We start from the raw sequence: 144,179 nt of genomic DNA on the forward strand, positions 1-144,179 counted from the left end.
AATATTGGTAAGCCCATTTGTCAAATTAATAGTCCAAGGCTTCACATCAGAGTCATATTTGAATAAGCACGTTCAGCCAAGTCAGTGAATCCAGTGGAGATTAATTGTGAGGTACATAGAGGAGAACAAATGCCGACACGTGGTTCGCCCGCTGGCATATATAAAACTGGGGCTTTCTCAGGGCTGTAAAAGTACAAAGACAAATTAAAGAGAATTGCTCTTCTTTTTGGGAGGCAAGAAAGTGCAATAAGACATTAAATTGTTCAAAAGAGAGATCATCTCCAAAGATAATGTATATCAATTTGTCTCTCAGATGAGAGACCCATTGCAGAGGTGTAACTAACTTAATTTGTGGGTGGGTGCTAGCATGTGACTGGATCAAGAATATGGAAAGGGGATTAATACAGCTAGAACTAACCACAAGTGTCCACAAGGTCCAAATAGTGAAGACAGGTGAGATCCGTCCCATGTTAGTAGTCCATTTAAGATAGAGATCAAGAAGAAGGGACTAAGAGACTGTTTGAAAAAAGAGACAAAATTTAATAGTAAGAGTGAAAGGTGATCAGTATGCATGGGTGGATCAGTCATTGATCCACTCATGCATTAATCCGCCCATGCTAGTTTCAGTGAAATACAATACCTATTCAATAATTCTTATGAGTAAGTCCTTGTTAGAGGTTCATTGTCATATTATGCTGATCAAGAAACATATCTGTACCGATAGAGAAATATACAGAGATCTTTAAAAAAAAAAGTCCCCATGTTATCATTCATACATTTTATAAATATTATATAAATAAATATAAGTTCAATGCGAACTCCTGACAGTAGGATATCTGAGAGTAAAGATTGTCCAAGACGCCCTTGTAATAAAGTATAACTTCTGTGCAAATATGAGTCCTGAGGAGGAAGAAAGGGAGCAAGTACTGTAAGCATATGTATTTTTGAGACAAATAACTTTTTAACTTGATTCATTTTTCATACTGGAATCCAACTGAAGTAAATGAGTCACTAATTACAAATTAAAATACAATTGGAAAAATGATGAATACTCTGAAGCTGGTGTTATTAATGAGAATACCGTCAGATGTTGTGACACCATGTAAACTGTTCTTATTATTATGCTGTCTTATCATGATGGCAATCTGGCATATTGGGTGCCAATTATTTATAGAGAAAACACTACAGTGACCAGTATTTAAAGTTTCAATCATCCATTTTCTTACTGCTGAAGTAGATATGTGTATGGTACGAAGTTCTGTAATGAGTATACCCATGTCATATTTGGCTGTTTATTATATTTTAAGACAGTTTAAGGGAAGAAAAATATGATAACCGATACTTCCAATGTAATTGTCAGAAGGCCAAAGCAGATGAGTTGTTATTATATGATATATATATATATATATATATATATATATATATATATATATATATATATATATATATATATGATATATATATTATCTAAAGGTATTCATGAATGTCACTCACCAAATAATCTTGAAGGTTGAAATAGAGTAACCGCGTTATGAAGTGTCACGGTATAAATCCCTGGCCTCAGAAGAACTAAACTTGGATCGGGCATTCTAGTTCAGCGCCATATTTGTTAGGGATGATAAGTGTGTCCTACTTCAGTCTTTACCAACAAATATAATACAAGGAAACCAAGGGCGGCCATCTTGGAGGAGAGAAAAAGTATGGAGAAAAGACCAGAAGCTTGAAATATGGCATTACATATGATGTAAACAGGGATCTAAGATTTTTTTATTATTATTAATGGTAATTGCTTAAGAGGCATAGCGGTGACCATTTTAAAAGGGTTTAATGGAAATCAGAAAACCTATACTGGCACGTCAAAGGATATTCGAGGTAGAGAACTTAGTCCTGCTTCTATGTTAGACACGGAGCTTATTCTCCTCAGACCGTAGATGGCGGCCATATTTAAGAGATGTTGTGTACAGGTAAGGAGGCTTGTATTGTAGTCATAACTTATTAGAAAAGACATCTACATCCTTACAGTTTTGTAAAGAGTGTTAAAAAGCATCAAAATAATGCAGAATCTGTATGCTAGGTGTTTATTTAGACATTATTGTGGTGCATATTAGTGCAGAGCATAAGATCTGTATACTAGGTATTCATTTTAGTATGAATCTCTTAAAGAAACTCAAAACAGTTATATTGTGTTATAGGGTCTTGGTGTGCATGGAACTCAAAAGAGGCTTATGCTATGCATTGGCCAGTTTTAGGTGTACATAATTTTAAGGCAAATCAGATTATTGTGAATACTTAGTCCATTGTTCTGCATGGGAGGGGGGCATTTATATTGTTATCTATTGATATTATTTAGTTCTATATATGTTTGTTCGGAAAGCATGCGGTAGCCCATTGGGGCTACCCCAGAAGTGCTACGGGCTAATGATAGCCATCACTTGAATATGTCAATTGTTGAATATATATAATCAGTACCATCTGAAATTTATTGTGATATAAAGAGATGTATTTTGATATATTAGCGACCTCAGATCATGAAAATACTTTGTCCATCACGTTACATGGGAGTAGCAGAAGCATGGGAAAGTGTACAAATCAATTGACGGTTACAGTAACCAATAATGCCATTCTGCATCTTTATTTAAACCATGTTGAACTGTATCAAAATTAATAATGAGGGAACTTTCATGTTGTCATAATTTTAGTTCCAGGTCACCTCCTTGATGATGATTTTTTAGTTTCAGGAGACCACCAACAGAAAAGGTCCTAGAATATGGATGACATGATGTGAAATGTTCGACCAGTGGGAGATGTAGGTCATCTCTTTGTATATTATGAAAGTGTTCTTGTATCCTTTGTTTTAGGGTTCTGGTCGTGCTCCCAATACTGTATAATGTTTGTCACAAAGGCAGGTGATAAGTTATACTACATTAGTACCTTCACAATTGATAATTTCACGTATTGCAAATTCTTGACCTTTGATGTTTATTTGTTTATATTTTGACAGTCCTAGTTCACAGATTGATAGCACAAGTGTAGAAACCAGAGACCGGTTGAAGAAAGTGTTGCATTGTTTTTTTATCATGAAGGAAAGAAGGGCAAAGTTTATCCCTAAAGTTGGGTGCCCTTTTGAAGCACATTTGAAGGAATAGTGGAATGTCTTGTGAGATTGATGAGTTCTCAGTAAGTAAGGACCAATGTTTTTGTAACAATTTCCTGACATGTTGGTGGCCATTGCTGAATTTAGTAACAAAGCGGATAGGTGTTTTGGCTTCCGGAATGTTAATGTTATATCGAATGTTATTACGATATGTATTCGCAAGGCGATCTTTTGTTTGGTTTATCCTTAATTGATGATATCCTATCTTAGTTAGCCGTTGTGTAATCTCCAGTGCCTGTTGTTCATATTTCTCCTTCGTGCTGCAGTTTTGTCTGGCCCGTCTGTACTCCCCTGATGGTATGTTGAGTATTGTGTTATGTGGATGGCAGCTAGATGCATGAAGGATGGAAATGCCAGCCGTTTCTTTTAGTAAAGGTAGTAAAAGTCATGTCCTCTGTAGTTGCTCCTGCGCATGTGGGATGTGCAGGTGATGTAGAGGGAAGTGAAACACAAGTATCTGGGGATGGGTGGTGAAAGTTAAGTAAACGGCTGAGGCAGGCTGATCCTTGATTATGTAGGGCATTGTAGGCGAGTGTCAGCAGCTTATATTGACAATGTTTGTGTACGGGAAGCCAGTGCAGGTCCCTGAGGTGCAAGGATATCTGGGTCCACCTTTGGAGGTCGAGGATGATCTCCCAAGTCAAGAATGAAGTTGGCTGCTGTGTTCTGGATGATTTGAAGTTGACTTGGTTCTTCATGTTTAATTTATTGTCGATGATGACTTCAAGGCTATGGGCATGCTCTGTCGGTGAGGGGGGTCCTAGATCCATGGGCCACCAGGAGTTATCCCACAGTGAGGTGATAATGCTGAACAGCTGGACTTTTCTTCATCCATATGCTTTCCCACTTGTTTAACGCTCCCCATGTTTGAATACTCTGGATTAATTCCCTAAAATGAATTTACATTCCCAGGACTCTCATGTTTACAAAATCTAACCTGTAACTCTTCTTCAAGTGCTTTGATTTCTCTATCTCTATGCCATATTTCTCTGCTAAGTCTGCTAACTTCTGATGTGCTATTCTTGCTTTGTTAGTAATCAGTTTACACAAGTAACACAACTCATTTTCTCTGAATGTGTTAATCCTGTCTAATCCCATTTTTCCCTCAATTAGGTCTTCTGCCTCTAGTCTAAGCCTGGTCGAATTCAGGGCACTTCCTTTCCTGGAATCTCATTGAGTGCTACTCAACTTCTGTTACCATTCAGTTAACTGCTGATCTGTCAAACCTTGCAATGAAACATTGTTATCTCTTACTCCTGGCACTTGCTGTAATGTTAGGTTTGTGGTCTTTGGTGTCACCATGCTTTGATTATGACCTATGTATGATCTCACTTCATTATTTGGAGGAGTCCTTAAAGGACTTAAATCAATTAATGGACCTCTTTCATCAAATGTTGATCTCATGGGAGTTATCATTCTTGCGTTTGCACAATATCTCTCCCTTTCTATTCTCGGGTTCACGGTTTTCTGCTCACTGTTAACACTATTTCTCTTACTTATGGTAACTGGTACTGACACTGCATCTGGACTTGGTCTAACATTTGGGGCTCCAGGGTATATTATTCCTGTACTCTGATTTGTCAAGGCAGACATCTCTATCTGTGGTGCCGTTATGGGGGTTTATATTGAGATCATCTGTGTATGTATCGGGGACATCAAGTTCAGGGTTGACTCTATCTGGAAACAATGTTGGCTTCTCTAAACTTGTCCTGTCAGCACTACCAGGTTTGTTGCGGTATCTAAAATAGGTACATCTGGGTAAATTCTTAGAATACCTATCTGTGGCGTAGGCCTTTGAATCACTGAGGTAGCTGGAATATTATGACTAACCTGTATCTGGCTCTGGGTCGATATCGGGGCTGTAGGATCTACACTGGTACTTGAGCTCCTCTTGTGTGCTGCATATGGTGAGTGGCAATTTTTCAATAGCTGTAAAATAAACTCGTTATCATCTGACTCTTCGCCGTCTGCTAAAGACTTCCCAGACTCTGTGGATTTCTGCTCTTTGTCACCTGAAAGGTAAGAATCCCTCTTCTTAGTACTCTTTTTAGGCTCATTCTTATTTTCTTATGTAATTGCAGGAACCATCTTAATTCCCTTCAAAGTCTCAGTTCTCCAAAATATCTGATCACTAGCCTGTGCTAGTGTCTTCTCAGCTTTCCTCATTCTTCTCTCAAATTTCAGTTGTTGTTGCTGTCCAGCTACTAGTTCCCAAATTGCTAATGCCGCTAAAACTGTGCTGTTCTTGGGGGAGATTTCAGATCATACAGTACTCTCCTCAAATTCTCTAAAATCTTCTAATTTAATGTTCCAATTAGAAAATCGAAACCCAATTTGTTTGTTTAGTACTGGTAGGGTAACACAGTCGCTTCAGAAACCTTACTGATTTTTCACTGACAACCTTTTGCTATAACAGCTACTCTTTCTATCACAGTTTTTCTGACTCGCAAGAAATAATTTGATCTGCAAATTTCACCCTCAACTGGTCACTGGGTCTGTCCTGGTGCACATAGAACTCGTCAAATCTCAGTCAAAAAATCTTTCACTCACTGTAACACGCACTCTCGAGGTTGTCAACCACGCCCAATTGACCTATTAAACAGACGCATTTCAACAATAAACTAAGTGTCTCATACACTCTTCAATACTCCAGAGTCTTAGACCACGCAAGGTCTGTATATCAACAACTACGTGGACAATTTTTTAGCACAAAGCGCCACATATGAAGTTCAACGACTTCCCTACTCTCACACTTCGGAGTACACAGACTCCTTCAACAACTTTATTTGAAGTACACAAACTCCCTAAACACTCTCAAACATCACAATTCACCTGTGATTTGCTTAACCTGTGCAAGCGCAAAACCTATATCATTCACACTGTCACTAGAACACCGAGAACATCTTCAAACCAGCATTGGCAAGCTCCAAGGTTCTGGGAAAGTCATAGTAGGTTCCTAGGGACACATTTTCTCTCCACTTTGTATCATCAAATCCGAAAAATCTTAACTTTGACCAATTTCTCTTACCAAATTTGTGGCTTATTTTGATCTCTTATGGAGACTACCCATCCAACTATTTTGCCATTTCTAGAAAACAGAAAGAGACCATATGATGGGCTCTTGAGGAGACCAACTGTCCTATCCCGCTATCATTTCTATTAGGACGGGCTCTTAAGGAGACAAACCATGCAAAGACTCTATGATCGCACCCCAAGGAGGCAAACCATCCTACTCCGTCATCATTTCTAGAAGCAAAAAGGACCTTATGATAGGCTTTCAGGAAGACTGACCATGTACTGGGTCTTATGATGGGCTCTTAAGGAGACTAACCATTCTACTAGACTACCATTTCTCTTAGTGCATCTGACCTTATTTGGCTTCCAATCTTTGATTTATAAGGGGACGTGTTAGAGGTTTGATGGACCTTTTTACTGCGCTTATAGTGATTCCCACCATAAATCCCAATTCTAACAACAATGTCATCAACAACATCAACAATCTACAATAATAACCTTTGGAGGCAGTAATCTATGGCACTATTTGGCCACGAATAACCACACCTTTATGTAAAGTTAGAAGGTTTATTTCCCTATATTAACAATACTAATATCACGTAAATTAATCTCAACACAAACTGATACGTATCCAAGAACAGCACTGGTTGACCAAACCTTCTAAAGAATCTCAATTTAACTAGTGCATGGATTACTACACATTCAAGAGATACAGTACAAATCAAAAGCAAGAACAACTGCACAATAGAGATTACATACATCTAGGTTCAGCAACATCAAATTTTATCAATAGCAACCTGTTAACATGTATGGGGTTCCCTTACTAATGTTCTGATTAGAATAGCATGTTCAGGCTTCATGCAAAACTAATTTAGTCAACATAAGTTTGCAAAACATCTAACTATGGCTGTATCAAAATCATATGGATCTGCAAACTGCGATTATCTTTGTCAGTTGGACATCAGTTTGATAAGCATAAGCAACAAACCATGAAAGGGAATGGTTCAGAAATAAGGACTCTAAGCTATCTAAACCATTTGGAAAACAATATCTAGGGGATCAGCAATCAGAAGTGTAAACAATAAAGTTAAGGATAGAACTAAAGTCATCAGGAGCCGTTCATCTCCTAAGCAGAATAGAATGAGCACGCAAATGAAAATGATAAGAAACTGGTCGCTAAGTTAAATTGTCTAAAGGACTTCCTACGTTGCTATTGGTCAAAGGATCGTACATTTCCAATTTGTCCAATGGAAATAAAAGTTAAAATCTAACATATGACTAAACTGTCTTTCACATGTTGACGATTGGCTCCTCTTCTTCTGTTCCCACCATCAGGTTCGTTAGGTAACATTTATGTATCCATCCATACTCCAGTCAGTGCATCCATTGTTAGCTCCTGGGAACATCGCTGTCTCATGCATCCACCTATACATTGTAGAAATAACTAGGACAAGATCTTCTAGCACGTAGTTCTCATGAGAAAGTGAAAGACATCTGCTAACGTTTGGTCAACTCAGTGAAAATAATATATGTATTAATTTCTTCAGGCATGCATTTCTCACGATTTATTAGAACACTATAGCTTAACTTGAGGCTGTGCAAACTAGACCCAAAACCTCGCTAACTTAAGGCCTACAATTAATAAAGAAAATACATAATGCAAATTCATTAGTACCTCCTACTACTGCGTTTTCAAAGGGTAAATACTTCAATTAATATTAATAAGCCTCTAATAATAAAGACACTTCGTGATTAATGACGGCCACTCAAGTAAGCACATTTTCCATGTTGCACATTATTTTCTATGTTTAGTCACATTCTATGCACATTCATAATTCAAAGTACATGAATATTTATTAGTAAAGATTCAGTGTTCACAATACCTTTCAAGACAAAACTTCAAGGTATATGCTTTACATGATATTAATTGGAGCTTCATACAATGAACCCTGATCGGCTCTTGATCCCCTGGGAACTCTCTGCCTGCTCAGCTTCTAGGAATTTTCAGTCCAGATTCTAGAAGTGGAAGTATCCAGGTTGCCTAAGACCCAGCATCACTAAACCAAGGTGAGGTACTTTACTCTACATAATGTATCTATTTATAACTTACTTTCGTGTATAATATGACTCTTGTATAGCTCAACTGTATGTATAACTCTTGGAATATAACACATCCCCTTTCCATAATAACAACGCATTGCACATACAATTACTTCTGGAATTTAACACATCCCCTTCCATTATGACAATGCATTGTGCTGGCCCTCAAATGGTCGGGGAAGAATTTACTCCCCAACTGCACAGGTGAGACACCATCACCAATCTCTACGTCTGAAGTTGACTGAATCTTTGGACTTGGTGAAGAGTGTAGTAGTCAGACTCATTCAATCACAACTCAATAACATTATACCATAAAGATTATTGAACAACATAAGCAATTTAACATTTAATTAAACTCCAAACTGAGTAAAGTTTCAAAGCTGTATTACAATGCCAAAATGAATGCCATGTAAATGGGGTGCACATCAACACTGTTAGACACTCCAAAAGAATCATATAGATTAGCAAAAATACAATATGCACGTGATTATTAACATTCAAAGCAGATTAAGGTGATATCAATTAATCATCAAAATACATTTCGGCATTCAATTTCAGATTCAAATCTCAGACCTGGGCCATTCATTACACTAACCAGAATTTGGGACTAGCATGTGTGGGAATGGGCTAACGTATCTAGAAAAAAAGCAAAAATAAAAGAAAGAAAAAATTTGGAAACCATCTAACTAGGACAACTTACTGAAAATATGCTGGTGTAGGTCACCAAACAACAAAAACAAGAAATCACATTTAGTTTTACCTCTCCTCGTGGGACAGCAAACAGGAGCAGTTCATCAGCAGGACAATCACTTTCTTCTGGCATCAGTAGACAGCAACATCAGGACAGTGCAGAAAATGAGCAGCACATGGGACAGGCCAGCAGTTCAGAATTAGTTGGCCTTATTAGTACTGAACCACAAAACAGAAAAGGACAGTTAAGATTATGATGAGACGACTCATCAGAGGACTCAGAGAAAAGAAGTGTGAGAGAGAGCAGAATTAAGACAGAAGTAGACAGAGCTCTGGTCAGTTTCGAGGCATGAGGGAATCTTCTCACTAATTAAAATAACCAAAATCCATTAGATTGGTCCTTTAGGTGGGTGCATTTCAGACGTCATATTCCACATTCAGTCACTGCAGATGGCACCACCAAATTCTGATACTTTTAAGAATCTTCTCAGCAAAGTGCATTGTCATTAGATAACTTTACGCATGACTAACAAAATATTACATGCTCTAATTATTTGCTACTTGAGATCCTTCCTCACAGGACACAATAAACTAAACCAATTCATTTCACATGAGAATTGCAGCTTTCCTGTCCTGTTCAACAGCTAGAACAAACAGTGTTAAATTATTGCATCTAAAACATGTCTTTTACCTTCAATACAATAGAACATTCAACATTTACATTAGCAACCTAGGGAAAGAATTCAGGTCAGAGGGGACAGAATAAACAAGTGATTTTCCATGATGCTGCAAAATGGATCCTTTCAGGCCTAGTCAAGCCAAGAAAGCCTTAATGCATATGAATCCATTTAATACATTGACAAACTTATTGCACATCTTACAATTCATTTATGCCAAGCAAATTATTTAATTGCAAACATTCTTCAAAGCACGTTGGAACAAATTTAAATATGCAAAAAAAAATCTGAACACATGTAATTTATAATACTAAAATTAATTTCATTCAAATATAAGTGCAATTAATTCATCATTGATTTTAATACTTCAATTAATAATGTACAATTTAATAAAACATTATTAACGTTAGCTCATTTTAGTACTTTCATTTAATAAAATGTAAAACTCTCATGTTAAAACGTGGTGTACAATACAAATGGTGGTCATATGACTCACCAACATTCAAACATGCACGTTTTACAACTCATGTTACTTTCTCTGATAGGCTTTTAATACAGGTTCATTCATTGCCATATGCTAACTTCCATGCCACCAATTTATTAAAAATATTAGATCTTTCTCAGTCCCTCCTCTGACAGCAATCTATGCCATCACAAAAGAAGCATTCTCATTTATAATGAGACAAAATCAAACCCTTGTAGTTTGATAATGCATAGGTCTATATTTGCAATAATTGTCAATTCTCTTCATTGTCTAATACCTGTCTCTCATATTCTCCAGTTCCATTTCTTCCCTTCTCTGTTTATTCTTTACTCTTTGTTTTCCCCAGAATGTGTAAGCTTTTTAAAATCCAAGTGCACAAATTATGTACACTGTCACAATCAATAAAGGTTTTAGGATCGTCTTCACAAAACTATTTTCTGATGTTACCAAAACAAGATCCTCTGTTTTAGTTCACTTAAGTCATTTTTCAGACTTATCAGATTAGATAAGTATCTCCTTTTCTCTTTGCTGTTAGTCTGTATGTAAATACAACAGTGTTGCGATTTCAAAACTCTGCAGCCTCTGCCCTATTATGTAAAAGAATGTTTAACACAAGGCGATTCTGAAGAATCATAGACCTTGCCTCAACCATTTCTGTGTCCATTAGGAGCACTGCACCTGAAAAGTCAGTTGACATCTTATCCACAATAGTTGATAACTTCCTTATCTTTGTCATTCAAGATCACACCCACTGATGGAATAAAATGCTTCAAATATATCTCCTGTAATCTCTGACCCACTTGCTGCTCTTTTAAACCTCATTTTAGGTCTCTCAATCCCTTCTGGATTGTCAATGTTGTCCATTTAGTAATTTTTTGGGAAATCCACTACCAGATAGCAGGTACCATGCCAGCTTTTCGTCAATTTGTAATAAGTGTTCTTACCACAGATGTAATAAATGTCAGGTACAGCTGGGTCTTGTCAATTCAGTGTAAAATCCCATTCACTTTTGACCAGGAACACATGCCTGCATTCACTTGTTCCTACAAACTTATTGTCAGCTGTTGATTGTGGCCTATATATACAAAACTTTCCTACACACTGCCAATCTAAAGCTAGGCATCCCTGTGCGTCAGGTGTGATATGAACTGATTTCTTCTTGTTAACTATACCCTTATCTATTGTTTCCTTCATTGCTTTTCTTCTATCATCTACTTACTTAATGAACCCCTTTTCTACATGTGTGAGAATACAAGTTAAGTTATTCCAGTGTGCATATGCTGTGTCAAAAGTCAGTTTAGGATCAAAGAAACCTCCTAATATATCTATGTTCCTAGCCTTTGCAATGCTGCTCAAACATTGATTAAAGGTAAAAAAGAGAAAACTATATCATAGTTGGAGTAAAAATTCTGAATGTAATCTTGATTGTACGAATGTGTTAACAAAAACTGCAACTAATACCATAAGTTAGTAGTAAACTATGATAAGTGATTCGTTCTTGTACTGGTAAAGAAATGTGGGTACACACAGAGCAATCACACACATTCATCTTGTCCACATACTCCTAAAGTAACAATAATAAATATTGGAAGATGAATCTCCCTTTATGTCATCTAACTGAAGCAATCCCTCATCCTTTTCAAACTTATCCTGCTTGGATGTTGTCTTTCTCTGCATAGGAGTTGCTATACTTTGCATCTCTTTCATTGAACCAGTCATTCCCACAATTAATAAGATGCACACAATCATACATACTAATATCAAACAAATACACTGTAGCCGGGTGGCGCAACGAGGACACGTAGTCAGTGGTCAAATGCTACAGTGAGTTTTTATTTACAGTTAAAGGTATGAGTCCAGTAGTTTATGTTTCCCGTATCTATGATGTCTGCTTCATTCATTCTTCTCCTTGTCTTCTCATTTCAGGGCTCTCAGGAGGCGCATGTGGGAAAACAAGACAAAGAACCATTAAGTAGGCTGTCCTTAGTTACAGGTTTTTGTTTTCTTCTTATTTCCTGTCCTTCTTTCCACTTTTCCCCTTCTGTCTTATCTCTGACCTTTTCTCTATCTCTCTTTTACTTTTGTCAAATGTTGGCGGCTTCTCTCTTTTCTTAGATTCTCTTCTTCTGTATTCAGCTTCCTTGTTGTTCCTCTTTCTCTTGCTAGGTTTCTTTCTGTTTTCCTGGGTCTTTCCTTTTCTTTTCTTGCTACTATTTCTTGCCTCCTGTTTCACTTTCTACTTCCTTCTATGTTCTCGGGGTCTTGTCTCCTTCTTCTAATTCCTTTCTGTTGTTCCCTTGTTTTGTACTGTCCCCTCACCACAATTCCTGTTTGTTAATCCCTTCTCTGTGCTGCCCCTTCACCAAAATACCCGTCTGTCATTCCTTTTTCTGTGCTGCCTCCTCCCCCTTCTCTCTAAGTACCACAAACAAACCAAAAGGCAGAATAAACAAAACAAACACTGTGGCGTTGTAGTCCCCTCCCGTCCCCGCCTTCCTTTCCCCAGCTTAGGTTTGCGACCCAACTGGGAGGGCCACGCTTTTCCCTAAGCGTGGCCGGAATTCTTACAGGGCGCCTCCCGCGCCGCTGGTGCTGGTCTCTGGATCTCCGCAATGTGCTTCGGCTCCTCTGTCGTCCGTGGCATCTCCTCGGCTCCCAGTGAGGCTCTCCACTGTGCTGCTGCTCCTCTTGCATCTCCCGTTCGTCTCCTCCTTCTCATCTTCCTCCAACTCCGGTTTTAAGTGGTCAACGGCGTGAAGCCACTTACTCTACCCTTCCGCTCACCCGATGTACTAGGGGATTGGACGGCTCACATTCCCCTTCCGGGTCGGGAGTGGCAGAGTCATACAAGTCCATAGACTTGGGCGGGTCTGTTGGCCCATTCCATACATACATATTTACACCTACTATGTTTGCCCTTTCCAGCATTCATGGCTTCTGTAGAATCAGATGGCGTTAAAGCGAACAAAATTAAAAACAAAACAGCTTTTCAAAATCTTTCCACTATTTACAGCAGTTCTCAATCTTCAAGAAACTTCTGGAGCTCATCAAAAAGTTCTCAAAAATCAATTCAAATGTTGGTTTTCATTAAAACACAGTCTGATGATCACTAATGATTACTTCCAGAGTGTAATGCCTTTGTTGATCAATTGACAAGGTTATTTCAAAACTCACTTCAAATGTAATTTCAAGTTTTATACTATTCAGCTGAACTCTCACAGTCAAAACAAAAAGCCATTAACACACTCTCCATACATTTGTGAAAAGATAGAACCATTCAGGTGAAGTATCTGCAACCTGGCACTCTTTTCCTTTCATTCTCCTTATCGTACCATCTTCATCTTCACTCTGATTTGTCTCTTCGACTGCTTTTGTTATTGATGGGAGTTTATTAGCAAACAGTTCATGTGCAGCTGCAGGCAAATTATCTCCTTTCACAATCTTTTTTTCGGATGCAACTGCATTCATAACATTTGCTGCACCGGCAGGAATAAACTAATTTTGACTTTGACTTTGCTCCCCTGCAATTTTGTCTGTTTGCAGGCTGCTTGGGCCACTTTGCACATTTTCTGTTTTCATCATTACATCTTGGTCAAGTTGAATCTCTTCTTTATCTGCATTTTCTCTTGTGGTATCAGACTCTTTGTTTTCAAGAGGACAAGAACTTTGAGTGTGTGGCTTGCAGATATCCAGGTATCCAGTTGGGAAGACTAGCACACTTTACTACTGTTGTAGTCACCATGACTTGAAAATGACCTTTTCACCTTGGCTCCAGGCAAGTCTTCCTCACATGCTTCTTTAGCATGACCCAATCAACAGGTTTCAAGCTGTGACACTGTTCCTGGGTCATTTGAACTGTAGCTGCTTCAACCTGATGATACAAAGAGCGAACCACATCAGCTAGATCTTCGTATAATCCAGCACTAAGTCATCTGTTATATTCACACGTGCATTTGCAGGTACTGCTGGTAGTCTCATTGCATGACCCATCAGAAGTTTGTGGGGAGACAGTCCTATCTTCCTCTCAGGCATGCTACGCATGCTTATCAGGACAAGTGGCAATGCATCAGGCCACTTCAATGCTGTAAACGCACAAACCTTTGCCAATCGAGCTTTCAGTGTTCCATTCATTTGCTCCACCAGTACAGATGCCTCTGGTCTGCAACTGCAGTGAAAATGTTGCTTAATGTTCTGTGCTGCAGATGACAACGTTATGATCTCATTATTAAAATGAGTTCCTCGATCTGATTCCAAAGAAGTTGGGAATCCATACCTTGGAATTAATTCCTGTAATAGCAGCTTAGCTACATTCAGATTATCATTCCTACATGTTGGATAACCCTCTATCCAATGGGAGAACACACACACAATAACCAACACATACATCAATCCATTGCAGGAAGACATCTCAATAAAATCAAGTTGCATTCAGTTAAATGGACCTCCTGATCTGCCGATGTGGCTCAAATTATTTGCCACATGTTCCCTTATATTCATTTGGTGGCATGTAACACATCTGTGACAAAATGCTTCTGCAAACATCTAAATCTGGGATTGTACCATGTGTGTTTAAAAGTGTGAATCATTGCATCTTCTCCGAGATTAACCTGACCATGATACCTCACCATTGATTTCAACAAACAATCTGGCAACACAACTTTCTTATTATTTGAAATCCAAATATCACCTCCCTCTCTTTGAGCACAACCTGCTTTTATCTATTCTCTCTGTCCTTCCCTTGTTGCCTCTTTCTGCAATCTCTTAATTTCCTCCCAGGTGGCAACCACTGATATCAAGACATTTTGATTCGTTTTACTGTTGTTACTTTCATTACTCTAGTCTTCATAGAAGATGACACAGTGGAGTGCACAATATCTGGCAATTTGGTAAGCATAGGCATTGCCCAAAGATACATAGGACCTCATTATTACCCTGGTGGTAGGTGTTAAAGCAGCGGTAATACCACCAACAGGTATTTAAAAAAAATGGAATCACGACCATGGCGGAAACTGTCAAAATAGTCAGCCAATAACAAACACTGCGGCGGTAACCGCCAACAGACAGGCAGAAGACAAGGTTCTGCCCACTGTATTACAACACGCCTATCAGCCACCTTTTCCGGGGCGGTACCAACGGCATCAAAAGCACAGCGGAAACAGTACTTGGAACGGAAACCACTCCCCTCTCGATACTCAACGAGGAACCAGGACGCCATGGAGCCCGAGTTACAGGTCTTGCAGATGCTGGTCTACCTCCTCTTGTATCAGGAGCAACAAAGACACCGGCGACGACCACAGTGAGTACTGCACCTAGTACACAGGGAAGGGGGGGAGGAAAAAGAGAGTGACACACACATGCAATATGCAACACCCCCACCCTCACCCACAACACCATACACACAAATACATGCAGCAACCTTACATATACACCCCGCCCCCCCGGAAGAATGCAAGGACAAAACGAAATGATTGTAACAAGTGTAATTATTGAAATATCAGATAGGCTAAATTCAAATATTAGTATATACAAATATGTACACCAACTACACAAGTCCGGATATGAATGAAATCATTGTCCGTGGATCAGTGTCCCAAAATGCATGGGCGAAGCCCACACAAGATACCTGACTCGAAACGGAGAGAACACTGCAGGGGCATCAGATGGAAAATAAACAGGCACCTCAGAGTGAGGCGGAGGGGGGGGCACCTCAGCCGGATGAACGGACGATGCCACTGCTCCACGAGGGGGCTCCATGCCCACTGATTGGTCCTGGGGAGTGCAAAGCCACAGTCTCACTAGTCTCTCCAGTGGGAGGTTTGCCGACTGCTATATCCTGGGGAGTGCAAAGCCACAGTCTCATAAGTGTCTCCAGTGGGTGGTTTGCCCACTGCTTTATCCTGGGGAGTGCAAAGCCACAGTCTCACAGGTCTCTCCAGGGGGTGGCTTGCCCACTGCTTTATCCTGGGGAGTGCAAAGCCACAGTCTCACAAGTGGATGTCAGTCTCCACTGGTTCTGGAGGGGGCATTGTGCCCAGAGTGCTTCATCCTGCCAAAGACTGAGGTAGTGGATGTGAATCTCCACCGGTTCTGGAGGGGGCTTTGTGCCCAGTGTGCTTCATCCTGCCAAGGACTTAGGTAGTGGATGTGAATCTCCACTGGTTCTGGAGGGGGCTTTGTGCCCAGAGTGCTTCATCCTGCCAAGGACTGAGGTAGTGGATGCTTTTCTCCACTGGTTCTGGAGGGGGCTTTGTGCCCAGAGTGCTTCATCCTGCCAAGGACTGAGGTAGTTGATGTGAATCTCCACTGGTTCTGGAGGGTTCTTTGTGCCCAGAGTGCTTCATCCTGTCAAGGAATGAGGTAGTAGATGCCTTTCTCCACTGGTTCTGGAGGGGGCTTTATGCCCAGACTGCTTAATCCTGCCAAGGACTGAGGTAGTGGATGTGAATCTCCACTGGTTCTGGAGGGAGCTTTGTGCCCGGAGTGCTTCATTCTGCCAAGGACTGAGGTAGTGGATGTGAATCTCCACTGGTTCTGGAGGGGGCTTTGTGCCCAGAGTGCTTCACATGCAGTGTGGCAGGTCCCATTCCCTCAACGGGGTGTGTGTGCCACAAGATTGCCTGGGAACAGGTAGAATGATATTCCATGGAGGCAGAGTCACACCTCACCCTGCTGCGACTTCGCCTGCCACCTGCAGGTACAAACAGTGCTGGGTGTCATGCCTCATGTACGCTGTGCAGGGTCCAGAACGTCTCCTGCAGCCTCGGATGGCTGGCCACTGGGGATGATTGCCATGTCAGCTGTGGTGGCACTCTCTGAACACGTCACGGGGCTGGTGGCAGTGGTTGCGGCGGTGTCTGTGGCGGAGGTGCTGGCGATGGTGCATGTGTCTGCACCTGTTGAGGGACAAAGCAGGACATCTCCCGCAGCCTCGGACGGCTGCCCACTGGGGATGATGCTGGGGACTGTTGCTGAGGCAGCAGACGTGTAGGTGGCAGGGCAGTTGGCGGTGCGGGTGGCGGTGTCCACTGCCGTACAGGTTGATGTTCTGGTTGACAGAAGGGGTGACTCTGGTCCATCAGCCGGAGCTACCGTGCCCTGTCCTGACCTGCTCTTCGCCTTGTGTCCCTTCCCCACCTTTGATGTCGCTGTTGGTCCCTTGCCACTGTCCCCTTTTGGCTTGGAGGAGCCGTTGCTTGGTGGTAGGTGAGGCATCTCCCTCCGGCATGTGGGCACCTTCTTCACCTTGGCAGGTGGTGGAATGGCCTACTCCTTGGCCTCGCTAGGTGGCACACTGGCAGCCCTGATGGGTGTCACCCGCGATGTGACCGAACTTGCTAAGACCAATGTGCTGGATGATTTGGTGGCTGAGGTGCTGGGCTGGGACCTGGACAGCCTGGCCCTAGGGGAAGGACGGGGGGAGGTATAGGGAAAAGGTCAAAGATAGCGAGGAAACATTTTTTAGACACACTGGGACGGGAAGATGGAGGGGGTTTGGGAGTGGAGGAAGAGGTAGTGGTTGTAGGAGGTGTAAGTCTGCTGAATTTGGGTGAAGGTGCATGGGCCGGAGGCTGTTGTAAGGTGGATAGCTGTTGGGTGGCTGTGTGCCTGCGTTTGTGTACTTTTGGAGGAGGGCTCACAGACACACTGGGAGAGGACATAGGGGACGTGTGAATGGTAGTGGGGGTGGTGATTTCACGTGAGCGGTGTGTTGTGATGGGTGCGCTGGTGATGGAGGTAGTGGATGAAGATGTAGTGCATGCAGGTGTGAGTGGAGACGAGACAGGGAGGGAGGAGGAGGACGTGGAGGAGGGGGACACGGTGGAGCCAGTGGATGTTGGTGTGTCTGCATGGGGATGGTGCTTGTGTGAGTGCCTGTGGGATGTGTGGTCTGGGTAGAGGAAGTTGGAGGGGGGAGGTTGGTCACAGGGACAATGGCTGCCATCAGTGCTGACGCCAGAGCCTGAAATGCTCTCTGTTGGGCTGCCACGCCAGAATGAATGCCCTCCAGGTATGCATTTGTTTGCTGCAAATGCCTCTCAACACCCTGGATGGCATTCAAAATGGTTGATTGCCCAACAGTGAGGGATCTCAGGAGGTCAATAGCCTCCTCACTGACGGCAGCAGGGCTGACTGGGGCAGGGCCTGAGGTGCCTGGGGCTGAGGAGATGCCCACCCTCCTGGGTGAGCGGGCACGGGAAACTCGATGAATAGGGGGGTGGCGGCTGTACCTGTTGATGCATTGGGCACAGAGGTATCCGCCACCGCAAGGGAGCTCCCATCAGAGGTGGAGTCGCTGTCGCTGTTGTCTGCTCCTGTCCCCGTCGTGGAGCTCCCCTCGCCCTCCGTCCCATTGGTGCCTTCGGACTCCGTTTCTTTACCCTCCAGGGCAATGTGGGATGCAGCTCCCTCCTGCTCCGGTGCCAATGCTCCTCTGCCAGATGATGCTAATGAACACAAGGACAGGGTGACAAAGCAAAAAGGGGGGGAAGACACAAGAGACACATGGTCAATGCATGCAACACCATTACCGTTGACGTACACAACACACAGGGAGCAGCCCTATGCACAAAGCCATGCACTGCCAGGGCAGGGGAAAAGCACATGCCCATGGGGGACTCTGTCGAGAACCATTTCATGCACAGCTGGAACCCATAGGAGCCTGACTAGGTGTAGAGGGCAAATACCACCTTTGGGGTTGGACTGGGAATGAGGCAGCAAATCAATGGATTTACCTTTGCGTGTGTGCCCTGGCCTATGGGAACCCACATCCCACTTCCCCCACCCAGACACCCCTTCAAGCATGCAGAGTCAGCTGAATGAGAGTGTACTCACTCCCTTGTGGCTGCTGTGATGCCCTCAAGCGGCCATCCAACTCAGGATATGCCACGGCCAGGATCCGGTACATCAGGGGGGTCATGGGGCGACGGGCACCCGTTCCACATTGGAAGGCCATCCCCAGCTGGGCCTCCGCCGTCTTCTTGGCCCAGCAGCGCAGGTCCTCCCATCTTTTCCAGCAGTGGGTGCTCCGTCTATGGTAGACCCCCAGGGTCCGCACTTCCTTGGCGATGGCACGCCAAATACCCTTCCTCTGGTGGGTGCTGACTTAGAGGAAAAGTGAAGTACGAATGGATGTTACTCCCCCGTACATTTCTTCTCACACATTGGCCACAAACCTCCCACCCTGGCCCAGAAATACCTACACACACAATCCTCACATGCTGGCCTGCCCCCCCGTCTCTTCCAGCCACGACACTCCACACAATCATGTGCCATCCACCATGCACACAGTTTACTCACCTGTTTGTCTGGAGGACCGTACAGTTGCGTGTACTGGGGAGGACCCCATGCACCAGTTTCTCCAACTCCTCTGCAGTGAAGGCAGGGGCCCTTTCCCCAGACACTATAACCATTGTCGCTTCCAGATGCAGGTCACAGCAGCACTTGCAGTGTAGGTCCTCTCCTGTTGAAGGTCAGGTATCTAGTGAGGGAACTGATAGAAAATGGCGGTCACATCCGCGGCGGTGCGTACCGCCACCACCGGCGTACATCGTCATTGGCTCCTGGAACCCATAGGGCCCAATGATATCCAATGCTGAATTGCGCAGCGGTCTTTGACCGCCTACCGCGACGCTGCACAACACCAGCGTAGTTACCTCATTTCCCCTTGTCCCACCTTACAGGTCAGGCAGCCGCCATTTCAGGGGGCCACATGGCAGGCCAACTAACTGCATCACACCTATTTAGGCCAGGAATACGGACAGACAAAGGCACATAGAGAAAATTGAACGATTGTGCTAAACAGCCTTATGAAACCTATGTGGTGTATGGCCCTCTGCTCACCGTTCTCCTCCATAGGGCACGTCCACTGGGGCAGGTGATGAGATGGCGGCATCCTCTGGTGTACAGACCCCTGGTGGACCTGTAGACAATGGAAGACAGACACATCATTATCACTGACAGGCTTGATCATGCAACAATCCAGGAACTGTGTGCCCAGTTGGAGCCAGACCTGATGTCAGCTATCCTCCATCCCACAGGAATACCCCCTCTAGTGCAGGTCCTGTCAGGTCCTGTCAGTACTCCATTTCCTGGCCAGAGTGTCTTTTCAAACAACAGTAGCCATGGCATCAGGGATGTCACAGCCAATGTTCTCTAACGTGTTGTCCAGAGTGTTATCTGCCCTGCTGAAATACATGCGCAGCTACATCGTTTTCCCTCAGGTGGAGGATCTGCCCACAGTGAAAGGTGACATTTATGCCCTGGGACATATCCCCAACATCATTGGTGCAATTGATGGGACATATGTGGCATTCCCCCCAGGAATGAACAGGTGTACAGAAACCGGAAAAGCTACCATTCAATGAATGTGCAGATGTGTGTTTGGCAGACCAGTACATCTCCCATGTGAATGCCAAGTATCCTGGTTCAGTGCATGACGCTTACATTTTGAGGAATAGCAGCATCCCTTATGTGATGGGGCAACTCCAGAGGCACTGTGTGTGGCTAATAGGTGAGCCTAAAGTCCTCACACAGTTTCATTTGCTGTCTGGGTATGGGAGATTCCCTAATGTTTGGAGAATGTCTAACAGTTGTCCCTCGATATTTGCAGGTGACTCTGGTTACCCCAACCTGTCATGGCTACTGACCCCAGTGAGGAATCCCAGGACAAGGGCAGAGGAACGCTACAATATGGCACATGGGTGAACTAGGAGGATAATAGAGTGAACCTTCGGGCTCCTGAAGGCCAGATTACGGTGCCTCCCTCTGACAGGTGGATCCCTATACTACTCACCGAAGAAGGTGTGCCAGATCATCGTGGCCTGCTGTATGTTGCACAACCTGGCTTTGCGACGCCAGGTGCCTTTTCTGCAGGAGAATGGGCCTGATGGTGGTCTTGTGGCAGCTGTGGAGCCAGTGGACTTTGAAGAAGAGGAGGCAGAAGAAGAAGATGCTTCCAGTGAGACACAGGTAAGAGGATGGAACTGCTTCCCACATCTCATACTGTTGTAGGACCTAGCGTAAATCTGCCTTTTTTACCTCTGTGTATGGACCCTGACTTGTTAATTTGCCTTTCCATTTCACAGATCTGGGTCCCACTTTGTGCCCTCTGCTATGTTTACTGCTGGCCTACAACTGTGTAACATTGGTATGTGAACAAGTACATTGACATTGCTATATTTCAGAGAGGTTTCAATTACACATTTGTGAAAGCACAGACTGACTCCAGATTGTTTTGTGATTCAAGGGTGTTTATTTCTGTGCTAATAAGTGGAGGGGGATGTGAAATGGGCTGGGGTGATGGTGGAGGAATGTCCATGGTAGAGTCCAGTCTCTTGGTCTCACAGGTGCATTGTCCAATGGGCCATAGGAAGGTGAGCAATGGCAGTTTAAGGTGGACAGGGTGACAAAGTGGGACAGAAGGGTGACATTCAGTAGGGTCTTATTTCCTGGTGGGGGTCTTGGCAATGTTCTCTGTCTTGTTTCTGGATCTCAGGGACCGTTTGCGGGGTGGTTCTCCTTCTGCAGGGGGTGGGGTGCTGGTGGCCTGTTGGTCCTGTGGCGGTGCCTCCTGTCCACTAGCGCCGGCGGAGGTGGAGAGCTGTTCATCGTCCTGGCTAGTGTCAGGGTCCTGTTTGTGTGCCACTGTGTCCCTCATGGTGTTGACAAGGTCTGCCAGCACCCCTGCAATGGTGACCAGGGTGTTGTTGATGGACTTCAAGTCCTTCCTGATCCCAAGGTAGTGTTCTTCCTGCAGCCGCTGAGTCTCCTGAAACTTGGCCAGTACCGTGCCCATGGTCTCCTGGGAATGGTGGTCTGCTCCGATGATGTTGGAGAGTGCCTCGTGGAGTGTCGGTTCCCTGGGCCTGTCCTCCCCTTGTCGCACAGCAGCCCTCCCAGCTTCCTTGTTATCCTGTGCCTCTGTCCCCTGAACTGTGTGCCCACTGCCACTGACCCCAGGTCCCTGATTTTCTTGGGTTGGTGGGTTTGCCTGGGTTCCCTGTAGTGGTGGACACACTGCTGATTGACGTGTCCTGGGAACAGGGGGATGGGCCTGCTAGGTGGTTGCTACAGTGGTGTTTCCTGAGGGGTTGGTTCTGTGGTGGCCTGTGACAGTGGCAGGGGAACCGACTGTCCAGAGGTCCCTGATGGGCCGGGCTGGTCATCTTGATCCAGGTGTGCAGAGCTGCTGTCATCATTGTGGGCCTCTTCTGTGGGGGGACTGGATATGTCTGGCACCTCCTGCCCGGTGACGTTGGGTATGGGTCCTGTTGGGGTGTAAATGCATAGTTTTAATATCTGTGTGTGCCATCTTGTGCATTGGGTGAGGTACCCTCTACTACTGTGCTTGTATCATTGTGTTTGCCCTTTTGTGATAGTTGGTTTGGGGTCTGTGTGGGTATCTGTATTGGACATGCTTTGGTGATGGGGGTCCATGCATAGGAGTTGCATGCAGGGCCTTGGTATTGGGATGTGTGGGTTGTGATAGTGGGACATATGTGAGATGATGGAGTGACGGGAGTGAGGGTAAGGTTGGGGGCATGTGATGGCATGCAGGTGGGGTAGGCGGATTTGGTAAATAAGATATGACTTACAAGAGTCCAGTCCTCCTGCTACTCCCCTGTGCGAAGCCCTCAGGATGCAGTATTGCCAAGACTTGCTCCTCCCATGTTGTTAGTTGTAGGGGAGGATGTGGGGGTCCACCGCCAGTCCTCTGTAAAGCAATCTGGTGTCTGGATGCCACTGAACGCACCTTCCCCCGTAGGTCATTCCACCTCTTCCTGATGTCATCCTGTGTTCTTGGATGCTGTCCCACTGCGCTGACCCTGTCGACGATTCTCCGCCATAGCTCCATCTTCCTAGCAATGGAGGTGTGCTGCACCTGTGATCCGAAAAGCTGTGGCTCTACTCGGATGATTTCTTCCACTATGACCCTGAGCTCCTTCTCTGAAAACCCAGTGTGTCTTTGAGTGCCAGTGTGGCATGGGGTTGTGTGGGTGATGTGTGAGGTGCTGTTTATTGTGCTGTGTGAAGTGTTTTGTTGGTGTGTGTTGTTTGAGGTGAGTGAATGTTGTATGAGTGATGGTGTTGTGTGCCTGTGGATGCTGGTGTTGTGTTTGCTCTCTCTCTCTGCTTTTTGAAATAATTTCAGTGTAAAGGGTTGAGGGTAATGTGGGTGTGTGTTTTATAGTGTTGTGAGTGTGTGGGTGTGATGTGTGTATGTGTGTCAGGTGTGTGTATTTTGAATTGTCCAATGTGGTTGTGTTTTGTAAATGGTGTGTATTTTGAGGGCGGCGATGTGTACCGCAAATGGATTACTGCGGTTGTAAGACCGCCGCGTTGATTCGTGGGTCGTGATAGTGTGGGCGTATTCTTGTTGGCGTGATGGTGTAGGTTTTGGTATCGCCAGTTCATCATTGACCTTTGGTGTGGCGGACTTGTGTGGGTGTCTGTATTGTGGCGGATTCTGAAATTTGGATCGTAATACCTATAGCGGAATTCCGCCGCCACAACGGTATGTTCGCGGTCCTCAGCACGGCGGAAAGTGGGATTTACCGCCAGGGTTGTAATTAGGGCCATAGTCATTTATCCTCTGGTGGGCCACACACTTAACAATGGCAATTTTATCAGGTAACTGTAGAGCGTTTAACAAATCATTACTTATTTCACCATTTTTAATGGGTGATCCAGAAAATATCATAAAACCCCTCTGGTACGATAACTGCCCAAAAATCATAGACAACACCAAAGCCATATTGACTATCTGTGAAAATTATCACTTTGAGCTACTCTGATAAGCAACATGCTCCTGTAAGAGCAATCGATTTGGCTACTTGAGCAGAACCAATTCCTTGATGCCTCAAGTCTTTGACAATTCCTGAAAGGGTGAAAACTGCATAACCTGCTCCCAGAGTACTTTCACTGTCTCTTAAACAAAAGCCATCAACAAAGACAACTTGGTCATTTTCCTCTAAAGGAGTATCCTGAATACCAGGTCTGGGTTTGGTGCACAGTTCAGTGACATCAAGGCAGTCATATTCCATCTCATTAACATCATTTGAATCATCAACATTTACAGCCATTAAAGTGGCGGAGTTCTCAACCTGCACACCTCGTGACTGTTACATTTGGGGATCCCAGAATCAATATCTCATAATGGGTAAGAAGGGCAGTTGGACCTGGTTAGGAGTATTTCAAATGAATGTGGGGCAAAAAGAGGGAAAGGGTGTCCCCTCATAATGCCTTTTCCATGGTCTTCCAACAGTCGGGCAAAGCAGTAGTAATAGGATCCAATGTTAGGGAAAAATATGCTACTGGCCTTTTCATTCCTCCATGTGACTGCTTCAAAACAGAAAGAGCACAACCATCATGTTCATGACAAAACAGTGCAAAACCTTTTGTGTAATCAGGCATTCCCAAAGCTGCAGCTCTGCACAAATTCTCTCTCAATTCAGTGAAAACTTTCATGCATTCTTCATTGACGCGGATTGGATCTGTGACTTCTTTGTGTGTCAATTTCTACAGCGGTTTGGAAAATACTGAAAAATTTGGGATCCATTGGCAAAAATAGCTCCCCATCCCTAAAAACACTCTGACATCTCTCTGTTTAACTGGGGGATTCACTTGCATCATTGCTGCAACTCTATCTGGACACTTTCCTCGCACCTTTCTCAATTTGATGACACAAATGCCTTACTTCTTTCTGACAATACTGTAATTTAGCAGGGGAAACTTTGTGTTGGTTCTCACTCAAATGATTCAATAATGTTATGGTATCTTCTCTGCAAGTTTCAGGTGTATTGGACGCAACCATCAGCACATCAATGTACTGCACTTAAGCAGACTGAAATGGCATGTTCAAAGACTCTAATGGCCTGACTAAAGAGGTCCTAGCACCACCTTAGCGCCGCCATAGCGTCATTTTGTTACACTAAGGTGGGGCTAAAGTGTTTTTTTACATCCATCATATTTACAAAGTGGCGCAATGCATGCATTGTGCCACTTTGTAAACCCCTGCGCCACATTATGTCTATGTCAGGCATAATGAATACAGGGGGGCTTTCCCTATTGTGCCACTTTTTAAATCGTTGCCCCACATTATGCCTGTGCCAGGCATAATGTATGCAGGGGGGCTTCCCCCGTTGGGGGGGGCAGAAAAATGGCGAAAGGAAATCTAAGAGATTTCCTTGTACCATTTTTTTCACCACTTTCAATGCCTGCTCAGAGCAGGCATTAAAAGGGGGCATGCAATTGAATACAATGGGCCCCTATGTACTCTTTAGGAGTAGCACCAAACTTTTGGGGCTTCTCATTCAGAGTACATCAATAGCATCAGGAATTCTGATGCTATTGCCACCTACCCTACACAATGGTGCACCGTATTTTAAATACAGTGCACACATGGTAGCGGTAGGGGGCGCTAAGGGATGCACGGATAGTTGCGCTGCTCTGGGTTCAGCGTCACTTTTCTTAAATCACGCCCTAAGTTCTTCTTCAGGATCTGATTGAAAATGGATGGTGATTTTGAAAACCCCTGTGCAGTACGACACCATGAATAAACATGGTTGCCTAATTGGAAACAAAAGAGGAACTGACTATCCTCATGCAATGGCACTGATAAAAATGCTTGTGACAAATCAATCACTGAAACCTCTCTGCTTCATATGAATTCTGAATTAAAGTCACTGCTGGTTTTGGCAGTACGGCACAACAGGATACTACATTTTCGTTCACCTTTTCTCAAATCCTGAACTATGCAATATTTCCCACTTGTCTTTCGCAGACCCATAATTGGTGAATTACATGGGCTGCCTATCACTTCTTTTAACACTCCCTGCTCAACAAAGTCTGCAATTACTGGGGTAATACCTTCAATCACTTCTGGCGTCGTGATAATGTAATGTTTTGGGGAAGACAGCATTTGGCTTTACTGTTACTTTGACTGGTTCAACACCTCAAATTAATCCAATATCTTTTCCAGAGAGATGCCAAACTCTCAGCGTCACTTTCTCTTGTAATTCCTCAGGTAAGTCTTTAACTGTCATGCAGGAGATAATGTAATGAGAGGATACATCTCATCAGTTTGACTGGAAGTTTCATCATCACAATTAGTTTAAAATGTTATTCCTTCATTTGTACAAGTGAAGGAACATTTTAATTTGCACAGCAAGTCTCTCCCTAACAGACTAACAGGAACTGAATCACAGACCACAAATCGGTGTAGACCCTCAAAGGTACCTTTCTTAACTGGAATAAGCTTTATGATGGGGTTTACCAAGTGCTGGTTTGCTACTCCTACAACCTGAAATGTCCTTCCTAAAAGGGGCTCATTAGGGACTTCTGCAGATCTGACTTATAACACACGCATTCACATAAGCACTGCGCTGATTTACCTCCAATGAGGCAGCCAACAAAAATTCTTCCTCTTCTTTCAATCATGCGTTTTTCACTCAATTCATCAGAACTGAAATCAATTAATGGGTATTGCGTGATTAACTGATTCACATTTGCATTTGTCCTCTGATTTACATTCTTCTGAGGAACCATTACCTGTTGCTGTGCCATTGGAGCTTGTGGTATCTGCGTTTGCTGTGGGGCATGAATATGCTGTTGGAGGAATTGCATTTGTTGCTGGGGAATCTGTCTTTGGACTGCTCCAGTAGAAACATTCATGCTTTGATTTTGGGGCCTTAGGACTCTCTGATTTTGAAATTGACTGTTGTCAACCTTTGGCGCACCACCACCACCTTGCACCAAATTATTTACATTATTAAAGGGACATTCCCATTTCCAATGCCCAATGTTGCCGCATGCATGACAAGGAAGCATTTTCTTTATGTTCTGAACATCAGCCACATTCGCATTCTGATCTACTGTAATCCCACTGTCACTACCTGTATACTGATGTACCATATTCCCTTGCTGCTGTGTTCCCTGCATTCCTCCTACATTCACCACTCCTTGCGGACCCTGCATACCTGCTGCTTGAGCAGACCTGATGTGCATCACCATTGCCTTTTCCTTCAACCTTTTCTGCTTCAGGTCAATCTCATCATACAATATCTTGCATATTGCAACACCTCATCAATTGGCTTTCCTTGCCAGCAAATCAAAGGATTCTTATTCATATTGCTAATTTCAGGCTTCAATCCTTGAACAAACCTAAACACAAAATGAATCATGTCTGTCAGCTCAATAATCTCCATGACAGTGTATTGTCTGAATGCTTTCAGCAGTCTATCGCAATAAGCATGAACAGACTCCTTTGCTTCCTGAAATGTCCTGTCAAACCTTTGGCAATCAATATCTTTAGTGGACAGTCTAGTTTTCAAAAACTCAATCACCTTTTAATAGTTTTTTATCACCTCTTCAGACGGCGCACCTGTTACTGCATCTCTCGGTGGCTCACGCATTGGCCAATCAATGCTCTGCTTACACTCTATCTACAAATCTGCTGGCACCACAATCTCAAAGTGTTGAGATCTTCCCACAAAAATTTTCAAGCTTTATAAACCTCTCTGTCTGCTGGTACTATTCCACTGGTTCCTCCCTCAACTTTGTATAATCATTTGCAAATGACAGTATGTCCTACTCCAAGGGTCATGAACAAAATTCCCTCTAGGAATTTTGCTCATTGGCATAATTTTTACAACTCCTTCAACCTGCTGTACATAGTTTGAAGATGCAGTCAGCTTTTTCTTCTGATCTCTTTTCTTTTCCCATCTGCCTTACCATTTATGTAATGTTCCCCTTGTTTGACTGCTTTGAATCAACAACTCAGTGTGAATTTTTATTCCAGGTGATCCCATGTTTACAATGTATCTTGAATCAAATTCTAATCTGTAACTCTTCTTCATCTCAATTTCATATTTCTCAGCCAAATTAGTTAATTTCTCATAGACCTGACCTGCTCTAAGAGTAACATCTTTGCACATGAAGCACAGCTCATTTTCATTGCACAAATCTAACCTCTTCAATTCAAGGGTTCCCTGAATCATCTCATTTAATTCCAATTTTAATTGAGCCATGTTCAATGTCTTTCTAGCCTCAGGTGTGTTTCCTGGAATTGATGCTCCACTCGAATTGTCTACCCATTCAGTAAATTGTTGATGTCAATCCTTGTATTACCATTGTTTTGGGGCACAAACTGTGGAACATTGCAGGGGCCTCTCATAACCAGCTCTTGGGACATCATAATTAATCCCACTGAGCACAGGGGACATGTCACATCAATCAGTGGACCAACTCTATTATGTGTCTGGCTCGAATCATGGCTGGCACCGTAGTGCTTAGTCTCTCCATTTCTGCATTAGTTCTAAAAAGTGAATTGATTGCTGATACTGTATTTGAAATCTGGGGACCACTCTCTTATTACCATGGGCATACAACGGCACTACTGGACCTATTGTTACAGGAACTGTTAATGCTTCTGGACCTGACAAATTAAACTGATTTTGGGGGATGTTAGACTTGGCATCATTGGCATGGTCTCCCCTAACATTTTGCCTCCACTTCCGAGGTTGCTTCTGTGTGCTGGACTCTGTTTTAGCTGTTTTTGTTTGCTCTGGACACTTTACCACTGCTGACCAGTGCTAAAGTGCAAGTGTTCCTTGAATAAATTGTATGTGTACATTGGCTTATCCATGATTAGGATATTTGATTTACTAGTAAGTCCCTAGTAAAGTGCACTAGAAGTGCCCAGGGCCTGTAAATCAAATGCTACTAGTGGGCCTGCAGCACTGGTTGTGCCACCCCCACTAGTAGCCCCTTAAACATGGCTCAGACCTGCCACTGCAGTGTCTGTGTGTGCAGTTTTAAACTGCCATTTGGACTCGGCAAGTGTACCCACTTGCCAGGCCTAAACCTTCCCTTTTTAAACATTTAAGGCACCCCTAAGGTAGGCCCTAGGTAGCACCATGGGCAGGATGCAGTGTATGGTGAAGGAGGGACATGTACTAATGTGTTTTACATGTACTAACAGTAAAATACTGCCACATTCGATTTTCACTGTTGCAAGGCCTATCCCTCTCATAGGTTGCCTGTGACTGTGCTTTGCTGGGTTGGCCTGCAGTAGCTGCTACTGCCTGAGAGAGGACAAAGAGTGACTTTTGTGTGACTTGCCCCTGGTGAAGAATCTCCAAGGGGTTGAACTGAGCTTGCCAGCTGTTGTTGAAGTCTCAGGGACAACAAAGACTTCTCACTGCCAGCACCTAGGCTTTCTGCTGAGAGTCCTGCCTGCCAAGTGGTGCTCTAAACTTTTAGCTGGGCCCTTGAAAGGTGAAACTGGTGGAAAAGGACAGAAATCCATGCAAAGATCGCCGTCCGAGGAAGTGGTCGACGCACCACCCTCCTCGCGGCTGATAAAAGACGCGCCTCTGGCCTCACGGCTAAAATCGATGCTCCACCAGCATCGCAACTATAAGATCGATGCAACACGGCTGGAGAAACGACACAAAACACCTGCAGTGGCTGCTGTTAACGACACAAGCCCCCATGCAACACGGTTTCTGGACACTGTGCAACCGGATTTCAACGCAGCATTGCTGGGCAGGGAAAATCAACGCAAAAGCTGCCTGGACCCGAGGTGCCCGTCTGGAGTCAACCTATCACTCTCTTGCGGGAGAGAAAAAATGACGCATGCTGACCTGACCAGAGGAGGAACGACACATGGTCTCGCTTGTAAGTGAAAAATTGGCGCATTGCTGGCTTTTTCCGACGCACACTCTCCCGAGCAGCTTTATTTTGATGCTTCCCAGGTACTTTTGTGCAATAACAATGTTCTCATTGTTTTCGAAAGGATTAAGAATCTTTTTCTTTAAATTCATAACTTGACTTGTGCATGTCAGATTTTTATCATTTTGGTCTTGTTTTGTTTAGAAAAGTTTTCTAAACCTGTGTTGTGTCATTTTGTAGTGGGTTCACTCAGTTACTGTGTGTGTTGGTACAAATACTTGACACATTGCTTCTGAAGTTAAGCCTGCCTGCTCGTGCCAAGCTACCATTGGGGTGGGCGGGGGTTAACTGAGGGTGATTCTGCTTTACCCTGACTAGAGTGAGGGTCCTTGCTTGGACAGGGTGTAACCTGAATGCCGACCCAAGACCCCATTTCACAAAAGGGGAACATTAATCCTTTACTTTGGCCACATGATACTGTAACAAAAGCTTGATTTCAGCAATTTGGGGCAATATTCAGTGGTGTCATTACTAGGGAATACATTTGTATTTTCTGTCTATGATTCTCAAATTGTACAGCTGTCTCTATATTAGGTTTAGACTCTAACTGAGTCATTCCTGCATTCGGAATTGGCTGTGGCATGAATGGAACTGGAACAATCCGAACTGTATTTTCATTTGGAACTGTTGAATAAATTGGTGGCAGCTGTGCAACATTTGCAGTAGGTATGTTTGAAACTATCTGAACCTGGCTCTGTGCAACTGGAGCTGTGGCAGCACTCAGGACTACATTCCAACTTACTGATTCAACTGCATTGTATGGTGGGGGACTATTCTGCAACAACTGAGTTATAAACTCATCCTTTGAATCACTCTCAATATCTGCTACTCTATCACTTTCACGCAATTCCTTTTCTACTGTCTGCTTAATACTTCTTTCACTTTCCAGAGTAATTGCTGTAAATAGCTTCACTGCATGTAATGTAACTGCTCTCCACATTCTCTGCTCTGCATCATTTGGAGTGTCTTCTCTGCTTTCCTCATTTTCCTTTCAAATTTTGAGCAGCTTTTTATCTTGCAACTAATTCCCAAATAACAAGTGCTTCAAATTGTGCAGGTCTTGGATAGTGTTTTAGTTCATTCAGAACTTTCCTCAGATTCTGCAAAATTCTCCAATTAAATGATCCACAGCTAGGAGAAGGCAAGGTGCCTTCCTTTTCAGTTATTTTGCACAACTGATTTAACCAAAGGCATGCTGAAACTCCTCTCTCTTCCATTACTTCGAATGCTGGTTTACTCTCAGGTGGAGTAGGCTTACCTTCCCTAACTGGGAAAAAAAAAATCTCCTCTCAACACTCTCCTTCAAGCTTGAAAATCTTAATTGTTACATAAATCTAATTCACGAGCACAAAATCTATGAAACCAGGAAGTAATTTTCAATCCCACAATCCTATTCACGAGCCTATAACAACCTATAGAAGTGCAATCTTGTCCACCAATCCGTTTGCAGCTTTTATCACGGACCGACCTATCCCAGCATGGACTAAATGACATCACACTTATTCTGTTCAGCACCTGTGACTCACTTCAGAACCATCTCACACACCACTCACGCAAACCTAAATGCAAATATTGCGAGCACAAAAACAAAAACCTGTCTGCTCACTTAGGGTAGGACTGAAACACTTCAGAAACTGTACAGAAATTTTCACTGTGGACTTTCGCAGCTACTCTTTCGGTTGTGGCTTTCTCACAAATGCAAGCAAGATTTGACCCACAAACCTCAATCCGACTGATACGGATCCTCCATGTACACTCAAGATTCACCTAACACCAACCAACAACACACACACTCAAGGGAAATCTATTGGTTTTGTCAACAGAGCTCAATGGACCAACATCTTCACCTGCAGACATTAAATTTACCAAGTGTCTCTATACACGTGTACAATACTCCAGAGTCTTAGGCCTCACACGACTTGTTACAACAAAAACCACCTGGGCAATTTTTGAGCACAAAGCACATCATTCACTTTGAGTATGTCAACTCCCCACCCTCTTGCTTAGAGTACGCAAACTCCCTACTCAATTACCTTGGAATACGCAACTCCCTACTACACTTCATACATCACAATTCACTGTGATTAGCAAAACATTGAGGCCCATATTTATACTTTTTTGGCGCCGCATTTGTGTCGCTTTTTGATGCAAAAATGGTGCAAACTTACAAACTACAATAATATTTTGCAATTTTACGCCGTTTTTACATCGAAAAGCAGCGCAAATGTGGCGCTAGAAAAAGTATAAATATGGGCCTGAAAGTGCAAAACCCTGCTCAAAACACATATTGTAGGCTTGTAACACAACGCTGAGATTTCATCAACTCTTAACACCAAGAACAACTCACAATGTGGGCAAAGTCTCACTCTCCTCCTCACAAGACAAAACCATAGCTCTGCTACCAAAAACTGCTGGTGCGCAAATGGTCCGGGAAGAATTTACTTTCGACTCTGGGTTCAAAAACCACCGCTGCGCTGTTGAGACACCATCACCAATCTGACCCTGTGATGTCAACTGAATATTTGGACTTGTCGAAGAGTGTAGTAGTCAGAGTCCTTAAATCACAACTCAATAACATCATACCATAAACAATTTAACACTAAATCAAACTCCAAACCAAGTAAAGTTTTAAAGCTTTATTACAATCCCAAAATCAATGTCACAGAAATGACACGCAAAACTAAGTTATAAACATGCATGAATACCATAGGCTGATCGAAACATCTGAAAAGATTCTACCTACTAACATCAACACTGTTAGACACTTCACAAGAATAATGTACATTAGTAACAATACAATATGCACATGATTATTAACATTCAAAGCAGACGATGGTGACATCAATAAATTATCAAAATACAATTCAACATTCAATTTCAGATTTCAAGTCTCAGAGCTGAGCCATTCTTAACACTAACCAGAATTTGGACTACCATGTGTGGGACTAGACTAACACATGCAGACAAAAGCAAAAATAAAAGAAAGACAAAAACAATGTGGAAAACATCTAACTAGGACAACTTGCTAAAAATATGCTGGTGTAAGTCACTAACTAAAAAACCAAGAAACCACATTTAGGCCCTCATTACGACCCTGGCGGCGGATGATAAAGTGGCAGTAATACTGCCAACAGGCTAGTGGTAAGTACCGCTAAATTATTACCATGGCGGTAATATCTCACATAGACACCCAATGTTCACACCAACTGCCAGGACGGAAACAACAGCCAACATGGCGGTAACTGCCAACAGCCAGGTGGAAGACAAAGTACTGGCCACCATATTTTGACCCTGCAAATCTCCACCTTTTCCGCGGCGGTACCAACGCCAACAAAAGCCTGGCCAAAACAGAGCTCAGAAGTAAAAGGACTCACCATTGGAACACAGGGAAGAACCACGCCACCATGGAACCCAAACTGCAAGTTTTCCCGTTGATCTTTTACGTTATGCTCCACCTGGAACACCAATGCCAACGAAGACGACGATGATGAGTACAGCTGCCGAACACACAAGGGAGGGTGGGAGGAAAACGAGAGTGGCACACACACACACAACACACATTCGACACACATACACCATACACACAACCAGCTGCACAAGAAAAACAATCTGTCTCTGAAAATCTGCAGAATAATGCAAGGACAGCAGGAATTGACTAAAGTGATTGTAACCAGATCAACATCAAAATTAATAATTCGATTTCACAATGAAACAGATATGTACACATGTATACAAAGGGACACTGCCCAGTCCAAAGTTCAAAGGGCCCACGTGGCCACAGGGCACAGTCTAAGGCCCAACTCGAATCCTGAGCACATCCAGATAGAACACTGCGGGGGCTTAAGCTTCAAATAGACAGGCACCTCTGGGGGTGGGGGTCCCTCAGCCGGATGCAGCAACAAGCCCACTGGTTCAGGAGGGGGCAACATGCTCATTGCTTTGTCCTGGGGAATGCAAGGCAACAGTCTCTTGAGTGGGTGACTTGCCCACTGGTTCTGAAGGGGGCAACATGCCCATTGCTTTGTCCTGGGAAGTGCAAGGCCACAGTCTCTCGAGTGGGTGACTTGCCCAGTGCTTCTGGAGGGGCAACATGCCCATTGCTTTGTCCTGGGGAGTGCAAGGCCACAGTCTCTCAGGTGGGTGTCTTTCCCACTGGTTCGGGAGGGGGCAGCCCACACAGTAGCCCCTGGATGGTGGACTACATGGCGTCTGCTGGTAGTGATGGCTGCATGGTGGTGGTGGTTGGAGGAGGATCCTGAGCATCCCCTGCACTCAATGATGGCTACATGGTAGTAGTGGTTGGAGGAGGCTCCTTGGCAGCCCCTGTACTCACTGATGACTGCATGGTGGTGTTGGTTGGAGGAGTATCCTGGGCAGCCCCTGTACTCACTGATGGCTGCACATCCACAGCTGCTGTGGGGGGCCCGTGACAGCTGGTGGTGGTGTTAGCCTGACAGCTTTCACTGGTGTGGATCCCTTACCCTTCCTGGCAGGGGTGGATGGGCTCTTCCCCTCTCTTCCTGGTGCTGCAGGTTCCTTCCCCTTCCTTACAGCTGGTGCAGGACTCTTCCCTTTCATCCCTGGTGGTGCAGACTCCTTCACCACTGTCTTAGATTTTGTATCCTTATCACCACGAGTAGGTGGTGCTACCACTGTCCCCGTGGACTGTTTGGCTGAGGTGCTGGGCTGTGTTCATGGTGCCCTGCCCATACCTGCAGATCGGGGGGAGAAGGAGGGAAGAGGTCAATTTGGGAAAGGAAAAGCTTTTTAGGGACATTGGGGCGGGAGGAGGGAGGAGTAATGGGAGTGGAGGATGAGGGAGTGTTTTTTTGGAGGTGTATGTCTGCTGGATTTGGGTACATGGGCTGTATGCTGATGTGAGGTGGATGGCTGTTTATTTGTCTCAGTGCTTGTGTTTGTGTGCCTTAGGAGGGGGGACAGACACGGTGGGAGAGGACACAGGGGACGTGTGCATGGCTATTGTGGAGGTGTCTGCCAGTGAGGTGTGTGTTCTGCTTGTTGTGGTGATGGTGGTAGTGGATGTTGATGTAGTGCATGCAGGTGTGAGTGTGGACGTAACTGGGAGGCAGGTGGAGGAGGAGGAGGGGGAGACGGTGGAGGCTGTGGATGTTGTCGTGTCTGCAACCTTATGGTGTTTGTGTGAGTGACTGTGGGATGAGGTGTGGTGCTTGTGTATTCCTGTGCCACTCTTGGGTGTTGACTTGTGTGCATGCTCGTCTGTTTGTCTGCTTGGGGTGGGTTGGGGTTGAGGAGAATGGGACTGGGAAGTGGGAGTTGGAAGGGGGACGGTTGAAACAGGGAAAATGGCTGCCATCAGAGAGGAGGCCAGAGCCTTGATCGTTCCCTGTTGGGCCGCCAATCCACTGTGAATGCCCTCCAGGAATGCATTGCTTTGCTGCGTCTGGGATGCCAGCCCCTGGATGGCATTCACAATGGTTAACTGCCCTACAGAGATGGATCTCAGGAGGTCAAAAGCCTCCTCATTCAGGGCAGCAGGGCTCACTGGGGCAGGGCCTGAGGTGCCTGGGGCGAAGGAGATGCCCACCCTTCTGGGTGAGCAGGCAACTTGTTGAGGGCTATTGGCGAGGCAGTGCTGGTACGGGGTGGCGGCTGAACTGGCAGCTGGTGTGGTCACAGAGGAGTCCGCCACCAGCATGAAGCTCCCATCGGAGGAGGAATCAGAGGTTGTGTTGTCCACTCCAGTCTCCGCCATGGTGCTCCCCCTCACCCTCCGTCCCACTGGTTTCTTCAACGTTGGTGAACTATGCCTCCTGGGTCCTGTGGGATGCAGCTCCCTCTGTCGCCGGTGCCTCTGCTTCTCCGCTAGATGATGCTAATGCACATAAGGACAGGATGACAAAACAAGAATGGGGGAGAGACAAAGGATACACTGGGTCAATGACTGCACCAACACCACCGTTGGTGTCCACAGCACCCCCACACACAGGGAACAGGCCTACACACTATGCATTGCACTACCAATAAAACGGCTAGTCAACAAGGCATGAGGAGGTGCACACATTGCCAAGTGCAGCACACCTGGGACCCACACAGTCCTGCCTAGAAGTGAATACTAACAAGCTAGGTTACCTGTATATGCCATGCAACCATTACCCTTCAGAGGACTTACGCTGCTATGTCTGGCCTGGCCTCAGGGGCAGCCACTAACACACAACCACCACCCGGATACCACCCCACCAGCCATTAGTTGTAATTATACCCACTGTACTCACCCTCTTGTGGCTGCTGTGATGCTCTCAAGCACCCATCCAGCTGAGGATAGGCCACCGCCAGTATGCAGGCCATCAGAGGGGTCAGGGTCCAACGGGCACCCCTTCCTCATTGGGAGGCCATCCCCAGCTGGGCCTCCGCTGCCTTCTGTGGCTAGCGTCTCAGGTCATCCCACCGTTTGTGACAGTGGGTGCTCTGCCTGCCATAGACCCCCGGGGTCCACGTGTCCTTGGCGATGCCATGCCATAATCATTTCTTTTGATGGGCACTGATCTGCAGATGTAATACAGACAGGAGAACTCCATTAGACGAGCAGTCCAGCCTGTCACACACATGGCCAGCTCACAACATGTACACAGCCAATAGAAAATCCCCCCACCCCCGCCCACCCCTACATGATGCCTTCACACATATCTCCATGCATTCATGCTACATGCATCATGCCCAAGGTGTACTCACCTGTTGGTCTGGAGGCCCATACAGCAGTTCATACTGGGGTAGGACCCCATCCACCAGTTGCTCCAACTCCTCAGAAGTGAAGGCGGGGGCCCTTTTCACGGTCACACAGGCCATGGTAGGTTCCAGACACAGGTCACTGCAGCACATGCAGTGTAGGTCTTCTCCTATGGAAGGTCAGGAAACAAGTGATGATTGAGAAATAAAATGGCGGTCACGTCCACGGCAGTGCATACTATCACCGCTGATGTACATCCCCATTGGCCACCATTCCCCATAGGGCCCAATATTATCCAATAAGAAATTGCACAGCGGATCACAACCGCCTACCGCCACGGCACACAACGTTGCCGGAATTACCTAACTTCCACCTGCCCCTACACACAGGACAAGCGGTCATCATTTCGGGGGGGGAGGGGGGCAGGCCTGTCGATAATTGCTGCATCATAGGATAAATAGGCACATACTTTTAAATGCCACTGTCCTAAAACATGATTGCACGATGTGGACTGCTGTTGTGGTATAGTTGATCAAGTTGTGACAGCCTACTCACTCTTGTGTCCCTTAGATACCTACCGCTGTGGATGAATAGGAGATGGAGACATACCCCCGTCTACAGACCCCTGGTGGACTTAGCTACACTGGCAGACAGGCACATAATACTCACCTATAGACTGGACAGGGCCACAATCACAGAGCTGTGTGCTAAGTTGGAGCCTGACCTGACATCAGCTATCCGTCATCCCACTGCGATCCCCCCTCTTGTGCAGGTTCTATCAGTGCTCCATTTCTTGGCAACTGGTTCTTTCCAAGTGAGAGTGGGCTTGGTAGCAAGAAGGTCACAGCCAATGTACTCAATCGTGCTGGGAAGCGTCATGTCCGAACTGGTAAAACACATGTGCAGCTACTTTGTTTTCCCCCAGGTGGAAGATTTGGCCACTGTGAAGGGCAGACTTTGTGCAATGGGACATACCCCTAATATAATTGGGGCGATTGATGGTACACATATTGCGTTTGTCCCCCCTGACAGAATGAACAGGTTTACAGGAATTGTAAGAGTTTCCACTCCATGAATGTGCAGATGGTGTGCCTGCCGGACCAGTACAACTCCCACGTCAATGCTAGGTATTCTGGGTCGGTGCATGATGCCTTTGTCCTGAGGAATATCAGCATCCCAAATGTGATAACCCAACTACAGAGGCACAGGGTGTAGCTTATAGGTGAGCCTTGGTCCCCACCCTGTGTATGTTGGTGTATGCCTATGCTGTTGGCCAAATAGGACAGTGTGTGTCTAAATGTTGCCCCTCAATATTTGCAGGTGACTCTGGTTAGCCAAACCTATTGTGTATGCTGACCCCTGTGAGGAATCCCAGGACAAGGGCTGAAGAATGTTATAATGAGGCTCATGGGCGAACCAGAAGGATAATTGGAAGAACCTTCAGCCCCCTGAAGGCTAGGTTCAGGTACCTCCATCTTACAGGTGGATCCTTGTGCTACTCACCCGAGAAGGTCTGCCAGATAGTAGTGGCATGCTGCATGTTGCACAAACTGTCCATCAGACACCATGTACCTTTTCTGCAGGAGGAGGAGACTGGAGATGCCCCTGTGACAGCAGTGGACCCTGAAGACAGTGAGGATGAGGAGGCAGAGGATGAGGATGTGGACAACAGAACATTAGTGAGCCATCAGTACTTCCAATGACACTCACTTGAGACAGTGAAACTTCACATTTCTATGACTATTGTATTCTGTGCGGCATTGGTATGCTGTTATTACCCACTTGTTTCATCTACTTACTTTCACCTATGGATTGTCATTATACAGATGTTGGTGATATGACAACAATGTCCTGATGTGATCATAACAGCCAGCAACAGGTTATTCATTCAATGCTCTCACTCTGTACATTTAATTTGCCAAAGATGTATCTGTTTCAATGAATACAAATTTGCAATACATGAAATAATAGTAGTCAAAGTTTGTCCAGGGGTCTTTATTGTGCTACTAATATTGAGGAGAAAGTTCAATGGAATGGGGTGATGATGGAGGAAAGTCCACGGTATTGTTCCAGTTTGTTTGTTGTACAGGTGCAGTGTTTAAGGAGGACATCGAAGGGGAGCAATGGCAGTTCAAGGTGGACAAGGTGACTGAGTGGGACACAAGGGGGACAATCAGGAGAGTCTCATTTCCAGGCGGTCGTCTTGGCAAGTGTCTATGGCTTCTGTCTGGATCGCAGGGAATATTTGCGGGGTGGATCACCTTCTGCAGGGGAAGGGGTGCTAGTGGCCTGTGGGTCCTGTGCGGGGCCTCCTGGCCATTAGTGGCAGCGAACGTGAAGGGCTGTTCAGTTGACTGGCAAGTGATAGGGGCCCGATGGTGTGCTGTTGCCTCCCACATGATGTTGGCCATGTCTGCCAGCACCCCTGCTATGGAGATCAGGGTGCTGTTAATGGCCTGCAAGTCCTCCCTGATCCCCTGGTACTGTCCCTCCTGCAGCTGCCTCTTCTCCTGCACGTTGTCAAGGATCTGACCCATCATGTCCTGGGAATGTTGGCAGGCTCCCAGGATCTCGGAAAGTTCCTCCTGGAGACTCGGTTACCTGGTCCTGTCCTCCCCCTGGCACACAACAGTCCTCCCAGTGTCCCTGTTGGCCTGTGCCTCTGTCCCCTAAACCGTGTGCCCACTGCCACTGACCCCAGGTCCCTGATTGTCTTATGGGTAAGGTGTGGACTGGGGTCCATGTCCAGGTGGGCACACTGCTGATTGACAAGTCCTGGGGACAGAGGTGTGGGTACGCTAGATGGGTGCTGTGGTGTTGGTTCCTGATGGGGAGGCTCTGTGGTGGTCTGTGACTGGGCTTGGGTGACCCACTGTCCAGTGGTCCCTGATGGGCCAGATAGGTCTTCCAGATCCAGAAGTCCAGAGTTACTGTCATCACTGGGGCCTCTTCTGTTGGGGGACTGGATAATGGTGGCACCTCCTCTCCGCTGACATTGGTTGGGGTACCTGTGGAGATGTAAATGATGTATTATGCTTCAAGTGGATGACATTTGTACTTCCCTAGCTTCCCCTCTATGGTTGGTGATACCCTGCCAGCTTTTGCTTGTGTACGGTGATGTATTGTGGGATTGTTATTTTCCCTATGCTGTGCATGCTTTGGTGATGGGTGTCCATGCAGATCTGGGAGGGTTGTCCATGCATTAGTATTGCATGCAGGGCTTGACATTGTGTTTAGTCATATCTGTAGGTGCAGTGTGTGGGATGGTGTGGAGTGATGGGAGTGAGGATGTGTGATGGCATGCAGGTATGGGGGGGTGATGATTAGTAAATGTTTACTCACCAGTGTCCAGTCCTCTGGCTACTCCAGCGAGTCCATCAGGATGCAGTATTGCTAATATCTGCTCCTCCCATGCTGTGAGCTGTGGGGGAGGAGATGGGGGTCCACTGCCAGTTCTCTGTATGGCGAACTGTTGACTTGCTGCTATGGAACGTACCTTTCCCCATAGGTTGTTCCACCACTTCCTGATGTTGTCCCTTGTTCTTGGGTGCTGTCCCACGGCATTGACCCTGTCCACGATTCTCCGCCATAGCTCCATCTTCCTTGCAATGGATATTTTCTGTACCTGTGCTCCAAAGAGTTGTGGCTCTACCCTGACAATTTAATCCACCATGACCCTTAACTCCTCCTCAGTGAGGTACCAAGGGTGTTGTGTGATGTGTGTTGGTGAGGGTGTGTCAGGTGATGTGGTGGGGTGTGTGATGTGGAGTGCGTGAGGGGTGTATGGGTGTAAGTGGTATGTGTGTCTAGTTGTCCTTATGCTCTTCTTCTCAGTCTCCTGGTGGCAATTGTTGTTTGTAAAGGGTTGTGGGTACTGTGGGTGTGGTGTGTGTGTATATGTGCCAGGTGTGTGTTTTTGGTATTGGCCAATGTGGTATTGTTTTGTATGTGGGTGTCCATTCTGAGCGCGGCGGTATGTACAGCCAATGGCTTGCCACCGTTGAATGTCCGCTGTGGTGATCCGTGGGTCATAATGTGGTGGGTGTTGTTTGTTAGCATAACGGTATGGGGCATATTTATACTCCGTTTGCGCCGAAATTGCGTCGTTTTTTTCGACGCAAATTCGACGCAAAACGAACTCCATATTTATACTTTGGCGTTAGACGCGTCTAGCGCCAAACTTCATGGAGTTGGCGTCATTTTTTTCCGTGAACACCTTCCTTGCGTTAATGATATGCAAGGTAGGCGTTCCCGTCTTAAAAAATGACTGCGATGCATATGCGTCGTATTTATACTCCCGGGCAAAAATGACGCCCGGGAGTGGGCGGGACTAAAAAACCCGCATTTGCGCCGGATTTTAGCACCTGGGTCAGGGCAGACGTTAAGGGACCTGTGGGCTCAGAATGAGCCCAGAGGTGCCCTCCCCTGCCCCCAGGGACACCCCCAGCCACCCTTGCCCACCCCAGGAGGACACCCAAGGATGGAGGGACCCACCCCAGGGACATTAAGGTAAGTCCAGGTAAGTATTTTATTTTTATTTTTTTGTGGCATAGGGGGGCCTGATTTGTGCCCCCCTACATGCCACTATGCCCAATGACCATGCCCAGGGGACAGAAGACCCCTGGGCATGGCCATTGGGCAAGGGGGCATGACTCCTGTCTTTGCTAAGACAGGAGTCATTTCAATGGGGGATGGGCGTCGTAAAAAAATGGCGCAAATCGGGTTGTGGCGATTTTTTTTGCCTCAGCCTGACTTGCACCATTTCTGGACGCCCATACGCCATTTTCCCCCTACGCCGGCGCTGCCTGGTGTACGTCGTTTTTTTCAACGCACACCAGACAGCGCCGGCGGCTAACGCCGGCTAACGTCATTCAATAAATACGGCGCCCGCATGGCGCTTCAGAATGGCATTAGCCGGCGCTAATTTTTTTGGCGCAAAACTGCGTTGGCGCAGTTTTGCGTCAAAAAGTATAAATATGGGCCAATGTGTTTTGGGACCACCACTTTTGCACTTGACCTTTGGTCTGGCGGATTTGTGTATGTGGCTGAATTCTGTCAGATTTGTGTGTGTGTGTCATAATATGGTGAACGGATATCTGCCACTGTGGCGGTAAGTTGGCAGCCATCAGCGTGGTGGTAAGTGGGATTTACCACCAATGTCATAATGAGGGCCTTAGTTATATATCACCTCATGGGAGAACAAACAAGACCAGTTCATCCGGCAGGGCGATCACTTTCTTCTGCTGTTAGTTGACAGCAATATCAGGACAGTGCAGAACACGAGCTGCACATGGGACAGATCAGCATTTCAGAATTAGTTCACCTTAGTAGTACTGAACCACAGAACAGAATAGGGCAGTCAAGACTATGAGAAAAATCATCAAAGGCCTCGGAGAAAAGAAGTGTGAGAGAGACAAGGCTTAAAACAGAAGTAGACAGAGTTCTGGAGAGTTTTGAGGCATGGGGGAATCTTTGTGAAGACAAAAAATTTCTCACTAATTAAAATAACCAAAATCCATTTGGACGTCAGATTCCGCATCCAGTCACTGCAGATTGCACCACCAAATTGTAATACTTTTAAGAATCTTCTCAGTAAAGTGCGCTGTCATCGGGTAACTTTACGCCTGACTAACAACAAATTACATTCTCTAACTATTTTCTACTTGGATCCCTTCTTATGGCACAAAATAAATGAAATCAATTCATTTCACATGAGAATTGCAGATTTCCTTTCCTGTTCAACAGCTAGAACAAATAGTGTTACATTATTGCATATAAAACATGTCTCGTACCTACAATACAATAGGACATTGAACATTCACATTAGCAACCCAGGGAAAGAATTCAGGTCGGAGGGAACAGAATAAACAAGTGATTTTCCATTAATGTTACAAAATGGATCCTTTCAGGCCTAGTCAAGCCAAGGAAGCCTTAATTCACATTAATACATTTAATACATTCATAAACCTATTGTGCACCTTACAACTGATATATGAAAAGCAAATTATTTAATTGCAAACATTATTCAAAACATGTTATAACAACTTTAACAGTGCATTTATTTTTCTGCACACGCAATTTATAATAATACAATTAATTTAATTCAAATATAAGTACGATTAATTGATATTTATTTTAGCATGTCAATTATTGATCCAAAATGTAATAAAACATTCTTAACCTGAGCTCATTTTAGTTCCTTCATTTAATAAAATGTAAAACTTTCAAGTTAAAACATGGTGCACAATACAAATGGTGGCCAAATGTCTCACCAAAATGCAAATATGCGCATTTTACAACTCATGTTACTTTCTCTGTTAGGCTTTTAAACATATGTTACTACATCATCATTTGCTAACTCTATGCCACTAATGTATTCAAAATATTCAATGTCTTTCAATTGCATGTACAATATTTTGCATCACCTGGTTCTCTCACTAATGTAATCTTTTAACCATTTGAGTTTAACTTTTATTCTGTTGGTATTTCTTGATTCTTATTTCTTCTGCTGGGACCTCACTCTTTCTCACATTTAAATCTTGTGAGAGATTGGCTTCTTGTTGCAGTACCTCCCCAAACTTTTTGCCTGGTTTCTGAATGCAACTTGGACTGGAGTGCACTGGGAACCTGCTAACCAGGGTCCCAGTGCCAGTGTTCTTTCCCTAAAACATGGTAAAAGTAATTGGATACACCTTTAGCTACCACTATAAGACCCTAGCAAAAGGTACTTTGGTACCCAGGGCATGGGGTACTATGGGTAAGCCCCTGAGGGCAGCAGCACTGATTGTGCCACCCTCAAGAGCTTGGGGTGATTCACCCCTCTAGCAGGCCTTCCTGACCTAAGGCAGGGTGCACCATACTATATGTGAGGGCATAATTGCATGAGCAATATGCCCCCACTGTGTCCTTGCCAAATTTGAGACATAGTGAGTGAAGAGAGCAGCTATTTTAATGTATGTGCTGGACACTGGTCAACACGAGTTTCCCAGCTGCATAATGGCTACTCTGGGTTGTTTGGTATCAAACAACTGAGAATGATGAATCCAAACTGGTACCAGTACTGTATTTTTTTATAAAAAGAACCCAAGGGTCACCTTAGAGGTGCCCCCTGAAAAAGCTGTCATGGTTGCTGACTGGTTCCAGCAAGCCTGCCACATCCAGACAGCCAATGTGAAACAAAGCCCTTCCTGGGTGGAGGAGCCAACTCCCCCTTCCTCAGGAATGTGCACTGCCCTGGCAGTGAGCTTCAAAGGGCTGCCACCCTTGAAACTCAACCCCCAGGCCTACTGCTAGCAGCAGAGGGCCTCCGCCTTTGTAAATTCCCACTTCGGAAGGAAGCAAAGGTGGAAAACCACACAAAGGGTAGGAGGAGTGGCCTCACTGAGCATGCACCACCCCTAGGGGCTTGCAGGCAAAGTGGACCCTTCATTTCATTTTTCTCGATCTTGGAATAGAGGAAAATAGCCAATCAGGTTTAGGGAAGTGACCCTTCCCACAGGAAGTGGTCATTGTAGTGGGTGTAGCCACGCAAGGGTATGTGTCCTATTGGACGCTACCAGGTTCCCCCTAAAACGCCCATTAAATTCAGTGTCTAGTGGGATCCTCTAGACCAAGAAATCAGATTTGAAACAGACTTGAAAAGACAAAGAAGACCACAGCAAGATAACTGAGGACTTGCTGCACAAGAAAAGGCACCAAACCAAACCTTGCCTGCTGCACCCAGGACCCAGAAGGTGAATGCAACAGCACACAACTCACACACCCTACCACACAACAGCACCCTCACCAATATCCATACAACACACCGCCCACAACACACACCATGGCACCCCCTAAGCACCCACGCTTCACAGAAAGGGAGCTAAGAACAATGGTGGACAAAATACTCAAGGTCGAGCCACAAATATTCAGGGCACAGGCCCAGCACACACCCATCGCCAGGAAGATGGCGTTATGGCAGACAATAGTCAACAAGGTTAACGCAGTGGGAAACCATCCACGCACAAGGGGCGACATCTGCAAGAGATGGAACAACCTGCGCAGGAAGGTGAGGTCCATGGCTTCGTGGCTGAACATTGCTGTCGAGAAGACTGGGGGAGGACCTCCACCCACACCCCCGACTACACTGACTGGGAGGAAAAGGTACTGGCCATCCTGCACCCTGAGGGCCTCACTGGACTCACCGGAGGAATGGACTTGGGTAAATCATCTACAATTACCCATATCCACCACACCTGTAATGCATGCACCACCTCACCCCTCCAATTACCACCTGTACCACTACCCCACGCAGGCCACAATCGCTACATCCAGTCAACCTGCATGCCCACAAACCCACCAACAGACCCACACCCCTCCCCCGTGCACAGCCACCTACCCCTGCAAGGAATCACAATGGCACTACACCACCCACAATGCACCTCCACATTCCATGCTAAATGCAATGGCAAGCTCATAAAAGGACTCTGCATGGCCCAACAGTTGAAAACCTGCACAAAATAGTGCTGCACTGACACCCCTACAACCCAGCTGCCAACATCAGCTCTGTCCAAACGACCTCACACCAGTATATCCAGGCCACAGACTGGTGGAACATAAGGACGGAGGCCACAGTCACCACCTACCAAAAGGCAGGTTGATGATGGCCCCAGTACAAGTGGTACCACCAGACCTGTGCAGGGGACACAGGCACAGGGGGCTAGGCCCAGTGGGAGGGCATCAGAGGCCCAGGGGAAGGCCAAAGGATGGATGCTGCAGCCCAGGAGGTGATCTCAGAGGTCCTAGGAGCATACCACCATTCCCAGGACAGGATGGGCCAGATCGTGGCCACCCTGGAGCAGAATCAAAGGCTGCAGATAGCACACCACCAAGAGGCCATGAAGCAGTGGAAACAGCTCAATGCCCCCATGGCCACTATTGCAGGGGCGCTGCTGCACCACAACCCAACCCAGCCTGGGACCCCCACAAACCAGGAAGCAAACCAGCCATCATCAACAGCAGCAACTGGACTGGTGCCACTATCTAAGGACACACAGGAGACCAGCACCCCTACCCATACAGTCCAAGACAAGACACTCAAACAGTCCCTCAGGCCCAGATATGGTACTGGTACACCTGCCAAGACCAAGTCACTGTCAAAGAAGTGACTCTGACACGAACTGTCTCCCAAGTGTGCCACTGAACCACCATCCTCACCGGTCAATAGCAACTCAACAAACTACAAGGTACAGATGGACATATTACCACTGCCACCAATCGCTGAGACCATGTAGCCAATATGGACATCCACCAGCAGCCAACTCCCATCACTGTAAAGAGCACCATGGCATCCCTGACACCTATTAAAACCCATGTACACCGATTTTAATGTCCTCTGTCATTATGTTGAATCAAATCAAAGTGTGAATGCATTTGTCATTGAAATCCAATAATCAGACCTTTATTGCAGGAATGGCACCCCACACACAACATGGTGTGGAGTAAACAGAAATGTCTAACTAGTTGTTCATCATGTCACATGGCACTTGAACACCTTGTTACAGTGTAAATGTCTACAGACCCAACACCCCCATAGAGAATAAGTCAGACTGACGGTATGCAGTACAGACAACAACATCAGCAAACAGTACCTCTTAGTCACTGGAAGTATAGTTCGATCAGTTGGTTCCTGGAGTGCACATCTTCCCCCTCTTCATCATCACTCTCATCCCCTCTCAGAGGCAGCTGGTCTGGATATACAGCACCCTCCTCCTCCAAAAGGGGAATAGAGTTCATCACAGCCACGTTGTGCAGCATGCAGCAGGCCACCACTATTCTACACACCTTCTCAGGGACATAGCACAGGGAACCCCAAGAGATATAGAGGTAACTGAATCTAGCCTTCAGGGGAACTATGGTGCACTCAATCACCCTCCTAGTATGTCCATGGGCCTCACTGTAATTCCTCTCAGCATCCGTTCTAGGATTCCTCACTGGTGCCAGCAGCCAATGCATGTTGGGGTGGCCAGAATCACCTGCAAAAGTGGGAAGAACATGACTGTAACTAACTACCCTCAGTTGCAGACAGCCTGGCTGTCAGCAACGTACAGTAAAAGTGTCAGCCACACTCACCTATGATCTATCCTCTGTCCCCTTGTAGTTGCTCCATCATGTGTGGCACACTGCTGTTCCTCAGCACAAATGAATCATGGACTGATCCAGGGAACATGACATTCACATGTTACATGTACTGGTTTGCAGTGCACACCAAATGAATGTTCATGGAGTGAAAGTTCTTCCTGTTTCTGTACACCTGTTCACTTACTCTTGGTGGGATGAGAGCTATGTGGGTGCCATCGATGACACCTATCGCATGGGGAATGTTGGCAAAGGCATAAAAGTCTGACTTGATGGCAGGTAGTTCAGCACTTTGGGGAAACATCACATATGACTGCAGGTGTTGTACAAATGGATCCAGGAATCTGGACAGGATGAGGCAAAGCATTATCTGTGAAAACCCTGCACCCATGCCCATAGTCACCTGAAATGAGCACATGGCCAAGAAATGGAGTTCAGAGAGCACTTGCACTTCAGTAGGGATGGCATGCTGATTCTGATTACCCGGTCTCAGTGCTGGATCCAGTAATGCACAAAGTTCATGAATAGTAGCACGAGTGAGTCTGTAATTGATGATGATGTGACGTTCCACCATGGTCTCCAAATCAACAAGTGGCCTGTACACAGATGGGGCCCTCCCTCACCACATGGGTCTGTACCTAGGAGGAGTGGAGAACACATGTGAGGTACACAAATTCATTTGCCCAAGATGTTGTGTATATAACACTGCTGTCAAACAAGTAGGTGAAACATAAGCTTTGTAGGATGTTAAACTGTAGTGACATGGTCTAACTGATACATCTGGACTGTTGTGGTGAGTAAATTGTCTTTTGGCCATGAGTTTGAGGGCTGGGGTCCATAGGGCCAGCATGGGGCCAATGACCAAATAATAACTGTGTAGTAGTTTGCAAAATGTCAGCCCCCTGTCGTCCAGATATGTAGCAGTGGAAGCAACCTCTTACCGCTAGCGGTTGTCGTAATGGCGTAAGGCGGTGTTCACCACCGTGCACCCATTCAATGGTTAACATGGTTGTCAATGGGGAATATGGGCCTATCATGATCGCAGCCGGCGGTGACAGTGCACACCGCGGTGGAGAGTACGCTATTTCGTCACCCCAGCTTCACTTGACACCCGGATTCCATGCATGCAAGTACTCCACTGAGTGTGCTGCTGTGTCCTGACACTGGTCCTGGAAATGGCACGAGTCACAGGGCAAAGGGCCCCTGCCTTCTCCACGGAGGAGCTGGACAAGCTGGTGGATGGGGTCCTACCCCTGTATGCCAAGCTATGTGGTCGACCAGATGTGCAGGTGAGTAGGTAGCTTAGGGTGCATGGATGTGTGTGATGGTGGTGGATGCCTGTAAACATGTGTGCATGATTTGTAACTGCATAGCCATTTAATTCATGATAATCTGTGTGAGTGAGGTGCTGTAATGCTGTATTAAGTGTCTGTCCCATAAGGGATGTATGGCCAGTGGTATCACATGTGTTTTTTCTGACCTCAGTGTTTCTTTCTTGTGTTTCTCCTACAGGTCGGTGCCCATCAGAAGAGGGGAATCTGGCACACCATCGCCAGGGAGGTGGGGACCCTGGGGGTCTACAACCAGTGGACCACCCACTGCAGGAAGCGGTGGGAGGACCTGCAGCGCTGGGCGAGGAAGACCTGCGAGGCCCTCCCACTGCAGGATGCGGTGGGAGGACCTGCTGCGCTGGGTGAGGAAGACCTGCAAGGTTCAGCTGGGGAAGTCCTCCCAATGAGGAAGGGGTGCCCGTCGGGCCCTGACCCCCCTAATTCACCTCATTCTGATGGTGGCATATCCAGACTTGGATGAGCGCTTGAAGGCTGCACAGCAGACACAAGGGAGTGAGTACCAAGACCATTGTATGCCTCCTTGATGGATGTCTGAGGGTGCTGTAGTACGTATGCTGTCTAGTGGCAGAGACTCTGACTGATGTCATTTAGCATAATGCCCCCCATGGGCACTTAGATGATAAGGGGCAGGTCTGCAGTTCTCCATGTCCTTCTGTTATGCTGGAGATGGCTGTACACCAGGGTTGTGGCCACTAGTCAGGGGCATAGCCATGAGTATAGCTGTAGGTGCTGTATGTTTGTGTATTTGCTGGGTGGGAGTATGGGTGAACCAGATATGTACATCCATTCAGCTATTTACAGATTTCTCTCCTGTTTTGTTTCCCCACCCCTGCACTCCTGTGTTGTCTGTGTACATCAGCATCATCTGGCGAGGGAGCAGTGGCACCAGCAAGAGGGGATGCAGTGGCCCAGAGTTCCAAGGAGGCAAAGTCGAGCGATGCCAAGGAGACAAGTGGGTTGGAGGGTGAGGGGGAGGAAGCGGCAACTATCACTGGAGGTAGTGACTCTGATACCTCCTCCGATGGGAGCTCCCTGGTGGTGGCGGACCCTAGTGGGTCCACCCATTCTTTGACATCTTCCCCACCCCCAAAACCATCAACACCCTCCCAGTTGCGCCCCACCCCACCCAGTTGCCCATGCCCAATCACCCAGAAGGGTGGGCGTCTCCTTCGCCCCAGGCACCTCATCCCCTGCCGCAGTCAGCCCTGCTTCCCTCACAGGCTATTGACCTCCTGAGGACCATCACTGTAGGGCACACAACCATTGTTAATGCCATTCAGGAGCTAGCATCCCAGATGCAGCAGTGCAATACATACCTGGAAGGTATTCACTGTGCCATGTCTGGCCTACAGAGATCTTTTCAGGCTCTTGCCTCCTCTTGGATGACAGCCAGTGTCCATGGTCTTTCCTTCCCCCTTCCAACCACCTCTACCCCTTCCAGCACCCCACTGCCTTACCCATCCAAACCACACATTCAGACAGCCATGCTCACACCTCAACACACAAGAAGCACACAGAGAAACACAAGCACCACACTTCCCACCACAGGCATACACACAGCCAACATACAAAGGCACACACAACAACATCCACTTTCCCCACTGTGTCCACCTCTTCTGTCTCCCTGTGTGTCACCTCTACATGCACACTCACAGGCACTGCACCTTTATTCACTGTTTCTGAGCCCATTCTTGCAGTCACCACAACATCAGACATCCATTCATGCACCCCAGACATCACACCTGCACTCACCACAACGACTCTGAGTACCACTTGCAGCACACTCACCAAACTTGCAGACACCCAGACAATGTCCATTTACACTGGCAGCCTGTCTTGTCCTACTGTGCCCACCCACCCTCCTCCCATTACACTCAGACATTCCCAGACACCCACCCAACACACATCCACCACACCTCAGTATACTGTCCAGTCACCTGCATCCATGTCACGCACACCTACACCTGTTACGACCACTCCCTCTACCTCCACTCCCACACCTTCCTCCAGGTCCACCTCGACTGCCCCTCAGAAACTTTTCCTATCCCGTGTAGACCTTTTTGAACCCACTGGCCCACCCGGTCTTGTCCCTAAATGTGCACACCTCATTGCCCTGGCGACTCCTCCCATGTCCAAGTCCACCCCTGTCCGCCCTTCCCATTCCTGTGCACCTTCCCCTGTGAGCGAGAGGCCCCGTGCTGTCCCTGGGCCATCTGCCACCCCCCAGGCCAAGCCTGCTCCCCCACCTTCCAAGGCTAAACCCAAACCCCCTCCACCTCCCAAATGTAAGCCCAAGCCCCCCAGACGTAAGCCCCACCCCCACCACCCTCTGCCCCTGTTCCCTGAGGTGCTTGGCTGCCCCATTGATGCCCCTTTGTGGCGGAGTACCATGTGCACATTCTTGCAGTCACCACAACATCAGACATCCATTCATGCACCCCAGACATCACACCTGCACTCACCACAACGACTCTGAGTACCACTTGCAGCGCACTCACCAAACTTGCAGACACCCAGACAATGTCCATTTACACTGGCAGCCTGTCTTGTCCCACTGTGGAAACCCACCCTCCTCCCATTACACTCAGACATTCCCAGACACCCACCCAACACACATCCACCACACCTCAGTATACTGTCCAGTCACCTGCATCCATGTCACGCACACCTACACCTGTTACGACCACTCCCTCTACCTCCACTCCCACACCTTCCTCCAGGTCCACCTCGACTGCCCCTCAGAAACTTTTCCTATCCCGTGTAGACCTTTTTGAACCCACTGGCCCACCCCGTCTTGTCCCTAAATGTGCACACCTCATTGCCCTGGCGACTCCTCCCATGTCCAAGTCCAACCCTGTCCGCCCTTCCCATTCCTGTGCACCTTCCCCTGTGAGCGAGAGGCCCCGTGCTGTCCCTGGGCCATCTGCCACCCACCAGGCCAAGCCTGCTCCCCCATCTTCCAAGGCTAAACCCAAACCCCCTCCACCTCCCAAATGTAAGCCCAAGCCCCCCAGACGTAAGCCCCACCCCCACCACCCTCTGCCCCTGTTCCCTGAGGTGCTTGGCTGCCCCATTGATGCCCCTTTGTGGCGGAGTACCACGTGCACATGTGGGAGTCAAGTTTGGGCCATTTGGGCCCATCCGCCTTTTTGCTATGGACTGGCCATTGGCCTTATGTGGACAATCTGTTGCTCCTGGAGCTTTAGTAAAGTGTGTGTGCCCAGTGTTGGTGTTGGCACACTCTGGATCTGTGGTTCCTCGTTTCATTGTGGGGGGTGTTGTGCACATGTGGGTACTTTGGGCAGGTTGTCTTGGGCTTGTGTCGGGTAATTTCCTCTTGCTCATGTGTGTATGGCTTGTGATGTTGTGAGGGGTTGTGGGTGCTTTGTGGGGTGGGTGGAATGGGTGGGTTTGTAACTGTGCCCTTTCTTCCCTTGTTTAGTAGGTTGCAGCACTTACTGTCTTCTTCTTCATCAGCGGTCACGGTCGTGGAGGTATATGGCAAGGAGCAGCACTGGCATGATTTGCAGCTCTCTCTCCATGTCTGCATCAGCGTGTTGTGTGGGCCTCCGGTGAGTGTTTCCTTTTACTTGGTTCATTTCAAATGGCAGTGGTTCCCGCCCCGTAACTGACAGCACTCTAGGGCTTCATTATTTGTTGGGCAGGTAGGGCCTTTCCGTTGGACTGTGGGTGGCCACTTCCGTCATTGTCAACACTCCTCTGCTAGCGGTGGGTGTTTTTCAGGCTGCCTGTTTTTCATGTGCTTGTCACCGATAATTCCATTGTGTCTATCTCTACACTCTTCACTCTTCAATTTACAGGGAAGGTAATTATCTGGCGACGGTGTGTCTGTCACCGATGTTTCAGACACTTATGAAGCCACCTTTTACTTGCCAAGAATGTCTGATCCCTTTGAGAGTGTACTTTGGTTGCCAGATTTTGATTTGAGTCACACGCTCTGACACGCACAGCGTATGACGTAGAACTTCCAGGTAATGCTTCAGCCACAGTATCAGCTGGGCAACGCGTTTCTGCATAGACAGATTCCAAATACTCGTTCTCCGTATCACCTCAGGCTGGAGAGCGTGCTGCCTTCAATGAGTGCCGGTGAGTCCAGAGACTGTATCGAAAGATGTGCTCTCTGTATCGCCTTGGGCCGGAAAGCGTGTTGCTTCAATGAATGCCCGTGAGTTCACTGTGATTCAAAAGACGCATTCTCCATCTCGGGCTGAAGAGCGTGCTGCCGTCAACGTATGTCATTGGGTTGGTATGACCACAGCATACAATGACACATTTATTCTTTACTGCCTCGCTGCATTTAAATACCTATTATCACAGAATTTATGTTATGATTAGCATGATACGCTTCTTCCTCACCTCTCACTTTGCGCAAAAGTCTTATTACGTTTGTAAATTACAGCGCTCAAAGTCAAAATTTTCACTTATCTCAAAACACGTTGCATCTTAATCGATACAGCATTGGTCTGCTTCCAGTTAAATGCCACAAGCACTTGCTGTACTCCTTCTGGGCAGATCCAGGGGTCGTAATGCTCTAGTAGATATTTCCACACCAGTTTTCCTCTTCCACAGAGTCTTTTAAAAGCATCCCATCCTCGTCACCAATTTTAAGATGAAACTTCAAGGTATTTGCTTTATATATTATTTATTGGAGCAGCATACAATGACCTCTGATCAGCTCCTGATCCCCTGGCAAATGTCTACCTGCTCAGCTTCTAGGAATCTTCAATCCATATTCTAGGAGTGGAAGCTTCCAGGTTGCCTAGGAAGCAGCATTACTAAACCAAGGTTAGGTTGTTATAAATACAGTATCTGTTGTGGCAGGAATATAGCTACCACTTTATCTTTCTGCAATTTAAAGTATTCTAATGTATGATTAAAGATAGACACAAAAATATTAACTTACTTTTCTGTATAACAATTTCTAAACACATTAGTGGGAATACTGTACCCCCAGACGACGATGGTCGCCAAGTCTAACACGTAAGTGCTGATTAGGCCTAGTTCCAATTAACTGGATCACTAATAAGGTGTTTGCTTTATATACATTACAAAATATTTACCCTATATCTCATTCATAAATGACCAGCTCTGGATATCAATAATTTCTAATGCGTTTGAAAGACTAGGGAGCATTTTCAAGTCGAACTGGAGGGTATTTTCATTCGTTAAAATGTGAGAAGATGACTGAAATGTCTTTGACCATTGGCATTATACATTGTTCTTAGACCATTTGCATGTGGCAACGCCTTACTAAACAGATGGTGAGCATGCTCTTTATTGTTTAGGGTGAACCAAGAAAAATCTTTCCTAGATATGGATCTGTTTTTCATAGTTTCTAGCACTTCCTTACCTAGGCTCCATTCATATTTTGCATTCTTCAAAAATCTTTTTTCCTTAAAGATGAGTATTTTACTATTTTGTGATAATTATCTTTAACGAATGCCCTCCAGCATAACATTGGAGGCAATTCAGGCATTCTGAAGACCCTTAGAAGTAAGGGCCAGTATTGTAGAATATGATTATCTCTCAGGGCCACATTTCAGTCCACCAGTTTTTGCCCACTGTTCCACTTCAGACAAACTACCCTTACGGAAACCTGAATTGTTGGCTACTGAATATGTAAATATTGTCTGATATAAATAGCGTGCCCTAAATATCACTTACAAAAATGTATTCTCCTTGGGTGTACATTTTCTGTTATTAAATCAGTGATATTTTTGTTTTAGATACTTAGAACAAGATATCAATAGGAGGAAACAGTATTCTGGTACTGCATTGATATAGCTCAGTGCAGCCCAAACAGCAAGACTGGCCCGTTTCTGAATGGAATAAGGCAACTCCAAACCAGTTTCACCTTAATGGGCCTCAGCAATAATGTCCTGCTTGATTCATTTGGGTCAGTGAGCAGAGAGCATGCGACCTACGTCCGGGTTTACTTGTCACAGTTAAAGAGGCGGCTAGCAAATATTGAAAGTGGTTGGGAGTGTGAAACTTCAATATACTTATAACCGATGGTAAATGCTTTATGAATAGAATGTACCTCAATCACCTCTGCAATACAAAACTCATTTTGCAGCAATATCTTCAGAATGAAATTCGTTTTGCAGAGGTGATTGGGGCACACTCGATTTATAAAGCATTTAGGCCCTCATTATGAGTTTGACGGTCTGCGTACTGCCGTGGTGGAGTTGGCGGACGCACCACCGCGGGCCTGGTGGTCAAGACTGCCATATCACAAGTACTGTGAAGGCACCTGCAGAACACAGGCAATTTACTGTTCGGCCAGCCACAGCGAAAGTATTGGCATGCCAGGCTGCAGCCATCATCAGCCTGGCGGTCAGTCAGGAAGCCACAGACAAATTACAAGGTTGCACACCGCCAGGACTTCTGTGGCGGAACCACCGCTCCAAAAGCCTGGTGGAAATGGACAATATAAATGGGAATACCTACCTTCAGGAACACAGGCGCGTCCGTAGGCACCATTGCACATGAATTGCAACTCTTCCCAATCCTCCACCTGGTCCTGCAACTCCCGGACCAGTGACGGCGAACATGACACCAACCGTAAGTACACTAGCCTAGCATGCACACACAACACACACACGACACGGGAAGCCATGCCCACTCACACATGCAAACACCCGTACCTACATACACATGCATGCACACTAATACCCACAACCACCACACATACATGTGGAAGGAAAGCTAGGACAAGGTAGGTATCATCGACACCACTGGTGTTGTGGTGCTGATATATTAGAAAGGTCAACATTGTGAATGTACCTATTAATACACAGGCCCAAGGGCCAGTCCAATAGGTGCTCCGAGCACACTGGGCACAAGGTGATGCCCCAACTAGACTCCTGACTGCAAAGTGCTGGCCTCCACAGGGCAGGGGCATCAATAGGGAATGCAGCCACCTCAGGGGCGAGGGGGGTGAGTGTGAGTGGGGTCCTTGGGCTTGGAGTGGGTTCCTATCATGTGGACTTCAAGGGGGGATCCTTAGGGGTGGACTTGGATGGGGGCTCCTTGGGCTTGCACTTGGGGGGGTTACCCAGGGTGGGGGTTCTGACTTAGATGTGGAAGTAGAGGGAGTAGGTATGTTTGTGAGGTGTGTACATGGAGCTGCCTTGGGTGCAGGTGCGTGGGTAGATTATTTGAGTGTGCTGGGGAATGTTGGGTGGGTGAGTGCAGGCATTTAGATGTACTGGGAGGAGGTGGGGAGGAGATGCAGGGGGGACGTGTGAGTGTATGTTGGGGTGGTGTCTGCAGGTTGGGTTGATGTGCTGCATGTGGGTGTGTTTACAGTTGTGGTGCCTGTGCCAGTGGTGCATGGGGTGTGTTGGACTTTTGCTTTTGCAGGGTCATCCCCAGACTTTTTTGCCTCCTGCCTCCTATATTTTTCTGACATGTTGCTGTTGGCTTTTCAACTCTGAGCACTTTACCACTGCTAACCAGTGCTAAAGTGCATATGCTCTCCTGTTTAAATTGTATGTAAGTGGTTTATCCACGATTGGCATATTTGATTTACTAGTAAGTCCCTAGTAAGGTGCACTAGAGGTGCCAGGGCCTGTAAATCAAATGCTACTAGTGGGCCTGCAGCACTGGTTGTGCCACCCACATAAGTAGCTCTGTAATCATGTCTCAGACCTGCCACTGCAGTGTCTGTATGTGTATTCTTACACTGTAAATTCGACTTGGCAAGTGTACCCACTTGCCAGGCCTAAACCTTCCCTTTTCTTACATGTAAGGCACCCCTAAGGTAGGCCCTAGGTAGCCCCAAGGGCAGGGTGCAGTGTATGGATAAGGTAGGACATATAGTAATGTGGTTTATATGTCCTGACAGTGAAATATTGCCAATTTCGTTTTCACTGTTGCAAGGTCTGTCTCTCTCTCATAGGATAATATGGGGGCTACCTTTAAATATGATTAAAGTGTAGATTCCCCTAGAGAGTAGATGGACAGGTGGAGTTTGGGATCCCTGAACTCACAATTTAAAAATACATCTTTTAGTAAAGTTGATTTTAAGATTGTGCGTTTGGAAATGCCACTTTTAGAAAGTGAGCATTTTCTTGCTTAAACCATTCTGTGACTCTGCCTTGTTTGTGGATTCCCTGTCTGGGTCAGTTGACAGTTGGGTTGTTTTTCACCTCACACCAGACAGTGACACAAAGGGAGCTGGGGTGTGATCTGCATTCCTGATTAGCCATCTCTGCTAGGAGGGAGGGGTGGAGTGGTCACTCTCATCTGAAAGGACTGTGCCTGCCTCTGACAATGCTGTCTCCAGCCCCCTGGTGTGTGTCTGAGGCCTTGCCTGGGCAAGGCAGGATTTCACAAGAAGGTGTGAGTCCCCTTTGAAGGAAGGTGACTTCAAAGACTAAAATGGGTATAAGAAGGGCACCCAAACTTACAAACTTTAGAAACACTTCTGGAATCAAGGGGAACCTCTGCCTGGAGAAGAGCTGATCGCTGAGGAACAAGTGCTGCCCTGCCTGTGACTGTGCTTTGTGGAGCTTTCCTGCAGTGCTGCTTCTGCCAGAGTAAGAGGGCAAAGACTGGACTTTGTGTGCCTTCCATCTTGAAGAAGAAATCTCCAAGGGCTTGATGTAGAGCTTGCCTCCTGTTGTTGAAGTCTCAGGGATAGCAAAGACTTCTTCCTGCCAGCACCTGGAGTCTCTGGAGAGACCCCTACTCTGCTCTGTGGTGCCCTTCCAGTTCCTGGGACCCTGAAAGGAGAGGCTGGCAGCCTAAGGACAAAAATACACGCACCGAGCGCCGTGCGGAGAAAAGATCGACGCGAATCCGATCGCGGCTGAGAAAACGACGCGACGCCGGCTCCGCAGCTGAGAAACGACGCCGCAGGAAACACGACCGGAGAATCGACGCCCGGAGCAGGAGAAACGACGCGCAGCATCGCTGACGAAGGCTGAGAGATCGCAACCTGCGCCGCGGGACTTTCGGACCGTCGCGTGGCTGGCTTTTTCGACGCGCATCGCCGTGCCGAGTTGTTTTCGACGCATATAACCGTGCAGGGTTATTTTCGACGCACACCGCCCGTGCGGGGTTATTTTTGACGCAAACCAGGTACATTTACACGCTAGCAGCGCTAGTGTGTTGTTACAACTACCTAAAGACTCTTTTTATTTTAAACCTTTTAAAAATCATAACTTGACTTGTGTATGTTGGATTTTTGTCGTTTTGGTCTTGTTTTGTCTAGATAAATATTTCCTATTTTTCTAAACTGGTGTTGTGTCATTTTGTAGTGTTTTCATTAAGTTACTGTGTGTGTTGGTACAAATACTTTACGCCCAGCACTCTGAGGTTAAGCCTACTGCTCTGCCAAGCTACCAAGGGGGTAAGCAGGGGTTAGCTGAGGGTGATTCTCTTTTATCCTAACTAGAGTGAGGGTCCTTGCTTGAACAGGGGGTAACCTGACTGTCAACCAAAGACCCCATTTCTAACATTGGTGACCAGCGGTCGGGATTTGGACTTGTATTTGTACTTGACATACAGTAATTGAGTGTACACTACTGTCTTGATCTCAGACCACTACGTGACCACATACTACTTGTCTTGTGATTCTGCTTTTTGTTCTCTGATGTCCTCCTGGAAGTATTGATAATATTTTTGGACTTTGTTTTTTGGATGTGAAGCCTTTGCAGAAATGGAAGTCAATTTCTGGCACCTATCTATGTATAAAAAGTGGCAGCTTAAAGCATTCTGCATGGAAAGGGGACTGGCTGTGAACAAGGAATCCAGAAGGGAGGATCTTGAGTCAGCCCTGTTTCAGGATGAATTGAAACGTTGTCAGGCAACACCACCAAATGAGTCTGAGGAGGATAACTACTCTGAGGAGGAGGATTACTCCAAAGAGGAGGGCAGTGGCCCTGAGGAGGGAACAGAAAGAGATGATAGGCTCCTAGCTCGAATCCGGAGTCTGGAAGAGTTTAAGAGGGCCGAGGAGAAGAGAGCCTTAGCCCTGGCAGAAAGGAGGAGGGACTTAGAGATTAAAAAAATGATTTATGCTTACGAGCTTAAATTGAAAGAGCTGGAAGTCATGAGGGCTGAGTCCAGCTGGAATGGTGGCAGCAACAATTGTATATCCAGTGATGCTGCAGAAGTACACATGCCCAGAGAGGTGGTGCCCTACTTGAAGGAGGGAGTTAACACACGCCAGGAGGTTCAGGGGTATGAGTTAGCTCCAGTGATGCACAGGGTCCCTGAGGTGGATTGGGGAACTGGCATGGGGAGTCATATTCCTACTGGTGGGAGGGACACTCTACTGACTCTAGTTGAGAGTGACAGGGAGAGGGGTTCCCCCCAGGTAGAAGTCCTGGTTATGGAGTGTGAAGACATCCCAGAAGAGTGTGGGTTGAGTGTCAGGGACAGTCAGGTACTGTCTCACCAGTCTCAGGAGGGTGATGTGGGGTGCTTTTTCAAAGCAGAGTCACTGGATGGTTGGGTGAAGGGTACTTTGGTTAATTCATGTGAGGGGCTGAGTGATGTAATTGCTGGAGAGCATATGTCTAGTCCTTATTTTCCAGAGCTATGCCAACACCAGGTGGAGTGTGAGTTCTCTGACCCCAGGGAGCTTACAATGGAGGCAGACTTCTGGGTGAGTACCAGAGAGTCTGAAGAGGCATTCGGGGGTGCTCCTGAGAGGAGTGGTCTAGGTAGTTCCCAACCAGGTGAGGTAGGGAAGGATTGTAGTGTCCCAGGTAGGTCCCAGTGTAGAGGGATGGGTGAGGGACCCCATGTCCAGTCTCAGAGGAGAGGGAATGGGGATGGGTTGAGGCCCAAGGTGCCCGAGATCCGGTCCCAGGTCCTGGAGGGTTCCCTGCGGGAACCCCAGGAGGGGAGCCTAGCCTGTACCATAGGGCCATCTGTTGAGGGAGACCCCACAGTGTCAGGAGAACTTGGGGGGGCGGCTGTAGCCAGCGTCCCACCAGTTCTGGTGTCTGGCAGTACCACTCCTAGTGAGGGGTTGCAGAAGTCCAGACAGAGGGTTGAGAGGGGGTTGCGGACCCCAGTGGAGAACCTGGAGGGTCAGGGGTCAGCTCTGAGTGCAGAGCCCCCCAGGAATGACCTTGGTGAGACCATTTCTGGGCTGGGGGGAATCCAGACTCTGTCAGATGGGCAGAGGTCAGGAGACCTGCGCCAGCCAGACTCTTGTATGGCCCTTGGGGAAAGTGTTTCCCTTGTGGGGGGTAGGTGTGCCCCCCAGGAAGTCCTGGTGCGCCAGGCAATGATTCAACCGCAGGATGGTGACTCTGGGTTGGATGATCAGGTTCAGGGGGTAAACTCTGACCTGATGGGGAGTACGTGTGCTCCCAAGGAAGTCCTGGTGCGCCAGGCAGTGGTTCAACCGCAGGGTAGTGACTCTGGGTTGGATTGCCAGATTCAGGGGGTAAGCTCTGATCTGGTAGGGGGTAGGTGTGCTCCCCTGGAAGTCCTGGTGTGCCAGGCAATGGTTCAACCGCAGGGTGGTGACTCTGGGTTGAATGATCAGGTTCAGGGGGTAAACTCTGACCTGATGGGGGGTAAATGTGCTCCCAAGGAAGTCCTGGTGTGCCAGGCAGTGGTTCAACCGCAGGGTGGTGACCCTGGGTTGGATGACCAGGTTCAGAGGGTAAACTCTGACCTGGTAGGGGGTAGGTATGCCCCCCAGGAAGTCCTGGGTTGCCAGGCAGTGATCCAGTCTGTGGGTACAGACCCTGGATTGGGAGGCCAGGTTAAGGGTGTCCCCCCTGACCTGGAGGAAGGGGCTACTGCTAACAGTACCCCTACCATGTTGTCTTCTGGGGGGGCCGCTCCTAGTTGGGTGGTTCAGGACCCCAGAAGAGAGGGCAGGGGGAGGGAAGCCTCACCCCTAGCCCTGGTCCAACCTGAAGGTACAGACCCCAGGTTGGAGGATCAGTTGCAGGTTAACATCCCTGCACTGATGGAAGAATTGTGCAGGACTGCTTCTACAAGCACCCTGACAGTTTTGGACTCTGGGGGTGCCGCTTCTGCAGGGAGGGTACAGAGCCCCAGAGGGGAGGACCAGGGTCAGGTTGTCATCCCTGACCTGGTGGAAGAGAGAGTGGTCAAAGGGTGCCAGGCACCTGGGGCTACCACCCCCCACTCTCCACAGTCACAGTGGTTAGAGAGGCCTGAGGTCGGGCTCTCATCCCTGACAGTTGTCTGGGGCCACTGTGGCTTGCTGTCCTGGTGGACAGAGTTGCCCCTGGGGGGGGAAGGACGAAAGTCACACCCCCGGGGTGGAGTGGGCAACACCATTGTGTTGGCCCTGGTGGTAATATCTGCCCATTGCAATACATCTGTGAGCAAAGTAAAGTTAGGTGTTGCACAGATGGTGTCTGTAGATGTGGAGAAGGGTTCCCCATGGGTTAGCTTAGTGGGCCCTGAGAGTATGGACAGAGGGATCCAACTGGAGTCAGGAAGGCGTAGAACTGGAACATGCCCCTGCTGTTGTGGGCCTGGGTCCCTGTTCTATCGCCCCAATCAGGGAAGTACATCAAGGTATTGATTGTTCTCCCCTGGCTTTAGGCTGGTAGGGGGTCGTGTTGGACTTTTGCTTTTGCAGGGTCATCCCCAGACTTTTTTGCCTCCTGCCTCCTATATTTTTCTGACATGTTGCTGTTGGCTTTTCAACTCTGAGCACTTTACCACTGCTAACCAGTGCTAAAGTGCATATGCTCTCCTGTTTAAATTGTATGTAAGTGGTTTATCCACGATTGGCATATTTGATTTACTAGTAAGTCCCTAGTAAGGTGCACTAGAGGTGCCAGGGCCTGTAAATCAAATGCTACTAGTGGGCCTGCAGCACTGGTTGTGCCACCCACATAAGTAGCTCTGTAATCATGTCTCAGACCTGCCACTGCAGTGTCTGTATGTGTATTCTTACACTGTAAATTCGACTTGGCAAGTGTACCCACTTGCCAGGCCTAAACCTTCCCTTTTCTTACATGTAAGGCACCCCTAAGGTAGGCCCTAGGTAGCCCCAAGGGCAGGGTGCAGTGTATGGATAAGGTAGGACATATAGTAATGTGGTTTATATGTCCTGACAGTGAAATATTGCCAATTTCGTTTTCACTGTTGCAAGGTCTGTCTCTCTCTCATAGGATAATATGGGGGCTACCTTTAAATATGATTAAAGTGTAGATTCCCCTAGAGAGTAGATGGACAGGTGGAGTTTGGGATCCCTGAACTCACAATTTAAAAATACATCTTTTAGTAAAGTTGATTTTAAGATTGTGCGTTTGGAAATGCCACTTTTAGAAAGTGAGCATTTTCTTGCTTAAACCATTCTGTGACTCTGCCTTGTTTGTGGATTCCCTGTCTGGGTCAGTTGACAGTTGGGTTGTTTTTCACCTCACACCAGACAGTGACACAAAGGGAGCTGGGGTGTGATCTGCATTCCTGATTAGCCATCTCTGCTAGGAGGGAGGGGTGGAGTGGTCACTCTCATCTGAAAGGACTGTGCCTGCCTCTGACAATGCTGTCTCCAGCCCCCTGGTGTGTGTCTGAGGCCTTGCCTGGGCAAGGCAGGATTTCACAAGAAGGTGTGAGTCCCCTTTGAAGGAAGGTGACTTCAAAGACTAAAATGGGTATAAGAAGGGCACCCAAACTTACAAACTTTAGAAACACTTCTGGAATCAAGGGGAACCTCTGCCTGGAGAAGAGCTGATCGCTGAGGAACAAGTGCTGCCCTGCCTGTGACTGTGCTTTGTGGAGCTTTCCTGCAGTGCTGCTTCTGCCAGAGTAAGAGGGCAAAGACTGGACTTTGTGTGCCTTCCATCTTGAAGAAGAAATCTCCAAGGGCTTGATGTAGAGCTTGCCTCCTGTTGTTGAAGTCTCAGGGATAGCAAAGACTTCTTCCTGCCAGCACCTGGAGTCTCTGGAGAGACCCCTACTCTGCTCTGTGGTGCCCTTCCAGTTCCTGGGACCCTGAAAGGAGAGGCTGGCAGCCTAAGGACAAAAATACACGCACCGAGCGCCGTGCGGAGAAAAGATCGACGCGAATCCGATCGCGGCTGAGAAAACGACGCGACGCCGGCTCCGCAGCTGAGAAACGACGCCGCAGGAAACACGACCGGAGAATCGACGCCCGGAGCAGGAGAAACGACGCGCAGCATCGCTGACGAAGGCTGAGAGATCGCAACCTGCGCCGCGGGACTTTCGGACCGTCGCGTGGCTGGCTTTTTCGACGCGCATCGCCGTGCCGAGTTGTTTTCGACGCATATAACCGTGCAGGGTTATTTTCGACGCACACCGCCCGTGCGGGGTTATTTTTGACGCAAACCAGGTACATTTACACGCTAGCAGCGCTAGTGTGTTGTTACAACTACCTAAAGACTCTTTTTATTTTAAACCTTTTAAAAATCATAACTTGACTTGTGTATGTTGGATTTTTGTCGTTTTGGTCTTGTTTTGTCTAGATAAATATTTCCTATTTTTCTAAACTGGTGTTGTGTCATTTTGTAGTGTTTTCATTAAGTTACTGTGTGTGTTGGTACAAATACTTTACGCCCAGCACTCTGAGGTTAAGCCTACTGCTCTGCCAAGCTACCAAGGGGGTAAGCAGGGGTTAGCTGAGGGTGATTCTCTTTTATCCTAACTAGAGTGAGGGTCCTTGCTTGAACAGGGGGTAACCTGACTGTCAACCAAAGACCCCATTTCTAACAGGGTGCATGAATTGTGGGTCAGAGGATGTGGTGACGGTGGTAGTGAGGGCACATGTTGCAGGATCAGTGACTGATGTGGTGCAGACTGCAGGTGTGAGTGGTGTGCCGACTGTGAGGGGGGAGGTGTTGGAGGGATCGGTGCTGGGTATGAATCTTGTCATGTCTGCAGGTGTCAGTTGAGTGTGTGTATGGTGGTGGTGGTGGCATCTGTGGTTCTTCCGTCCGTCCTTGCATACTGTGGCTGTGGATGCATGTGTGTTAGTAGGTGTGCCTTGGATGGGTGAGGGGAGTGGGAGGTGGGTATGGGAACAGGTAGCTGGAGGGGGGAAGGAAGTAGAAGGAACACTGGCTGCCATCAAGGAGGAGGCCAGAGCCTGAAATGATCTCTGCAGGCCAGACAAGGCACTGTGAATACCTTCCTGGAAAAAATTGCACTGTTGCATCTGGGATGCCAATCCCTGGATGGAACTCACAATAGTTGTCTACCACACAGAGATGGACTTCAGGATGTCAAAAGCCTCTTCATTGAGAGAAGCAGGGCTGACAGAGGCACAGGCAGAGGTGCCTGTGATGAAGGAGATGCCCACCCTCTTGGGTGAGCGGGCACAGGCAATTGGGTGGTGAGCTACAGGGAGGGGAGTGCTGGTAAATGGGATGGCGGATAAGGATGATGCAGGCATGGGCCCAGATGGTTCCGCCACTGCCAGGGAACCGCCATCGGAAGAGGAATCTGAAGATGTAGTGGCCGATCCTGTCTCCCCGTGTCACTCCCCTCGCCCTCCGTCCCACTGGTCCCCTCTGCTCTGCTGGTATCAGCCACCTCTATCCCGTGGGCTGCAGTTTCCCCACTCATTGGTGCCCCTTCTCTGACTCTAGATGATGCTGATGCGCACAAGGACAGAGGAGGAGAGGGAGGGAGGGAGGTTGGATGTGAGTGAGGGAGAGACGGACAGGGTGCAATCAGTCAATGCCAGCACAACAGTAACACAGAGTAATCACATCATCTTCTGATGCTATGCCATGACACGCCATTCCATCACCTATACAGTACATCAGTGGAAACCCGTGGGGGAAAGCATAGCTATTCACATGTGTACCGCTGTTTCTGATACAAATGCAATTGTGTACATGATGAGCGGCATACCCTCCACATCTGCCCAGTACCTGCCCACTTCCCATGCCCGTTTGACACACAAGTCCTGGACAACCGAACCTACATAATCCTGCATGGGTAGATGGCATGCCTACTAGGCCATTGTCCAATTGTACAGTGACATCTTGCCCCACCTTATCTCACAACACACAGTACCTGCCAGCAGATTGATGACTCTGCATTTGCCCCTTGTCACATTGATTGGCAAAAACTGATTACAATGGCCTGACACCCCAGATGCAACGATCCTGTTGACATGAGCTGCCTAGACCTTTCTTGGTAGTAGGTGACAACACATATACCATATTGGATGTAACTGCCCCTCTATTCACGGACTCCATGGCATGGCCACACATCTATGATGCCAATCCTGCCCGGTTGTCTAATACTAATAGTGGGCACGAATCCACTTAGTACACACGCTACAGCTCCCCAATAGTGCTGACCCCGAGCAACCATGGCAACACATGTTGTAAGTAAGAGTGTAAACTCACCCTTTTGTAGCCCTCAAGCACACATCCACCTCAGAGTAAGCCACTGCCAGAATGCGGGCCATTAGAGGGTCCAGGGTCCGTCGGTCACCCCTCCCACGTTGAGGGGACATCACCAGCTAGGCCTCAGCGGTCGTTCGGGCCCAGCGTCTCAGGTCCTCCCACCTCTTTCTGCAGTGGGTGCTCCACTGGGCATGGACCCCCAGGGTGCACACTTACTAGGCGATGGCCCACCATGTCTCCTTCTTCTGATGGGTGCTGACCATCAGGATGTCTGGTTGGATGTTCTCCCTATTCATCCACGCCATCCAACGGAATTGCACTCAGGATACAGGCAACCTCATCAGATGTTAGATCAATGAGAGGATTGGCAGACACATCCACAGTGCAGGAGTGCTCAGCAGCTTCATGCACATACACATCTGCGGGAGTAGCAACATCCTTCACACTGAAGAGAGCCCAGACATCCACCAAGAGCAGCTCATAAGTGGCCTTGTGAATCATCCTTAGTCTCAGGGTGCACAACCGTGAATGGAGCCTCAGTGGGGACATCAGCAGCTCTTGGTCCACAAGAGGCACTGGCGGAACAGCAAGGCACACCATAGGTAGATTTCCAAAGTGGCACCATATGCAGTAAAAGTCAGGCTGCACACACCATAGGAGTGGTTGGAATAATTAGGACCAGTTCCTCCTGTAACAGAGCTCCAAAGAGCTGTACCATGTGATCAAGGCACAGCTGGGCTGATGGTAGTGGCTCCATTACTCCGCCTTGCTGAAAAGCCACAACCACTAGGTATCAGATACAACAGCAATAGTATCCCCACTATTGATGCCAAAATCACAGAGTAGCTGCAAAACACATTTGATGGGAGTGATGGATGGCTGTAGGAATGAGTCTGAAAACAGTATGGAAGAGGTACACAGATCCAGACCGACAGACTTACACCATTGCACAATCCCTGTAGTGCTTGCAGCGTTGGTTATACTGGATAACAGCTCTCCAGAGGGCTTTGCGGAGTTGGAATGTGATGGGGATTGTGTCTCGCCCGATGATCTTGCTATCTAGTGAGTACACAACTCTGTAGCCGAGGTCAACACAAATTAATATTGGAACAGTAGCGCCTTCACTCTGCTCAGCTTGTCATTGGTAACCTAAGTGGTTTCAATGTTGGCACACCTTTCTGCTACTTTGATCTGTCGTGGGGGGGTTGTAACTTGCCGTCAACACATTACAATCTTTGAGACTGATTGCGTAGGCAACTCCTGGTCTCATTGTGCAAAAGCTATGGTTGTACAGGACCACATAACTCCCATTGTAAGTGTATGGGACAATGGATGTATCAAAGGGTCGGAAGTACCCTTCTGACAACAGGCCAAGTTCACAACCCCACTTTGTACAGGCCATGAAAGGACATCTGTTTGCATATCAGTGAATGACTAACAGCAGGCTCACAGTCACTCATGCTGTGGGAGACCTCTGTTTCGCCATACCACCATTTATGATGCAAGGGGAACTCCCACTCTACATTTCATGTAGCTTTCTCCTAGCCGCTCCTCTCTGCCCACTGCAAGATGTTTCATTAAGTTGGAAACACGAAACGTAGTTATGGGCAGATTGATGATGCCATGCTCGAGGCATACTGTCGGTAGACTCTCTGAAACTGTGAAAGGCACGTTCACTGACTTTTCTATGTTACACATGGTGAAACTCGCTTAACCTCTGGGACCATCACAGCACCATCCTTGTCTGCCATCCCCCATACCAGCACTGCCCTCCCTGTAGCTCTCCACCCAGTTGCTGTGCCCGCTCACCCAGTGAGGGTGAGTACTTACCGCCATCTGGTTGCTGTGCTGCCCTCAAGCACCCATCCATTTCAATATGCGGGCCATTAGGGGTTGCAGGGTTGGACATGCACCCCTCCCACGACATCCCCAGCCAGGCCTAGCGTCTCAGGTCCTCCCATCTCTTTCTGCAGTGGGTGGTCTAGCTGGCATGGACCCCCAGGGGTCCCACTTGCTTGGCAATGGCATGCCAAATCCCCTTCTTCTGATGGGCGCTAGCCTGCATGGGTGACACAGGCAGAAGGACACAGTCGTGTAGAGTGGCATCCCTGGGACAGTAGTGGACAGCACACAACACACTTCCATACCCACACATCATCAGCTAAAGGAGCCCTGGGCCCATCACCCATGTCCATGCTCCATACACACTGCCAAGGCCCCCATCCACATGCACACAAATCACATACAGGACAATGACATTGGGCTCTCCTTCTGCTCTGTTGCCCTTTACAACTGTCCATACAGGGGCAGGACCCCACCCACAATCCGCTCCAACTCTTCCTGGGTGAAGGCTGGCGCCCTGTCTCCTGCAGGACGTGACATCTTGGCTACCAGAGTCAGAACACAGCAGCACACGCAATGGAGGTCTTTAATGCATGAGGTTCAGGAGTCAAGTAAGCATGAGCACATGAAACGGCGGTTGTGACAGGTTATGCCAGAGCAATGATCAAACTTCCACCTGTCCCATGAATTCAGACAGGCTGCTACCATTTTACATATCCAATGTGTAATGTGTGTGGATGTTTGTGCTTCATGGGTGACATATGCTGGCCTGTGGCCGCATCAACACCATCAACACAGTCTATGGTGCACCACATTAAACACATTTTCTCCTGTTCCCTGGACAGTTGAGGACGAGGAATGCACCAGTGTACAGGTCCCTGGTAGACCTTGCCGCCCTGGAGGAGCGTCACATCATCGAGACCTATCGCCTGAACCATGTGACCATAATGGAACTAATGGCCCAGTTGGTGCAGGTTCTGTTGCCTGCCATTCGCAATCCCAATGCCATCCCTCCCAAAGTGCAGGTGTTTTCATTCCTCCACTACCTTGCCTTAGGCTCCTTCCAGATCACAGTTGGTCTTGCAAGTGGGATGTCGCAGCCCATGTTCAGCAATGTCCTGAGGGATGAACTGTGTGCCCTGATAAAACATATGGCAAGCTATATCGGGTTTGCCTTACTTGCAGATTTGCCCGCTGTCAAGGCTGCGTTCTACGATGTGGTACACATCCCACATGTCATTGGGGCCATTGATGGCATCCACATTGCCCCGGTGCCACCCAGGAGGAATGACCAGGTGTACAGAAACCGCAAAAACCTTCTTTCGGTCAATGTGCCGGTGGTGTGTCTCGCGGACCAGTACATCTCCCAGGTGATGGGAAAGTGCCCAGGCTCTGTGCATGATTCCTACATCCTGCGGAACAGCAGCATCCCACACATGATGGCACCACTCAAGGAACCAGGTCTGGCTCATCGGAATGTACCCCTGCATATGTGTGCCCCTCAGCTCACTGCACCCTTGTGTCCATGCCCTATTGCCCTCTCCGTCTTGACAGGCCTCTTCCCACTAAGCACACAGGTGACTCTGGCTATCCCAATCTGCCCTGGCTCCTGACACCAATGAGGTGTCTGATCTCAGCTGCAGAGGACCATTACAATGAGGCCCACAGTCGTACCAGATGGGTAATTGAGAGATGCTTTGGCCTGCTGAAGGCCAGGTTCCGCTGTTTACATGCCTCCGGGGTGCCCTGCTCTACAACTCACAGAAGGTGTGCCAGATCATTGTGGCCTGCTGCATGCTGCACAATCTGGCCCTGAGGCGTCACATCACATTGCTGGATGCAGAGGAGGGGGTAGCTGTGCCAGTGGCTGATGAAGGGGACATAGAGAGTGATGAAGAGGAGGATGATGATGATGATGATGCAGCTGACTCCAGGGCGGAGCTGATTCGACATTACTTAGGCTGAGATGCAGGTATGTGTAAATTGTGTGGTATGTGTCCTCTACAACTGTCTGCCTTGTCCCTGATGCCACCTGTTGCCTGTGACCACTGACAGTATTGGTTGCAGCTCTGATTCTTGGTGGGTTGGGGGGTCAAATGTGCCCATGACTGAGGTAGACAAAGTGCACAGGTCAGGCCTATGGTCAGGCAGGTGTGGTGCTGGTGCATTAGTGCCATCAATTTGTATGTAGTATGTTCCCTGAGTTGCCAGTTCAAGTGCTATGTGTGTGCCACAAAGGGTTGTTGCATCTGTGCAGCATCCATCCTGGGAGTCGATATTGAGTGCAGTGCAACATTGTTGTTTGTGGCAATGGGTATGGGGCCAGGTCTGGTGCTGGGTGCTATGTGGGTGGGACCATTGGTTTGGTATGTGTTGTATATGTGTGTTGGCACTGACCATATGGTTGTGGACCTGACTGGCATATCTGCCTGGTTACCTGTTCCTACAGTGCATTTGTGTGGTGTTGGAATCTGTGACTCCTACTGTGATTTTTGTCCCCGTCTTGCTCTCTTTTCAGGACATTGTTGTGGTGTTCTGTGAGCCCTGCCTCGGCTGTTGCCTCCATTGACACATATCTCCAGCCACTGTCTTCACAATCTATCATCTGGCATTTTGCTCTCCCCTCTGTCAACCTCACATGAATGTGCAGGGCAATGGTTTGCCTCTTGTACACGTATTGGCAGTTCCATATATACTCATGGCAAGTAAACATATAGCCATGGACTGTGCCCAATTGTCGTTTATTTGGGAAGTACAAGTATTAGGGGCAATGAGTGGGCTCATGGCGGCTGAGATCATCAGAATGGTAAGGCCAGCTGTAGGAAGTCAAAGCCCAGTCTGCTGGCGTATGGGAGATGTGGGAGTGGACAGTCGACAGGGTGTCACAGTCACACACCAAAAAATATATTCAGGTGAGGGTCACTTCCTAGCAGTGGACGTGGTCTGGGCATCATGTCAGGCTGGATGTCTACTTGGACGTCCTCTCTTGTGTGGGGGTTCCTCAGCAACAGGGGTAGGGGTGCTGGTGTCCTGTGTGTCCTGGGGCGGGGCCTCCATGCAACTGGCTGCCGCTGACGTATAGGGTTGTTATGGGATGTGGCCAGTGGTCAGGGCCTGCTGGTGGGTTTTGGAATCATGCATGTCAGTGGTCAGGTCCTTGAACACCCCTACTATGGAGGCCATGGTGGTATGGTGGGCCTGCCACTGTTGTATGGCCTCCTGATGGTATTGCATCTGCAGCCTCTCCTCTGGGTCTCCTGCATGGATGTGGGGATCTAGGCCACTGTGTCTTGGGTGTGCTGGTATACACCCAGGACTTTGTTGAGGCCCTCCTGGGCAGTCAGTTGGTGTGGCTGTCCCCACTCTTGGCCACGGTTCCCCTCCCACTACTCCTGGTCCCCTGTGCATATGCCCATAGCACAGTGTGCCCACTCCCAGTATCAACAGAGCCTTCATTGTCTGAGGTGGGTGCCCTTGACTCTGGCCGCTGTACTACAGGGCACACCTCTGATTGATGGGCCCCGGGGCAGAGGTTTGGTATTCTGGGTTGGGCTGTGGTTTTGTTGCCTCATGGGAAGGGTCTTCCGGGGTGTCCAGGGTGGGTGTGCCATTGGTGGATTGTCCGGTGGCCCAGATGGCCCAGGCAAGTCATCCTCATCCAAACATCAGTGGGGCCTTCATCCTGGGGAGGGCTGTCTGAGCCTGGCACCCTCTGCAGGGTATCTGTGGCAGGGGTGCCTGTGGATGGATATGGTAGATGTTAGTTGTGTGACTGTTGTAGTTGTGTCCCTGTTGCGATGCATGCAGTGGCTCGACTTGCTTCCCAGTGATAGCAATGACAGCTGCTGCACTGCAGACATTAGTTTGGATTGGATTGTGGGAGCTGTGTCTTCACATTGTGGTTGAAATCCATGCATTCAGGGTGTGTGAGTAGGGATGGTGGGAGTGGGGTGGTGTGGCATGCAGAGGAGGGACATGGGATATTTGGTGCAGGGTCAGTGGGATGGGTTGCAGTGGGTTGGAGAGTGGTAGGGAGGCATGCTGGGCATGGGTGGTTGTTGCTTGGGGGGTATTGCTGACTTAGCAGTGTCGAGCCCTCCGCTGATGTCAGTCAGGCCCTTGGGACACATGATGTCCAGGACTTTTTTCTTCCCAGGTTGTCAACTGTAGGGGAGGAGGTGGGACCCACCGCCGGTCTTGTTACTGGTTATACTGTACCTGGATGTCATGGAACGGACCTTCCCTCTGAGGTCGTTTCACCTCTTTCTGATGTCCTCCCTTGTTCGTGGGTATGTGCCGACTGCCTTGACCCTGTCGACGATCCTCTGCCATAACTCCGTCTTTTTGGCTATGGATGTTTGTTGTACCTGGACTCACATAAGATGTGGCTCTACTCAGATGATCTCATCCACCATGACGCGCAACTCATTGTCGGTGAACCGTGGGTGCTCCTGGCATGACATGCTGTGGGGTGGGTATGTGTTGTGCATGTCGGGTGCAGTACAGGGTGTGTGGTGATGTGGGGGTGTTTGGCTGTGTGTGCTGGTGAGCTGTGGTGTTGATTTGTGCAATATTTGCTGTGTAATATTTGTTTGCTCTGTTTGGGGTGTGCTTAGTCTCAAGTGTAACTGTGGCTGCTTGTCTATGTCACAACAGCTTGTTGGGGGTGTTATATAGTGGAGTGGTCAGGTGTGCATGGTGTGTTTATGGTTATCAGGTGTGGGATACTTGAACTAGCCAATGTGGTGTTGGCTACTTTCCACAGTGCCTTTTTGTTCCATCGCGGAACAAACCTCCCACGGTGTCCGCTGTGCATGTTCCGCAGTGCTGGAGGTTGATTCTCAATATGACAGTCATAATGGTGACAGGGCTGGCCATTGATCAGTCACTCTTTCACCATGGGTTGGCCTGGCAGTGTTGGTTTTGTGTCTGTATTTAGGCGGTTTGTGTTTTGTGACTCGTAATCCGGCGGTCGCTATGCCGCCACCCCTGCCGGTACGGTGGTGCCATTTCAACCAGCGGTCTTGCCCGTAAACCGCCAAAATCATAATGAGGGCCTTACTGTCTGTTATAAGCATGGAGTACTACCAAAAATAAATTTAATTCTTATCTTGGCATCTGGATTATCCCACATCGCACTACTTGGCTGTTACTGTGCACATTCAGGTTCCTAGCCAATCCAAGCACTGCTCTCATGCTGCTTATAATACTAAACACCATAAGAGCAGTGCAGGATTGGCTGGGTCAGGCACAGACAACACTCCTTCAGATACTGATGGGGCTATGTGTCTGCTGTGTCACCTCCCTGCCAACCCTGCTTTTGGAAGCCTAAACTGTGCATGTTAGGCTGGCTGCAGTGAAAACAGTGGCCAATATGACATGTGCAGTTCAGTTTACACTGACTCAGCTTGTAGTGGTCATCCCAGCCTATCCTTGCTGGAAGTGAGAGCAATGTAGACCCACCCCTAATAGAAACAAATTTATGCTTGTTCAGGGGGAAATATTTAATGGAAAGAAATGTGTTGTCTCAGGTGTGGTGGCTCATAGTAGGGGGTCAATGCCAACACGCTCCCATTGGGGAACTGCTCTGCATGGTTAGGGAACTGCACAGAGTGAAACTTAAAAGGGTTATGAGGAATGTTTGAATAAATCTCAGCAACCGATAATTACTCTTGGCTACCTTCAAGTCCATCTTTCTTTAAATGGAATTGGAGCAGCAGTAACTCGGACCTAGGATCATAGGAATTAGAAATAATGATTCTTATTGGAAATGAGCCCTTCCTGCACGGTCATGAATGATTATTCTGCCTTCTATTGAACCCTGTTTGTGTTGGCTGTAGAACTCTGTGTACTTTATCCCAGTGGTACAGTGTGTTTGCTCTCCGTTTTAGCCATGGTTAAATTGCTATAAATCTGAGTGGTATATTTAATTTACTAAGTCACTAGTATATGGTGCGGCACTAATTTTGCCACCCACTAGAGTAGCCCTACAAAACATTTCCCCAAGCCTGCTAAAGTAGCATGAGCATTGGCCGCCACCCATGTTCTGCCACAGGACATGAAAATGGACCCCAAGACCTCTCCTCAGAACACTCCTGGGCTTGTGAAGAATCAGAAGAAAGACTGTTTTCCTGTGTGAAGAACCTGGAGGAAGATTGGACTGCTCGACCTGAACCTAGGACCACAGAAATCATTCCAAGGGTCATTTTGGTGACCTCTTGTTAAAGCTATGGGACAGAGCAACTTCCTGAGGCCCTTCCTTGCAATTGTTCAGCTGACCAGTGCCAACTGAGCCTGCCCTGGCCCCTTTTGCTGGCTTCTGTTGAAGTGAGTCCTAACCCTTGAGTGGTGCTCCCCAAGTCCTGGATCCTTGGTTGGTGTTAGAGTAGACTGTACTTCTCCTGTCCCCCAAGCTGCATGAAGTGGGACTTAAAAACTTTTTGCCAAGTTTCTGCCTGGAGAACTGTCAGAGACAGGGACCACCAAAGAAGCCATTGATGTTGAATTGCCAATTGGGATTAGCTTGTAGGTTTGCTGTGCTGCAGGAGATCTGAATTCCAGAAAACTTTTGAAATCCAAATGTAGAGGGCTTCATCTAGATCAACACTGAGCGGCAACCCCTCAACGTCAAGACCTCGCTGAACAAAGCCTTAGAACTTTGCCCACTCAGCGGTTTTCCACCTTTGTCAACATCTGCACAGGGACCTTACTCTTCACCAATTAACCATCGTTGAGCCATGCTTCTGATCAAGCTTGCCCCACTGCTGTGTCGGCCATAACCACTTTTTCTTCACTAAGATTTTTGAGCCTTAAGGCAAACCTTCCACTAGGGCAAACCTGGCCCTGTAAGCAACTCTCGCTCCATCACAGTTGGCCTCAAATTTTGACTTTGAAACAGTCTAGTGCGACCTGATAACCACAAATGGCGCTTTGTGCTCTTTGGTGCTATATTTAATTCAAACTTTAAAAAATCATGTCTCTTATTCTACTAATTAGATTTTAGTCATTACAGTGTCATTTTATTTTTTTCAAGTTTACTCTATTTTTCAAAATTTGGTGGGATTTTTCATGTGATGATTTTCACTTTTTCTCTGTTTAAGAGCTGCATAACTTGTCTTTAGGTTACGCCTGCTTTGTGCCATGCTACGAGAGAGTTAAACACAAGTTTATTCAGTGAATTTTGTGGCTCAACCTGATAAAGATTGTGATTATTATTTGAAGTGGGTTCTCACACCTCTAAACTAATTGTCCAATATCTTACAGTCCTTATCGCTTGAGTCACACAAAACTGGCTACCAAAGGCATAAGTCAGTGTATTTGTATTAATATGAGTATTCTTCACATAGGAACAGTGGATACTGCACTATCAACGACAATGTGTAATCTGCATCGGATTATAGGCCTTATACCAAAAAAACTCCAAAATATCTATAAAAGTCCACAATCCGAAACATGCTGCAAACGTTCAATGTAATAATCTAAATGGTAGTTGGAGCTGATCCACGCACATTTAATAATATTCATGTGTTGGCAAACAAAGTACTGTGTGTAACGTAATTGGAAACATAAACTGTAAGACATTACATTTGTGGGATGTGTTGTCCACTGTACTGAATTAGGATGCAGCTGAGCAGAAAGAAAGGCACTGCATTCCAAATTGATGATGTTATGTGACAAGGCTAATAAGTCCTTGAGCACTGGCATCATAAAAAATTTTATTTTGCCATTGTCAAAATTAAATCCTGCAATTGCTGTTACATTAACCTCACCTTAGCAAGCCAGACGGCTTATCGATTTACTATGTGGAGATTGTGTGCATGTGGTTGACCTGTGTTTTTGTGCAACATTTTCTGTGGCTTTGTCTAGGAAATGTAATACAGAGGAATTCGAGCTCCTCCCAACCATGGTAATGAAACAAGCACATTATCCAACCTTGCACACCTTGGGCCTTTAATTCTAAATGAGACTCAAACCCAGTAGGCACCCACTTCCTCTTGCTTCATGATAGAGCAAAAAACACGTATATGTAGGTATTACTGTGCATCTTCTCCTCTCCTTAATCATTGTCATTTCTTTCATGTTCCTGGTCTTGTCCATTTTTTCCAATATCTTGTTCAATGTTGTTCCTCTTTGTCAAGGTACATCAATCTTTTCTTTTCATGCCTCGTGGCACTTTTTCATTGTTGGTTTCCTGGTTTGTTTTCCTGTCATGAATTTTCTGCCTGAAGCATGTACTGTATTTCTTCCTTGATCTTTTGTTGATAGTTTTTCTCTTAGAATATTCCTCTTGCTCTCTAATTCCCTCACCTGTGGGATCCTCCTCTTTAGCTGTTGTGCTATTGTTTGGTAAGATTACTCTTTCATTTGTCCATACTGCCATCCAAACTTAGTATGGCCCTTCAAGTTAATTAAATCTTGCATTAAGTTGTTATTCATTTGGTTCATTTCAGGCATTTTATATTTTTTTTTGGGCCACAGTATTTTTGCTCAGACCAAACTACCAAAGATGGGCCACTGTTACCTTCTCTGACATTTGACATTGCATCACGTGTGGGTGTTTAACCGCAGCTCACGTCAAGGTTGGGACCGTCTGTCCTCCACAACCTGGACTGGCCAACATTAACTAAAAACAAACAATCAACGAACAAACGATTCAGACAAAAGCAATACCTTCACAGTTATCTGATATGATGTTATATTTTCTATTTCATGCATTGTGCAAATATTGTTTGCATTTGTTTTTCCTACGACCACCTACCTTCTCTCAAAGCCTCTTTTATGTTCGTGTAACTGACACACATTCTCACTCAGCAAGTTCCCAATGCAAAATTAGTTTCCTACCATTCAAATGATTACTATAGCTCAGTGGTTCCCAAACTGGGAGCCGCGGCTCCCTGGTGCGCCATCAAAACTAGCCAAGGGCGCCGCACACAGTTTGGGGCCCACTGGCTGTAATTTTATTGTGTCCGAACTGGAAATAGCTAAGTGATTCCCAAACTGTGTGCGGCGCCCTTGGCTAGCTTCTCAACTTCGGTCCATGGCTTTTTTCATCCGCGTTATACGGGAGAAGAGGTGGGCTAAAGGCAAAAACCTCTTCCTTTGGAGGTGGAGAGCCAAGTTCGAAACAAGGCCTCAGCTGAGCCCCTTGTAATTTGTAGGTATCGCCTCATCTTCTCGTACCCTGAAAAATGTGCTTTGTCTGGCCCTTACAAATAGACATCTAGGGCCAGATGTACAACATATTTTCCCATAGACACAAAATGGTTGAAACTCTTAGATACATCTGACCACTAATGCCCTCGGGTCAAGTTCATGCTTTAAAAGTAAATAAATGTTAATTGGCAGGTCTGTGCTTCTCATACCAACTTTTGTGATGTATTGTCTTTAATGGCAAGTCTGTGCTCTGTGCCATTTACTACTTCCTTTATCTCCTGCTTGAATTGCCGAAGTTAACATCATGACCATCTTCTGAATTATTGCAACCTAGATACATTTGCAATTATTTTCTTCTGGCTATTTTCATCAGTTCTGGACTCCTATAATGGTGCTTATCAGAGATTAAGATTAACAAAAGAAAAATGTACAGAATAGAAACACCCAGCAGAATAAAAATAAAACACACTCGAGCCACATTCTTTTTACTTTATCTGTAACTGTCTAGACATAAACAAAGCATTACTCAATCAGTCTGGAAACTAAAATGTCTTCTTCCAAACGGTGCTCCTTTAGCTTAACATGGACAAAATATTGCGAATAGAAGCCTAAGCAAAACGTGTTTAGAGGAACGTATTCAAATTTTGCATCATTTAGCCCAAGGACATGTTCTATTTTGAAATACCACATATTTCGTAATCCCTTTCAGTCAAGGTGTAGTCTATCGCGAGACCGATTCTCTCTTTTATACTGGACATTCAGGTTTAGCAAAGGAGTTGTTCAAAGGCAAATTATATAATTGCCCCTCCCCCCAATGATATAGTGGGAGACTGTGATGGCTTTTAAATTCCAAATCTTCAATAACGCAGGAAAGGTCTTTTAATAAGCTTTTATTCATTTGCCGTGCAAATAAAAATATATGGCCCCATAGTTCCAGGATTGTAGAACATTTCCAGTTAAGAGTCTTTTATGTAGGGCGGATTGCAATAATTTCTAAAAGGGTGATTTAGAGGTGAATCTGAGCAGGCTTTGTACTTCTCTGCAGATGGCTTGTGTTCCTGGGGGAGGAGCTACTGCTTGCTCTGCTGTGAGGAGCAACTTTCCGAGGCACCTGGCACCAGCAAAGGAGCCCCCCAACTACAGGTGGTGTGGCAACATCCTGGTGTGCTACTGTTACAATGCAGGAGTTACATTGGGAGTCGTTACGTCGTAGTTGTTACATCAGGAGTCTTCCCATTACAGTCCGTACATCACCGGTACGTTTTCAGTATATTACAACGTATCTTTACTTCACATGTAAGTTATTTTTATAGTGCAGCATGACTACGTATCAGAGGGCTGCTTTCAGTTTTACTATTTTTTATTTTTTTGGGTGTCACATCGGTACCTCGATACTCATGTTGCACTCACGTTGCACCCAAAGCGACAATAATAGAGGCTGTGTGACTCTCATGAGGCTTTTGTTGCCTTTGCTGTTGTACCAAAAATAAAAAATAAAATTATTTTTGCTATGAAGTGGTCGTTTTCTCAGGTTTTACTCTAGATGTTTCCTTACAGGCCCAATTGTCTAGGAATTTTGATTTGGTGTCAGTGCAGTACAACAAAATCCAATGACTCCCATTAAAACCACATTTGATTTGTTGGTGCGACTGTACTCATGCAATATGAGGTGTTTCTAACCCATTTACGTGCATCATGGATTAGGATCTCATTTGGTTCACATCCCATGCAACCTTTCATATTTTTCAGATCTTCCTGTTATTTAGGGAATAAGACGAAAATAACTTGGAGAATGGCATGAGGAGTAGGCCACCCTAAACCTTAAGACACTGAAGAGGGGGAGGAATAAAGATTCTTCCCGAATCCATAGATGGGGAGGTCTTCAAAATCCTACCCAGCAAGAAGAAGGTCTTTGCCAAGAAAGTCACGTGCAGAATAGCCAAGGAGCAGGTAAAATGACTCCTTTGGAACCTCTGGGATGCATAGGCATCTCAACACACGGGATTCCAGCCTGTTCAACATTGCAAAAAGAAGGAGGCAGGAGGGGCAGGGGACATCTAAATCCATCTCCTGTTGATACCGTTTTTTTAGATCTAACTTTTTTGATGTAATATTTAATAATATAAATAAATTACAATGTTTGTCATGCCTGTTCCTAACTGTTTAAGTATGTTATTATGAACCTGCACCTAGAAGCAGTAATGAAAAATTCAACGTTTTGCAAACCGAAGTATGTACTAATAAGTCGATTCAGAAAATACTGAATCGTAGTGGCTTGCAATCCTGTCTCTGTCATCAATAATCATGGAATAGGTTGCAAATTGCAACTTACTGTGGTTTTCTGTCATCACACACATGGTGACCTACTGGGGTTAGTAGACCATCATATCTATGATCCCTTCACCAAGTTATGGAGCAGGGGTTGGATGCAGACCGTGTACCCATCCTCCCAGGGGACAACTAACCCCACTGTGCAAGGCCTTTGGAATGAGGCTGTTTATCAGCAAAAATGTGCCATGAGTTGCTGCTAATGACTGACGAACGAATGCCTATATTTAGACATCCTGAGTGAATGCGTCCTATAATATTTGGGTTCATGAGGTACATATCTATCCTGCAAAAATATTAATGGGCTTTGTCACTGTTCTCACTCTGTGTGGATGGCACTGTGCTGCTCCAATGCTTTAAACCTTTGCTAAAAAGAAACAGACACTCGAAGTGAGCAGATTTAGAGTGGCAGTGGTGTTGTATAGTGCTCTTTTTAAAAGAGCTGCTCCCCACTCAAAACTTGAGAACTACCCAGGGTTCCCTACATGTATATGTGTGTTGTGTAAATATTCACTAAAAGAAACAAAGGTTAGAAGGGTGTTATAGTTAGCTTCAGATTTTACATGTACAAAAACATAGAACTTCAACAGTTATAGTTAGACACTATAGCTCGTGCTCTAAAGTTACTATAACTCGCATTCCTGCCATGCACAGTTTTGTCATCAATGATTTTATTACAAATTTTTGATTTATATTCTCAATGATATCATAGAAGATGTGATTACTTATGTAATATGTGGGGTAGGGAGCAGTGCATGGTGGGGCTCGAGTTATAGTTACCTTAGAGCATGAGTTAAACTGTCAAGAGATAAGTATAGCTATAACTGCTGAGTTTCTATGGTATTGTGCGTGTGAAATCTGAACCTAACTACAGAGTCCCTGTAACCTTTGTTTTTTTCAGTGAATTTATAAGGCATTTTTAACATTAAGTATTATTAAATTACCTTATTTTAATCCAACCCTCGACACACAAAGCCTTTGGCCGTGTGTGGCAGAGGAAGTCTGCCAACACCCCATAGGCACCCAACCCTCAGCCACTCCAGGGGCTCGGCGCAAGGCCTGCGGCCAACCCTGCATAGGCATCCAACCTTGTGCCACACATGGCCTTCAGCCAAGCCCTGTAACCAGCCCCTGTAGGCACCCAACCCTGTGCCACGCACAGCCTTGGATCATACGCAGCAGTTGTTGGCAGCAGGATTTTTTAATGTGCGAATTTCAGAGAAACCACCTTTGCTCTACCTTGGATAAGTTCAATAAGTTGGGAGTATTTGTCCTTTACAGAAACAGAGCTTTAACTGGTGCACCTGTTATGTTTATATTTGTAAGTGCTTCCCGTTGAGGTTTAATTTCTGTGAAATGAGCATCAGTGCCACAATAAATCCTCACCTGTTTATCCAAGAGAAGGCTACAGTTTTGCACAAAATGACTACCCAACTGGGGTACTTTCTTCTAGCTAATTAGTAGGTGCTACCTCGTTGGGTAAATGTATAGTGCACATTCTACTGTACCACTGCATAAAGGGCCATGAGGTAATGCCTCCAATTACCATATCTGGTGTAATTTGGGCAATGTGACTGTTCTTTGAGCGTTTTCGTACAATAAAGTGCAAACATACACTCACACACACTCACAAACCCACTCAGACCCTCATGCACCCTGAATAGGTCTGTGAGTGGGTGCATCAGAGTTTGAGTGGGTCTGTGAGTGTGTGCTTCATTGTTTGACTGGGGCTGTGAGTGAGTGCGTAAGGGTCTGAGTGGGTGGGTGAGTGGGAGAAAGTGATTGAAAGAAAGAAATTGAGAGAGAGAAAGAAAGAGTGAGAGGGGAGAGAGAGTTTTTTAGGCTTTGATGAATGATAGAATGAGATATTTCTGGAAAAATTGAAAAGAAAAATGTATTTGTCAATTAAAAAGAGTGTGATCACCTTTTAGTACATACCTTAAAATGTCCAAGTTGAAAATAAACTAGGATAAGGAAATCTCCACAGACACACCCAAACCAGAATCCTTAACCTTCAGTGTGAGGGCCTGAGACTTCAACCACCAGGCTAGAAACAACAGCTTATTAGCTTTCTCCAGACTTACCTATGATATTCACCCAACAAATTTTTATGGGAAAAATGGTTCAATGTTCCATCCTAGAAATATTTCACAGTAAAACACGCTGCATGAGATACCAGGATTTGAACCTTAAACCTACTAAGTAACAATCTGAGAGCTTTACCAGTAGACCAGAAGTGACTATGTACTACTCTATTAAAACATAATTATAACATTCAAATCAAAGATCTTGCTAGTGTGATGCATTCAAGTCTTTGTATGGAGAGACCATTGCAATAACAATCTCTCTCTCTCTTCCATCTCTGTATAGGATGGAAGAGAGACAGAAAGAGTGACAGGACAGCTGGGGGAGCCTCAAGGCCCAGCTGTCCTAGCCGGATCCCCGCATCCTGTGGGAGCTGGCATTGCTTCTGCAAGCAGGTAGCTGCTTGAAATAGCAGCTCCCTGCTTGTGGGAGCAATATTTTTATCTGTTTCCCTGCTCACATATTTGCATGCAGGGAGACAGATGAAAATTCCACATTCTGCAAGCAGGAGCTGTTTGACAGCTCTCACTTGCAGAAAGTGGAGTTTGTTTGCTTTTGCTTGGTGGGAGCTGTGAGCCAGACCAGGGGTGGTGACCCCCCTTCATTCTTTTATTGTAGCCCCGGGTAGGGGGTGGTCCCTAGGGTTGTCGGGGGCTGCACGGCCCCTTCATACAATTGAAACTTTGGACCTTGGAGGTGGCAGTCCCCGAGGCTGCAAGGAGGTATGCACCCCTGCATACAAGTGACACTTTGTCCCAAGGAGGTGGCTGTCCCCGGGGTTGCGGGGGACTGCATGGCCCCAACATACAATTGAATATTTGCCCCAGGGAGGCTCTGGGGAGGCAAAGGACCTCTCCTATATTAAATCTTTGTTTTTCCCCAGGGAGGTGGCGGTTCCCTGGGTGTGGGCCATTTGCCCCGCATTTTTCATTGTGGTCACCCATGGAGATGGCGGTCTCCAGAGCTAATGGGAGCCCTAGGAGGGGGGTCTTCTGTGCGCCCCTTTTTCAATGTCCCCAGAAGCTGACCCACCAGGCGGCTTCATTAAAATAAACCTGGGAAGCAGCGCTTTAAAAAAATATATATTTTCACCATGGATTCACTGTGACTCACAGCAAACATTTTGCTCAGGGGGCCCTTTGGAACCCCAGCACCAGAGCTAAGGAGTATCTACTCTGGCCCATTTTCTTTTTTTAAAATCTTTTTTCTGGGGCTCAGCTGAACCCAAGTCCTGAAATAGCTTCCAACCCTTCCTGGTTTAAGTGTTGGCAGCCGAACAGACCTCTGCATTTCCCTGTAAAAGTTTGTTATTATTTCTGAATCCTTTGCACCTCTAGCTATCTATATTTCTTTTTCTTTAATAGCTCAAAAACTACTGAAGGGATTACACCATATAACAAAAAGTATTCTTTATGGACCAAGAGCTAACTTTCTGCCAAATTTGATGTAATTATGTCCAGTGGCCCGAGCTGTAGTCTTCTCTAAAACCCCAATGTGAATTATAATGGGAAATGCACTTTTTTGAAACCACCCCATTTTTCTCGGGGCCCGCTTGACAGATCACACTGAAACTTCCCATATACAACAAGATTCTAGGGTTCACTTTATTTGGGAAAATTTCATGAAGATTCATCAAATGGCTTCAAAGATATAGGCAAGTCAACAGAAATGCTTTTTTAATGAAAACAAGGTTCTTACTATAACTACCTACTGGCAACCACCAGTAGGCATCATATATATATATATATATATGTACATTTATTTATATATATATATATATATATATATATATATATATATATATATACATATATATATATATATATATATATATATATATATATACACACATATATATATATATATATATATATATATATATATATATATATATATATATATATACAGGGAGTGCAGAATTATTAGGCAAGTTGTATTTTTGAGGATTAATTTTATTATTGAACAACAACCATGTTCTCAATGAACCCAAAAAACTCATTAATATCAAAGCTGAATATTTTTGGAAGTAGTTTTTAGTTTGTTTTTAGTTTTAGCTATGTTAGGGGGATATCTGTGTGTGTAGGTGACTATTACTGTGCATAATTATTAGGCAACTCAACAAAAAAAAATATATACCCATTTCAATTATTTATTATTACCAGTGAAACCAATATAACATCTCAACATTCACAAATATACATTTCTGACATTCAAAAACAAAACAAAAAAAAAATCAGTGACCAATATAGCCACCTTTCTTTGCAAGGACACTCAAAAGCCTGCCATCCATGGATTCTGTCAGTGTTTTGATCTGTTCACCATCAACATTGCGTGCAGCAGCAACCACAGCCTCCCAGACACTGTTCAGAGAGGTGTACTGTTTTCCCTCCTTGTAAATCTCACATTTGATGATGGACCACAGGTTCTCAATGGGGTTCAGATCAGGTGAACAAGGAGGCCATGTCATTAGATTTCCTTCTTTTATACCCTTTCTTGCCAGCCACGCTGTGGAGTACTTGGACGCGTGTGATGGAGCATTGTCCTGCATGAAAATGATGTTTTTCTTGAAGGATGCAGACTTCTTCCTGTACCACTGCTTGAAGAAGGTGTCTTCCAGGAACTGGCAGTAGGACTGGGAGTTGAGCTTGACTCCATCCTCAACCCGAAAAGGCCCCACAAGCTCATCTTTGATGATACCAGCCCAAACCAGTACTCCACCTCCACCTTGCTGGCGTCTGAGTCGGACTGGAGCTCTCTGCCCTTTACCAATCCAGCCACGGGCCCATCCATCTGGCCCATCAAGACTCACTCTCATTTCATCAGTCCATAAAACCTTAGAAAAATCAGTCTTGAGATATTTCTTGGCCCAGTCTTGACGTTTCAGCTTGTGTGTCTTGTTCAGTGGTGGTCGTCTTTCAGCCTTTCTTACCTTGGCCATGTCTCTGAGTATTGCACACCTTGTGCTTTTGGGCACTCCAGTGATGTTGCAGCTCTGAAATATGGCCAAACTGGTGGCAAGTGGCATCGTGGCAGCTGCACGCTTGACTTTTCTCAGTTCATGGGCAGTTATTTTGCGCCTTGGTTTTTCCACACGCTTCTTGCGACCCTGTTGACTATTTTGAATGAAACGCTTGATTGTTCGATGATCACGCTTCAGAAGCTTTGCAATTTTAAGAGTGCTGCATCCCTCTGCAAGATATCTCACTATTTTTGACTTTTCTGAGCCTGTCAAGTCCTTCTTTTGACCCATTTTGCCAAAGGAAAGGAAGTTGCCTAATAATTATGCACACCTGATATAGGGTGTTGATGTCATTAGACCACACCCCTTCTCATTACAGAGATGCACATCACCTAATATGCTTAATTGGTAGTAGGCTTTCGAGCCTATACAGCTTGGAGTAAGACAACATGCATAAAGAGGATGATGTGGTCAAAATACTCATTTGCCTAAAAATTCTGCACTCCCTGTATATATATATACTGTTAGAAATGGGGTCTTTGGTTGGCAGTCAGATTACCCCCTGTCCAAGCAAGTTCCCTCACTCTAGTCAGGGTAAGTCACACACAATCCAAATTATCCTGCGCTCACCCTCTTGTAGCTTGGCACTGAGCAGTCAGGCTTAACTTAGAAGGCAATCTGTAAAGTATTTGTGCAATAAATCATACAATAACGCAGTAGAACACCACAAAAATACCCCACACAGTGTTTAGAAAAATATATAATATTTATCTGGTAAGATGAAGGTCAAAACGATCAAGATTCAATAAGTATACATTGAGATATCACTGTAAAAATGATATAAAGTGTCAAAGTCTATTAAAAAGCAACAAATGTATCTTGCAAACCCAAAGTACCTGGTTTGCATTCAAATTCTCCACAAAGGACCGCAGAGGAGGAGATGCATGGAAAACAGGGAGGTGTGCGTCGATTTTTCCGGCGCACACAACGATGCGTCACTGAGTTTCCACGCAGGGCAGGTTTTATGTCGATTTCTGGCGCATAGACTGAGGTCCTCTTTGGGTTGCGTGGTTTTCAGATGCACCGGGGATGATGCGTAGAAATCCTGGGACGCAGAACGAAGTCACAGGGGTCGCGTCGATCCAGTTTGGCATTGCATGGAAATGTCTGCTGAATGGCAGGCACTGCGTCGATTCCTCTCAAGAAGTCGGGCTGCGTCATTTCGATTTGGCTTTGCATCGATTCAGTGGGCAGTGTGTCGAATTTCCGGTCGCAACGCTGGCACTACGTTGATCTTCTCGGCAGGAAGTCGGGCTGCGTCATTCCGGCTAGCGTGTGGTGATTTTCTCACTGCGAGGCAGGCTGTGCATCATTTCTTGCAGGCTGTGAGTAAATTTTTGCAGCAAAAATAGTTCTTTTGCAGAGATGAAGTCTTTTTGGTCCAGAGACTTCAGGGAACAGGAGGCAAGCTCTATCCAAGCCCTTGGAGAGCACTTCTCTGCATAGCCAGAGGACAGCAAGGCAGCAAGGAAACAGCAGGGCAGCAGCCCTTTGCAGAAAAACAGTCAGGTGAGTCCTTTCGGCAACCAGGCATTTCTTCTTGGCAGGTTGCAGGTTCTAGTTCAGGGAGCCTTCACCAGTGGTATCCAAAAGTGTCTGTGAAGTAGAAGTGTCTACCTCAGAAGTGTCTCAGTTGGTAGGGTCAGAGACCCTGCCTAAATACCCAAATGTGCCTTTGAAGTGGGGGAGACTCCAAAGAGTGGCTTAGAAGTGCACAAGGTCACCTTTCAGTTCCATCCTGTCTGCCAGGGTGCCAGTAGGGTGTGTGCCAGTCCTTTGTGTGAAGGCAGACTACTGTCCTTTGACATGTAAGTGTCAGGCCCTCCACCCTCCCAGCCCAGGAAGACCCATTCAATATGCAGATGTGTGCAAGTGTGACTGAGCATCCTGTGTTTGGGGTTGTCTGAGTGAATGCACAAGGGAGCTGTCAACTAAACCCAGCCAGACCTGGATTGGAAGGCACAGAAGGATTTGAGTGTAGAGAAATGCTCACTTTCTAAAAGTAGCACTTCTAAAATAGCAATATAAAATCCAACTTCACCATTAAGCAGGATTTTGTATCACCATTCTGGCCATACTCATTTCAGATCAGGATCTACCACTCTATGTCGGTAGCCCTAATGCTATCCTATTAAAGGAGCAGTGTAAAATGAATTTAGGAGTTTTACACCAACTGGACATGTAGAACACACATGTTCATGTCCTGCCTTTTACCTACATAGCACCCTGCCCTATGGGCTACCTAGGGCCTACCTTAGGGGTGGCTCGTATGTCAAAAAGGGGGAGTTTAAGGCTTGGCAAGTACTTTTAAATGCCGATTTGAAGTGGCAGTGAAACTGCACACACAGGCACTGCAGAGGCAGGCATGAGACATGGTTAGGGGGCTACTTATGTGGGTGGCACAACCAATGCTGTAGCCCACTAAATGCATTTAATTTACAGGCTCTGGGCACATGTACTGCACTTGACTAGGGACTTACAATTAAATTAAATAAGCCAATTGGGTATGAGCCAATGTCACCATGTTTTAAGGAGAGAGCATATGCACCTTAGCACTGATTAGCAGTGGTAAAGTGTGCAGAGTCCTAAAGCCAGCAAAAATGAGGTAAGAGAAAGAGGAGGAAGGCAAACATTTTGGGGCCACCATGCAGAAAGGCCATTTTCAACATATATATATATATATATATATATGTATAAATAAAGGAAAGGAAATACTTCTCGCACACTCAGGTCTCCAAGAAATGCAGAATTCCTTTAATCACAAACACAACGCGTTTCGACTGACACAGCAGCCTTGGTCATGTGATAATTACCACCAATAGACATCAACTAAATACTAACATACCATGAACATAAAAATGAGACAAAAATCACCAAATTCAAAGCAGACAATCCTTGTGATAGTACATATAAAGAGTAAATGGATATCTGACCTAAAGTATTTTTATGTACCACCTGCAATTATAATATGGCTATTTATATTCACATATTAGATATTAAATACTATCAAAACAAAAGGGAGGAGAATCATATTGCAAAATATTTGTTACATTGGACCATATTATATCTGATAAAATATCATCACTTTCGGCCCCAATGAGAAATAATCAATCAATATAAATTACTCACTCACAACCACGAGATTTAAAGAGATCCTCTATTTATAGTTTATGGTTTGTCTATCCTAGTAGTGTTAACTTTCATAATTAACTTGTATACACAAATTATTGATAGGATTATCATTGATACCGGACTGTTCTTAGTTGAAAATCGTGGTTGTGAGTGAGTAATTTATATTGATTGATTATTTCTCATTGGGGCCGAAAGTGATGATATTTTATCAGATATATTATGGTCCAATGTAACAAATATTTTGCAATATGATTCTCCTCCCTTTTGTTTTGATAGTATTTAATATCTAATATGTGTATAGAAATAGCGTTATTATAATTGCAGGTGGTACATAAAAATACTTTAGGTCAGATAACCCTTTACTCTTTATATTTACTATCACAAGGATTGTCTGCTTTGAATTTGGTGATTTTTGTCTTATTTTTATGTTCATGGTATGTTAGTATTTAGTTGATGTCTATTGGTGGTAATTCAAAAACAACCAGTGATGGACGGAATGCTGAACATTGTCAAACACTCACCCCCAGTCATAGATCTGGGTTTAATCCATCATTCTTTTGCTCACCATGCCACCCCAGTTTGGACCCAGCCATATGCAAATCAGTCTTGACCCTGTTCCTCATGGGAACAGTCCAGACCGAACTGCCAAACCAGGTCCTCACTGGACCGGAAACAAGCATCCTGGGACCGGTTTCGGGGTTTCGCCCCTCATCAGCCAGGCTAGCTTGAATCCAGTGGCATGGGAAGCACGGGACCCACGTCTGGGCATACCCTTCCCACTTAGGGTGACAAAGCAAAAACAACCAGTGATGGACGGAATGCTGAACATTGTCAAACACTCACCCCCAGTCATAGATCTGGGTTTAATCCATCGTTCTTTTGCTCACCATGCCACCCCAGTTTGGACCCAGCCATATGCAAATCAGTCTTGACCCTGTTCCTCATGGGAACAGTCCAGACCGAACTGCCAAACCAGGTCCTCACTGGACCGGAAACAAGCATCCTGGGACCGGTTTCGGGGTTTCACCCCTCATCAGCCAGGCTAACTTGAATCCAGTGGCATGGGAAGCACGGGACCCACGTCTGGGCATACCCTTCCCTCTTAGGGTGACATAGCAAAAACAACCAGTGATGGACGGAATGCTGAACATTGTCAAACACTCACCCCCAGTCATAGATCTGGGTTTAATCCATCGTTCTTTTGCTCATCATGCCACCCCAGTTTGGACCCAGCCATATGCAAATCAGTCTTGACCCTGCTCCTCATGGGAACAGTCCAGACGAACTGCCAAACCAGGTCCTCACTGGACCGGAAACAAGCATCCTGGGACCGGTTTCGGGGTTTCACCCCTCATCAGCCAGGCTAGCTTGAATCCAGTGGCATGGGAAGCACGGGACCCACGTCTGGGCATACCCTTCCCACTTAGGGTGACAAAGCAAAAACAACCAGTGATGGACGGAATGCTGAACATTATCAAACACTCACCCCCAGTCATAGATCTGGGTTTAATCCATCGTTCTTTTGCTCACCATGCCACCCCAGTTTGGACCCAGCCATATGCAAATCAGTCTTGACCCTGTTCCTCATGGGAACAGTCCAGACCGAACTGCCAAACCAGTGCATTTTTCGCCCTAAGTGGGAAGGGTATGCACAGACGTGGGTCCCGTGCTTCCCATGCCACTGGATTCAAGCTAGCCTGGCTGATGAGGGGTGAAACCCCGAAACCGGTCCCAGGATGCTTGTTTCCAGTCCAGGGAAGACCTGGCTTAGCAGTTCGGGCTGGACTGTTCCCATTGGGAACAGGGTCAAGACTGATTTGCATATGGTTGGGTCTAAACTGGAATGGCATGGGCAGCAAAAAAACGATGGATTAAACCCAGATCTGTGACTGGGGGTGAATGTTTGACAATGTTCAGCATTCCGTCGATCACTTGTTGTTTTTGCATTTTTCGCCCTAAGTGGGAAGGGTATGCCCAGACGTGGGTCCCGTGCTTCCCATGCCACTGGATTCAAGCTACCCTGGCTGATGAGGGGTGAAACCCCGAAACCGGTCCCAGGATGCTTGTTTCCAGTCCAGGGAAGACCTGGCTTAGCAGTTCGGGCTGGACTGTTCCCATTGGGAACCGGGTCAAGACTGATTTGCATATGGTTGGGTCTAAACTGGAATGGCATGGGCAGCAAAAAAACGATGGATTAAACCCAGATCTGTGACTGGGGGTGAATGTTTGACAATGTTCAGCATTCCGTCGATCACTTGTTGTTTTTGCATTTTTCGCCCTAAGTGGGAAGGGTATGCCCAGACGTGGGTCCCGTGCTTCCCATGCCACTGGATTCAAGCTAGCCTGGCTGATGAGGGGTGAAACCCCGAAACCGGTCCCAGGATGCTTGTTTCCAGTCCAGGGAAGACCTGGCTTAGCAGTTCGGGCTGGACTGTTCCCATTGGGAACAGGGTCAAGACTGATTTGTATATGGTTGGGTCTAAACTGGAATGGCATGGGCAGCAAAAAAACGATGGATTAAACCCAGATCTGTGACTGGGGGTGAATGTTTGACAATGTTCAGCATTCCGTCGATCACTTGTTGTTTTTGCATTTTTCGCCCTAAGTGGGAAGGGTATGCCCAGACGTGGGTCCCGTGCTTCCCATGCCACTGGATTCAAGCTAGCCTGGCTGATGAGGGGTGAAACCCCGAAACCGGTCCCAGGATGCTTGTTTCCAGTCCAGGGAAGACCTGGCTTAGCAGTTCGGGCTGGACTGTTCCCATTGGGAACAGGGTCAAGACTGATTTGCATATGGTTGGGTCTAAACTGGAATGGCATGGGCAGCAAAAAAACGATGGATTAAACCCAGATCTGTGACTGGGGGTGAATGTTTGACAATGTTCAGCATTCCGTCGATCACTTGTTGTTTTTGCATTTTTCGCCCTAAGTGGGAAGGGTATGCCCAGACGTGGGTCCCGTGCTTCCCATGCCACTGGATTCAAGCTAGCCTGGCTGATGAGGGGTGAAACCCCAAAACCGGTCCCAGGATGCTTGTTTCCAGTCCAGGGAAGACCTGGCTTAGCAGTTCGGGCTGGACTGTTCCCATTGGGAACAGGGTCAAGACTGAATTGCATATGGTTGGGTCTAAACTGGAATGGCATGGGCAGCAAAAAAATGATGGATTAAACCCAGATCTGTGACTGGGGGTGAATGTTTGACAATGTTCAGTATTCCGTCGATCACTTGTTGTTTTTGCATTTTTCACCCTAAGTGGGAAGGGTATGCCCAGACGTGGGTCCCGTGCTTCCCATGCCACTGGATTCAAGCTAGCCTGGCTGATGAGGGGTGAAACCCCGAAACCGGTCCCAGGATGCTTGTTTCCAGTCCAGGGAAGACCTGGCTTAGCAGTTCGGGCTGGACTGTTCCCATTGGGAACCGGGTCAAGACTGATTTGCATATGGTTGGGTCTAAACTGGAATGGCATGGGCAGCAAAAAAACGATGGATTAAACCCAGATCTGTGACTGGGGGTGAATGTTTGACAATGTTCAGCATTCCGTCGATCACTTGTTGTTTTTGCATTTTTCGCCCTAAGTGGGAAGGGTATGCCCAGACGTGGGTCCCGTGCTTCCCATGCCACTGGATTCAAGCTAGCCTGGCTGATGAGGGGTGAAACCCCGAAACCGGTCCCAGGATGCTTGTTTCCAGTCCAGGGAAGACCTGGCTTAGCAGTTCGGGCTGGACTGTTCCCATTGGGAACAGGGTCAAGACTGATTTGCATATGGTTGGGTCTAAACTGGAATGGCATGGGCAGCAAAAAAACGATGGATTAAACCCAGATCTGTGACTGGGGGTGAATGTTTGACAATGTTCAGCATTCCGTCGATCACTTGTTGTTTTTGCATATTGGTGGTAATTATCACGTGACCAAGGCTGCTGTGTCAGTCGAAACGCGTTGTGTTTGTGATTAAAGGAATTCTGCTTTTCTTGGAGACCTGAGTGTGCGAGAAGTATTTCCTTTCCTTTATTTATTTATTTATCGGTCTGCTCGTGCCGGTTTTCGCACCACCCCTCATGGGCCGATGAAGTTCGGTATCGGCCTTTTGGAGGTGATATATATATATATATGTATATATAACTATATATATACATATATATTTCATAAGGACTCTCATTTATATCACTACAAGACTGCTGGATTAGGGGTGGAAGCACCTCTGTTTGTAGGTGACTGAGTCATTCCTACACCAGGTGGCAGCTGTCTTTCCAATCCTTCTAGCTCTCTGGCATCACTTCACCAAAACCCAAATAGTAAAGGTGATTTTTGGCAGCCTAGCGCACGGACTCTGGAAGACTCTCCCAGGGAAAATTGTGGTGCAATAAGTCTTACCCTTTTTTCTAGTTAGTAATAACTCTCTTACAGACACACGCAATAAACAAGATGCAGGATAGTTTTCAAAACATTTATTGAAAATACTGCAATCTGCAATAAAATGCATGAGCTGCAATGATTAGAACAATGACAATTAACAAGCAATGCAAAAATGAACAGCCCCAACATATTGCAATAAACATAAATATGCAAATTACTCTCTAAAGCCTATTTGCTACCCTAAAGCAAGGGAAGAGTGATGAACCTTATCTGACCAAGCCATATCCATTAGAAGTGCCCTAACCACCATTACCATAGAGCAAGGTCAGCCTCCAGTCTCCAAGTCAGACGGTATAGAGACAGAAAGACTGAGGTCTGCTGCAAAGAGACGTGCATTATGGATGGAATATCCTGGGTGGGACCCCCTCTAATGAACTTTGTCACACAGAGTGTTTTTATAAGGCCCATGTTATTGTCTGTGCAGACATCCTCATGTGGGTATGTACCTAACTGTTAGATTGTTTGCACAAACTTGGATCAGCAATATCACAACAAATATTCCTGACATGTTCACGTTCTGTTCCTGTCTAACGTATGGCCAGGTTACATATTTAACAAGGTGGTAAGAGTTTATAAGAGAGAACCAGTGTCATTATTCCATCACATTAGTCACCCTCAATATGTTACTGATTGAAGTTTACCCATTATTTAATTTTGTAATCTTCACACTATAAGAGTATGGAGATGCTTTCCATTACTGTGAAGTTTCCAGGAGCGTGGTAGTATTGAGATTATATATTATTTTAACTGAAAGCATCATGCAAGACATGGCTCATGAATATTCAGACCTAGGGTCTAAATATTAAGGCCCATATTTATACTTTTTGACGCTAAACTGCGCTAACGCAGTTTAGCGTCAAAAAGTTTTGCGCCGTCTAACGCCATTCTGAAGCGCCAAGCGGGCGCCGTATTTATGGAATGGCGTTAGACGGCGCAATCAGACCGGCGCTGCCTGGTTTGCGTGGGAAAAAACCACATAGACCAGACAGCGCCGGCGTAGGGGGAAAATGGCGCATGGGCGTCTTAAAATGGGGCAAGTCAGGTTACGTCGAAAAAATCGTCTTAACCCGACTTGCGCCATTTTTTAACGACGCCCATCCCCCATCAACATGACTCCTATCATTGTAAAGATAGGAGTCATGCCCCCTTGCCCAATGGCCATGCCCAGGGGACTTCTGTCCCCTGGGCATGGTCATTGGGCATAGTGGCATGTAGGGGGGCACAAATAAGGCCCCCCTATGCCACCAAAAAAAAATATAAAAAATAAAAAATTATACTTACCTGAACTTACCTGAATGTCCCTGGGGTGGGTCCCTCCATCCTTGGGGGTCCTCCTGGGGTGGGCAAGGGTGGCAGGGGGGGTCCCTGGGGGCATGGGAGGGCACCTGTGGGCTCATTTTGAGCCCAAAGGCCCCTTAACGCCTGCCCTGAGCAGGCGTTAAAAAGTGGCGCAAATGCGCCGTTTTTAGCCACGCCAACTCCCGGGCGTCTCTTTTGCCCGGGAGTATAAATACCACGTAAAGGCCAGGGAGTCATTTTTTAGACGGGAACGCCTCCCTTGCATATCATTAACGCAAGGAAGGGGTTCACGCTAAAAAATGACGCACATTCCGGGAACTTTGGCGCTATTCGCCTCTAACGCCATAGTATAAATATGGCGTTAGTTGGCGTTAGTTTTGCGTCGAAATTGCGTCAAAAAAAACGACGCAATTTCGGCGCAAACGGAGTATAAATATGGCCCTAAATGCCTCTATCACACAATGGTTACAAATATTGTTGCTCAAGGCTAAGTTTCCCCCACCGGTCTTAACTTCAATCTATGGCTACTTGATCATATCTATTATTGTGTTAATTCTTCAAGGCTAAGTGCCTGAAAGTCTCAATGGGATATGTAGAATGGTCTGGTTACAGAGACCCATCCCATGGTTTGTACATAGGAACTGCTTCTTGGTTAGTAGGATGGATCAATTGTATATAACGTAAATTGTGGAAGGACTTACCAACCATCAGCAAGACGTGTAAGAGTTGAAGCGTGTTGGTGGTTGCTGTTGAGCTAACAAAGAGGATTATCTTTGAATTCCTGGAGTGCGGTGAATTTTCTTTGTTATATAAACATCAACCGGATTGGTCTCCCTTGTCACCAGCAATGGCAGTGGAGTGCGCCGCTCATAACTTCTTGACATCTTTGTTCTTCGTACAGCTTTGAGCAGCTGCACCCAATACTTTGTTGCCTGCAGGACAATCAGAGCTGGCTGGAAAGATTGATTGTAACACTGAGAGTAGGAAAGCACAGCAAACAATAGCGAGGAGTCTTGTATCGATGGAATTTCGCAATAGAGCCATTTGATATATGGAGGCATGATTACCAACACAACCTTGCTACAGTGTATCCCCAGAAGCATGGCAGTCGTGGAATGCTTCCATTGGAATCGCACTGACAGATTTCACTAAGTGGGAAACAGATGCATGGATGTTGGTGTGTCTTGCAGCAGTGACTGAAGCACAGATACAGTGCACCAGAAGGGTTGAGTTTCGCTCAGACTGGGTCCGAGGACGCCACCCATAAGGGAGTCTCCCCAGATAGCATCTTTGTTAATATTCTCTCTCTACATGCTCTGACAACGTGTGGATGTAGAGTGCCTACAGCATACATATAAACAGGGAACTCAGCGTATCGATGCAGCCTATGACATATAAGGCCAGGGGTCAACCTCATGAGTGTTCTCTGATTATAGCAACTTTGTGAGTTCAGACACTGTAGATTTGAAATAACAATGAAGGGCAGGGCCGCAAAACGGACCCAGGAAGCAGAAACCCTGTTCTCTACACTACAGCCACACATAACGACTATTGAAACAACTAGCACAATAAAAGATCATCCTGATACACAATCCTTATTCTTCCAGTTAGAAAAACTATATTGGAAGGAAATCACTAAGAGTAGGGAAATCTTGTCATTACAGAAATAAATAGAGATTGGGAGAGTGTCAAAGGGACTAGGCATCTTTGCCCTGCCAAATCACCCTGATATCACACCCAAGTTACTATTAAAATGGGGAGAGAATAATATGACATGTTCACATAATATGATGTTGATCCTCAAAATATACCAAGATTGATGTGTAGGAAGTAACCAAGGCAGCACAAGAGATAGAAGAAAAATTGCATGCCATGAAGGAGATTATAATACTCATTAAAAAGATGGAAGAAAGATTAGATAAACATGAATCTGAAATTGTTGCACGCAAACACAGAAAATTCTCGCGGGATGAACAGGACTACAAAAATGGTACAGTTCTCACATTTGCCAAATGTTTTGAGGCCATCAAAAAACAATATCCTTCCAAAACTACAATCAATCTCCCGTCTACACCAGAAACAATAAGTGAATCTGATATTAATCTCAGTGAAAATGAAGAGGCAAATGAGCCTTAAAATGAAGACAACACTACTAGAGTGGATTCAACTTATGTATCTAGAACAACAAACTTCAAAAGGCAGGGGCCGAGAAAGCAATTGGGGCAGAAGCCAAGCAACAATAGACATGCAAAAAAGCACAGGAAGATCAGAAGAGGGGTTGGGAAGAAGAAATTACCCTCTATGAAGCAAACAGAAGAAATGCATGGAAAGGATGTGATGGAAGAAAATCCAGCAATCAATTTATCAGACTATGCTTTAACAACTGAGGAACACACAGTTCTTAATAAAGGCCTATTGTTCTGTCCAGAACATCATTATGACAGAGTGGAAAGTTAATTTTGATACCTACACATTTACAGAAAAATTAAATTAGCTAAATATTTTGCCAAACAGGTTTCCAAACCTAATATTGCTCTGGGACCACAGACAGACACAAGACTTACCAGGGAATAAACCCAGGATGTGAAAGTGTACTATGAGCTAATGCAGATTCTCAATGACATGAGTGCTCAACAGCACAAGTGTTGGAAGAACTTGTCATTTCAACAAATAATAATGTATATAGTGAATTCAAACCAAACTCCAAATTCTGCCCTGTTCTAGCACCTGGTGATAAAATTGATTTATTTTATGATTTAGTAACATCTGACTTGGTCAAATTGACAAACAAATACCAGCCTCAAACAAAAGAAAATCTAACACAGTTGAAAAGGAAAGCGCTGCTTCAGCTTAGTAATAATAACACCATAATTATTAAGCCAGCAGACAAGCAGGGCAACATAGTCATCCTGAATCATCAGGATTACTTGAAGGAAGCTATGAGACACAGTTACCAAAAATGTATTTATAAGATAAGTCAGACTTTGAACACTAAGTTGAAACTCTGGCATCAATAATCATTGATTAGTGAGGAGGAATACCAGTATTTGAGCAACAATCACCCCTACCATCTATTTCTTTCCTGAAATTCACAAGACACTTAATAATCCTCTTGGAAGGTCGATTATTTCTGGCTGCGGATCATTTTTTGAAAATATGTCCAGAAATGTAGATTTGTATATTGCCCCACTAGAGACCTCACTAACATCATATATAAAGGACACTGGTGAGTTCTTGAGAGCGGTTAATGACATTACATGTCACTTTTTAGTTGCTGTGGTGTCACTCTACACATCCTATTCAACATGACATTGGCCTACATGCAGTTGGATACTTCCTGAGACAAAGAAACAACAAGGAAACAAGGCATTCTGGAATGCTCTTGAAAATGATTGAGTTATGCCTCTAGATAAACATCTTCTTGTTCAACCATCAGATTGTGTGTAGGACTGTAATGGGGGTTTCCTTCTCTGCCAGCTAAGTTATCTCACTATGGGCTGGTGGGAGAAGAAGGTAGCCTGGCAGGATAATCATGAAGAGCATCTCTCCAAGATTTTATTGTGGCTGTGATATAGAGATGATATGTTTGTGATACGGGATAGAACTGAGAATTAATTCATCATGTACTTCAATATGCTAAATCATAATCAATGTGGCTTACTGTTTATATTATAACAGTAGTGCCAAACAGCTTGATTTTCTTGACATCCGAGTATATATTGAAAAAGTTCAAATACAAACAACCCAGTTTAGGAAATCAACAGCAACAAATAGTATCCTGCATAGAACCAGTTTCCATCCAAAGCCACTAATAAAGAGCACTCCATTTGAAGAGTTCCTAAGTACGAGGAATAATTGCTCGGTTGACAGAGATATGGAATCACAGTTTGCAAATGTGAAACAAAGGCTCCTTTGCAGGGGCTATCCAAGAGCATATATTGAACTAGGTGCCACAAGGGCTAGATTCAGGACCCGTCAACAAACTCTGGTGGAATACGTTCCTACTGCAACTGCATGAGACCAGTAGCCTACATCAAATCCTTACCTACAGCAAAGGAAATCGAAAACATCTTTAAAAAACCCTGGTATGTTTTAAAGAGTGACAGTGATATCTCACAACTCATTGGTCTAAAACCTCAAGTTACATACAGAAAATTGCAGTCTTTGAGGGACATACTTGTCAAGAGTCACTAAACAGCACCAGCAGTCCAAAGCTGCTGATGAAAGAAAGCAGAGGATTTAATAAATGTAATAACTGTAAAGAGATCGTAAAGGAAGAGTGATAAACATCATACAAAGAATCACATGTAATAGCCAATATGTTGTCTATCTTATTGAATGTGAGTGCGGACTATGGTATGTGGGGAATACCACATGCTCTTTAAAGAAAATAATATTGGAGAACATGGGAGCCATACAACACTATGATCAGAGCCACGCCATTATAAAGCATTATACCAAGTAACATACTAATACTACTATACTAATACTGGAGCAATATGAGACTTTTTGGGATAGCTCAGATCACCAGAAATGAAAGTGTAGGTGATAGAACTCTTAAATTGTGGCAATTAGAGAGCAAATATATTATCCGACTATGCACTAATTCGCCTCAGGGACTTAATATGGATGGAACATTAGGTTCACTTATGTCTGGACCATTAACGGGAGTTTAGTTGTGTTAACTTCATTTCATTTCCTTTTTGGTCAGTGTGACAGACACCCTCAAATCATTGTAATTTGTGCATCTTAGTGTATTCTACTCAGCAGCCACACTACATTAACTATAATAGAATTCTGTGATCTCTGTCCTTATTTAGAAGATTTACTCTTTTACTCTATCCAAGGCATTACCCGTACACAAGTGACTACTATAACTATTAAAAACAAAGCCTTACTGTACTCATTAGTGATAAGTCACCACAATACATCTTCTTTTATTCTCACTTTCAAATTGAGTTTTCCATCATGTTTGTTTCTCCTTTAGGGACTGAGAACAAGGGACCATCTGCAATTGTACTAGTTTTTTTATACATGTATGGTGAGGTATGACACATGTCTTTATGATCACAGTTGTGTGCCTTATTGGATTGTACATATATAACATGGGTGACTGTTTTGTTTCTTTGACTTACTTTTTGGACTACTTATTGAGCAAAATCCCTCTCTGTCTATCAACTTTGGAGGTGGTTTTCATTCATATTTTGATTTGTTTAACAAAATTCTGCTATTTTTCTCACTCCTATTCACTTTCACTGTGTTTTTCTTCATGGGTATTACATACTGCATTATTCATGTGAACATCTTGCTATTATCATGTGTACTTCTTCACATTACTTATATATATCTTACTGCCTTGAAAAAGTTGTTTTGAAGAAATATGTGTTGTTATGGACTTTGTTACTACAAGTCTGCCCTCATTGTTATTTGGACAATTGTCATTGGAAATAAGAACAAGCTTTGCAAAACTTCTTCTGAGGAAACACATGTCAGCTGTTTTGTGAGTGCACAAGAAGATCTTGATTTTAAATATATACAGACTACAGCATTATTGACAATTCTGCAACAAGGTTTCAACTGATACCTGTTGAAGTGTTTCATTGCTGGTTCTGTCATTGCTTACTTATATTTTAAATATGGACCTAATTATACTAATTTTGAATAAAACAAATTAACTCTAACTGATAGAGGACATTAGTTGGAAATCTGATACTCTATTCTAGGACTATGAATTGTGGTGTTCTCAAGACCTTTTATAACATTATTTGAGTATACTTTCCTCTCAAGATGTCATAGTTTTTCTAAAATGGATGAGGAAGAAATAGAGCATCCTACAGAAAATATACAGTTAGTCCACCTCTTTGGGCCAATTGCCATAATTTACAGTAAAGAAAATCTTGACAGGACATATTCTACAGAGAATGTTTAGGTTGTGATATTCTTCACCAAATACTCTTGTTGTACAGTCTTCATAGCTCAATTTGACAATCTCTCTGTGGCTCAATTTCACAATTTTTCATGAAAGAGCAGCCACCATCGGCTGCTCCCTGTCAGAGAGGCACACTCTTTCTTTTCCTACTCCTTTGATTTGTCTGCCATATTCGTAATGCATACCTCGCCCTCTCTTTTTACGTTCACCTCCCTCAATATATATAGTCACTCAGCACTTTTTAGCCAGCAAATCAGTATCTCTACTCAATCCATACACTGTTCATTTATTACATTAAGCTATTACTAATGTCAGCATGTTCTTCTTGAGATGTGCAGTCACTTAGGCCCTGATTCTAAGCTTGGCGGGTGGCGGTAGCCGCCCGCCAAGCGGGAACCGCCAGAAGACCGTACCGCGGTCAAAAGACCGCGGCGGTCATTCTGGGTTTCCCACTGGGCTGGCGGGCGACCGCCGAAAGTCCGCCCGCCAGCCCAGCGGGAAACACCCTTCCCACGAGGACGCCGGCTCAGAATGGAGCCGGCGGAGTGGGAAGGTGCGACGGGTGCAGTTGCACCCGTCGCGAATTTCAGTGTCTGCAAAGCAGACACTGAAATTCTTTGTGGGACCCTCATACGGGGGCCCCTGCAGTGCCCATGCCATTGGCATGGGCACTGCAGGGGCCCCCAGGGGCCCCACGGCACCCCATACCGCCATCCTGTTCCTGGCAGGTGAACCGCCAGGAACAGGATGGCGGTATGGGGTGTCAGAATCCCCATGGCGGCGCAGCAAGCTGCGCCGCCATGGCGGATTCCCATGGGCAGCGGAAAGTCGGCGGTACACCGCCGGCTTTCCGCTTCTGGCCGCGGCTGTACCGCCACGGTCAGAATGCCCGGCGGAGCACCGCCAGCCTGTTGGCGGTGCTACCGCCAACCTCCGCCGCCAGGGTCAGAATGACCCCCTTAGTATCTAATGCTTCTATTCCCTTGGATTGGAAGCAAACATTTGCCCCACTGTTAAAAAACCTTTGGCTGATTCTTCTGTTCTCAGCACCTTTTGTAAAGCTCCTTGCTACCACTGCAAATAGGAATGCTAGAAAATAAATTAACAGTCATCATTACTTTTCCTGAAGGACCTTCATTCTAAACTCTGATGAGTTGGGATTTCACCCACTACATAGCACACAAAACTCTTTAGATGCAGTCCACACCTTGCTTAGATTCCTTTTCATCAGTCGTGGTCTCCTAGATGAGGGGTAATTCACTCAAAATGAATATAGATAAAACAAAGTTTCTTGCCATCAGCAAAGACCCTTCCTTCTGATCTTCAGTTTGGTAGACTAGCAATCTGACCCCGCTCCTATACTCATCTCACAAGTCCACAATCTGCTCATTTCACAAAGCAACAAAACCTCTTCTACCTTCTTTTACCACCTTGGACCACTCTGTAAACTCCCTCCATTTTCCTCTCTGTCAAGCCATAGTTCAGGCTGTCATACTCTCTTGCCACGATTACTGCAATTTACTCTACCTTAGACTCCCTCCACCTTCCGTTGTCTATTTCTTCAGAAGTCAAAGACAGCTGCTCAGGTTATCTTCCATCTCCCACAGAACACATAAAGCTCTCTGCCTAGTCAATCATGCCTCAATAAACCAATTAACTTGTAGAAGAAAGAGATTCATTAGTATTGCTCTCAGTTTTTCCACTCCTATTTTTAGCTACTTTCCCTCCAGAGTATTCAACTTACTCAAGCTGGTGGCTCATCCTTCTTTTACATTAGAGCCAAGGCATAGAATGCCCTTTGCCCACCATTTGACTTATCAATACCCACCTTGCCTTTCCTAGAGCCTTGACAACTAATCTTTTTTCAATGGCATATAATGTTCTCTTTGAATCCCCCCTTTCAACAGGCTCTACCAGCATAAGGAAACATTTATGGGTGGTCATGTTCTCTACACAATTATTTAGTATAGTATAGTAAAGTGTAATATAGGAGTAATAACCTACAGGAAGTACCCTTTCCTAGCATAAACATCACTTAAAAATATTACAGAAATATTTGCACCTGGTTTACAAAAACTTTGCACCCCTGAGCTGTCATGTGATGAGCAACATTTCATAAATCAAAAGGTTTGCATGAACATTCACTGTAGCTCTTACAATTTGAACTGTGAACTCTGGCAGGGAGAGATAATATATAGTTGAGTTAGAAGAATGTCTGAAAGTTTGCTAAAATTAAGAAACGATTACCTAAGCTGTGCTTCTCTAGTGTTCCTGACAAATCATTTGAATACAAACTGCTGGTGTTGTGTATCCTTTTCAGAGGACACATAAACTAAAGTTGTTGAACTTCATCCAGCAGCCTCTATTGATGAAACACAAAGGATGCTATCTTTTTTGAAAACAGATAAGTCAAGTGCCTTAGTAAATTTCACTGACACTTATTGTCTAACTAGCTGCCTATCAGAATCATGCATAATGATAGTGCAGGCTGAGCTGTATTGCAACTGAGCAATAATAGGTAATGGAAATGGAACTCACAGGTAGTCAGAGATTAAGTAAGGTGGAGTATGAAGGAACACTCCTATTCCGCCAGCCATCAATGACTACTTAACAGTGCCTCCAACCTTTATGAATTTTGCTAAGGTAGATAATGGTATTGTTTGCAAAATGATTTTGTGGCATTATTTCAGGAGAAGACAACATAAATGATAACTCCTTTTGGTGCAAAAGCAATCACCAGTCTTCTTTTTGGTTTCAGAAGTAACATCAAGAATAACTGGCTGTGGTAACAGGAAATATTTGTATTTGATACATTGTAATCTATGTATTTTTTTCTGTTGTCCTGACTTTGTTTCTCTGTTGTAATCTAGGATGCTGTGAAATTAAAGCTCTGACTATGAGTACCCGAGAGGAGGTACTCCTTATCACATCTGTTAAAATTCTACTCCCAGGGTTCTGAATTTATCAGGGGAGATATATTGCACATACTTCGAGTTATTTGGGAGCAACATGCTCATTTGTATGTTAACAATGCCACAATCTGCATGTTAGGGTAAATACCATACCATTTTACTCTTTTAAACACTGCAAAGTTTGGCCTAATACAATTTAAAGAAGGGTGCAGTAACTACAGCGTGTGATAAACTCTGCACAACTCAGAATTCTGACTTCTATGCAAACGGGGGTTTATTCAGAGGTAGACATCTCCAGCCTACTCATAAGCAGGCCTAACTATGACAGTGTCTGATGCTTTTTAAGAATCAATTAAAATGTTAACAAGCAAATAATCCATAGGTTCAAAGGATGTTTTTATGATTTTCAGTTTTACATGTCTAAATGCAGTTTCGAAAGTTGATATTCTTTACCAAAAGAGTTAAAATAAAATTAAAACACCTACAGCAATCAGTGGCTTTGGATTTCCAGATACAAAAATCTCACCAAAAATGCTTGGCAGTGGATGTTTCTCTAACACTGAAACGCCCAACTTTGCTTTCAGAGAAAGGGAGACATCCTTGGTAGTCACATTATAAATTTTACAGTACATCTAAGCCAAACTCCACCATTTTCATTAAACTATGTAGAGGTGACTTTTGTTGATTTTTCCTCTTATGTTGAAATTTATATTAAGAAAATGGAAATGTTTGCTGATACACTGCTTAGAGTGGTCACTCTGTTAACAGTTGTCTTGATCATACAATAATAATCTGCATCCTCTTCTCGCTTATTTACAAACCTTCAGCCCATCTAGCCATATCTGAAACTGTTTTGATGAAATGAAAAAATGATAATTTAAGAAGAATAAATCCTTTCTTCTCTTTTTTAAGTCTGTTTAATTTATTACATCAATTAGTGTTACTGATTAGCCAATCTTATATTAAAAAAGTATATCAGTTGTTTCCAAATAGTTTGATCATCATAGACAATGATGTTTAATGATGGCGTGGTCTTTTGCGAGTTGCATCTGTGATTAGATTTGTCTTGGCTTCACACAACTGCTGCTCTGTTAGATGTTTACTAAGTAGGAGCTAATCAAAATTGTTTTGTTTTATGGCTTCTGATTCACTCTTGTACATGTTATTTTCTTTTCTTACTTCTTTCACAATCTCTTCAAATACGAATACAAATCTCTTTAAAGGTAAATACTCCAACTTCCTAATATGAGAAACAAAACAAAGGAATAAAGCACAATATTTGTTCACATTTTCATTGATGATTCCATGCATTGCTTGTTTATTTTCTAGTTTTTTCTAGCTACAGCGAGACTCTGTTGTTTGGAAGCTTTGTCTTCCTAGGAGTATACCAACACTACTCCTAGGTGAATGTTATAGATTGTAAATTCCCTGCTACTTTTTGGAGATGCATGTTCCAGAGAATTGCACCTATGCTAAATGGACTCCATAGACTCTTAATTGCCTGGTAGGTTTGGAAGGTGGCTCATCTGAGGATAGGCACCCACATCACTGCTAGATGAACCTCATAACATTGTAATTACTTTGTACTTTTGAAAAATGCATCTTTCAGTGGGTCATGACTAGTCACTTCTGTGCAGAACATAAGTAGTCTGATTCACAAAGGTAACACTTTTGAGTAACTTACACTTTGGGGTAAGTTAACTACTTTTCGGTATTCACAAACTCAGAGTATAATTTTACTACAAAATTTGTAAGTTACATGTCTCCAATCCCGTAATATTAGCAATTGGCTTACTCTTATGTGGGTGGATGATGGCTGTCCAAAAAATCCCCCTGGATCCTCATTAAGCTTCTCTTGCTACTCTCTAATCCCTTTCCCTTTTGGAGTATGTCTGCCCCTTTCAAGAGCCACTCCCCTCCACCAGCAGCGCCCGCCAGCAGAACACCGCCAGGCCGCATGATTTCTCATAGTACGGCTGGCGGCAGTCTACTGGCGTGGCGCTGCTGGTGGTAGCAGCGCCACCTTAACACCATCCACCAGTATGGCCAGAGCTGGATTTCCACCCTTCTTGTGGCGGAAATCCGGCTGTGGTAATATTTTGAAGGATGGATGTTAGCCGCGGCGAAGGTCTTTTTGCGGCCGTCGCCAGTGCAGAAGGCGGCACTTCCCACCAATGTCGTAATGTGCGCAATAATTTGTAAGTGGCACTTTGTAGTATGTTTTGCACTACAAAATGTATTATAAAGTGCTGTTTGTGAATCAGGCCCACAGGATTAATTATCTGGTAGTCTTGTGAATGTACATCTTCCTATGGTTGCACCAATGCCACCAAGGGGTGGACACCGAAGGCTTTTAACTAATTATTGGCATTTTGAGATCCATGTCTTCCTCTTGGCTGTGTGCATAGACTTCTCCTGGGTGGGCTCCACAAAGTGTAAATTACCTGTGCCCCATTAATTCTGTTAAATCTATTTATTAAACCGATTGAGAAAACAACAGCTGCCCAACCCTCCCACAGGTACATTTTCCATTTCTATAGTTCCTTCTTCCCTCTACCGTCCATCCTCATCAGCTAAACCGCCTCCTAATCAATGTTCATTTAATAAACAAGAAGTGACTAAAGATATTGATCTAATCTCAGACTCTTACCTGGACCTGAAACCTTAATAGACAATGGCTCAGCAAAGGTTTCAACAACCCCATTCCTCTTAAGACATCCACATGACCAAACCATCAAACTAAGGCCTATGGACTCAATAAAATGATAAAGAAGATGAAAAGAGTATTCACTGAAATCAATGATCATTGAAGAAATCCAATAATTAGTATGACAATACCTGTCTCTAAACACTCAAAACAATCCACAAATTGTCCCTTAATAAGGTAATCAAGGCCTTCCTTTTCCAATTGCATTGGCAAAGCCAGTTACCTTATCAAGAAACGTCACTGGACCTTCAGAAAAGCCAATAACCTGGAGTACACTATCACAAAGAGCTCCCATTATTAACCAAGCAAACAACTTTGCTGATAGTGGATTCCACATTCGGATAGTTGCTGCAGATATTTTCCACCTGCCGCTGTTTCTTCTTGTTATAGTTAGTTAGTGAAGGCTTTACCAAGATCCTCTGTTATTGCTATTTGGAATAGGTCAATTGCGACTCCTACTGCCAGTACTGGAGAAGTGTTCTTTAGCTTAGGGCTAGCTTCCTTGAAAATATAAATATGCATTTAACTCTTGTTTCAGGTTGGTTATGTTTGTGACTGTGGTAGTGTTCATATTTGCTATATTGTGGAGAAGATAGATCTCTTCTAGGTCTTGTAGAGACAGATTGTTTATTCTTATATACCCTGATATGTTCAGGGACTTTGGCTTGTCCTTTAAGAAGGTGTAGATTTTCAGTTTCCTGGTAAATTTTAATAGCTCAGTTTCAGTATGATATACAGCAGAAAGTCACTTATTTGTTTATTATTCCTCTATTAATGGCTGTGAGGTCTGTGTTGGAAAGGTTTACAGTTAGGGATTGGTTTTCGTAGGTTTTGCAGGTTCCATTTTCCTTCGTCTGGCTCTTATTTGTAATCAAGTTGGTTCTTCCCTTTCCCTTCATGTAGGTACTTGATTTCCTCAGGTTTCAATACCTGATGTTTTTAAGCCTTGTCTTGTGCTCTGTGTACTTTCCCTGTGATATTTCTTTACTTCTTCAACAAAATTTGCATTTGGTTACCTCCCTCTGCTTCCCTGCTAGATGTTTCAATTTCTGATATGGGTGGTATGTGAGAAGTAGTATTTTCTGTTTGATAGTGGCATGATATGTGATATGTTTTGGCAAAAAAACTCAAGCTGGTAATCAAGTTGGTCACATCTAAATCTTCTGTTATTTCTTTTTATGACATTTGTTTCAAGTTCTTCAATTATTTTATTTTAAAAGTCTTCATTTGCTTATGTGGAACCTCACCCCCTCTGCTATTCTCCTTTATCTTCCCCATCTTCACAATGAGATTATCGACTTTTTGCTTGTTCCTTTCATATTCTTTTTCTGCAATATCTATTAGTTGTCTATTCCGACTGTTTCAAAGCTTTTTTGAGAGTTTGTTTCCATCTTTCTATTTTCTCTACATCTATTTTTCAGAAGGTGGGAATATTCATAATCCTCTCAGAATCCTGTCACCTTCCAGATATTTTTTAAAGGTTGTCACTTCCCACCATTTTGAGGTTTCTTTCTTTTCCTACTGATTTTTCTTGTGCCTGGGAGATGGGATCAGGCAAGGTAAAATAGTGTACATTGATATCCTGTTGGTTTCGACATGAGGTGTTGAATGCTTTTTCTATGTGTTGCTCTCTCTTGTTTCTGAATTCCACAATATTGATATGGATTGATGAAGGGGCCATTTATAGCGGTTTAACTAGTTAAACAAACAATTGGAATGTTTCAAGTTGAATGGAGTAAGTTCCCCGGAGAGAGTAGAGACCACCTGAAATTACCAGTTTCTGTGGTTTGTAGCTGTAGGTTACAAGTGAAGAGATTTATGACCTATGCACACAAGTTTCAATATACTTTTGGTTTCAATGGGAAGCCATCTAAGCGTGCTTATGATTGTAGATTATGTTATGTTATTGCTTAGAACAGGAGACTTACCTAGATCTAGCTTGAAATGCATCCTTTGACTGATCCAGAGATACCTTTGAAATATCTGTAAGTAACCTGTTGACACAGTATAATCTTGGCAGCAATAGAGATTTAATACAGTTATGGATCCTCTCCCAGTTTATATTGTATCCCTTTCAGAAGTGTAAGTTGGACCTAAGCTTCTTTTTGTAAGATGATGAAGATTTTGATTTTTGTATAAAGTGTGAAGCCTAAGAACACAGCACAGTTAATAATGTGGGGATGGCATAAAAACTTTATAATTGAAATTAGTCAATATTGAACTCAAACATACTGAGGCATGAAAATAAGCAAGAATTTTGTTTTAGGTGAGTTAAGGTTTGAGTAATGATGGCACATACGTATGGGAGTCTCTTTTAGCATCTGGGAAAGGATGCAATGTTATGCTGGAAGGGGATTTTCAAGAAAAAACCTTAGTGTTGTCACAGTAAAAGTGAATAGAGCTGTATGAGTCTTTATGAAGAGAACTAGGGGGCTTAGTATACAATTTTAATATGTTAGGGAGAATATAAAATCTTGCAGAACTTCTTGATGTAGAGGCAATGGGGCTGGTAGAGAATTTGAGATTTTTTTTTGTTAGCATCCCTTTTCCAGGTATGAGAAAAAACATCTGAGAAATCTGTTCTTAAAGGTATTCTCTCAAGTGTCTTAGAAGGGTGAAATGGTTAAACCTCTCAAATGCTGCTAACAAGTCAAATAAAATAAGAAGGTACAAATGATCAATATTAGGATGAGAATTACAAAATTTTTCCCATCATCATCTGCACAGGAAGTGAAATCACTTCCTGCCTTCTCCCTTCTCGAATCAACTCTTTAGGGCATCCCTTCAACACGGTGTCCCCAGCAACTGTCAGACAAAGTGGAGGACATTGGGTTACTAGCTGAGGTGCGGTGAAACAAAAGCAAACCTAAAATGTACATGTGCTTTATCTTCAGGTAGGTATGCACAAAAGCAGTCAGGATTAACTTAGAGGCAATGTGTAAAGTACTTATGCAGCACACAAACAATAATAAAGTGAAAATACAACACAAGAAAACACACCACTTGGGAACAATTTAATTATTTATTTGACACCAAAACAACAAAAATCCAATAAGAAGACCTGAAGAAATGCAATTTAAAAGATTTAGGTGAAAACAGCGCTCAAAAGCACAAAGCAAAAATTTTGTTATCTGGTCACATCAGACCGGGACATAGTCCCAATTACAGGCTAGATTCAGGGACCAAGTAAGAATCACTAAACAAAGTAACTTAAATGCTGGTTGCAGGGTGTTGCAATGTCCCACATAGAGGCCATGTCACACATCGGTGATTCAAGGCTATGATGCAAGCTCCTGCGTCAGGATGCATAGCGCAGCAATGTTTCCCAGATGCTGCGATGCAAGTTCCTGTGTTAAAGATCCATTGTGAAGTGGCATTTTCAAGGAGCTGCAGAGCTGCAAAGTGAGGTTCTGCATTGAGGATGCATCACACAACAGCAGTTTTGAGAAGCTGCAAGATCTTGCATCAGGGAATCGTGATGTAGGAATAGTTCAGAAGAGCTGCAAGGTCCTGCATCAGGGATGTATCATGCAGCTGCAGTTCGAATGCAAGGCTGACAGGCAATGCGTCATGCTGCATCAGTTCTGCTTGGACCATAACTGGGCTGGCAGAGCACCTTCAGGCTAACTTCCGAGGGTCCAGTACTGGGCAACAAAACTTAGGGAGCAAGACTCATAGCAGATTGAGTCCAGGTGCTGGGTTCAAGGTGGTTGGAGCCTTTTTTATGCTTGAGTCTGTGATCAGGAGGACAGCCAACTAGCCCTTGGAGTCCTTTTCACTCAGACAGCAGCACAGCAGAACAACTCAGTAGTCCCTCTGAGTCTTCCACAGGTCCAGAGATAAACTGAAGTGTTGGGTCTGAGGGTCTAATATTTATGCCTGGTTACCACTTAGAAGTAGAAGAAATCTCTAGATCTCTCCATATACAGATGTGACTGAAACTTCCTGCTTCCTTGACCTGGCCCCAGCTTGTCTGGAGGCACAAAAAGACTAGTGTGAAACACTTTGTGAGAGTGCTGATGCAGTCTTTATAATGTAGGTGACAGCTCCCCCCATCAAGTCAGAGATGGTCCATCCTACTGTCGTGAGGTTATTTTAGCATTTTACACAGGCACATTATTAAGTTCTGGGCCTCAGGCATGTGCCTTTTTACTTAGTTGCTTGTCCAAAGTGAACATTGTCTACCCTACACAGAAACATATGTGTTGTCACATCAGGGCAGTTCTTAGAACAACATCACACTGCCCACATCATCTTATAGGGAACTTTACAGCCAGTTTGCCATCTTATGCTGCACATCGTCACAGTTTCTGCTGAAACCTTTTGGTTCAACTTCATCTCCATGGGAGGACTCTCAGCAGATTGGGCTTCTTTGCAGGGACCAAAAGGACGGATTAGGGCTTCCACTGCTACTTACTCTCATGTAGAAACTTAGTAGTGTAGGTAGGAATGTTAGGCACACTATTGTGACATTATGGTGGGACTCCATTTGTGTTTCACTTTCTAGGACACTGTTGTAATACCACTCAGTTTCATTTTCCTCACAATCACAATTCATGCCTTTCTACATAGAACACAGTTGCTTCAATAAAACCTATTGAGCCAAGATCCAGCTTCTGTTTTGTCCTTGCATGCATGAGACTTGCATAACCCCGAAAAAGGGGTGAGATTAGGTTCACCATGACTTCCCTGAGGAGTCTGAGTGTCATGCCATAGGCTGCCACAAATCACTTCTACCTCTGGTACTTGTGAGGTGCTGCTAGCTAGCCAGAAAGGGTTAGGCTAACAGCTGCCCCACGGTGTGGGATCAGACTCAGCCCTGATTTATACTTTTTTTGCGCCGCATTATCGTCATTTTTTTACGCAAAAGCAGCGCAAAAAAAGTATAAATCATGGCCATAGCGTGCATAGTATTTGAAAACACAAAGGGCCCTTTTTATACTTTTATAGTATATATATATAAGTATATATATACTTTTATAGCGCTGCATTTGCATCATGTTTTGACACAAAAGCGATGCAAACGTACAAAGTATAATTTAATTTTGTACGTTTATGCCGCTTTTACATCCAAAAATGAAACAAATGCGGCATTAAAAAAGTATAAATCAGGCCCTCAGTCCCCACGCTTGGTGGTGCTGCCGCCCAAAATCCAGCAGTCTTGTTACCATAACGGGAGTCTACGATGATACCAACACCTATGTCCAGTTTGTCTGTCTGGGAGTAATACCTAAAGGTCAACTTCCAGCTACACCTAGTCATGTGACCCAGGATGACAGTACCAAATGGGAAGGACAGAAAATGCCAAATTTCTACAAGTAGTATTTCAGAATTGTGACCTAAAATCCAACTTTTCCATTAAAGAGGGTTTTATATTACAATTCGTTATATACGAACCTCAACATTCTTCCTTGCTCCCAATTGAAAGTTATCACTTATTAAAGTTATTAAGTTAACCCAATGTTATCCTATGGGAGAGGTATACCTTTCAGTAGAAAAAAGCTAATTTAAGAGTTTTTCACTACCAGGACATGGAAAACCTAAAGGTACTTGTCCAACCTTTTAAATACAATGCACCCTGGCCAATGGGCTGTTTGAGGCCTACCCTAGGGGTGACAGTATATGTGAGAAAAAGGAAGGTTTAGGTCTGGAAAAAGGTATATTTTGCCAGCTCAAAATGGCAGTTTAAAAATGCACACACAGGCTGCAATGGCAAACCTGATAGATGTTTATAATCTACTTCAATTAGTGGCACCATCTGTGGTACAGTTCCACTCGTATCATTTAATTCACAGGCCCTGTGTACAGTCAGTACCACTTAACTAGAGACTTACAACTAAATTAAATGTGCCAATTGTGTGTAAGCCAGTGTTACCATGTTTAAAGAAGAGAGCACAAGCACTTTAGCACTGGTTAGCTTTGGTAAAGTGTACAGAGTCCTAAAGGCCAACAAAAACAGGTTCAGAAAACCAGAGGGTAAAGGCAAATGGGGATGTCCCTGTAGAAAGTGCCAAGTCCAACACAGGGGCAGCACTTATTGTAGCCTGTTAGGGAATGTTAGAGCCAAGAAGGGTCTTGGACCAGAATCTCTGTCCACCTGAACCCTACGAAGTAAAATGCTATCATGTGCATCACCCAGCACACCATTCTGTCAGTTCCCACATCCACACCCAGATTACCCAAATGCTCACGTAACTTTACACACCACACAGACCCAACCTTGTACACATTCCACAAATATAAGACACCATGAAACTACAGAACACACATTGCAACTCATGCTCATTCTGCAGTATGCAATGGTCCAGACATTGCAAACCCATCACCTATCACAATCTTGACACTGGCTTCATCACAGACACATGGTTCATGCCCACATCCTTCCACCTCTTCTGTAAACCTTTAGAGCAAAACAAGGCCTTCTTGACTTCCTCGAAGTCCTTGACACCTTGCTCATGCAACATACCCACACCACTGTTTTGGGTGATATCCACCTCCCAGAATGCACAAGGTCAAGGCAAACAACCTGATCAACACATTCAATGTGGTACAACATGTGACACAGCCAACACACTTCAAAGGCCTCATTCTCTACCTTGTCTTTTAAACATCACCAACAATCCAGTGCAAACCATACATACTCCTGGACTGGATGGGTCACTTTTCCAGCCCTCTCTCCCTGCTCAGTGTCCTACTAACAGAACAAGGGCAACCCAAAAAGAGGCTTCAAACACTTCTCCATGGACAACCTAATGCTTGAAATCCTCTCTCACTATATCAACTCAACGTCTGACACCAACATATTTCTAACCAACTTCAACACATTTTTTCAAATACTATGAGAACATTGAAACCCCATTTAAAACACCAACGCTTTCATCACACATCCCAGTTATAAAACTGAAGAACAAGACATAGCTTTCATCAACTTTCATCACCCTGGTACCCTAAGGATGTTTCTCATAATAATTTGGACCATCAGCAGACAAGAAAGAAAGTGGAAGAAAAAAACAGAAATCACATTAGCCTCATGATACTGAAGTAAGTCACACAATACAGCTCATCACATCAGCCAAAGCTAAATACTATAACAACGCCATCAATTAAGTCATCAACAGAAACAGAATGATTTCCAAGATAGTCAAGCACTACATAAACCTCCTGCTAGATCCACTTACTCCTCACACCACAAAAAGTGCAATTCCATGAACAACTCCGTCAGTGAAAAAATGATGAAAAGCCAACAGCACATTAAAAACACCATGCCTCCCTCATATGCACTCTTGCAGATCCAGCTCATATACTCAACACCCTCACATCCTCTTTTTAAGAAGATGATGTCTTACTACTCAACATTGTCAATGTCTTCCTCACGTAAGACATCTTCCCAGAAGCTCTGAAGGCAAGCCAATTTCTCTCACTCCTAAAGAAACCTACAATATATTCTGCTGACCTTACCAACTACTCACCCATTACTTGACCAGTATTTATTGGCAAAATCTTTGAAAAAAGCAGGCTTCATTCAAATCCAAGATCACATCAATGCTAGCCATATCCTGTATGACTACCATTGTGGCTTCAGAACATACTGCAGCATGAATACTGTTGCATTAAACATTGTTGATAAAGCACTCTTGACCACAGAGGAATATGACCCCTGCTTTCTATATTTGCTAGACCTCGCAGATGACTTAGATAAAGATGACCATTCCACCCCCATAAACACTCTGGAGTCCCAAATGGGATTAACCAGCAAAGTCCCTCTTGAGGTCTCCTCCCACTGTTCCAACTCACACCAGTTTGTTTACATGGACACCTCTAGGTCCCAAGTAAGCCCTACCATTTGTGGGGTCCTCAAGGTTTCCATAATGTTCCCTGCAATCTTCAACTTATTTAACCAAGATTTACTAATATGCCAATGATGTCCAACTAAAGTCGCCTCTATTTCAGAATTCCAATACCTCAAACACTGCCTGCAAATCATATAATCAGGAACAGGGTGTTCAGGGCCTAACCAACCAAGAAAGAATTACTGTTATTTGCCAACAAACAAAATCAGGAAACAGAACAAACCTAGCTGAGTGACATGAACATTAATGGCAATGAACCGCAACTTTCATTAAATGTCAGGTTACTTGTACTCACCCTAGACCCCAACCTCTTCCTCAAGTCATCATATTGCCAAAGACACAATGATACCCGAGTACCATTTCTTTCTTCTACAGATAGTCAAACAGAAAGCCACTTCAGAACTGATATTTAAGCCATTATACTCTAGAATCTGGGTGATGGTTGATTCCTGCTCAATGACATTTTAGATTTCATACCAATACCACTTAAGAGCAATCTGCATGCTGAATCACTTCATCCAGGGCGGAAAGAAATATGATCACACCACCCACATCCTAATGAAACTCCATTGGCTTCCCTTGCCCTCCTTCAAAATCAGCTTCATCATCTCCAAAGCGATCATGACCAGCATCCCGGCTTATCTTGCAGACAAGCTCACCATCTCTGGTGGTTCAATGCACACGTGCAGTAAGGATACCATCAGATTGGACTAAGATGTGTAAAAAAGAAAAAGCAAGGCAGAATACATATATAAAGAACAGTAGATCACAATACAACGGTCTGCAAACCAGGTACCTCTATCACTCGCTCACTTTTATGCTTCTCTTTGTACAGAGTTTAGCTGCCTTTTGGCTAAGTTTGGGGTGTACAAATACCACATACGTATATTTATACATGCACTTATAAAACTATTGGAAGTATACACAATTCCCATTCAAACTGTTATTTCTAATAATTTCTTTTGGCTGGCTTGCCACGCAGTCAAGCAGGGCTTGAAATAGGAAGAATAAGTAAAAAGCAAGGTGAAACTTAAATATTTTCTTCCATACTAGTGTTATAGTGTAATAGAGTTGAACGGTTCAGTTTCAGTAACCTCCCTGAAGAAAGACCTAAACTTCATTATTTCTAATCTCCCAAATAGGTAAGAGATAGTTCTATGAGTTTCACTTTTTAGAAATAGAATTTAAGAATCTCTCATAGTGGAGCTCTAATATGCATAAGGTTGGTCTCCGTCAATAGTAGCACAGTCTGAAAAATGCTGAATTGGAATGATTCCCAGAGTGATTGCACGTTGTTTAGACTATTGCAAGCATTCTCTCCATCACCATTTGTGTGTATGATGTAATGTCTGTACTGAGTATACCTAGATGTGGGTCCTGTGCTCACCATGCCGTAGGACTAAAGCTGCAACCTACTGACTAGATCCAAATAGGCCTACCTGTGTTGGGTTGCTTATGTTCCCTTCTGAATATGACGCATCTGGCACTTTGGGATGGGATTGAGGAGCAGAGTCAGTACTTGTAGGAAGTTGGCTCTGTATTTACTATTTCAAAGTAAGAAATAGTGTGCACAGAATCCAAGGGTTCCCCTTAGAGGTAAGATAGTAGCAAAAATAGATAATTCTAATGCTCTAGTTTGTGGTAGTGTGGTCGAGCAGTAGGCTTATAAGAGGATAGTGTTAAGCATTTGTTGTACACACACAGGCAATACATGAGGAACACACACTCAAAGACTTACTCCAGGCCACTAGGTTTTTATATTGAAAAATATATTTTCTTAGTTTATTTTAAGAACCACAGGTTCAAGATTTACATCAAACACATTTGAAATGTAAGGTACTTCACTTAGATACTTTAGGAACTTTGAATGAACACAATATCATGTACAGTCTTTGTAAAAATGGCACTAAGCTATTTCAAAAGTGGACACTGCAAAAATCAACAGTTCCTGGGGGAGGTAAGTTAAGGTTAGTTTTGAAGATAAGTAAAACACTTACAAGTCTCAAAGTTGGGGCATAGGTAGCCCACCGTTGGGGGTTCAAGGCAACCCCAAAGTTACCACACCAGCAGCTCATGGCCGGTCAGGTGCAGAGGTCAAAGAGGTGCCCAAAACACATAGGCTTCTATGGAGAACAGGGGTGCCCTGGTTCCAGTCTGCCAGCAGGTAAGTACCCGCGTCCTCGGGGGTCAGACCAGGGGGGTTTTGTAGGGCACCGGGGGGGACACAAGAAGGCACAGAAAGTACACCCTCAGCGGCACAGGAGCGGCCGGGTGCAGTGTGCAAACAGGCGTCGGGTTTTGTATAGAAAGTAATGGAGGGACCCGGGGGTCACTTCAATGATGCAGGCAGGCATGGGGGGGCTCCTTGGAGCAACCACCACCTGGGCTAGGCAGAGGGTCGCCTGGGGGTCGCTCCTGCACTGGAGTTCGGTTCCTTCAGGTCCTGGGGGCTGCGGGTGCAGTGTTGGTTCCTGGCGTCGGGTCCCTTGTTACAGGCAGTCGCGGTCAGGGGAGCCTCTGGATTCTCTCTGCAGGCGTTGCTATGGGGGGTCAGGGGGGGTTGTCTCTGGTTACTCACGGGCTCGCAGTTGCTGGGGAGTCCTCCCTGAGGTGTTGGTTTTCTGCAGGTCGAGCCGGGGGCATCGGGTGCAGAGTGGAAAGTCTCACGCTTCCGGGGGAAACGTGTAGGGGGTCATTCTGACCCCCGCCGGCGGCGGATGCCGCCGGCCTGGCGGGAACCGCCAGAAGACCGTACCGCGGTCAAAAGACCGCGGCGGTCATTCTGAGTTTCCCGCTGGGCTGGCGACCGCCAGAAGGCCGCCCGCCCAGCGGGAAACCCCCTTCCACGAGGGTGCCGGCTCCGAATGGAGCCGGCGGAGTGGAAGGGGTGCGACGGGTGCAGTTGCATGGGCACTGCAGGGGCCCCCAGGGGCCCCACGACACCCGTTCCCGCCAGCCAGGTTCTGGCGGTGAAAACCGCCAGAACCAGGCTGGCGGGAAGGGGGTCGGAATCCCCATGGCGGCGCCGTGGAGGATTCCCTGGGGCAGCGGGAAGCCGGCGGGAAACCGCTGGCTTCCCTTTTCTGACCGCAGCTTTACCGCCGCGGTCAGAATGCCCCCGGAAGCACCGCCAGCCTGTTGGCGGTGCTTCCGCGGTCGTTGGCCCTGGCGGTCCATGACCGCCAGGGCCAGAATGACCCCCGTAGTCTTTAAAGTTGCTTCTTTGATGCAAAGAAGTTGCAGGTTTTTGAGCAGGGCTGCTGTTCACAGGAGTTTCTTGGTCCTTGGGTGCAGGGCAGTCCTCTGAGGCTTCAGAGGTCACTGGTCCCTGTTGGATGCATCGCTGTTGCAGTTTTCTTCGAAGTTGGGAGACAGGCCGGTAGGGCTGGGGCCAAGGCAGTTGTCATCTCCGTCTTCTCTGCAGGGCTTCAGGTCAGCAGTCCTTCTTCTTGTTAAGGATGCAGGAATCTAGTTTCCTAGGTTCTGGGGTGACCCTAAATACTGAATTTAGGGGTGTGTTTAGGCCTGGGAGGGCAGTAGCCAATGACTACTGTCCTGGAGGGTAGCTAGACCCTCTTTGTGCCTCCTCCCGGTGGGGAGGGGGGCACATCCCTAATCATATTGGGGGAATCCTCCAGTCTCAAGATGGAGGATTTCTAAAAGCAGGAGTCACCTCAGCTCAGGACACCCTAGGGGCTGTCCTGACTGGTGAGTGGCTCCTCCTTGTATTTCTAATTATCTCCTCTAGCCTTGCCGCCAAAAGTGGGGGCAGTGGTTGGAGGGGAGGGCATCTCCACTAGATGGGATGCCCTGTGGTGCTGTAACAAAAGGGGTGAGCCTTTGAGGCTCACTGCCAGGTGTTACAGCTCCTGCAGGGGGAGGTGAGAAGCACCTCCACCCAGTACAGGCTTTGTTCCTGGCCACAGAGTGACAAAGGCACTCTCCCCATGTGGCCAGCAACATGTCTGGTGTGTGGCAGGCTGGCAGAAACTAGTCAGCCTACACTGGAAGTCAGGTTGGTATTCAGGGGGCACCTCAAAGGTGCCCTCTGGGTGTATTTTACAATAAATTGCACACTGGCATCAGTGTGCATTTATTGAGCTGAGAAGTTTGATACCAAACTTCCCAGTTTTCAGTGTAGCCATTATGGAACTGTGGAGTTCATGTTTGACAAACTCCCAGACCATATACTCTTATGGCTACCCTGCACTTACAAAGTCTAAGGTTTTGCTTAGACACTGTAGGGGCATAGTGCTCATGCACATATGCCCTCACCTGTGATATAGTGCACCCTGTCTTAGGGCTGTAAGGCCTGCTAGAGGGGTGACTTACCTATGCCACAGGCAGTGTGAGGTTGGCATGGCACTCTGAGGTGAGTGCCATGTCGACTTAGTCATTTTCTCCCCACCGGCACACATAAGCTGTGAGGCAGTGTGCATGTGCTGAGTGAGGGGTCCCTAGTGTGGCATAAGACATGCTGCAGCCCTTAGAGACCTTCCCTGGCATCAGGGCCCTTGGTACCAGAGGTACCAGTTAAATGGGACTTACCTGAGTGCCAGGGTTTTGCCAATTGTGGAGACAAAGGTACAGTTTAGGGAAAGAACACTGGTGCTGGGGCCTGGTTAGCAGTGTCCCAGCACACTTTCAAATCATAACTTAGCATCAGCAAAGGCAAAAAGTCAGGGGGTAACCATGCCAAGGAGGCATTTCCTTACAGTGCTGATTTGCATAAAGTGGACCTCTGCCTAGAGTGGAATTGTAGGTGAAAAATTATAGACTGTAATGTGGTCTGAGCGATCACCAGCAGTGGGGAATTATTTAAGCAGTCAATCTATCACCTTGTTGTGTGTTAAAGTAGATGCCATTGAGGGCAACCTATATTCATGTAGGGGCTTTGATTTCTAGGGCACAGGTAGAAATGAAAGCATGATTCCAAACAGTGTAGGTTGCTATCCGAGACTTGCATCTTGAGTAAGAAGACAAGACATTTTCTATTAAGATGGTATTTTCAATGTACATACATTTTAGGAAGAGCTGGAGAGATTTTTTTATGAGATGGGAGTGCTGATAAAGAACATTGTGAAGTTAGAAATACAGCCTGTAGTGGAGTCCTTGACTTTGCCTTTGATTGCTATCTTTGGTTGCTTTCTTGGATAATTTCAGTGGGCAGTTGATTTTAGTGGAGTGAGGAATCTTGGTGTAGGAAAAGGAGCTATCAGCAATGAAAGTGGAGGAATACAATGAAAAACCAACCAAAAAATGATTTACAACCTTTCAATGCTATATCCCAAACCTCCAGAACACAAGTCCTCACAGTGCAGGAGTCATAGTATTAAATGTGAGACATAAATTGGAGGTGGAGTAAAAAGTGACGTACAGGGGGCAAATAACACAGAATGAATGCGGAATTAAGGACACAAGATGCATGGTAAAACTTAAAGGCCTTATTTAGGGCGTATGACCTCACGTCATATTTAGAGATCTTCGCCTGGCTGTGAGGAGATCTGTGTGGCTTCCAATGAATATCTGCTATGGAAGCTCCTCTGAAGGTATTTTAAGTTAGGCATGTTTAAGGAGGCTACTCAGCAATTATTTGATTACCAAAAAGAAACTCCGAAAGTGGGAATTTGTTTTTATTTAAAAAAAACTAGTGACACTGACAATGTGAGACCTAACAAATGACACAAAAATGTAAGTTATTTCAAACAAATATGGGATCTAAATGGCCTTGTAATAATTATTTAGTCACCCAGAAAACTGGTCTTCCTAGACATACAACTCATGGGACAAGTGGCAATGGCATTTAACATATCTTTCCAGCATCCAATCATGTACGCGCTCCTGGCATGATTCCAATTTGTATGATAACTCAAAGTCCCTCAAGTAAAACATGTGATCAATGAAGCTATTAGACTTAAACTCATGGTAATGCCAGTGACCTTGCAGCAACAAGTAGAAGAGGAGCTACAAAGCTCCAGAAACCAAGATTTCTCTGAATACGTTACTGTCACAACACTACAGGTTTACCCCACCATCACTGTAATACTGAATGTTATCACTGTACCCAAATGAAATGCTAGATAGCTAGGCAGGTAGGCATATGCATTGACGTGCATTCCCAAAATGTGCATTAAATTGGAATGGAACCCAGGCCCACATGTGAAAGAGATGATCATTTGCATCAAAGATGCCTGCATATTTTCCAAGCACAACCTCTTGAAGGAGTGCCACCAGTCACAACTTGACTATGAGAGGTCTCACACTGCAGTGTTTTCTATAGAATTTGGATTGTATCACTACAAATATTTCAGTTTCAACAGCGATTGATGTATTTCAAAAAGGAGAATGGAAAGTCATTTGACCACTAACAATTTGAACCACAGTGACTATGGCAGCACAAATAAAGAAAAACACACAGCATTATCTGAGGTATGCAGGAGTCTTGCAGCAGCAGATTTGTTAGACCTAGCATCCTTGGCGTTGTCTCCCCTGTCTTTTTTTGCCTCTGCTTCCCATGTTTTGACTGTGTTTTTGCAGTTTTGGGCACTTTACCACTGCTGACCAGTGCTAAAGTGCAAGTGCTTGTTTGTGTATTTGGCTTTTCCATGATTGGCATTTTTGATTTACTAGTAAGTCCCTAGTAAATCAAATGCTACTAGTGGACCTGCAGCACTGGTTGTGCCACCACATGAGTAGCCATGTAAACATGGCTCAGACCTGCCACTGCAGTGTCTGTGTGTGCAGCTTTAAGCTGCCAAATCAACCTGGCAAGTGTACATACTTGCCAGGCCCAAACCTTCGCTTTTTATATATGTAAGGCACACCTAAGGTAGGCCCAAGGTAGCCCCATGGGCAGGCTGCAGTTTATGTTAAAGGTGGGACATGGACTAATGTGTTTTATATGTCCTAATGGTGAAATACTGCCAAATTCGATTTTCACTGTTGCCAGGCTTATCTCTCTCATAGGATAACATGGGGACTGCCTTTAAATATCTGTAAAGTGCAGTTTCCCTTTGGGAGCAGATAGAGATGTGGAGTTTAGGGTCTCTGAACTCACAATTTTAAAATACATCTTTTGGTAAAGTTGTTTTTTAAATTGTCAGTTTGAAAATGCCACTTTTAGAAAGTGGGCATTTTCTTGCTTAAACTATTTTGTGACTCTGCCTGCTTGTGTATTTCCTGTCTGGGTTAGACTGACAGTTGGGCTGTTTGTGAATCCCCTCTAGGCAGTGATACAAAGGGAGCTGTGGTGTAGCCTGCCTATCCTGATGGACCATCTGGGGTAGAGTAGAGGGAGAAGTGGTCACTTAAAACTGAATGCGATGTGCCTATCCTCACACAATGCAGTCTCCAACTCCCTGGGGTGAGTCAGGGACTAGGCCTGGGCAAGGCAGGATCCTGTAAACAACAAAGACTTTTCTTTTAAGTTGTGCATCTTCAAAGGCAGAAACGGCTATAAGTATTGGACCCAAAACCCCAGACATTAGATTACTTCAGGAATTCAAGAGGAATCTCTGCCAGGTAGAGGTCCCGCTTCAATCCATACGCAGGAGAAGAGCTGAATAGCTGAAGGAGAAGTGCTGCCCCTGCCTGTGACTGTGCTTTGTTGGGCTATCCTGCAGTTGCCGCTTCTGCCTGAGAAAGGGGACAAAGTTTGGACTTTGTGGTATATTCCTGCCTGTGAGGTATCTTCAAGGGCTTGGACTGAGCTTGCCCCCTGTAGTCACAGGGCATTCACAGACTTCCTCTGCCAGCACCTGGACTCTCTGCTGAGACTCCTGCCCTGCCAAGTGGTGCCTAATCCAGTCCCTGGGCCTTTGAAAGGAGAAGCTGGTGGAAAACCAAGAAAAAACAAGTGCACTGACTTTGGACAACCCCAGACTGATGCCGCTGCCGGATTCCACGATGCCACCTGCAACTGAAGCCCTGGTCCTCACTGGAGAGTGATGACCCTGCAGGTCGGACTCCGTCACAGCCTTGCTGAAGTCCATGACTCCCTGAGTCCCTAAGTGCTGTGTCACCGATGTCCGTGACACCCGACTTCACTGCACCATGCTGTGACCGCCAGATATCGACCCCGCCAGAAGTGCGTGGATCCAATGCTTTGCACTGATGCCATCTCACCTCCACAGCAAGGACCCGCACCTTGCGCCAACGCCTGCGCTCCTTCATTCCGCAGCAGTGATACAGACGCCGCACAGGATTCAGTGACGCTTCTATCTCCAACTCCGTGCATCGGCTTGTTTCCTCATGTTCACAAGGTGCTGTACCTGGGGGTCCATGTGACTCAGTGACTAGTGCCATTATCGCCGGATTGTTGGGAATGACTCTGTCACAATGCTGTGATATCTCCAAATCGAAGCACTTGTGTTTCTAAGCGCTGCTTTGAAGTTTAATCTTTAAAAAATCATAACTTTGCTTGTGTATGTTGAAGTTTTGTCATTTTTGTCTGGTTTTACTCAGATAAATATTTGCTATTTTTCTAACCTGGTGTTGAGTGATTTTGTGGTGTTTTTACTGTATTGCTGTGTGTGTTGGTACTAATATTTTACACATTGCCTTTGAGATAAGCCTGACTGCTTGTGCCAAGCTACTAAGGGGGTGAGCAGGGGTTGTCTTAGGAGTGTAACTCCCATTCCTTGACTAGAGTGAGGGTCACTCCTCGGACAGAGTTCTAACTGTCTGCCAACCAGAGACCCCATTTCTAACAAGATCCCATGATCAAATCTGAATACACTTTCTTTGGTCATATCATTTCCAACAAGGGCACACAACCTGGTTACACAACTGAGAAAGACACTCACTTCCACCAGAATAGCTCACCTGGGGTCATTTCTTTAGATGGAGACCTATTGGAAAGTTACAGTAAGTACTTCATTACCTCAGGTTTATCCCTTAGGGATCTCATCAAATAAACGCAGTCATTTTACTGGTCATTTATTGCACCGCTGCTTTATAGAAGATAAAAGAAGACACAGGGGCAGAATTAAGAGCCTCTAGTGCCTCCTTGCGCCACATTAGTGTATTTTTATATGCTAATGTGGCCCAACGAGGCAAAAATTGCGGCACCATATATACAAAGTGACGCAATGCATGCATTGCATCACTTTGTAACCCTTTGCACTACATTATGCCTGCACCAGGCATAATGTATGCAAAGGGGGCGTTCCCTTGTTGGGGGGGAACAATAGAAGATTTCTTTGCATCATTGTTTTTAGCACTTTCAATGCCTGCTCAGAGCAGGCATTAAAAGGGGGCACACCATTTTTTACAATAGGCCTCAAAGGGCTTTGCAAGGTTAGCGTCAACATTTTTTATGCCAATCCTGCAAAGTGCCAAACTAGCGTAAAGAATTATGACACTACTACCCTAACTACCACCATGGTGCACCGTATATTAAATACAGCACACATATGGTTGCATTAATGGGGCTATGGGGTGCTAGAAAAGTGGCGCTGCACTGGGTGCAGCACCACTTTTCATAAATCTGTCCCATTGTGTCTGCCAACTACATGGCAAACTTATTTGCTCTGAGCTCACTCTCGATGCAAGGCCAGTGTGCCTAGGTTACATTTAGACCAACTCAAGCAAAACAAAATGCCAGATGGATATCTGCTTGAAAAATAGTCCTGTTTTCATCAGGAGTTTGACAGACTCAGAAGGCATACTTCCCAACCAAGAAACAGAGCATGGTTGTGGTGTGTGAAAGTGAGTTATTGAACACCGTTCCATTTAAAGCTTGATGGAGACCCTTTCAACATCCCTAATTTACTTATCCTCCTCTCTCAGTATGACTGTTTTTGCAGGTTAATTGGCTCTGCCTAACTTGTAACAAAACTGTACTTCTAAACCCTTTTAATCATGCCCCATTCATGCCACATTTGTCATTAGCCAAAGAATGTTAGAAACACCTCAACCCCTACATCCTGGGGGTTAAAACATGACATTTTATCTTTGGTGGTGCTCTTTCATTTATCTGTCTGGTAAATGCAGTCTTAAAAACTGTAATTGATTACCTTTATCTTCTGGAAGCTGTGCATTTGCTGTTAATCTGGTCCCAGAACATTGCCCTAACAGTAGTCATGGCCTTTAATAGCATTATTTCAATAGTATACACGTTGATCTCTCCACTACATCTCTTTCAAACCTCCAAAGTCCAAAGCCAGGTAACTCTCCTACTTTTTAGCCAGAAACAATATGACCACATCAAACCATGTCCCCAGAACTTTCAAGCAAAGAGCATTCTTCAAAACACTTGGGCCCTCATTACAACCCTGGCGGTCAGTGGTAAAGCAGTGGTAAAACCGCCAACAGGCCGGCAGAAAAAATTGAATTATGACCATGGCGGAAACCACCAACATAGACAGCCACTTTAACACTCCCACCGCCATGGCGATACAAACAAACAGCCAGGCGGAAGACAATGTACCGCCCACACTGTTATGACACACTAATCCGCCACCTTTTCCGGGGCGGATTCAACGTGAACAAAAACATGGCGGAAACAGGACTTGGAAGGGAAAACACCCACCTCTACACAGCCCACGAGGAACCAGGACGCCATGAGCCTGAACTCCAAATACTCCCTGCGATGGTCTTCCTACTCGCATGGGCAGCAAAAAAACGATGGATTAAACCCAGATCTGTGACTGGGGGTGAATGTTTGACAATGTTCAGCATTCCGTCCATCACTCGTTGTTTTTGCATTTGTCGCCCTAAGTGGGAAGGGTATGCCCAGATGTGGGTCCCGTGCTTCCCATGCCACTGGATTCAAGCTAGCCTGGCTGATGAGGGGTGAAACCCCGAAACCGGTCCCAGGATGCTTGTTTCCAGTCCAGGGAAGACCTGGCCTAGCAGTTCGGGCTGGACTGTTCCCATGGGGAACAGGGTCAAGACTGATTTGCATATGGCTGGGTCCAAACTGGAATGGCATGGGCAGCAAAAAAACGATGGATTAAACCCAGATCTGTGACTGGGGGTGAATGTTTGACAGTGTTGAGCATTCCGTCCATCACTCGTTGTTTTTGCACTTCCTACTCCTCTACCAGGAGCACGACCCATGGCGGCGACGACCACAGTGAGTACTGCACCTACAACACAGGGGAGGGGGAGGGAAAAGAGAGTGACACACACACACACACGCAACATGCAACACCCCCACCCCCACCCTCACCCACAACAACACACACACCAATACATGCTGAAACATTACATTTACACCCCCCCACCCCCCTGGAAGAACGCAAGGACAAAAGGAAATGATTGTAACCATTGTAATCAATAAACATCCATTAGTCAAAAATATATATACACTATAAACAAATATGTATACCAAGAATTCAAGTCCAGGTACTGCACCTATATAGTCCGTGGACCACTGGGCCCAAAATGCATGAGCGAGGCCCACACTTGATACCCGATCGAAACGGAGAGAACATTGCAGGTGCATCAGATCGAAATAAAACAGGCACCTCAGGGGGAAGGGAAGGGGGGCACCTCAGCCGGATGAGTGCACAACGCCACCTCCACCAGGAGGCTCCATGCCCATTGATGTATCCTGGGGAGTGCAAAGCCACAGTCTCTCAAGTCTCTCCAGTGGGTGGTTTGCCCACTGCTTTACCTTGGGGAGTGCAAAGCCACAGTCTCTCAAGTCTCTCCAGTGGGTGGTTTGCCCACTGCTTTATCCTGGGAGTGCAAAGCCACAGTCTCTCAAGTCTCTCTAGTGGGTGGTTTGCCCACTGCTTTATCTTGGGGAGTGCAAAGCCACAGTATCACAAGTGGATGCCTTTCTCCACTGGTTCTGGAGGGGGCTTTGTGCCCAGAGTGCTCCATCCTGCCAAGGACAGAGGTTGTGGATGCCTTTCTCCACTGGTTCTGGAGGGGGCTTTGTGCCCAGAGTGCTTCATCCTGCCCAGGACTGAGGTAGTGGATGCCTTTCTCCACTGGTTCTGGAGGGGGCTTTGTGCCCAGAGTGCTTCATCCTGCCAAGGACAGAGGTAGTGGATACCTTTCTCCACTGGTTGTGGAGGGGGCTTTGTGCCCAGAGTGCTTCATACTGCCAAGGACTTAGGTAGTGGATGTGATACTCCACTGGTTCTGGAGGGGTTTTTGTGCCCAGAGTGCTTCATCCTGCCAAGGACTGAGGTAGTGGATGTGAATCTCCACTGGTTCTGGAGGGGGCTTTGTGCCCAGAGTACTTCATCCTGCCAAGGACTGAGGTAGTGGATGCCTTTCTCCACTGGTTCTGGAGGGGGCTTTATGCCCAGAGTGCTTCATCCTGCCAAGGACTGAGGTAGTGGATGTGAAACTCCACTGACGGTGGGGCAACATCGAAGCTGCCCAGGCCCCTGGAACTGACCACCAGCCTCGTACGAATTACCACTGGGGATGGCAGCCATGTCTGCGGTGGTGCCTCTGGCTCAGGATGTCACTTGGCCGCTGGCGGTGCTTGCGGCGGGGTCAGTAGCGGCGGTGCTTGTGGCGGTCATTGGGGCAGCGGTGCTTGCGGCAGTGCTTGCGGCGGTCATTGGGCCGGTGGTGCTGGTGGCGGCATCACTGACTGCGGTGCAGGTGGCTGGCTCACTGACCGCTGTGCTGGTGGCTGGCTCACTGACTGCCATGCTGGCGGCGGTGTCAGTAGCGGCGGTGCTGGTGGTGGGCTCACAGACTGCGGTGCTGGTGGCGGTGTGAGTAGCGGCGGTGCTGGTGGCAGGCTCACTGACCACGGTCCTGGTGGCGGTATCAGTAGCGGCGGTGCTGGTGGTGGGCTCACTGACTGCGGTGCTGCTGAAGGGCACAGTGTCTGCGGTGCTGGTGAAGGGATCAGTACCTGGGATGCTGGCGGCGTTGTCCGTGGCGGCGGTGCATGTGGCGGTGGCAGTCTCGTCCGCCGTGCAGGTTGGCGGCGACGTTCACTTGCCTTTCTTTTTCAGGCCCTTGCCCACCTTGGATGGTGACGCAGCTGTCTTGCCACTCCCAACTATTGTCTTGGCTGAGCCCTTGGTGGCAGATGTTTTGGCCTTCTCCCTCCGGGATGTGGGCAACTTCTTCAGTTTTGGAGGTGGGGGAATGTCCTTGGACTCGCTCCTTGGGACACTGGCAGCCCTGTTGCTTGGCGCACTCCAGAATCTGGATATTGCTGGGACCACTGTGCCCGGTGATGTGGTGGCTGAGGTGCTGAGTTGGGACCTGGAAAGGCGGGCCCTAGGGGACGGATGGGGTGGGGGGGAGCTGTAGGGAAGAGGTCAACATTTGAGAGGAAAAGCTTTTTTGACACACTGGGACTGGTAAATGGAGGGGGTTTGGGAGTGGATGAAGTGGTAGTGGTTGTAGGAGGTGTTCGTATGCTGACTTTGGGTTAAGGTGCATGGGCTGGAGGCTGTCGTGAGGTGGATGGCTGTTGGGTGGGTGTGTGACTGCGTTTGTGTAGTATGGGAGGAGGGCCCACAGACACACTGGGATAGGACACAGGGGATGTGTGAATGGTAGTGGGGGGGTGAGTGCACATGAGCGGTGTGTGGTGATCGGTGTGCTGGTGATGGAGGTAGTGGCTGAAGATGTAGTGCATGCAGGTGTGAGTGGAGACGAGACTGGGAGGGAGGAGGGAGACGTGGAGGAGGGGGACACAGTGGAGGCAGTGGATGTTGGTATGTGTGCACAGGTATGATATTTAAGTGAGTGCTTGTGGGATGTGTGGTGCTTATGTTTGCCAGAGCCACCCTTGTGTGTTGAGGTGTGTGCATGCTGGTCTGATGGTGTGCTTGAGATAGGCTTAGGTACTGGGGATTCGGTCTGGGTGGAGGAAGTTGGAGTGGGAGGCTGGAGACAGGGACAATGGCTGCCATCAGTGCAGTTTCCAGAGCCTGAAATGCTCGCTGTTGGGCTGCCTGGCCAGAATGAATGCCCTCCAGGTCTGCATTTGTCTGTTGCAACTGCCTCTCTACACCCTGGATGGCATTCAGAATGGTAAACTGCCCAACAGTGAGGGATCTCAGGAGGTCCATAGCCTCCTCACTGAGGGCAGCTGGGCTGACTGGGGCAGGGCCTGAGGTGCTGGGGCGAAGGAGATGCCCACCCTCCTGGGTGAGCAGCCACGGGACACACGCTGAGGGGCTGCTGGGAGGGCAGTGCAGGTAGGGGGGTGGCGGCTGTACCTGTAGAAGCGGTGGGCCCGCCACTGCAAGGGAGCTCCCATCAGAGGAAGAGTCAGTGTCGCTCGTCTCAGCTCCTGTCCCCGCCATCGAGCTCCCCTCGCCCTACGTCCCACTGGTGACTTCAGACTCCATTGTCACTCCCTCCAGGGCCATGTGGGATGCAGCTCCCTCCCGGTCTGGTGGCACAGCTCCTCCGCCTGATGATGCTAATGCACACAAGAACAGGGAGACCACAAAAAGGGGTGAGGGAAGAAAGAAGAAAGACATGTTCAGTGCAAACAATACCCATACTTTCGGCGGACACTACAGACACAGCAGCCCTCTGCACTACGCCATGTACTTAGAGTTCCCTAATTAATCACAGAGATATGGGGTACACAGCCTATGCCCGATTGCTGCACACGTGGAAGTCACAGGAGCCTGACTAGGTGGGGATGGGGTGCCACTTAGCCTGCCTCACAAAGGGTCCTTGCCTACAAAGCTCGCCCTAGCCTAGGGAACCCACTGCCCAGCTCTCCCACCCAGACACCTCCAATGCGCGCAGAGTCAGATGGATGTGACTGTTCTTACCCCCTTGTGGCTGCTGTGATGCCCTCAAGCTCCCATCCAACTCCGGATACGCCCCCACCAGGATCCAGAGCATCAGGGGGGTCATGGTGCGATGGGCACCCCTCCCACGTTAGGAGGCCATCCTCAGCTGGGCCTCCGCCATCTTCTTACTCCAGCGGTGAATGTCCTCCAATCTTTTACGGCAGTGGGTGCTCCGTCTGTGGTGGACCCCCAGGGTCCAGACGTCCTTGACGATGGCATGCCAAATATCCTTCTTCTGGTGGGCACTGACCTAGAGGAATAGTACAGGGGAAAAGGATAAACTTTAACCGTCCGGACCGTCACAGTCATTGTCCCATGTTCCCACCCTTGCCCTGACGCACATACATTCACCGTCCAATCATGCAGTCCTCATCTCCCCCCGTATCTTCCATCCACACCACTCCAAACAGGCATTGCCCATACAGCATGCTCACAGTGTACTCACCTGTTTGTCTGGAGGACCGTAGAGAAGCATGTACTGCACTAGTTTATCCAACTCCTCCGATGTGAAGGCAGGGACCCTTTCCCCAGACACATGAGCCATCGTCACTTCCAGACTGAGGTCACAGCAGCACTTGCAGTGTAGGTCCTCTCCTGTCGAAGATCAGGTATCAAGTGAGTGAACAGACAGAAAATGGCGGTCATGTCCGTGGCGGTGCGTACCATCACCGCCGGCGAACATCGTCATTGGCTCCTGGAACCCATAGGGCCCAATGTTAACCAATGCAGGATTGCGCCGCAGTCTTCGACCGCCTAACGCAACGGTGTAGAACGCCAGCGCAGTTACCTCATATCCCCTTGTCCCACATTACAGGTCAGGCAGCCGCCATTTCAGGGGGGAAACTGGCATTAATTTTTAATGCGTCACACATATATAGGCCTTGCATATACACAGAGACAGGCACATAGCGTATTGACAAATGTGTGCAATAAAATGTTTTTTTTACTACCTCAGTGTTGGTTGACTCTGTGCTCGCTGTTCTCCTCCATAGGGCACGTCCGCTGGGGCAGGTGAGGAGATGGCGACATCCTCCAGTGTACAGACCGCTGGTGGACCTGTTGACAATGGAAGAGAGACATGTAATAGTCACCTACAGACTTGATCGTGCCACAATCCAGGAACTGTGTGCCCAGTTGGAGCCAGACCTGATGTCAGCTATCCGCCATCCCACAGGAATCCCCCCTCTAGTGCAGATCCTGTCAGTACTCCATTTCCTGGCAAGTGGGTCTTTTCAAACAACAGTGGCCATAGCATCAGGGATGTCCCAGCCTATGTTCTCCAACGTGTTGCCTGCCCTGATAAAACACATGCGCAGCTACATCGTGTTCCCTCAGGTGGAGGATTTGCCTACAGTGAAAGGTGACTTCTATGCCCTCGGACATATTGTAGGAGGCTGGCCTGGCTTGTAGTGGGTACCAAGGGGTACTTACACTCTGTACCAGGTCCAGTTATCCCTTATTAGTGTAGAAGAGGTGTTTCTAGCAGCTTAGGCTGATAGAAGGTAGCTATAGCAGAGCAGCTTAGGCTGAACTATGAGACATGCAAAGCTCCTACTATACCACTTGTGTCATATGCACAATATCATAAGAAAACACAATACACAGATATACTAAAAATAAAGGTACTTAATTTTTATGACAATATGCCAAAAGTATCTCAGTGAGTACCCTGAGTATGAGGATGCCAAATATACACAAGATATATGTACACAATACCAAAAATATGCAGTAATAGCAAAAGGAAGTAATGCAAGCAATGTAAAGTTACAGTAGATTGCAATAGGAGCACATAGGTATAGGGGCAACACAAACCATATACTCCAAAAGTGGAATGCGAACCACGAATGGACCCCTAACCTATGTGAGCTTGTAGAGGGTCACTGGGACTGTAAGAAAACAGTGAGGGTTAGAAAAATAGCCCACCCCAAGACCCTGAAAAGTAGGTGTAAAGTGCACCTATATTCCCCAGAGAGCACAGAAGTCGTGATAGGGGAATTCTGCAAGGAAGACCAACACCAGCAATGCAACCAAAGTGGAGTTCCGGATGAGAGTACCTGTGGAACAGGGGGACCAAGTCCAAGAGTCGCAACAAAGTCGAGATTGGGCAGATGCCCAGGAAATGCCAGCTGAGGGTGCAAAGAAGCTGCCACCGGATGGTAGAAGCTGTGGATTCTGCAAGAACAAAGAGGACTAGGAACTTCCCCTTTGGAGGATGGATGTCCCATGTTGGGAAGAAGCTTGCAGAGGTGTTACCATGCAGAAAGACCGCAAACAAGCCTTGCTAGCTGCAAGGGTCGCAATTAAGGTTTTTTGATGCTGCTGTGGCCCAGGAGGGACCAGGATGTCCCCACTTGGATGAGGAGACAGAGGGGGTGCCCAGCAAGTCAGGGAGCCCTCACAGGAGTAGGCAGCACCCACAGAAGTGCCAGAACAGGCACTATGAAGAGGAGTGAACAGGAGCTCACCCGAAGACACAAAAGGGAGTCCCATGACGCCAGAGGACAACTCAGGAGGTTGTGCACTGCAGATTGGAGTGTCGGGGACCCAGGCTTGGCTGTGCATGAAGGAAATCCTGGAAGAGTGCACAGGAGCCAGAGCAGCTGCAAATCACGCGGAACCCAGCAATGCAGTCTAGCGTGGGGATGCAAGGACTTACCTCCACCAAACTTGGACTGAAGAGTCACTGGACTGTGGGAGTCACTTGGACAGAGTTGCTGAGTTCCAGGGATCACACTCGTCGTGCTGAGAGGTGACCCAGAGGACCGGTGATGCAGTCTTTTGTTGCCTGCGGTTGCAGGGGGAAGATTCCGTCGACCCACAGGAGATTTCTTCAGAGCTCCTAGTGCAGAGAGGAGGCAGGCTACCCCCAGAGCATGCACCACCAGGAAAACAGTCAGGAAGGCGGCAGGATCAGCGATACAAGGTTGCAGTAGTCATCTTTGCTACTTTGTTGCGGTTTTGCAGGCGTCCTGAGCAGTCAGCGGTCGATCCTTTGGCAGAAGGTGAAGAGAGAGATGCAGAGGAACTCGGATGAGCACTTGCATTCGTTATCTAAAGAATTCCCCAAAGCAGAGACCCTAAATAGCCAGAAAAGGAGGTTTGGCTACCTAGGAAGGAGGATAGGCTAGCAACACAGGTAAGAGCCTATCAGGAGGAGTCTCTGACGTCACCTGCTGGCACTGGCCACTCAGAGCAGTCCAGTGTGTCAGCAGCACCTCTGTTTCCAAGATGGCAGAGGTCTGGAGCACACTGGAGGAGCTCTGGGCACCTCCCCTGGGAGGTGCAGGTCAGGGAAGTGGTCACTCCCCTTTCCTTTGTCCAGTTTCGTGCCAGAGCAGGGCTGGGGGATCCCTGAACCGGTGTAGACTGGCTTATGCAGAGATGGGCACCATCTGTGCCCATCAAAGCATTTCCAGAGGCTGGGGGAGGCTACTCCTTCCCAGCCCTGACACCTTTTTCCAAAGGGAGAGGGTATAACACCCTCTCTCTGAGGAAGTCCTTTGTTCTGCCTTCCTGGGCCAAGCCTGGCTAGACCCCAGGAGAGCAGAAACCTGTCTGAGGGGTTGGCAGCAGCAGCAGCTGCAGTGAAACCCCGGGAAAGGCAGTTTGGCAGTACCCGGGTCTGTGCTAGAGACTCAGGCGATCATGGAATTGTCTCCCCAATGCCAGGATGGCATTGGGGTGGCAATTCCATGATCTTAGACATGTTATATGGCCATGTTCGGAGTTACCATTGTGACGCTGTACATAGGTGGTGACCTATGTCCAGTGCACGCGTGTAATGGTGTCCCCGCACTCACAAAGTCCGGGGAATTTGCCCTGAACAATGTGGGGGCACCTTGGGTAGTGCCAGGGTGCCCACACACTAAGTAACTTAGCACCCAACCTTTACCAGGCAAAGGTTAGACATATAGCTGACTTCTAAGTTACTTAGGTGCAGTGGTAAATGGCTGTGAAATAACGTGGACGTTATTTCACTCAGGCTGCAGTGGCAGGCCTGTGTAAGAATTGTCAGAGCTCCCTATGGGTGGCAAAAGAAATGCTGAAGCCCATAGGGATCTCCTGGAACCCCAATACCCTGGGTACCTCAGTACCATATACTAGGGAATTATAAGGGTGTTCCAGTATGCCAATGTGAATTGGTGAAATTGGTCACTAGCCTGTTAGTGACAATTTGGAAAGCAGAGAGAGCATAACCACTGAGGTTCTGGTTAGCAGAGCCTCAGTGAGACAGTTAGTCATCACACAGGGAACACATACAGGGCACACTTATGAGCACTGTGGCCCTGGCTAGCAGGGTCCCAGTGACACATACACTAAAAAAACATATATACAGTGAAATATGGGGGTAACATGCCAGGCAAGATGGTACTTTCTTACACAACCCCCCCCCCCCCCAAACGAAGGACAATAAGACTAGCCATGGCCTGATGAGTCTTCATTGTCTAAGTGGAAATATCTGGAGAGTCCATCTGCATTGGAGTGGGTACTCCCAGGTCTATGTTCCACTGTATAGTCCATTCCCTGGAGAGATATGGACCACCTCAACAATTTAGGGTTTTCACCTTTCATTTGTTTTAGCCAAAGTAGAGGTTTGTGGTCTGTCTGAACAATGAAGTGAGTGCCAAACAGGTATGGCCTCAACTTCTTCAGTGCCCAGACCACAGCAAAGGCCTCCCTCTCTATGGCAGACCAACGCTTTTCTCTAGGGGTCAACCTCCTGCTGATAAAAGCAACAGGTTGAACCTGGCCTTCAGAACTGAGTTGTGATAAGACTGCCCCTACCCCTAATTCAGATGCATCAGTTTGAACAATGAATTTCTTGAAGTAACATGGGCTTTTTAGGACAGGTGCAGTGCACATGGCCTGTTTGAGCTCCTCAAAAGCTTTCTGACAGCTAGCTGTCCACAATACCTTTTTAGGCATTTTCTTAGAAGTGAGGTCATTAAGAGGGACTGCTATGGAGCCATAGTTCTTTATGAACCTCCTGTAATACCCAGTGAGGCCAAAGAAGGCTCTCACCTGGGTCTGGGTTGTAGGGGGAACCCAATCTATGATAGTTTGGATTTTCCCCTGAAGTGGCGCAATCTGTTCTCCACCTACAAGGTGTCCCAGATAAACCACTTTCCCCTGCCCTACTTGGCACTTTGAAGCCTTGATAGTGAGGCCTGCCTTTTGCAGGGCCTCCAAAACTTTCCATAGGTGCCAGGTGATCATCCCAGGTGGAGCTAAAGACAGCTATATCATCTAGATATGCTGCACTAAGAGCCTCCAACCCTTGCAGGACTGTATTCACCAACCTCTGAAAAGTGGCAGGTGCATTTTTCAAACCAAAGGGCATTACTGTGAATTGGTAGTGTCCTCCAATAGTAGAAAATGCAGTTTTTGCTTTAGCATCCTCTGATAACTTGATCTGCCAATACCCTGCAGTCAAATCAAAGGTGCTTAGATACTTGGCAGATGCCAGTGTATCTATGAGCTCATCTGCCGTGGGTATAGGGTGAGCATCAGTTTTAGTTACCTGGTTGAGACCTCTGTAATCTACACAAAACCTCATCTCTCTTTTCCCATCTTTAGAGTGAGGCTTTGGTACAAGCACCACAGGAGAGGCCCATGGACTTTCAGAGTGCTCAACCACTCCCAGTACAAGCATTTTCTGAACCTCTTGTTTTATGCAGTCTCTGACATGGTCAGGCTGCCTATAGATCTTACTTTTGACAGGCATGCTGTCTCCAGTATCTATAGTGTGCTCACACCAAGAAGTGGTGCCTGGCACAGTAGACAAGAGTTCAGAATACTGACCCAGGAGATTTATGCAGTGGTCTTTCTGCTCAGCAGTAAGACAATCTGCTAAAACTACACCTTCCACTAGAGCATCTTGTTCTGTGGAAGAGAAGAGATCAGGGAGAGGGTCACTCTCTTTTTCCTGTCCTTCATCTGTTGCCATGAGCAGGGTGAGATCAGTCCTGTCATAGTAGGGTTTTAGGCAATTGACATGGAGGACCCTAAGGGGACTTCTGGCAGTGCCCAAGTAAAACCAAGTAGGTGACTTCTCCCTTCTTTTCAACAATAATGTGGGGTCCACTCCATTTGTCTTGGAGTGCTCTTGGGGCCACAGGCTCCAAGACCCACACTTTCTGTCCTGGTTGGTACTGAATCAGAACAGCCTTCTGGTCATGCCATTGTTTTTGGAGCTCTTGGCTGGCCTGAAGGTTTTTACTGGCCTTTTTCATGTACTCAGCCATTCTGGATCTTAGGCCAAGTACATAGTCCACTATGTCTTGCTTAGGAGCTTTTAAAGGTTGTTCCCAACCCTCCTTTACAAGTGTTAGAGGACCTCTTACCGGGTGCCCAACTAGGAGTTCAAAGGGGCTGAAGCCCACTCCTTTCTGGGGTACCTCCCTGTAAGCAAAAAGGAGGCAAGGTAACAGGACATCCCATCTCCTCCTGAGTTTTTCAGGGAGTCCCATTATCATTCCTTTGAGAGTTTTATTAAACCTCTCTACCAGTCCATTTGTTTGTGGATGATAAGGTGTGGTGAATTTGTATGTTACACCACATTACTTCCACATGGCCTTCAAGTATGCAGACATAAAGTTGCTACCCCTGTCTGATACCACCTCTTTTGGAAAACCCGCTCTGGAAAAGATTCCCAGGAGGGCTTTTGCCACTGCAGGTGCTGTAGTGGTCCTTAGAGGAATTGCTTCAGGATATCTTGTGGCATGGTCCACTACCACCAAGATAAACCTATTGCCTGAAGCAGTAGGAGGGTCAAGGGGGCCAACTATGTCAACGCCTACCCTTTCAAAGGGAACCCCAACCACAGGCAGTGGGATAAGGGGAGCCTTTGGGGTGCCACCAGTTTTGCCACTGGCTTGACAGGTGACACAGGACTTACAAAAATCTTTTGTGTCCTCTGACATTCTAGGCCAATGAAACAGTGTTACAAGCCTTTCCCATGTTTTAAATGCCCTAAATGTCCAGCCAAGGGAATGTCGTGGGCTAGAGTTAGGAGGAACTCTCTGTATTGCAGGGGAATGACCACCCTCCTGGCTGCTCCAGGTTTAGGGTCCCTTGCCTCTGTATACAAGAGGTTGTCCTCCCAGTAAACTCTATGTGAGTCACTGACATCCCCATTTTGCTGTTTGACAGCTTGCTGTCTTAGACCCTCTAATGTGGGACAGGTTTGCTGTGCCACACTCAGCTCCTCCCTGGCAGGCCCCCCTCCACCCAAAAGCTCAGCAGTGTCTGCTTCCAGCTCCTCTGGTGAAGGTTCTGCACAGGGGGGAAATTCTTCTTCCTCAGAAGTAGAATCATCTGTAGAGGGAGGGATAGTAGGTAGGGATATACCTTTACTAACCCATGCTTTAGGGAGCTCTTGGTCCATTGTTCCAGGATCCAAGTCACCCTGCCTTTTTTGCTTTTTGGCCTGAGCCCTTGTCAAAGCAAACATATGCCCAGGAATGCCCAGCATTGCTGCATGAGCCTCCAACTCCACTTCTGCCCAAGCTGATGTCTCTAAATCGTTCCCTAGTAGACAGTCTACAGGTAAATCTGAGGCAACCACAACTTTCTTTGGACCAGTAACCCCCCCCCCCCCAGTTGAGATTTACAACAGCCATGGGGTGGCTAAGAGTGTTGTTATGAGCATCAGTCACTTGGTACTGGTGACCAAGTAGGTGTTGTTCAGGGTGTACCAGTTTCTCTATTACCATGGTAACACTGGCACCTGTGTCCCTGTAGGCCTGAACCTCAAACCCATTTATTAGGGGAAGTTGCTTGTATTTATCCATATTAAGAGGACAAGCAACCAAGGTGGCCAAATCAATGGCACCTTCAGAGACTAACACAGCCTCTGTGGTCTCCCTAACAAGACAAACCCAACTAAATTACCAAAAGTGAGCCCAGCTACTCCCTTGGTTTGGCTATTAGTAGGTTTGCTCCCACCACCACTGCTATTACTAGGGGCACTAGGTGTAGCAGTAGGGGTTGTGGTAGTGGGAGGCTTGGTGCTTTTCTTTGGACAACTGGCATCAGTTGTCCAATGGCCTTTTACTTTACATAAATAGCACCATGGTTTCTTTACTTGATTAGAAGAGGATTTGGACCCACCACCCCCACCAGAGTGTTTTTGTGGGCCTGATGAAGACTCATTTTTAGATTTGACCCCACCCTTGTCTGAAGACTTACCATCCTTCTTCTTGCCATCCTTGTCACCCCCTGTATGAACTTTTCTGTTCACTCTTGTTCTGACCCATTTGTCTGCCTTTTTTTCCCAATTCTTGGGGAGATGTCAGATCTGAGTCCACTAGATATTGGTGTAACAAATCAGACACACAGTTATTCAGAATATGCTCTCTCAGGATCAGATTATACAGGCTTTCATAGTCAGAAACTTTACTGCCATGTAACCACCCCTCCAAGGCCTTCACTGAATAGTCAACAAAGTCTACCCAGTCTTGTGAGGACTCTTTTCTGGTTTCTCTAAACTTAATCCTGTATTGTTCAGTGGTTAAACCAAATCCATCCAAGAGTGCATTCTTCAAAACTGTAAAATTATTGGCATCACTTTCCTTCACAGTAAGGAGCCTATCCCTACCCTTTCCACTGAAAGATAGCCATAGGATAGCAGCCCACTGCCTTTGAGGGACCCCCTGTACAACACAGGCCCTCTCAAGTGCAGCAAACCACTTGTTAATGTGATCCCCCTCCTTGTAAGGGGGAACTATCTTATGCAGATTCCTAGAATCATCCTCTCTCTTTCACAGGATTACTATCTGGAATACTGCTGCTACCACCATGGGGTCCAAACCCCAACCTCTGTCTTTCTTTTTCTAAGTCTAAAGATTCCCTGTCTAGAGCCAGCTGTTGCTGTTTAAGCTTCAGCCTGGACTCTTCCACTCTCAATCTATTGAGCTCCCTTTCTAACATTCTGCCATCAGGGTGGGTGGGTTGGGCATGCTTTGACATAGAAGAATGATGTGAATGAACAGAGGGAGACCTGTCCCTAACAGTTGGCACCCTAACAACTTGGCCTGGAGGAATGACATCCCTACTGTGATGAGAGCTCACATTAGTACCAGTTATGCTAGGTGGTCTGCTAAGGGGCAGTTTGGGAAGGTTACCATCTAACACTCTTACTGGGGGTGCCCCAGAGTCAGAGTGTGAACCATCTCCTAACTTCTCAAAGGATGTGCCAGCTAAGGCCTTATCATTCTCAATAAGCATGTTAGATAACAATTCTCTAGAGGGATTCTTCCTTACCCCTAAAACTCTATCAATGCAGACTCCTCAACCCTTTCCAGCTAAGGTTGTCATAAGCTGAGCTGACCAGATCAAGAGAAGGTCCTACATCAGACATGATAGAAAAAGGTTTAGGGACAGAAAAAAGAAAGAAAAAGTTTCAGGACTTTTTAAGGAAACAGAAAAAACCTTTTCAACTTTTTAGAAACTTTTTGAAAGATTAGAGGTACTTTTCAGCACTTAGCAAATAGAGTAACAGAAGAAAAGCAAAACTTTTTGGTTAGGTGTACATACACTGAACTTGTTTTGTATATTTTTCTCTTACGAAAAGTACAAAATGACAAAGTGGTAAGTAGTTGCAAGTACTTATCCCACCGCTGCACAACCAATGTAGGAGGCTGGCCTGGCTTGTAGTGGGTACCAAGGGGTACTTACACTCTGTACCAGGTCCAGTTATCCCTTGTTAGTGTAGAAGATGTGTTTCTAACAGCTTAGGCTGATAGAAGGTAACTATAGCAGAGCAGCTTAGGCTGAACTAGGAGACATGCAAAGCTCCTACTATACCACTGGTGTCATATGCTCAATATCATAAGAAAACACAATACACAGATATACTAAAAATAAAGGTACTTTATTTTTATGACAATATGCCAAAAGTATCTCAGTGAGTACCCTCAATATGAGGATGCCAAATATACACAAGATATATGTACACAATACCAAAAATATGCAGTAATAGCAAAAGGAAGTAATGCAAGCTATGTAAAGTTACAGTAGATTGCAATAGGAGCACATAGGTATAGGGACAACACAAACCATATACTCCAAAAGTTGAATGCGAACCACGAATGGACCCCCAAACCTATGTGAGCTTGTAGAGGGTCGCTGGGACTGTAAGAAAACAGTGAGGGTTAGAAAAATAGCCCACCCCAAGACCCTGAATAGTAGGTGTAAAGTGCACCTATATTCCCCAGAGAGCACAGAAGTTGTGATAGGGGAATTCTGCAAGGAAGACCAACACCAGCAATGCAACCAAAGTGGAGTTCTGGATGAGAGTACCTGTGGAACAAGGGGACCAAGTCCAAGAGTCGCGACAAAGTCGAGATTGGGCAGATGCCCAGGAAATGCCAGCTGAGGGTGCAAAGAAGCTGCCACTGGATGGTAGAAGCTGTGGATTCTGCAAGAACGAAGAGGACTAGGAACTTCCCCTTTGGAGGATGGATGTCCCACGTAGTGAAGAAGCTTGCAGAGGTGTTCCCACGCAGAAAGACTACAAACAAGCCTTGCTAGCTGCAAGGGTTACGGTTAGGGTTTTTGGATGCTGCTGTGGCCCAGGAGGGACCAGGATGTCGCCACTTGGATGAGGAGACAGAGGGGGCGCCCAGCAAGTTAGGGAGCCCTCACAGGAGCAGGCAGCACCCGCAGAAGTACCAGAACAGGCACTACAAAGAGGAGTGAACCGGAGCTCACCCAAAGACACAAAAGGGAGTCCCATGACGCCGGAGGACAACTCAGGAGGTTGTACACTGCAGATTAGAGTGGCGGGGACCCAGGCTTGGCTGTGCACAAAGGAAATCCTGGAAGAGTGCACAGGAGCCGGAGCAGCTGCAAATCATGCGGTACCCAGCAATGCAGTCTAGCGTGGGGAGGCAAGGACTTACCTCCACCAAACTTGGACTGAAGAGTCACTGGACTGTGGGAGTCACTTGGACAGAGTTGCTGAGTTCCAGGGATCACGCTCGTCGTGCTGAGAGGGGACCCAGAGGACCAGTGATGCAGTCTTTTGTTGCCTGCAGTTGCAGGGGAAAGATTCCGTCGACCCACTGGAGATTTCTTCAGAGCTCCTAGTGCAGAGAGGAGGCAGGCAACCCCCAGAGCATGCACCACCAGGAAAACAGTCGAGAAGGTGGCAGGAACAGGGATACAAGGTTGCAGTAGTCGTCTTTGCTACTTTGTTGCGGTTTTGCAGGCGTCCTGAGCAGTCAGCCGTCGATCCTTTGGCAGAAGGTGAAGAGAGAGATGCAGAGGAACTCAGATGAGCACTTGCATTCGTTATCTAAAGAATTCCCAAAAGCAGAGACCCTAAATAGCCAGAAAAGGAGGTTTGGCTACCTAGGAAGGAGGATAGGCTAGCAACACAGGTAGGAGGAGTCTCTGACGTCACCTGCTGGCACTGGCCACTCAGAGCAGTCCAGTGTGTCAGCAGCACCTCTGTTTCCAAGATGGCAGAGGTCTGGAGCACACTGGAGGAGCTCTGGGCACCTCCCCTGGGAGGTGCAGGTCAGGGGAGTGGTCACTCCCCTTTCCTTTGTCCAGTTTCACGCCAGAGCAGGGCTGGGGGATCCCTGAACTGGTGTAGACTGGCTTATGCAGAAATGGGCACCATCTGTGCCCATCAAACCATTTCCAGAGGCTGGGGGAGGCTACTCCTCCCCAGCCCTGACACCTTTTTCCAAAGGGAGAGGGTGTAACACCCTCTCTCTGAGGAAGTCCTTTGTTCTGCCTTCCTGGGCCAAGCCTGGCTGGACCCCAGGAGGGCAGAAACCTGTCTGAGGGGTTGGCAGCAGCAGCAGCTGCAGTGAAACCCCGGGAAAGGCAGTTTGGCAGTACCCAGGTCTGTGCTAGAGACTCGGGGGATCATGGAATTGTCTCCCCAATGCCAGGATGGCATTGGGGTGGCAATTCCATGATCTTAGACATGTTACATGGCCATGTTCGGAGTTACCATTGTGACGCTGTTCATAGGTGGTGACATATGTCCAGTGCACGCGTGTAATGGTGTCCCCGCACTCACAAAGTCCGGGGAATTTGCCCTGAACGATGTGGGAGCACCTTGGCTAGTGCCAGGGTGCCCACACACTAAGTAACTTAGCACCCAACCTTTACCAGGTAAAGATTAGACATATAGGTGACTTATAAGTTACTTAAGTGCAGTGGTAAATGGCTGTGAAATAACGTGGACGTTATTTCACTCAGGCTGCAGTGGCAGGCCTGTGTAAGAATTGTCAGAGCTCCCTATGGGTGGCAAAAGAAATGCTGCAGCCCATAGGGATCTCCTGGAACCCCAATACCCTGGGTACCTCAGTACCATATACTAGGGAATTATAAGGGTGTTCCAGTATGCCAATGTGAATTGGTGAAATTGGTCACTAGCCTGTTAGTGACAATTTGGAAAGCAGAGAGAGCATAACCACTGAGGTACTGGTTAGCAGAGCCTCAGTGAGACAGTTAGTCATCACACAGGGAACACATACAGGGCACACTTATGAGCACTGGGGCCCTGGCTGGCAGGGTCCCAGTGACACATACACTAAAACAACATATATACAGTGAAATATGGGGGTAACATGCCAGGCAAGATGGTACTTTCCTACACATATCCCCAACATCATAGGTGCCATTGATGGGACACATGTGGCCTTGGTCCCCCCCCCCAGGAGTGAACAGGTGTACTGAAACCGGAAGAGCTACCATTCTATGAATGTGCAGATGGTGTGTTTGGCCGACCAATACATCTCCCATGTGAACGCCAAGTTTCCTGGCTCATTGCATGACGCTTAAATTCTGATGAATAGCAGCATCCCTTATGCGATGGGGCATGTCCAGAGGCACCGTGTGTGGCTAATAGGTGAGGACAAGGACCCTATACCCTGTGAATAGTTGTCTGGGGTTTTCCCTAAGGGTTAGTGTGTGTCTAACAGTTGTCCCTCGACATTTGCAGGTGACTCTGGCTACCCCAACCTGTCAAGGCTACTGACCCCAGTGAGAAATCCCAGGACAAGGGCAGAGGAACACTACAATGAGGAACATGGGCGAACTAGGAGAGTGATAAAAAAGACCTTCGGCCTCCTGAAGGCCAGGTTCCGGTGCCTCCATATGACAGGTGGTTCTCTGTACTACTCACCAAAGAAGGTGTGCCAGATCATCGTGGCCTGCTGTATGCTGCACAACTTGGCTTTGCGACGACAGGTGCCTTTTCTGCAGGAGGATGGTCCAGAAGGAGGTCTTGTGGCGGCTGTGGAGCCTTTGGACAGTGAAGAAGAGGAGGCAGAAGAAGAGGACATGGACAACAGAAACAACGTGATCCAGCAATACTTCCAGTGAGACACTGGTAAGAAGACATCACTGCCTCCTACATCTGATAAAATTGTTAGCCCTATCATCTGTCTGTCACTTTCACCCAGTGTATGTACCCTGAATTGTCACTTTGCCTTTCCATTTCACAGATATGGCTCCCCCTGTGTGACCTCTGCTATGTTACCTCATGGACTAGAGCTGTGTGACATAGGTATGTTGACAATAGAATGGACATTGCTATTTTCCTCAGTTATTGCAAATACACATTTGTGAAAGCACAGACTGACTCCAGTTTGTTTTGTGATTCAAGGGTGTTTATTTAAGTGCTAAATAGTGGAGGAGGTGGTAATATGGTCAGGGGTGATGGTGGAGGAATGTCCATGGCAGAGTCCAGTTATTTGTCTCACAGGTGCACTGTCCAAAGGGGCATAGGATGTGGCGCTAGGGCAGTTTAAGGATGGACAGGGTGACAAAGTGGGACAGAAGGATGACATTCAGGGTGGTCTCATTTCTTGGTGGGGGTCTTGGCATTGTTCTCTGTCTTTGTCCTGGATCTCAGGGACCGCTTGTGGGGTGGTTCTCCATCTGCAGGGGGTGGGGTGCTGGTGTCTTGGTCCTGTGGCGGTGCCTCCTGTCCACTAGCGCTGTCGGAGGTGGTGGGCAGTTCATCGTCCAGGCTAGTGTCAGGGGCCCCATGTTGTGCCACAGTGTCCCTCCTGGTGTTCACAAGGTCCTTCAGCATCCTTACAATGGCGCCCAGGGTGGTGTTGATGGACTTGAGTTCCTCCCTGAACCCCAAATACTGTTCCTCCTGCAGCCACTGGGTCTCCTGAAACTTGGCCAGTACCGTTGCCATCGTCTCCTGGGAATGATGGTACACTCCCATGATGTTGGAGAGGGCCTCATGGAGAGTGGGTTCCCTGGGCCTGTCCTCCCCCTGTCGCACAGCAGACCTCCCAGTTCCCCTGTTCTCCTGGGCCTCTGTCCCCTGAACCGTGTGCCAACTGCCACTGCCCCCAGGTCCCTGCTGTTCTTGGGGTGGTTTGTGTGCCTGGGTTCCCTGTAGTGGTGGACACACTGCTGCTTGACATGTCCTGGGGACAGAGGTATGGGCCCGCTGGGTAGGTGCTGTGCTGGTGTTTCTTGAGGGGGGAGGCTCTATGGTGGCCTGTGACTGTGTCAGGGGAACCGACTGTCCCGAGGTCCCAGATGGGCTGGGTCGGTCATCTAGATCCAGTTGGACAGAGCTGCTGTCATCACTGTGGGCCTCTTCTGTGGGGGGGGGGGGGTGGACATGCCTGGAACCTCCTGTCCGGTGACGTTGGGTAGTGGTCCTCCAGGGGTGCAAAGGCATCATTATTGCATCTGTGTGTGCCATGGTGTGCAATGAGTTGGTGACCCTGTACCCCAGTGCTTACATTCTTGTGTAGGACCTTGTGTGATAATTGTTTTGGGGTCTGTGTGGGTATCTGAAGTGGACATGCTTTGGTGATGGGTGTCCATGCTTTATTGTTGCATGCAGGGCTTGGTGTTGGGATGTGTGGTTTGTGATAATAGGACATATGTGAGGAGTTGGAGTGATGGGGTGAGGGCGAAGGTGGGGGTATGTGATAGCATGCAGGTAGGGTGGGGGATATGGTAGTTAAAGATTTGACTTACCAGAGTCCATTCCTCCTGCTACTCCTGCGAGGCCCTCCGGATGCAGTATAGCCAAGACCTGCTCCTCCCATGTTGTTAGTTGTGGGGGAGGAGGTGGGGGTCCGCCGCCAGTCCTCTGAACTGCAATGTGGTGTCTTGAGACCACAGAACACACCTTCCCCCGTAGGTCATTCCACCTCTTCCTGATGTCATCCTGTGTTCCCGGATGCTGTCCCACTACGTTGACCCTGTCCAGGATTCTGTGCCATAGCTCCATCTTCCTAGCTATGTAGGTGTGCTGCAACTGTGATCCGAATAGCTGTGGCTCTACCCAGATGATTTCCTCCACCATGACCCTGAGCTCCTCCTCAGAAAACCTGGGGTGTCTTTGCAGTGCCATGGGGTGGTCTGGGTGATGTGTGAGGTGGTGTGTGTTGTGATGTCTGAGGGGATGTGTTTGTGTGTGTTGTGTAAGGTGCGTGGATGTTGTGTGAGTGATGGTGTTGAGTGCCTGTGGATGCTAGTTTGTTGATGGTGGTGTCTCTCTCTGGCCTTCTATCGCAATTCTGGTTGTAAGGGTTTGTGGGTGATGTGGGTGTGTGTTTTATATTGTATTGAGTGTGTGGGAGTGGTGTGTGTATGTGTATCAGGTGTGTGTATTTCGAATTGTCCAATGTGGTTGTGTTTTGTAAATGTGTGTGTATTTTGAGCGCGACGGTGTGTACCTCCAATGGAATACCGAGGTTGAAAGACCGCCGTGTGGATTCATGGGTCGTGATAGTGTGGGCGTATTCTTGTTGGCGTTACAGTGAAGGTTTTGTTATCGCCAGTTTATCACTGAGCTTTGGTGTGGCGGACTTGTGTAGGTGTCTGGATTTTGGCGGATTCTGAGCTGTGGGTCATAATAGCTGTAGCGGAATTCTGCTGCTGCGGCGGTGTGTTGGCGGTCTTCTGCACGGAGGTAAGTGGGACTTACCGCCAGTGTTGTAATGAGGGCCTTGGTCTAGTCTATAGTATACTCAATGAGCATACACCAGACTGCCTTGCAAAACTGTTTGTTTCCTACTAACCAGTTAGAAGCCTCATGTCTGTCAACAAGTGCATACCATTGACTCAACTGTTTAGGTACTGGAGATATAGGTGGTCATTCTGACCCTGGCGGTCTTTGACCGCCAGGGCGGAGGACTGCGGGAGCACCGCCGACAGGCCGGCGGTGCTCCAATGGGGATTCCGACCACGGCGGTAAAGCCGCGGTCGGACCGGCACCACTGGCGGGGTCCCGCCAGTGTACCGCGGCCCCATTGAATCCTCCGCGGCGGCGCAGCTTGCTGCACCGCCGCGGGGATTCCGACCCCCCCTACCGCCATCCAGATCCCGGCGGTCGGACCGCCGAGATCCGGATGGCGGTAGGGGGGGTCGCGGGGCCCCTGGGGGCCCCTGCAGTGCCCATGCCACTGGCATGGGCATTGCAGGGGCCCCCGTAAGAGGGCCCCTACATGTATTTCACTGTCTGCTGCGCAGACAGTGAAATACGCGACGGGTGCAACTGCACCCGTCGCACAGCTTCCACTCCGCCGGCTCGATTCCGAGCCGGCTTCATCGTGGAAGCCTCTTTCCCGCTGGGCTGGCTGGCGGTCTGAAGGCGACCGCCCGCCAGCCCAGCGGGAAAGTCAGAATTACCGCCGCGGTCTTTCGACCGCGGAACGGTAACCTGACGGCGGGACTTTGGCGGGCGGCCTCCGCCGCCCGCCAAGGTCAGAATGAGGGCCATAGTGGCCAATTTTCCCATAACTAGAGTTCTTCACATTGGAATTCAAATGGTCCTCAGACTTTCCTCTTCACTCCCACATTTGGATTATTTTAATCTTCTACACAAAAGCTATCATCAGATCAGCTGTTTTCTATGTCCTGTCTGGTCAGACACAGAAGACTGTTCATGCTATTTTACCGATTTGTTTTGGACTGTGTGCTTTCAAGGCTTTGCCACTTGGTTGGGTCGCAGAATATGTCCAGACACTGTTCCCACCAACCCCTTTTATATGTACTATCTCCCAAAGTGCACTAAGGCCACCTTACTGTGGTAAACAGCTGTGAGGAAATGGGTGTATTATATGGTGTGGTTGTGAGACCATCACTGTGTAATACACTACCAACCCTTCTAGGAATAGACAGGTTTCATTCGTCAAACCTTACTAAATCCTGGGTAGCTGTGGCTTCAAGTAATCAGGCTTCAACAAAGGAACACGTGTAAAGCATGTAAAATAGCACCAAATCAAATGGAAAAAGAAACACAACTCTCAAGACGTCCAACAGCAAGTTGTCAAAATAGCTTATATTTTATGAATGTATAGACACCCAAAAGTAAAACATCCACCAGAGGTTCCCGGAGATATAGATTTTACAATGAATAATAAATAACGAATTTTCACTTAACCATGAACAAGCTTTGGCAAATTCATCGAATTTGACACTTAGAAATGTATTCAAGTAAACTTTGGTAAAAGAGGAATGCGGTTAGATAGAGTTACTTTGGGTGACTAACTTCGTAAGAAAGCCAGTCAAGGAAACCAACAAAGTCTGAAGAAACAGTTGCCTCAGAAAGAAAAACGGTCTTCAGTCTGGTTCCAGTGTTAGTGATCCCTTGCCATTAACTTGTATGGAGTGAGCCTGATGCAAGGGATACAGGATGCTGGAAATGCTCAAGAATAATGAAGTTGCTGTGTGTCTTCCTGGGGGCCACTTCTCAGTCTATGGTCCTGGAGAGTCGAGTTTGGCCACAGAGGTCAATGTCCCTCAAAGTTCTTTTTGGTCCAGCAAAAGTCCAGTCATCACTCTACTGGCCACCAGGCGCAACAAAACCAATGTTTCCCTTCTTCTAGTGATATCTCTCCTTGAGGGTGACTAAGCTGCACACTGATGACTCTCTCGGAGCCAGCAGACTCAGGTGAAACTTTTATGTGTTGAGTCACAGTCTCTTGGGATCCACTGTGACGAGGAGCGATGATCCGGTGATCTGGACTACCAACCCGCCCAGGCAGACTTTTTCAGCTTTTGTGGTCCTGTGCCACAAACCAGAAGTCAGCTAACTGACTCTTGGAGTCTCTAGGTCTGGGCTTAGGGGGCTTTATTTTTCCATGAGCAGGACACTGAAGGTAATGTTCTTTCCTTCACTAGCCCAAGGAGCAGCAGATGCAGTCCAACTTCGATGCAGCATCTTCTTTGCTGGTCCCAGTGTCAACAGGGCAGTCATTCCTCAGTCGTTTTCTCCAGTCCAAGCGAGATCTGAGTTTTGGGTGCCTGGGGTGCCCATTTTATTCCCAGAAAGTGCCCTCAGGGAAGATCACAGTCACTACTCAATAGGCAACTTCGTTCCCTCACACTTGATGATAACTTCCTGTAGAGTGTGGCATCTAGCTATTCTAGAGT

Source organism: Pleurodeles waltl, chromosome 1_1, assembly GCF_031143425.1.
Source record: "Pleurodeles waltl isolate 20211129_DDA chromosome 1_1, aPleWal1.hap1.20221129, whole genome shotgun sequence".
Taxonomy (NCBI): domain Eukaryota; kingdom Metazoa; phylum Chordata; class Amphibia; order Caudata; family Salamandridae; genus Pleurodeles; species Pleurodeles waltl.